Below are 105,530 nucleotides of genomic sequence, written 5' to 3'. Positions count from 1 at the left end.
CTGTAAAATATGGTGGTTCTAGGATGAAACTCAGGGGGTTATGCAGCCAATTACTAAAAATTATATAAATATATATATACCTGTGTGGAGTTGCCAAATTTCCCATCAGGCGCGTCCCTTCGTGCGGATAAGGGAATGCTCGGCGAATGTGTCATGGCCATGCACATGCACGCATCCGGAGATGTGCGTGTATGGGCATGTTTATGCGCAGGCCGGGTGGGTGGGAAGTAAACGCCCACCCGTGGATAAAACTTGGCTATGGGAAGGATACCCAGAAATAAAACCAAACATGGAGGAGCAGAAGAATAATGAAGTTACGGTGCAGGGCTTCGGAAACCCAGTACCGGCGGTTTTTGGGAGTGAGCAAGCGGGTTCCGGCCGTCGATATCCAACGACCGCAGTGCCTCAGCAGTGGGAACCTTGGCTACTGTGGCATTTAATGTTACAAGCGTACAGGAGGAACTTGAACTGGCTCCAGTGATGGACCCATTCAGAAGGAGCTCGATTTTTCGCAGATCCCCTCCCACACGGGCACAAGCCCCCACGATCGCTACCCCCAGTGAAAAGCGTATAGCGAGAGTCTTCGATGAAGAAGAATCACTGACGCCGATTCACCCGAGCGATGTTTTGGGCAATGATCAGTCTGGAGCTGCCTTTACTGCCCTTGGTAAAAAGATCATAGAGCTGTGTGAGTTTATAAAGGAGCGCAGGAACATTCACCAAAATATAAGGGCCATGATAAGAGGCATCCTTTTGACGTACGGCAAGGCCCAGGATGAACGAGTAGGGAAGTCGCCGATTGGAAAAGTGAACCAGGCAACTCAAGTAACGTCGGTTCAAAACACAAAAGGGGAGAAATCGGGGAAGAGGCTGCGCGAGAAGCTGAATGACTCAACAGGGATCGAACCTTGAAAGGCGGATGCGGAAGCTTGGAGGAAGGTAGAACCGCGGAAAAGAAATTATCGGAGGAAGATTAGACCGGAGGTGATTTTCATTTCCAAACGAAGCGAAGGGTCATACGCCGACATTCTCAGGAAAATGAAGGCAGACCCCGAACTCACCAATTTGGGAGACAACGTCAGCCGCATTAGACGGTCCCAGAAGGGAGATCTTATGTTGGAACTTAAGAAATCCAAGGATGTAACCGCGGACAAATTCTTAAGCCAAATCGGGAAGACTTTAGGGCAGGAAGCCGACATAAGAGGAGGTTCGCGAAGCGTTGGAGAAACAGTTCGATCTTGCTGGACTACAAGAGTCAGTGGTGAAAACGCTAAGGAAAGCCTAGGGGGGAACACAAATCCCCATCATCAGCCTACCAGTGGAGAACGTACTCAAACTGTTAGCAGCAGGAAGAGTGAGAATAGGCTGGGTTATGTGTCGCCTTAGGGAACAGGTGGCGTTAAAACGGTGCTTTCGGTGCCTTGGCTTTGGTCACATTGCGAAGGCATGCACTAGTCCAAATGGCAGGTCAAAGCAATGCAGGAGATGCGGAGTGGAAGGCCATATCAGCAAGGACTGCGGAGCTGACCCAAATTGTCTACTGTGCAAAGGAAAGGAGGGTGTGGATCATCGGCACATTGCAGGCAGCAGCAGGTGCCCGGAATACAGGAGAGCCCTTAGCACAAATCGCAGATGAGGTTGATACAAATCAACCTCAACGACTGCGAGGCGGCGCAGGATCTACTCGCGCAAATAATCCGCGAGAAAAACATCGATGTGGCCATACTAAGTGAACCATACCGAAACCACGGTGGTAGCGTTTGGGTCAAAGACCAAACGGGCCAAGCATCGCTATGGACTTGTGGAGAACAAGCCTTCCAGGAAATAATGGAGCACCCGGAGAAGGGCTTCATCAGAGCGAAGGTGAAGGGCATCCACATCTACAGCTTCTATGCTCCACCCAGCGCTACACACGTCGAGTATGAGCGGATGCTTGCCGCTCTTGTTTTGGATGCAAGAGAACGTTGGCCGATCATCATAGGAGGCGATTTCAATGCGTGGGCTCTTGAATGGGGCAGCCGGATAACTAATGTCAGGAGACGTGTTCTCCTCGAAGCATTCGCGGAGCTAGACGTGGGTACTGGCGAATGTTGGGTCTCCGTACACTTTCCGGGGAAGGGGCCTGGGGTCTATAGTGGACCTGACATACGTGAGTGCCACTTTAGCCAGTAGAATCGCTTGGCATGTCACTGAGGACTATACTCACAGCGACCATCAGGCAATCTGCATAGAGATCAAGGGCGGATCGAGCTCGAAAAAGAATTTTCGTAGAATGCCGGGTAGTATGCTTGGCTGGACAGTGAAAGCTTTCGAGGGGCACACGTTTTCCGTGGTACTCAAATCCGACATATCCTTGATTGGTACGGCTAGAGAGAAAGCCACCCAGATCACTCGATGGGTGACGCAAGCATGCGATGCTACTATGCCCAGAAGGCGATTGCTCCCCAGTAGGCAACCCAACTACTGGTGGAACAACGAAATCGCAAGTTTGCGAGCCGCATGTTTTCGGTCAAGGAGGCTTTGCCAGAGGCTCAGAGGAAAACCCGGTGGCGACGGTCGAAAGGAGGCACACAAGCAATTGCGTGGCCGCCTAAAGGAAGCCATTCGGAGGAGCAAAAAGAACTGCTTCAAACAGCTGTGCGACCATGCCGACATAAACCCTTGGGGCGAGGCTTACAGAGTGGTGATGAAAAGGCTGTGGAAATCACCCCAGGTGACCTGTCCGCACCTCCTGAAACAGATTGTTACCGCTCTGTTCCCTCACCACGGAAATAGGGGAAGGCAAATTTGTGTCCAGCTAAATGACGGCATAATACCGCCTGTAACTGGGGAGGAGCTTCGAGAAATATGTGGTAGGTTCGGTGACAACAAGGCCCCAGGTTTGGATGGCATCCTCAACCGAGCTTTGAAACTGGCAGTGAAGACTAGGCCCGACCTTTTCGCCAACACCTTCGAGGCATGCCTAAAAGAAGGAATATTCCCTGCTCAGTGGAAAAAGCAAAAGTTGATGTTGCTTCCGAAGCCTGGCAAGCCACCTGGAAACCCAGCGTCGTATCGTCCTATCTGCCTGTTGTGTACAATGAGGAAGATGATGGAGAGAGTCACCTACAACAGACTACTGCCCATCGTCGAAGCCAGCAATGGTTTGTCGGAACGCAATGGTTTTTCCGACGCACCTACTCTACGGTGGACGCAATTAACATGGTGGTAAACCTGCAAAAGGTGCACTGATTTCTGGCGGCTGCTGTGTCGTGGTGGCGTTGGATGTGAAAAACGCATTCAACTCGGCAAACTGGAATAGAATTAAAGGGGCGTTGGCTGACATAGGTGTCCCCGGATACTTAGCGAATTTGGTGGAAAAGTACCTCTAAGAGAGGACTCTCTGGTACGGGACGGATGAGAGCCCCAAAGAGTACATTGTCACAGCCGGGGTACCACAGGGATCGGCACTTGTTCCCCTGTTGTGGAATATCATGTATAATGGGGTGCTTGCTCTTCCCGTCCCAGAGGGGACTACGATTGTCGGCTTTGCTGATGACCTAGCTGTGTTTGTTGCAGCAAAACACCCAGAAGATGTGGAAGTTTACGCGACAGAAACAGTGAGAGCGGTAAAGTCGTGGGTAGAAAAGGCCGGGCTGACCTTGGCGGACGCGAAAACGGAAGCGGTCTTAATAACGAACCGCAGAAAAAATAACACTGAAACTGGAGGTCGGTGGACATACGGTCGTATCAAAGCCGGCTATTAAATATTATACCTGGGGGTAATTATTGACACCAAATTGAGTTTTAGGGAATACCTAGAGTATGCATGCCAAAAGGCAGCCGGTGCCACCAAGGCACTGACAAAAATGTTGCCAAATATTCGTGGACCGAAACATTGCCGGAGGTTGGTGCTAGCCGGAGTGGTGCGCTCCATCCTGCTCTACTCGTCACCTGTGTGGGCAGAGGCGCTTGCAAACTCTCAGAGATGGAAGCAGGTGAACTCGATTTACCGGCGGATAGCTTTGAGAGTTTGCAGTGCTTTTAGAACCACATCAGATGAGGCAGTATTGGTGGTGGCACGTATGATCCCGGTTGACATTCTGGCCAAAGAAATGAGTGTCCTGTACAATGCAAGACGTATGGAGGGGCATGCACAGCGTAGAAATGCGGCAAGGTCAGAGTCGCTTAATCTCTGGCAACGCAGATGGGACGAGTCTACGAAAGGTTGGTGGACGCACAGGCTCATTCCCAATATTAGGGTGTGACTTGAGCGAAAATATGGGGAGACCAACTACCACATTACCCAGTTCCTCACGGGACACGGTGGTTGCTACAGGCAGTATCTGCACCGCTTTGGGTTGGATGATTCTCCGAAATATCCCAGATGCGATGGCATACCGGAGGATCCAGAGCATGTGATGTTTCACTGCCCACGATTTGCGATGGAGAGAAGGAGCTTAAACCTGGTGCTGGGCAGGAGCGGGACCCCGGAGAGTTTGGTTACTGAGATGCTGGAGTCCGAGGAGAAGTGGCTTGCGGTTGGCTCCGCAATCATCCAAATGCAGGAGGAATTGTTGAAGGAACAAAGAAGGAGGAAAGCTGCAAATAGGAGAAGGATGAGTGCCTAAGAGCAAACCTACCCTGCGAAGTAATACCTCAATGGTGGTCCCGCGGGGCTGGGGCTGGAGAGACCGGGGGTGGTTTTTAGTGGGTGTGAATCCCACACGCGCCCGCTGTAGTTTCGCCGTTCGGGCGGCGGAGCTGCGGCGGACGTGTCTTTCTAAGATTTTCCACCTCCGTGTACGCACAAAAAAAAATATTAATATATATATGCTATTATAAACTATTATTAACTTTATTTGAATCGATATGGGTTTGAAGGGTATTTCGGAGCCCAAGCACCATATAGTGGCAGTCTCTTACTTATTTTTTCCGAATTTTCGGTTAGGTACTTTTTGAGAATGGGTCCGTAAAAGAAATGATCACTTTTAACCCCCCGCACTCCCCACTTTTCCAACAAATGACAAAACTAAGACCGGCTCGGAATTTAGTAAATCGAGACCTTTCATAGCGAAAAAAAATTACACCCTCCTTACATTTGCCGTAGAAGGATGTAATTCACTGTATGCGTGAACGTTCGCAGCTCCCACCTTTGCACCTGAATAAAAACAAGGATAGTAAACACCCCGCCATAGCCAGTTCCAAGCATAGTTGTGAAAGGAGGAGGGATGGGCAACTTGAGTTTGAATGACTGTACGCCATCGCAGCGTCTCAGGGAGTAGATTAGGAGAGTGCAGAAACTTTGTAGTCTTGTAGATTATTCACCGAAGAAGCTATCACCAGACTTGGAAATTATTATAGATATCAAATGCATTGAATGAGAAGAAGGAGAAACATGAGATTCGATACGGATAATCAGCGGGCGTCGTCTGACTTGGTGACTGGGTCGGGCTCCCGTAATGGACAGCACGACGTCGAAACCACTAATAGTGGGGCGGTTCGAAGTCTAGGCGCCATGATGATCAACAGCATTGCTTCGCCTGCTGCAGCTGTTTTGCCACAATCTGGGGCGACCACTTCAGCAGTATCGCGTAGGCAGTGGATGAAGTGGACTGAGAAATGAATGAATGAACCTCTTTATCATCCGCTCCAACTACGAAATAACAGCCCTTTCCTCATTGCGGGAATTACCTACCTTGTTTCTAAAAGGGACACGGTGCAGGAGGGGCAGAAAGGTAGTTGCAAGTCAAGCCAGCACGGAAATCTCTTTAGTTGCTATATTGATTATGTCAAGGCTTTTGACAACGTCCCGCACACCTGGCTAATCGATGTCCTACATCTGTACTGCAGTGATCCGAAGCTAATAAAGTTTTTTGCCAACACCACCAGCGACCCTTTATCTTTTAAGTAAATAACATTGTCCAAGTCTAAATGCATGGCTTATATAATTTATATGTTTGAGAGACGCCTATCATCGCCTATCATCCCAATAATTCATTTCTGTTAGGGGAAAGTCGCACCGCGTCCTTGAAGAACTATTGTGCCCAGAGAGCTTGTATCTTTGAAGTCTTGCTCGTAAAAAAACAGACTCTTTCCTACTCAAAGCACTTAATAATTAGCAAAACATCGGGGAACTTCTGTAACTAAATATTATGATCTTCCAATGAACATATACATATGAGAGAAAATTCTATCCTATCTGATTGCGTGGTTCCAGAACCCTAAAATTTTAATTATGAAAAGGGATAAAAGGATACTGGAATTATTACACCGTTAACGTTAATCCAAAAATTGATTAAGCAAAACACAAATCTAAATAATCATAATGCAACTTCACTTGTTCGTGCTTGATTCCTGCAATTCTAACAGAGTTTATCAGAAGTATTCTACATAGAAAGGGTGTTCTGAAGAAGTTAATGGGCGTTATCAGTATAATGGCCTAATATATTACCTACTAAATTGAGATAAAATCTCTAACTTGATATCTAAAATCGGTTTCCGTACCTCAGCCTTCTTAGCCCAAAGCTTGGTCGAAGGAAGTGATGGAGTTCAATCGATCATGACATATTTTCTCAAACACTTCGGCTACACTGATACCATCTTTACGATTACATCAATTGGGCCAAAATTGTGGACATATAGGAAAGGTGGGTGTAGATTATTTTTTTCTAAATACACCCCTGTGGAATATCAGTCAATTAACATTTTCACGACATTGGTTGGAAAAGTAAGGCTCGATAGGTATTTTCCGAAACTGATCCTACTTTTGATTTCAGGCAAAATATAGGGGAGTGAAGGCTCAAAATGGATGCCACAAAAAGTAAAATAGGTCTCGTTCTTGGATGGGTTCTATCCAACTAAAAAATCTGAAAAAAAAACACAATGATGCGTTTATATAAAATCTGAACCTCGAAATGAATCCCATTCAAATATCTGCTCAAATAAAGTTAATAATGGTATATTACTATATTTCAAAAGTTTGTCAGAAAACCTCCCTTAAGTTAATCATAGAAGTAGAAAAATTGGAAATAAACAATTCTTTAGAGCATAATATTGGGAAGTTTGATGAACATTCTAGCATTACTAGCAAAGTTGTAGTAAAGTTTGCTTTTTCATATTAGTCTACTGCACTTGAGGACATCATACATAGAATGTACACTATATATAAACTAATAGACTATATATCAACACCACAAGAAAAGTTTTGGGTGAAAAAACCGATTTTAAGTATTGTTACCTGTCTGTCGCACTCATTTTCTCAGAAAGGGTTACCGTGTTGACATGATTTTTTAAGAAGGCTGGGAGCTGTGAATCTCCTTGTGTGCAGTGAGTAACATCCTTCTACGCAGTTGGTAACATCGTTCTAAGTTGAACGTGTCCCTATACACGCAAAAGGGGGATGCAACATTTTTTCACCGAATATAGGCGTGTGGGGTATCAAATTAAAGGTCGCGATTAATATTTTCCAAAGCTGGCCTCAATTTCGACATTTAATGCAAGCGAGATAAGGCAGGGACTAGAAAGTGAAAATCTCTTTCATGGATGCGCTTTCAGAAACTGCGCAATCGAAAAATCTAAAAAATCACAAAACGGTCACTATGTGGTGTCTAGGCAGCAAAATACCCTCTATACAGATGTATGTTCAAATGAAGTGAGTACTATAATATTACTATAATTGCTATATTGCTATATTTTTTTAGAAATTGACTGGAAACCCCCTTAGGTTTATATGAGCCTATAATATGGGTCAAGATACTGCTAGCGGGGCTCTGACTTTGGTTCCAAAATCAATCCGTGTCCGAAGAGGACCGTGGGAATATGCCTACATGACAGGTACTCACGTTAACCCCCCAGGACTTTCATGTACCTTTTTTGGTTTTTAAGGCTTTTGTAAATCACTCTTAGCTGTTCGATATGTATACTCACCGAGTCATGGACATTGGCCAAATGGCCAAATGCAAAGTTGCCGAATGCCAACAAAACCAAGGTTCTCAGTGTGACAACTCATCGCAATCTTCCTCCCGCAACCGCACGCTGGCGGACTACCAACTAAACACCTCCCCGTCATCAGAGAACTAGCCTTCAAGTCAGGCAATTCCTTTCACCAACGGAAGGGGAGGGGAGGAAGGGAGTTGTTGTTAGTTCAGGGAACCCCTTACCGTTCGATCCCTCTGCCGGTCGAGTTCAATCTTCTTCGTAGTAAGAAGAGCCCGAACATAGTACGCAATACGATTCCAGTTGCCAGCGCTCTTCAGCATCTCTCGCACAATGTTGTCTGCAGAGAGCTCCCCTGTGTCTGCATAAAGCTACTGGCGGAGGCCGTCCCACCTCTCGCAAGAGAAAAAGGTGTTCCTGTTTAGGTTACATGGAAGATGACAGTCACTGTTACACAAAAGCTCCAAGTTTTCATCAAATCGTGTCTGCGTCTTTCCCTTAACAGAATAATAATAAAGAAAGGCGACCACTCCATTAGCGGTTATGCCATGCAATGGAAACCATTATTTAACGATGACAGGTGAGTGGGCTGCCCTAAAATGTGGTGTAGAAAAGAGCAAACAAGCTCCTTGAAAAACTCTGGGGGGAGATGAAGCATATTGTCGGGAAGGGCAGCTATGACGCATAGGTGTAGTTGACGCGCTATGCCTTACATAGGAGACTATGACAACTATATAATGCTGTCGCAACAAAAGGAACATATCAACGAACATCACGAAAGTTTTATCGACAGAAAGTAAGTCGGATTCCACTCTGGATCATTTTGCACCAATCATGTTAACACCCGCCGGATAACGATGGATCAGTGTTCGGAGTTCAGATCCTTACTGTAACTGCTTTTCATCGATTGAAAACAATTGTGCCAACAAAGTGTTCGTGAAGCACTCTATGCAAGAAGGACTTTCCAGAGAAGCTAATAGCAGTTATCTAAGAGAAATGTGACGAAAAAAAATTCCCGTACAATATGGAGGCGAAATGCAAAATAAGTTTCAAAGCGGAGTCCGCCAAGATTGCATTCTGCCATTGATACCTTTTCTCTCCTAATCGATGACGTTTTTTACGCTACCTTGACTGAAAGAAGTGGAGGATTTCAAAGGACGATGTCATCTTTCTTTAAACACCTCAACTAAACTGAACAAATTATCGATGGCGTTAAATCCTATTTCTAGCAAGTGGTACCGAACTTAATGCCACCAAACGCATTAACAGCACTAAGTCTGCTTACCACCATCAAGTTCAGGTTTATCCATGTAAATATTTTCTCTCTGTGTAACTATATGCCAGAAGCACCTACTCTTACGCGAAAACTTCAAACTTTCATCTACTCATGTCTGCGTCAGAATCAAAAAAGTTGCTGCAAAATTACAATTAATACTAAATGCGATGGCAAGTGTGATCCAAAAGGTTAGCCTCGCCTCGAGATGAGTGAAAAATAGAGTATATTTTTATCCAAAATAAAAAGGCTTTTTCAATGACCATAATGAGACAACTCCAAGATGCCAGCATTTGAATATCAGTAAGGTCAGCCCGATGTCGAGTAAAAGAATTGGGTTTTCATGTCGACGTCCATTAAAGAAACCACTTTTCACCATGTCATGAAGGGTAAGAGTTATGATTCCAGCAAAAGACTTTATTTTTAACGTTATGGGATTATTTTTATTATATTTCGAATGTCTACTCAAAACTGCTTAACAACATAAGTAATTTGTTGAAATTGGTAACATTCTTAGCTTTCCTTGCATATAAACTGTAAATATGTATATTAACAAAGGTGGCTCTAATAATTTGGCCACCCACTTTTTGGTGTAACCCCCCCCCCCCCGCAAGTTCATCCTCGAATCATAAAATTTTGTAGTAATACAGGCTACACTCATACTATTGCTAACAAAGTTATAATTGGGCAAATTTGTCCCCTTTGTGTAAATTTACTGCAACTCAAGCCATTGAATATCAATAACACATTACCGTGAATATCCTGACATATTAAATGCATATACAGGTTACCTACAAACGGAACAGTTGTGCATTTAAATATCCTTACATAAGAAATACACAAAGTCTTTCACACCTGAAACGCCGAGCTTAGGGGTTTGAACTTGTTTTTGCTCCGGGTTCAAGCTTTTAGGGGCGCACTCGGTATCAAAGTTATGCAGTTGAAGTTGATGAACACCCAAAAATGTATCAAATTGGTAGATACACACTTATTTTCTACATCCTATGTGTGTGTGGCTGTGTCCGGATAGCTGAGTGGTTAGAGCACAAGGCTGTCGTGCGGAAGGTCGCGGTTCAAATCTCACTGGTGGCAGTGGGATTTGTATCGTGATTTGACGTCGGATACCAGTCGACTCAGCTGTAAATGAGTACCTGAGTCAAATCAGGGTGATAATATCGGGCGAGCGCAATGCTGACATTGCCTTCTACAGTGTACTGTAGTGTACCGTTACGGTTTTGAATGGAGTGCTCTAACACACTTCTAGGTCCTGATCCAATATGGATTGTTGCGCCAACGATTATTATTATGTGTGTGTGCGTTAATTTTCAACGATATTTCTTCTTAATTTACATTAACTTTTTCTCTTATAATTAAATCTTGCAAAACGCACGCCATTTAACTGCTATATACCTTTATCCATCAAAATCGTAGATTTGCAAAAACACACATGCCATTCCATTAGAAAATTCCATGACATTCACCTCTCAGTCTTTCGAAACCTTACGCTTGCAAACAAGCATACGCAACACTATTAAAATCGATCATTTTTCCTTACGTTTTTGCAGTAATGTATGCATGCGGTAGGAAGAAACGGCTTCCTTCCTTAACAAGGTGACAGCAATACAATTAGGCTCTTACTATATATGAATCCTTCTATTTTAGACATGTCAAATATATTGAAGCAGGAACTATGAAAATGAATAAGCAACGTTATTCGGTTTAACCTTCAGCTTTGAGATAATTTAAGAGAGAGATTAGAGGTTTTTGAAACCTGGGATTCATAACTATTTTTACGACCGGTTATTTTCATTCCCGTACCAATTATTACGTGTTGCAAGCGAGAGTAATTGCCTTCGCAAAAATTAGGAAGAGTATAATTCATATGCTTTTATTTATCGACTTTGGGATTGACTAACACACATATTTAATTTGCTTCATTTTTTATTAGAAGCACCACGAATACGTCGTAAAGTCACATCTTTCCCTAATAGTTCCATCATTTCTGCAACCGCGGGACCTTCCTGTAAAATTATTAAAATATTCTCTTAATATTCACAAAAACCAAAAGCAAATGAACTCACATCAAGCCCGCTTAATATTGATCTCAACGACCTCATAAAAGTCGAAAACTTCAATTGCTCTTTGGAAGCAAAATCTTTTAAAAACTTATTAATTGGCGTCTTATTGAACTCCTGCTGTTCTAGTCCTTTTAGTAGTTCATCCAATGTTTCTAGATAGAGAGAAGCAATTAGAATCGAATTCAAATCATTTATAATAAACGTACCTTTCGGAAGGTCTCCAATTTCGGTCTTAGGCAGTATCCACAAAAAGGATAATTTTTTACCAACCAACTCCTGAATTGAAGAAATCCGGCAAGCTGTAGTTTGGAGGATATTTTTCACGTGATTTACATCCAAATCTAATTCGGTTTCTCTACAATGGATAATATTAATAAACGCAAAATATCTGGAGCATTTCAAACTACTTCTTTCCATATTTTTGTTTCACCAAATTGATAACTTCAGAAACCAATTTCTGATAGCCTTTTGGGTCGTTTAATTGCCGTATAATTTCTAAGCGGTTACACTGATCTAATAAATCTGGATTCAATTTACTAGGATGCGAGTTTATCACACTGACGTCAAACTAGAAAGTATAAAGAAGTTAGTTGTGTTATAAACGCTTTAGAATAAAACAAACCTGTGAAGATAATTCAGTCATGGTATATGACTTCGGTTTCAAACCTTGTTGCCTGATGAAACCTCCACCAGCTTGAGTTACGTAATTGACTAGGGCCTGTGGTAATATTCCCGAATCCCTGCGAATAAAATCCCCTTTTTCAAATTATTCAATTACTTCTGTTTTTAATTGGAGAAAACATGTTTTATTCAGCAAACCACTGGGTAACGGCTGGGTGACTTATCTTATATAATTGAAATGCGGCTGATATGCACTCATCGACAAATTTTGGGTTTTCTGATTTCTTTCAATTCATTTTCCAATTTCAGCCGAACTATTATTAAAAGCGCAAGGCTGTCGTACGGAGGGTCGCGGTTCAAATCTCACTGGTGGCAGTGGGATCCTGGGGGACCCTGACAAATGTGCGAGGCCTGATAAAAGAGCAGGGACATCAACGGTCTACCACAGGAAGATGCCCTATCATGCTTCCTTTTTAACCTGGCCCTGGAGAAAGTGATCCGTGACGCTGAGGTAAATGCGAGAGGTACCATCCCCCTTAAGTCCACCCAACTACTGGCCTATACTGACGATATCGACATCATGGGAAGAACGACCCGAAACTTACAAACATCCTTCATCCAGATCGAGCAGGCGGCGCGAGATCTTTGGTTGCACATCAATGAATGCAAGACAAAATATCTGGTGCCAACTTCAGCACGGAAAACCAACCAACCAACAACACCAAACCGCACTGGTCAAACAAGAAGAATAAAGATAGGATACTACAACTTTGAGACCGTTGATAATTTCCCCTTTCTAGGGTCGAAAATCACAACCGATAACAGCTACGACGGTGAAATTCGCGTCCTCATATATTCCTCGGAGCCTTGGGTTCTTAGCAAGAAAAATTGAACTCTTCACCACGTTCGAGAAAAGAATCCTCCGAAGAATGTTTGGCTCCCTACATGAGGATAAACGATTCCGTAGCCTACATAACGATGAAATCTATGAGCGATACCATGACCGTCAGATTGTGGATAAAATCCAGCTCAATAGGTTACGGTAGGCGGGTCACTTAATCCGTATGGGTGAGGATGATCCAGCCCAGAAAGTCTATAAGGGCAATATCTATGGTAGAAAAAGAAGACGAGACAGACCCTGCATGAGATGGAACGATGGCGTAGGTCAGGAAGGCAGACAGCTTTTAGGGATATCGAATTGGTGGACCTCGGCGAAAAACCGGGATGTCTGGAGTTCTTTATTAAGGCAGGCCTAGACCGGATACCGGTTGTAGCGCCGTTGATGATGATTGATGATATGATTTTTCAAGACGGTTCAGCCCCTTCACATCGCGGTCAATCTGTAAGTAGGCATTAACGATTATTTCAAATATTTTCTTCATTGATTAACAATAAACCGCTATTTTTCTTTTCACAGTGGTGACTTTTAAAGATAAAGAGGTAGGAACAGCCCAGATCTCAACCAAATATGTCAAATTGTGTTGTAGCTTCTTGAAAATGAAGGAGATTTAAAGTAAAATATAAAATTTAAATACATATAATTTCTATGGAGCTCAGTTTCAGCATGGTTTCCCAAGCAACTTTTTTCTAAAATAATGCGTACAATATACAGGGACAATATGATCCAATCATACTGAGAAGTAGACGCGTAATCCTTCTCAAATAGAAAATTGTTTTTGAAGAACGTATTTGCAAAATGCTACCTCTGGAAGTGGGAAATGAGAACTCAAGTTACACATTGTTCAACTTTTAAAAAAAGATAATCTAACCTACATACAAAATGTTGAGCTGTATGGCGTATACCAAACTACATCATTTTCACTATATGGAAAAGAAAAATGAAAAGAAAAAACTTCACATTTCAAAACCTAACAAAACCTTAACAGTTGTCTTAATCCTAGGTTGTGCGTCTAGAAATTCAACTAATACTAATTGGCACGTGTTGATCAGTCTTGTGCAGCATTTAACAGACAAGAGAAATTGGAAGGCGGGAGAGGAGTGGGGCGAGGATCGGGGATAGTTGGATTAGAAACAGTGTTGGCAGTTTTGTTTGGGCGGGAGGAGTATGCCAAGTGCCAACTTATGTAGAAGACCGTTCTACTTTTTATGTAGAAAAGTCGGTTATCTCTCTATAGGAAATGGAGATTTGTGAGAATTGTTTAACGTGATGAAATTTCCCTTACTGATCTCAATTCCCAGACAATCGGCAACTAAGGGTTGACATGCTTCTTACACTATACAAGGAATTTCACCGCCCATCGGGCCATGAAGGCATCGGTAAGTGATGTTTTGGAGGTTGAATATGTACCTCGTGTCATCGTCGTCATCTAATGAGAAGAGATGTCGGTCCAAAAGGTGAAAGCGAAAGTAATTAGTAGTCGAATCAACTACTTATAGCAGAAAATCTTGCCTTTGGTATTGTATTGTATTTTTATTGTGAATATCATATATTCCACAAAGGAGTGAATAGTATATGATATTCACAGAGTCTCAGGCTCCAATAAGATTATGGATCAGTTTCATAATCATCACACTTAATACTGTGCAAGTGATAACTCGAACTCAAGGTAACGAGATGAGAGGGTGACCCGCAACCGTGTCGACCACCGCACCTGTCACACAATTTGGTGGAATGAGCTTATTGAAGTGGAGAATAGGGTACAGCGATTTAAAGGCCACGTTTACACGGCTTAGAACTTCACTGATGTGAGGGATATTGATAGGTTTGAGTTTATAGTAACACCAATGTAGATATCCTAGTTCACTGTGGTGATGGAAGAAGTATGGAGTTTTAAGGATACGTTTTTGATATCGGAAATCATTTTCGATTGCATTTTCATGTTTCCTCTAAGGACAATTGTTCGATATTTTAGCGGATTGAGGGCTAATTTTGCACTCGATGAAGTATCGATAGAACCTGTCTGAATATGAATTCAGACGACCTCTGCGGCGTACTGTTTATCTTGTGGTGGTGTAAACGATGAGATCATCGGTATATAGCAGGATTTTAATTGGATTCGGTTTGAGAACGGGCCCCGGGATATTCGCGGTAAAAAGTGTGAAGACGCGCCCTGGAATATTCGCGGTAAAAACTGAGAAAAGGGGTGAAAAGGGTCTTGTGGAATCCCAGCTGGATTTGACGAATGGCGCGGAAAGCTACTGTTGAATCTTTATTTGAGATTGCCGTTACGACTGGCACTGTCTGGTTTTGTGGGAACTAGAATTGGCACAGTTTTGATTTGGGGGACTGGTTTATGGGCCACCAGTTGGCTTTTCGCTTTCTTTTTAAAATTGAAGATTAGCAAATTAAAATCGAATCACTGATGTCAGGGACGATTTCAAGGAAAGAGAAAGTTTTTGGATTGATGATGATGGAAACAGCATATAAGAAGCTGAAATTTGTTTCAATTAAGGCGATGGTAGTCTCTAAAGATTTGAGCAGCGTAGGGGGAATGAAGAATTGTATTGAGAGAAATTTGTGGGAGACCAATATTGCAGTGTCTACCGCAAGATATGTGGGTGTTTGGTTAGGAGGCGCCTTACAACCTTAGTGCAACCGGATTTCACACAGGAGCACTATTTGCGGATTATATTCGGTCTTAACATCTATGGTTGAATGAAAGATTGATCATTGTGTTGAATTTGTGGGGATTACTAGGCGAATTGAGCGGTCGTGGTATCGTTCAGCGATTTCGTCGTTATGCAAGCTACGGAATCATCCAGCCTCTTGTAGGGGGCCAAAAATTCTTCGGAGGATTTTTCTCCCGAACGTGATTCTAGGATGAACTTAAGGGGAATTCGCAGCCAATTAATAAAAATTATAGTGATATACTATTATTAACTTTATTTGAACAGATATCGGTATGGAGGATATTTCGGAGCCTAGGCACCATATGGTGGCAGCCTTTTGATTTTCAGGTTTTTCGGTTTGGTAGTTTCTGAGAATGGGTCCGCTAAAGAAATGATCAGTTTGGATCCCCCGCGCTCCCCACCTTTCCAGCAAATGTCAAAAATAAGACCGGCTTCGGAAAGTACTAACCAATACCTTTCGTTTGATACTCCACATGATTATATTTGGTGAAAAAAAATGTACACCCCCCTTTCGCATGTATGGAGACCCCCCTTAAATTCGACTTAGAAGGATGTATGCGCGAGCGTTCACAGAGAGCCAGTAAACCGATTTTAATAAAGTTTTCTTTTACAAAAAACCTTAAAAAAGGTATGGACATCCGTGTACCATGAAACTGCTATCATTTGTTTAACGAAGTAATTTGAATTTGCACTTAACCGTATCTAAACACATGACGTGGTCCTAATTCACTTAAAATTTCTTTTGCACTTATCAGTATTTTGCATTTACACGTGTTGCAATTGTTAAGCAAATTCTAGAACAAATTTGAAATAAAAGGCATGTGGCTCAAAGAGTGTGCATTTAAAGTGAATTTGCGTTTATGCGTGTTGCATTTTAGTGGGCTCCACTGTTGGTTTCAGATCTGTCACGTCTTAAATAGAAAACTATATCTAATTCTGAGAAATTTTGTGTCCTTACCTATAATGGCTTATATGTATATCACCCTGTCTCTTACTCAGTTTCGTCCCATCGGCATTGATGAGTAATGGTAAATGGCCGAATTTCGGTGGACGCCATCCAAAAGCTCTATATAAATTGAAAATACATTCTTTGGGGTCAATGTCTTTACGAAAAATTACTCACTTGTACAAGAGCAAATGCTTTGTAGTCGATATCTGCCATTCAACCCCACGGAGAACATGCGTAATATTCATAAAATGGTCATCAACAACATTGGCAAAGTGATAAGTGGGAAATCCGTCTGACTTTATAATCACAGGATCGCCTTCATTTTCGGCGACGTCATATGCTACTTTTCCATAGACTAGATCATCAATTGGTTCAGTGTACGACTCCAGTTTGAATCGTATGCAGAACTCTTTGTTGTTTGTTAGTTTTTCAGCAATTTGGACAGGTGTGAGGTGTCGACATTTATTATCGTACTTTGGTACTTGTCTGGTTCGCAGTGCTTCTTTCCGTAATAACTCCAACCGCCTTTCGGTACAAAAACAATAATAGGCATTTCCATTTTCTAATAATTTTTTGACTTCGGTCCTAGAATATGGTAAATATTATAGAAATGATTTTGTTGAAATATCAAATCAAATAAGGTTTTGTGTAAAGCAAAATAATTAAATATGTCGAACGAAAGCGACAGTAAAGTAAAAGCTCAAAGATAGGAGATAATTAAACGTGCAATGCAAGGTTCTAAACGGTGTCACTCCTGGGGGAGTATATCTTCGCTTCATTCAAAGAGTTGGACTATTTTAATAATATAAAGCAACGCGCTTCAAAGTGCATGAGGGAGACTTATGGAGAAATAGACATCGGTGAAATTAGCACTGTTGCCTGCAAGGCAAGGCAACAAACATCTGCAATACAGCGTTGTAAATGTCTTGAGTTCGGGCAATTTGCAACAACATGCACCAACGAGCAAGACAGGCCATAAAGGAAGTACTTCATCAGCTATGCTTGCGTTAGTGATACACCAGATAATATCGTTTTCAAGAACCTATGGGTTTCCCGGGAGTCAGCTTTGTAAGAACAAAAATCGACTTCATCCACATCTACAGCTACTCCCATTCTTCTAGTATAACAGTAACGAAATATGAGGAGGTGTTTGGTGGTGGATGCAAGAGATCGTCACATTAAAGTAATTGCTGGCGATTTCAAAGCGTGGAGTATCGACGGAAATGAGGGGACAACCCCTTCGAAACCTTTGCGAAGACGAAAACGTGACCACTAGAATCGGTTATTGACATAACATAAGTCAGTGCTTTCAACATTTTCTTCTATGGTACGTTTTGCTGCCCTTTAGTTTACGGCATAGTCACTATTCCCGAAAAAGATGATTTTTGGGTAACAAACCTGACATTGTGCAATGGTGACTTTATTAATTAAACAAAAGGCCAAGCTCTCCAAGAGCTAGTCGGCAATTTCAATTTCAGATTTCTAAATAATAGCAAGTCCACCCCAATGTACTCAGGTCCGTCCCTAACGTAACGATGTCCAACTCCATCACCACTGGTTGGCAATGGGATAGCGTAGAGGTTGTAGGCTGCACGAAACGTTTGCGCCTCTGGATAGGATAGGAATTGTGAATAATGACGAGTCAAACACACGAGGAATTTACATCATCAGATGGTAATGTTCGCAATCAGAGAATATAGGAAGGAAATCCCAAACTGATAGGTCCAAAATGGAAGAATAGTTTCTTCGACAAAAATATGTTCGATTTGATGATGAATGCCCCCCGTATAAATCAATCAACTAATGTAGGCTGTTGCCAACGCCTGCAATGCTAGTATGCCGAGAGGAGTACCGAGCAGGAGAGGCTCGCCTTGCTGTTAATGTAACGAAGAATTTAAGGAACTCAAGGCGAAATGCAGGCTTGCAAAAATCGTTCAATGATCAAAATGTTTAGGCAATTGAGGCATATTTCCGGATAGCTGAGTGTAGTAGAGCACAAGACTGTCGGACAGAAGGTCGCGGTTCAAATCTCACTGGTGGCAGTGGGATTTGTGTCGTGATTTGACGTCGGATACCAGTTGACTCAGCTGTGAATGAAAACTGACGTCAACACTTGGGGTGATGTCTAAAATGAAGGGACAGAAGACACTTCAGATAACCTGCCCGATCAATAGTGGAAACAGTGTTCCCGCAATCACGGTGTTCGTGATTGAAGCTATCGGAGCAGCCAATTCAGAAAACATTTCTCGCATCACCAAAGATGAATTGCTCAAACTGTGTAAGAAAAGAGGTGACAAGAAAGCGCAGGGACACCAATTCAATATCCATATTTTTCCCTCGAGTGCGGCTAAGGGTTATCAATTCAAGTCCCCGAGTAATACATAAGCCCTGACAAGATCATTGTCTTGTACAGTAGGAGTTTTGACCGTATAGTGAAACGTTTCGAGTGAAACAATATGTGTAGGGTAAATTAGGCTCTGTTGGCTATCGACAACTGCGCATAGATTTCGGCGTCATAGCTAGCTTATCGGATGTGATCTTCTACTCTAGATAGGAAACATTTTCAACGATTTCCTAGTGTGTTTTTATTGTTTTCAAGTGATCGATGCTATTTTATTTTGCTGTGGCCTTCATTCGTCCAGTAAGTTAATTTATTAATCAATGACCATAATTTGTTATATAAGCATAATTGGAGAAGGATGAGTATCTAAAGGTAAGCCAACCCCGCCAAGTCCCACGAGGCTAGGGCTGGAGAGACTGGGGGTGGTCTTTAGTGGAAGCAAATCCCACACACGCCAGTGTGTGTGTGGATTCGCAATTACATATTCCTGTGTGGAGTTGCCAAATCTCCATCCCTTTACGCGGATAAGGTAATGCTCGGCGAATGTGTTATGGGCATGCACATGCACGCATCCGGAGATTGGCGTGTATAAGCGTGCTTATGCGAAGGCCGGGTAGATGGGAGCAAAAAGCCTGACCGTGGATAAACATTGGCTATGAGAAAGATATCCAGAAATAAAACCAAACATGGAGGAGTAGAAGAGAAATAAAGTTACGATGCAGAGCTTCGGAAAACTGGTACCGGCGGTTTCTGGGAATAGGCAAGCGAGCTTCCGGCCGTCGATATTCAACGCCCGCAGCGCCTCAGTAGTGGGAACCTTGGTTGATGTGACATCTATTGTTACATGCGTACGGAAGGGACTGCAACTGGCTCCATCCACCCACAGGGGGACAAAATCCCGAAAACGCTACTGCCAGTGAGAAGTGTGTAGCGAGAGTCTTCTCTGAGAAGGGGGAGAATCCCTGGCGCCGAATCACTCAAGCGATGTTGGAGGCAAATGCCAATCAAGAACTGCCTTCATTGCCCTGGGTAAAAAGATCATGGAGCTGTGTGGATTCTTCAAGGAGTGCAGGAATATTAACCGAAATATAAGACCAATGATCAGAGACATCCGTTTTTTTCATAAAATGTGGCCATGTGAGGTATTAAATGAAAGGCTCAATTAGTACTTTTCCGAACTGGTTCTATATTGGATATCGGGTGAAACATAAGGGAGTGAGGGCTCAAAATATGACCCCCAAAAAGTGTAACAGGTTTCGTTCTCAGAACCTATCCAACCGAAAAATCTGAAAAAAATCACAGTAGAGATGCACCTCTAGGAAATCTAGGCCTCAAAATACATCCGGTTCGGATATCTGCACAAATAAAGTTAATAACAATATATTTTCACATTTTACAAATGTAACCGGCAACCCCGTTGGATTGAGTACTTTTTGCGAGTTGTAGTCCGTCGCCAACGCTACCGTTGTCGAGGAGCGCGGGCACATTCCAAAAACCAACCAAACCAACTTTTTTAGATAGCCAACGAACCATGAGGTGAGTCCCTATCCGAGGTGTTGTTGTCATTTCGGTAGCAATAAAGTTTCAAAATTTGCAGGTTGCTAGCCCGGAAATTTGTATCTGTTTTAGTCGCGTTTTAGGACAAGTAAAGAAAACTTTGAGTGTATTCTTAAGCCCCTACTCACAGGCACAAGTAAATAAAATTTCAGGTCGTTGAGAGGAAGGTTGAATAGGTTTTGTGCCTTTCAAACGCAACATTGGGAGGTGTGAATGTACAATCAGAGAAAAAACTTGCCCCGAACACTGAGTCAAAATAACGATTACTCTGTGAAATTTGGCGGACTGATCTGATTATGCTCCACGTTGAAGTTGAATAATTCGGCAAGCCCTCACACGACCTCCTCGCAGTCGCCGCTGGAAACCATCTTCGAACGGGCCAAGAGTGTGTAGGGCCGGGCTGGGAGTAGGCTCATCCAACTGACGAGGATCTGCTTGTCTGCTGATTATGTGTTAAGGGCAAGTGGATCAGGAGGGTGGATGATCCGAAGCAACATCTCGGGGATCGTCCTTCCTGCACTGGAGAAGGTGCTAATAGAACCCCTAGCCAAGGTGGAACATCATACCCCGAGGGCTGCGTGGCCAAGGGGGAGCTTGATCTTTAGTATGTGAATTCTGAATATATTGGGCATCTTCAGTTTCAAATAAAACACTTACCCTGGTGACTAAGCTAGCCGGGATGGACATTCTTGGCAGAGTAGCTGTGGGACCAAGACATGGACTCAATTATTAAAAAAAACAAATAAACCGACGATAGAGGAAGAGGTGGTGATGCCAGGTGCATTATCGGAGGACGACCTGCGGGTATCTAACCAGGAGATAGTAGCCGTCGAGAGCAGCACGCTCGGTGTCAGCCGTAGCACCGCTGTGCTGAAACCTCCCGGAGCGAGGCGACAGTGGTTTCCAGCCTGGAATGGAGGTAGTGTTACAATAGAAGGTCCAAATAAATTAAATGTAAAGGAAAAAGTGAAATCCCCTTGCGCAAAATTTAAAAATTGAAAAAAATAAATTGAGTGTAAAAATTTGTGCAGCGGTTTTGCTCTATTTTAAACGATTCTTACACTCAAATTCCATCACAAGGAAGAAAATGTGGGAAATATTTTTCCAAACTAAGCAAACATCATTTGAAGATGCTTGGAACGTCATTTGTCAAAAAGTACCGTCACAAGTTAATTGCCTGAATCCGCGCAACATAACTTCAAAAAATTTTAAATCAAAATTAAAGTGGATAAGTAGACATAAGGACAGATTTTTTCAAATAGAAAAGAGATGGCTAGAGGGGTTCTGCATACTTCAAACCAACCGGCATTCAAGAGGTGGTTGCGGCCGCCGCTATTAGATTTCCAAGCAAGTAGCGAGCAGACGAAACATAGGAAAACAGCAGCGTGTTGAAACTCACCCGGATGTTTTAGCTTATGCCATGCAAATGCAATTCAGGGCGAGTGGTAGAAAACCGAAATACCAGGATTTGCTCAAAAACATATAAAAGATAAATATGTCCAAAAGTCAACGTATTTGCCAGTAACTGATGTCCTGTCTATGATAATTGAAGCTGAATTATCCAAAAAACAATATAACGTAATCCGAAGTTATGCGAAGCAAATATTCCCGCCTTACAAACTTGTCCAAAAAGAAAAATAAAAATGTTATCCAGAAAACATTTCGTTAAAAGAAAGTGAAGCTGAAGTACCATTACAATCAATTTTAGACCATACTGCCTGTCGGCTGCTGTCAGCTCAAAAAGATATCATTAGAAGTTTAGATCCTCGGATTCTCTAACCCTAATTTTAAAGTGGAGTTTCGATGGTAGTTCCAGTCATCCCCAGTACAAACAAAAATTCGTATCAGAACTTGACAACAATAACGATTGATGATAAAGAATAATCTGTGGCGCATAAAGCCAGGTTCACGATGGTAAATTATGCAATGCCTTAAGGGAGACTAAATCTTCCCTCCGATGCTATTTATACGGTCTAAAGATTTTAACAACTTACAACAAATGTTATCCAAAAGTGTCAATAATGGCTTCTTGTCGTTTGGTCAGTGTTACACTCATGGATAAGAGTATTTGAATTTTTACTGCAACTAACATATAAATTATCGATTAAATCTTGGCGAATCCCAAAAGAAACCGAAGATGTTGTTGAGACCAACAAAAAAATCCCTCAAGAAAATGGAGGGGAAAAATGTCGGTAATAATCGATCAACCAAAACCTGGATAAAGTAGCAGGAACGATGGGAATGGAGTCAAGAAGTTTTTTTTCGAAATTTTGAAGAATCCGCAACTATCTCTGGAGTTGAAAAAGAACTTATTAGACGATTTTACATGATTCTACAAACAATTTTAAGTGGTTTCGATATAAATAAACAAAATTTATTGTTTAGGAATGGCCAAATTATACATACGATTACATGCATGGAACTAGCCAGTCCGACTGTGCATACGATTTTAATTCACAACCCAGAAATTATTTCGCACGCATTGTTACCAATCGGATAGCTTAGCAAGGAAACACAAGAAGCCCGAAACAAAGATTTTAAGGCCTACAGGGAACATTTTAGCCGAAAGGCTTCAAGGCTTCACAATATTACAGACACTTTCAATAGACTCTTAATTTCTTTTGATCCCTTTATTACTAACCTGCGAAAACTACTAACTCTAAAGGGAAAATCATTCGATAGGGATGTTTGTGATACAATATCTTAACGGTGGACTTGGATAACGCCGCTTCCTCAGTACAAGACCTTCAAATCACGGATTCTGATGATTCCGCCTAATTAGATTCAAAATTTATTACTGGCTCTAAAAAGAATCAAGTGCAATTAAATATACATTCCTATTTTATTTTTTTTTTTTGATTATCATCTTTTATTGAAATAATCCTGATCTTAATATTTTACTTTACCTAACAACGGAACCAAGCTTTGAAAATATGTTAAATGTTCTAAGGTTTTTCATTTCTATTGTTTCAAATTTCTGCGTTTTACATACATATATATTATGCGAAATTATGTCTTTTTATAGTTTGTCCATGCTTTTATCCCATTATTTATTATTTACCATAAGATTCTTACACGAAAAAAATGGTTTTGAAGTTTTGACCACGAGCGCCCTGTAAAGGTCCCAGTGTGCGACGCCCCAATTAACACGTTTGTGGGAAATCTTGAATAGAACCCGATTATTATTGGTGGTCCGCGTGAGTATTACAAAAGACATAATCCTTATTGGTATTCAACATTCCGCGGGACATTTTCTCCACGCTACGGTGCACCCATTGAATAGAAGCTCGACTTCGAGTACTGTTAGTATTAAAAATTGTAGTCTTCAAGAGCCTTGTCAGTTAATAATGTCAAAATCTACTATTTTTAGTTTAATTAAGATAAATTTGCAATAAATATAAATCATGATCCTTGTCAAAATAAATTAAAAAAGTGATTACTATTTTCAGGAACAAAAATATGTATGTACAAAATTTGACGGAACTTGATTATTTCATTGTAAATCTTGGTCCGTGTCTGGAATATTTTGATTGATTGAAGGCAAAATGATCTTCATTTAGTCCATTTCTTTGGTTGATTCATGTTTGAGTAACTGAGTATCTGAACTCATAGTGCATTCTTGTCCTCCCTGGAGAACTGTCTCGCATAGTGTGTGCCTATTTCTAGTTTCTGCTGCCTCCTCTGACAATTGTCATATGGGCAATAAGATATTTCCAATTACAGTCGTGGTAAAATTTATTGGAGTTTATCCACATACATAAATCGGCATATAATTTCGTAAGCACCATGGCATATTCATCTATTCTATGATGAGTTAAGATATTTTCCAGTAAAAGGTAAATTCTTTCAGAGTTGATCGAAAATAAAACAAATGAATGATACAAACGTGCGGTTTTGATGGTTTTATGTGTTCATCATGCTAAAATCCATAGATATTGCTACTACATTGAAATTCAATATGCGGATTCCATTTTTTTTACTTGGACCTAGCTTAAAAACTATGAACTAGCATTTTTTTTTATTCTTATTTTAAATATAAGCCATACATCCTTCTGAGCAGACTTTGAACGAAGTGAACCGGATCAATATATCAAACACTGCGTTTGAAGTTGTAATTAAAAATGTAGTTTCGAGAAAAACGCGTTTAAAGTTTTCAGAAAAGTTTGCCTTGCGATAACTTGCTTGTTTGCTCAGTTATCACGAGCAGTGTCAATTCTTATAGGGTTTTCGGGTCGCTGATTACGCATCTGGAATCAAATTAGCAATATTCAAGGGGGCGGACCAAGAAAAAATGTCTATTTACCAATTTTGACCAAAATGTCTATATGAAGGTCTTCCTTGTCGTCGAACGTGAATTTATCATTAGTTTTTTAAAACCAAAGTTGACAAATCTAAAATGGCAGACCAAAAAAAATTATAGATTTGTGCAATCGCCGAAAGTGAATTTCTTGTAAAATATGCTATGCAATAGAGTGCGCGCAATTTCTATATACGCACCCCATATATTGCTCGTTGTGACTATATAGAAGCCTTGAGAAATATAAAGTTTATATAATAGTAAATGTGTGGCGCGGTAGGATTCGCGGCATTCGAAATTTATTTCGAATGTTGCGAATGCGAGCGGTCGGATGACGCACCGGCGCTCTCCAGTCAGTTTAGAACTCGCCACAGAAGTGGAGAGCAGGCAGTGGAAGAGTGTCATTAGTAGGCGGCGGAATGACAAGAAAGAATGGCGAGTCTTCCATCATCCGTCATAGAGAGAAGAATATTACGAAGAAAGATTTATGTATCTTATGTATAGAAGTTGTAATTTTAATTATTTACAAAAATTAACAAAAATCAATCCCAATACGTTTTTATAATAATAGTGTTAGCTATAATGTGTAAAATAAAGTTGTATTAACTAAATGGGTATTATTAGCTAAAAATGTATCTTTATTTAAGTTTAGAATAACAAAAAAAACAAAAAAAAAAAACAAAATACATCTTCATTTTTTTTAAATTAACAAAAATTACATTTTTATTGCGCAATTTCTATATACGCACTTGCACTTTTAAGCCTATTGAAATAAATAAACGCATATTGACTAATTACTAATACTTTGTTTTGCTCCCATTGGACCTTATGACTTCGGAAATTCAATTTGGCTTTGAGGCTATTAAATTGTTGAAGTGTTTTCTACGATTTGGTCCCAGCATTCTAAAATTTTTTTCTTTAGCTCAAGTACGGAGCCAAACTGGCGTTCATTCACATAGACTTTCCTTGCAAGCATCCTCCAAATATTCTCTATGGGGTTAAGATTAGGACTTCGATGTGACCACTGCAAAATATTTCTTTGTTTGTCATTTAAAGATGATTTCATGTATGCAGAAGCATGTACTGCGGCGTTGTCATGTTGGAAATTCCAGTCAATGTTATTATTCTCATATAATGCGGCATCAAAATGGCTTCCAGAAGCTCAGTATAAATTACTGAGTTCATTTTGGTTGGTACGATTCCCTGTCGAAGGTTACCGGGGAAAGAAATTGCCCCCAAAATCATAACACTGCCGCCTCCAAAGTTGCGACTCATTCGAGGAGCTTCATTTTCTTAGATCGTGCCAAAATGCGCTAAATTCAGCTGGGTCGTAAAGGTTGAAGTTCTTCTCATCCGAAAAAATTACTGCCTTCCATTCTTCTACCCATTTCATCCACGATCTAGCAAATTTGAGACGAGGCTTATTATGTAGCGGTATTAAATGAGGTGCTTTAGCAAGCTTTTTATATTTAATGCTGTTATCAGTATGGAAAATCTGTTGCACTCGTCTCTTTTTAATAGGAAGAAGTAATTTCAACATGATCTGGAACGAACTAAAGTTTATTTCTAGTAGCTTCCTCCTTAATCAGGGCGATTTCTCTTTTCCCGAATTTTTTATTTCCCCACGGATGCTTTTTTGTACCGTATTTTCCCTTTAATTTAAAGAAATTCCGCAAAACTCCGTCGGATCTACTAATTTTCCTCAACATCGCTCTCATTATGCAGCCCAAATCTTCCGTTCTGGCAAGTTGGCCTTTCTCTTCTTCGGTTAACACTTTTCCACGAGACATCGCTATAATCTAAGCTAAAAAAGCTAAAGTTGAGCACTGTCTTACGTAGAACACTATAAAATTTCACGTCACACCTTTTAATTACAAAAAAAACTTTCCAAAAGTAATTTGATAGACGTTTTAGCTTCCTGCGTTTATAGAAATTGATTTCGACCATTTCAGCTGATCTAAATGTCGCTGTCATAACGAATTCTCAAGAAACCAAGGAACTTATTTTCTCTTCAATTGTTTCATACAATCTTCGCTTTCTATGCATTTTCTAAGAAAAAGAGAAAAAATGTGCCTGCGTATATAGAAATTGCGCCCACTTTAGTCGGAAATTCCGTACAAGAATGCCTCCCCGATAGGCGTGTGTGTGACATATTGGTTATTTTTCGCATGTGCTGCAACCTACATTGCATTCCACATACACGTACATATGCAGTAATACCGATTCTAATTCGTTCCGGTACATAGAAAGTAGCTGGAGCCGCGCGGTGTACTGGCATCTGAACGTCCCACGCATAAGATAGATGCATTTAAGATGCTCCAATTCTCCAACTTTCAACTACCCCTACACGCACACGTTAATAGATTAAGGAATATGAATTGTGTATAATTGTTGCTGAGATTGTCCTTTACCTTTGCAATTTTTATTGCATTTCTAGGGGAACTTTTAAAATTTAATTTTTGGACGGCTAAATCCTTCAAATCGACCTACATGCGACATGCCACGTAGCCGTGGTGAATCTAATCAATAAATTCGAAAGTTCTGGACAAATTCGTGATGTGAAAACTCCAATTCGTTTGTGACTCATAAGCGACGTTTGTCAATTGCAAGGCGATCACAGCAACTGGGAGTTCGCATTTGCATCCCATTCTCATCTCAAACAGGTTTTCAAAATGGGAGCAGGAATAACGTCTAATACAGTATAAATTTTTTGTTGAGGATGCTTTGAGTCCTGAGTCCACATACACTTGATATCTGACAAGACCTCTTGGGAAGCAACTTACTTCCTCTTCCGGTTCGTCATCAAGTGGATGCGGACTCAGGACTCAACATCCTCAACAAAAAATTCACTTCGGTCTGGTTTAGGTCTGAACTTACGACGGATTTCACTTCAATGTAATTCACACTCATGTCGTGTTTGCGATTACGTATGAATGGAGCGATTACCACCTTTCGTTACTTTCAGTCAGGCTGCTCCCAGGGCGTCTGATGAGTTCCCTCTGCTCAAGACGAAACCGTCAGCCACTTTTTTTTGTGAGATAAATAGTTTTTTTTCTCTCGAATTCTTTTATGATCTTAAACCACAATCACTGTTTTCTAATAATTTTGCTTTACCTGTAAAGATCTAAGCGTTCACTTTGCACGTAAGGACCATATTTCCCTCCGATGTTAGGACCCTCGTCAATTTCAATCCCAGCCCAGCTCAAATCCTCGATGATCTTTTCGGCAGCTCCTTTTACTCGACGAGTCTGATCTGTGTCTTCTATTCTTAATATGAAACGTCCATTTGCTTTTTTTGCAAACAAATAATTGTATAGTGCGGTGCGAAGCCCTCCGAGGTGTAGAAAGCCTTGAAATATGGAATACTTTTTCTCGTTACAAAAAAATTATGGGAATTATGTACCTGTTGGGCTGGGTGCGAATCGCACTCTGACCAGGCCCCCGGAATGATCATACCGGAGAGAATTATAGCATGCGGTACGTCGGACAAGTAAAGTAACGGAATTGCGGAACAGAATCATTGCTTTATGGGATAGAGTCAACTCATTTCGTAACAGAACAACTAATTTTAAATATTAGTGCAAGGATCATTGCAGCCCAGGTAACCTCAAAACCGTAATGTCAAAATGACTTTCATAACAAACATTCCAAGCTTTCCATGCTTCCAGTGAAATTGTCATTGATTGTGAATTGACGTATTCTCGGAACAGCTGCTTTTGTGTACAAACATTCCTTTATGTATCAATGATTTGGTTTATGGGGAACAATTAGGTCTGGGGTGGAGGTCCGTTTTTTTCTTCACGGACAGCTATGATTCTCGAAGTTCCGGCAGCGCAGCAGGGAACCGGATGGAGTGTTGAAGAGTGAGTAGCGAATTGGAGCCGTGTTGAACTGGTCCAGCGTCCGGAAAAACAGCCGCCGGTGGCAATGAGCAACATTACCGGAATATTGCATGAGAAATTTTATGCGCGGGTGGTGCACGGCGCGACGTCAATCCTGGTATTTTCAAGGAGTCTAGTGGGAGCAGTCTAACGTCATTGCTTTAATCTCGTCTATGAATATTAAACTTTGGTAAGATCACTATTCAAGCAAATTAATATTTCTAACGACAAGGATTTGCGTGGGGGCACACCTTACAGACTTTCCTAGATAACTTTAGTTGTGTTCCTCCTGCAACTACAGAGGAGTTTTTCGATCATGGGGAGTAAGACGCCTAGCGACAGCGGCTCGCCTAGGTTTTAGTGTTCATCTTTCTATCTAAACTCAAGTGAATGAGAGCGTAGTGAATCCATATGTAAATTTGCCGCGTATAGAACTCTTACAGGGAAATCGTTTCTTTCCAATGGACTCGTGAAGTAAACGCTTTTCATTTTGATACAGCCAAGTAGCGTTTTTTTCTTGAATGTGTTTTTTACTTGTGAATGCTCACATAAACGGAATTTAGACGGTTACCCAGCAGTTGAAGATTCTTGAAGGGGTCGAAAACTACACTCCGCCCGGGCCTATAGTGGTGAAGCTTATAACTCGATGTTCCTTCACCAACTATTTCAACTACAAAAGGAAACCCGGCAATCGGTGTCGTTGTAGACGGAATTTACCCTACCACGCAGATGAATTGGGCTGGCAAACTTTCATGGTTACAATTCGTATTTGTTTGCAGTAACTTTAGTGCTTTGCTTGATAACTGTCTATGCTATGGAGAAAAAGTATACTTTAAATGCTGCTATTGACTGCTGGGGGGGGGGGGGGGGTCTGATGCGTCCATAAGCAGGGTACTCACATAAAAAGAAGTTCCGTGGTTCCCTCTTCCTCTTTACAGGATGGACACGTATGAACTTGAAGGAATCCTATTCTGAACATATGCCCACCTTGTGAATTATGGCCAGTCGGAATGCCCACAGTGCTTCTCCAAATTTATAAGAATGCCAACCGAGAAGCAAAGAAAGCGATCGCTGTCACCCGAGCGTCCCATTACAAATATCTTTACGATGAACTGGACACTCTGGATGGCGAGAGAGGTCTGTATCGACTTGTCAAAAGCCGAAACAAATGCACACAGGATATCGAACACTTCTGCGTTAATGACAAAAACGGTACTTTGATTACCAACTGTCAAGCCGCGATGGATAGATGGTGAGAATACTTCGAGCAGATTTCAACTTAAGAACTTATGGAAAAAGAAAGGTAGCCCAACAGAATGCTAAAATTACCGTCCGGCCCGATTACTTTCTCATATTACAAAGATTTTCGAACGCATTCTTGACAACTGTATTCACGAAATCGTTGAAATAACCGTGAATCAAGCCAGAACTGTGGAACTACTGAGGCAATATACGCTGCGTGGTTACTCGTGCGTTACTCATCCGTGAGAAGCATCGCCCTCTTTACATTGCATTTCTGGATCTAGAGAAAACGTTTGACCATGTGCCGCTCGAACGCATCTGGTATGCTCTACCACTATCCGAAAAGTAAAGTTCGAATTGTGGCGGGTGTATGAAAACCGCTTCGTGTCTCTGTTAGTGTTCATCAAAAAGCACCATCCACCACTCCCCTTTGTTCTTGTTATGGACACTGTTACACGGGACATCCAACGACCAGCGTCCTATACACTGTTTTTCAGATAATGTTTTCCTAGCATCTAGTAGCAAAAAGGATCTCGAACAACTTGTCCAAAAAAGGAATGATCGCCTCATGCAACACGGTCTCAGATTGAATCTGAATAAAACTGAACTTTTGACGACCGATCCATTAAACAGGCACCATCACTCTCAGCGGGAGTGACCTGCCCAGAACTCAGTGATTTAAATACCTTGGGTCAACGCTATCAGCCAATGGAGAACTGCGCTATCAAGTTGCTTCACGCATTAACGCAACCTGGATGAAGTGGCGTTCCACAACTGGTGTTCTTTGTGATCAACGTATCAACGAACGTCTCAAATCTAAAATTTACCGCAATGTCGTCCGTTCGACACTCTAGGGTTCTGAGTGTTGGCCAACTATAAAACACAATGAACGGCATCTTGCGGTAAAGGAGACGAATATCTTGCGTTGGACTAGTGGCGTGACACTTTTTGATCACATCCGAAATGAGGATATCCGCGATCGACATTGAAATCGATGGTAAATGACCAAAAGGCTGGCCGAAAAAACTGTGGCTTGTTGCGCTGGATGGGGATTTGAAATCTTCGAGTTTGCATCGAGATCAGGCATTTGATAAAATACAATGGCGAAACCGATCACGACAGCAACTCTTCCAATGCTAGTGCCTTTCGCGTTCATTTTTCCCATAGATCTAATCAATTTAGTTTATGAGCCGCTCTCATTGCAGTGTTCTGAATAGACAAATTCAAGGGCTGCAAATAAAGCAATGCATTTAGAGCTGCGTCGGATGTCGTGCTCATGGCACGGGTAATATTCAGACACACAATTCTTTGCAGTGTGGCTGGTTACAGCGAACATTTTTTTGTCTCGCCAAAACCCACCACAGTATGGATGCACAAGCGAACATAGGCCTAATTATAACAACTTATATCCACATTATTACCTGAGGCCCCTCTAAATCCCGATGTCGGGGCAAAGGTCCACCTACACAGCCCATCACCTGTGAGGACTAGTTTCATCTTTACCACTTCATGTTTGTTCCAAAGAAGCTTCTTGTCTAGAATAACTCCCAGATATTTCACTTCTTCGGAGTTGAAGGTGTGTACCTCCCATGTTTGGAAAGCAAGTACCATTCATACTCCAGTGTCGATAGCACATCTCCTTGAGGGCAGCCTTCCATCGCTTCCGTTGTTAGGTAGCGATCAACACCCACTTCAGCACATATCAATCTCTGCGTTAAGATACCATAGATACACTTCATTAAAGTTCCGTCTACATCATGCTCTCTGGCGGCATCACAGAGCTTTTGAAAAGGCGTGTAGTTAAACGCCCCTTCAATGCCCACGAACATCCCCATCTCGCCTTGCTACTTGCCTTTCAGAGTTGCATCCTCTATCTGAGCAGACTCAGAGCACTTTCCAGTCTGGTAAGAGTTTTGGTTTTCATTTAGTGGGGCAACCTTAGCGTCTTCCCGTGAATGTGACGCCGAACCAGTCTCACCAGACATTTCAGCGAAAATTATGTTAAGCTGATTCGCCTGAAATTCTTTGGATTAGCAATAGCATCTTTCCCAGGCTTAGGTATGAAGACTACCTTAACCTTCTACCAAGAGTTATACACATAGCCCAGAGCAAGACATCCTCGAAAAATATTTCTTAGAAGTTGCTCTAAATGCTGTGTATCCTCCTTTAGCATCGCTAGATAGATACCATCCATGCCAGGTTCATTTAAGTGTTCAAAGGATAGTATATAAGCGCTCACCTTTTCTTTTGTAATAACCGCTCTTGCAGTGTGCCAATTCCCCTTGCAACATTTTGGTGTGGAAAAGTTAGCAGAAACCGCCAATTCTCTTCCTTCCACTTTTGTCACTTGTTCTCCCAGGTGGTGTACTTCCAAGAGAGTCTGTACAGACTCAGCTCTGGAGATCGTGAAAGTTCCAGCAAGTTTTCTAAAGCAGTCCAACTTGGACGACTCATTCTTTTTAAGAGCTCTGCACAGCCTGTAGGTCTCCCTTTCTCCTTCCAGGTCATCACAGTATGCTCTAAAGGAGTCTCAGTTTCATTCTTATTGCTTTTACAAGCACGATTCAGAAATCGTTTGGTTTCCTAAGTTTGTCAAATCCGTTTTCCTAGGATTCTGTCCTTGCATTACAGACTGTTCATCTGCAATAGACTAAATTCTAAGTAACGGTCATCTAAGAATCAGTTTGCTTGCGAATTCATTGTTGTTATGATTGCCGTTTCTCTTGACTGGTTTTGGGCTGACTTGACTTTCAGTTAGAGAAATTATTTCGGGTGCATATTAATTACTTCAAGGTATTTTAAGGTATTCTAAAGGGTCGAATTTCAAGAGTATTTTTTTAGGCGTAATGAAAAAAAGGTATAAACATTTTTAGGATCAGTTTTCTTGTCAGTGTTTTTTTTTTTTTTGACATTTAAAAAAATCATTAAAAAACTTCAAAAATTGACAAAAATAGACTCTCTCTCTAGTAGGAATTCAAAAAACGGTTGACATGATTTCAATCTCTTAGTGATGTGAAACAAAAACAAGTCGGGAAACCGGAAGCTGGGCGCTTCAGGTATGAAAGGTTTTGCTTGCTTCTTCTGTGAGTATATTTGAGTGTAGAACTATCCCATTTGTACGTAGCCCGTTAAGAATATGCATTTAACATATCAGATTTAGTACTTCGGGTTGTAAATTTACACGGTAAGGCAAATTTGAGCTACTGTGACTTTGTTACTAATAGTATGATTTTGATCAAATTTGGAGATAATATGCTTCATATTATATTTTATACTATTACCAACTTTTATAACTCTCAAAATTATGACAATATACTATTATTAACTTAATTTGAACAGATATCGATATGGAGAGCATTTTGAGGCCTGCGCACCGTGTAGAGACACCTTCATGATTTTTTTCAGATTTTTCGGTTGGGTAGTTTCTGAGAATGGCTGCTTTAAAGAAATCATCAATTTGCACCCCTCCCACTCCTCGTCTTTTTAACAAAACGCAAAACTAAGACCGGCTTCGAAAAGTACTAATCGAGACCTTTCATTTGATACCCCACATGACTATATTTTGTTTTACAAACAAAACCTTAAAAAGGGCTAGGAAGAATTAGATTCTTCTTGAATGGAATTTTAATATGTCACTCGAATTTCAATTATTCTCGTTAACTATGACGTCAGCATCTTATTTGTATGGCTTAGAATGCTGTTAATTAGCACGAAATTGATAAGTTTGAACTGCTATAACTTTCCCATTAATAGTTGGATTTTCATGGAACTTGGCATGTATAAGACTGTCCTCTATGCCGGTGCAAAATTTAGTACACCTAGGAGGGAGGGAGGGAGTTTTTTAGTCAGTTTCTAAAAGTTGATAATATACTATTAGTAAATTTATTTGAGCAGATACCGGAATGGGACATCTCTCGAAGGTTAGATTTCACATAAGTGTTCTACACAAACCAAAAGGACGCGAATGTCAATTACTCCGGGTAATTATGACATCAGCATCTGATTTGCATGGCTTTGGAAGTTTAACTTTCTTTACAGTTAATTCCTATGAGAATTATTAAGCCAAACATTGTGAATATGAATCATTTTAATAGAATTTCTTTAAGTGAACTTTGATCATTTGCATGCGCGTAATATTTAGACTTTTGTATTTTAACTTTAATATTTCGTGTCACCGTATGCTCGTTAGAGGCAGAAGTCAGACTCGCTTCATGTGTTTCTTTTCTGCCCCTAACTCATGGCACACTTTTCTCGCCGGTCCTCCACTCCCGTGGCGAGCTCCGCAAAGTGGATAGATCCGCGCCATCTATTCGTTCGCATTCACAACATTCGAAATAAATTTCAAATGCTGCGAATCCTGCCGCGCCACATCACTCCGCCCCCAGATGAAACCTAGGGGTTTCAGCGACTGATCCCGGAACTTCGTTCGCCGTCAATCCACAAAACGGACACGACGCTGCTTCGGGGCGGACACGGGTTTCAGCCTGGACAGAGAGACCGCCTTCCTGCGTCCACCGATCTCGAGCTGGAAGAAATGTTCTCCCCGCTCGAGAACGCGGTACGGGCCCTCATATGGAGGCTGCAGCGGCTTCCGGACGGCATCCGTCCTGATCAGCACGTGCGTGCATGTGTCCAGTTCCTTGGGTGGTGGCGCTTTGATGCGTCGGAGATTGTCCCTCAGCAGACGCACCAACCCCGACTCCGTGAGACCCGATCTCTTGTCGAAGACCGGATCGCTTGGGAGTCTTGGGTTCTCCCCGTATACCAGCTCTGCGGGGCTGGCAGCAAATTCCTCTCGTCGGGTTGTACGCAGGCCGAGTAGGACGAGAGGCAAGACTTGGGACCAGGACGGATCGTCACGTGCCATAATGGCGGCTTTCAGCGTCCGGTGCCAACGTTCTAGCATCCCATTGGATTGCGGGTGGTATGCAGTAGTCCGCTAGCGTTTAAAACCAAGGAGTTTGCCTAACTCGGAGAAAAGGGTGGACTCAAATTGCATTCCCTGGTCAGTGATGACCACTGCAGGGACGCCAAAGCGAGGTATCCACTCTCGACAGAGGGCTTCAGCACATGATTGCGCCGTAATGTCTTTCAGAGGTATTGCCTCAGGCCACCGCGTAAACCTGTCGATGATTGTGAGACAATACCTATAACCGTGCGAGTCTCGCAAAGGCCCTACTATGTCGAGGTGTATCGTGTGGAAACGCTTGGTAGTGCGGGGGAATGAGCCCACTTCTTTCCTTACATGCCTGGAGACTTTACACTTTTGGCATGCGATGCACTCTCTGGCCCAGGAATTGATATCCTTGTTCATGGAGGGCCAGAAGTATTTTCCGGTGACTAACCGGTTTGTTGTCCTGATGCCGGGATGCGCCAAGTCGTGAACTGCGTGGAACACTTCCTTGCGAAATGTGGCCGGAATGTATGGCCGAGGTCCCTTTTCCGAGTCTTCGCAGCAGAGAGAGAGGTTTGAGCCGAAGATGGGCAACTCCCGAAATTTGTATTTGGGGTTGGATTTGAGGCTCTGAAATGCTGCGTCATCCTCCTGCGCCTTGGCAATAGTCGAGAAATCGAGTGAGGCGGGGATGTTAACCTCGGAGACACGAGACAAAGCGTCAGCAACTATGTTGTCCTTGCCGGACACGTGCTGGATGTCTGACGTAAACTGGCTTATAAAGCTCAGATGACGAAGTTGACGAGGGGACGCTTTGTCGGGCTTCTGTTTCAAAGCATACGTGAGAGGCTTATGGTCCGTGAACACTGTGAACGGCCTGCCTTCTAGGGAGAAACGGAAGTATTTGATGCTCAAATACGCGGCGAGCAGTTCGCGATCGTAGGTACTGTAGTTCCGTTGAGCGGAATTCAACTGCTTCGAGAAGAAGCTCAACGGCTGCCAAACTTGATCCACCTTTTGGTGAAGGGCAGCACCTACTGCGATGTCAGAGGCATCAACAAAAACGGCTAGGGGTGCATCTTGCAGAGGGAATGCCAAGAGTGTAGCGTCGGCCAATTGTTGACGGGATTTGTCAAACGCGCAGATAGCCTCTTCAGACCACACGATCTCTCGTGTGTCCTTAGTTTTGGGGCCAGACAAGTACGCGTTCAAAATGGACTGGAGATGGGCGGCCTTGGGCAGGAAACGACGGTAGAAGTTCAGCATGCCCAAGAACCTCAATCCCTCACTGTCTTTGGACGCGGGAAGCTTGTTATCGCTTGCACCTTGTCTGGGTCGGGCTGTATTCCTTCAGGGGAAATGAAATGGCCGAGGAATCTCACTTGTTTTTGGAGAAATTTGCATTTCTCAACGTTTAGGACTAAACCGGCCTCAAGGAGACGTTGAAAAATGCACTCGAGATGGGCTAAGTGCTCAGACTCAGTGGAAGAAGCGACCAAAACATCATCCAAATATACGAAACAGAACTCGAGGTTTCGCAGGACTGAGTGAATGAACCTTTGAAAGGTTTGCGCCGCATTGCACAATCCGAAAGTCATCCGGGTGAACTCGAAGAGTCCAAAGGGTGTGCATATTGCCGTCTTTGGAATGTCTTCAGGAGCTACTGGGATTTGGTGATAAGCCTTGGTTAAGTCCAAGGTCGAAAAGATGCGGCAATTCGCGAGGTGATGCGCAAAGTCGTGGATGAGTGGAATTGGATATCGGTCAGGAACAGTCTGTGCATTTAGCCTTCTGTAATCCCCACATGGGCACCATTCGCCGTTTGGCTTAGGGACCATATGCAGTGGGGAAGACCAACAGCTGTTTGAGGGCCTGCAGATACCCTGTTGAACGAGTTGTTCAAACTCTTTCCGTGCAATTGCCAGTTTCTGAGATGGTAGAGGACGCACCTTCGAGAAGATCGGGGAACCAGTAGTGATAATGTGGTGCTGCACATTGTGCTTCACTGGTTTGGAGAGACTACACTTGGTAGTAATCTGGCTGAACTTTTGGAGAAGTGCCCGAACACGAGAGTCGGTAATGTCTTCTAAAAGAACGGAAAAATTATTGCCTGGGTGAGATACCATATGTCCCGACGAATTAAGGTTGGTCGTGGAATCTATAAGAGACTTGTTTTGCAAGTCCACCAGCAATCCATAGTGACACAAGAAGTCTGCGCCTAGTATGGGGAAGCTGACATCCGCCAGGATGAAACGCCACGAAAACGTCCTACGCAAGCCAAGACTCACGTCCACTTGCCTATACCCGTACGTGTTTATGCGGGAGGAATTTGCTGCCGCAAGTTTGAGCGGTTGTGGGAAAAATTGATGTTGCCGAGGTACGGGAAGAACCGAAACCTCCGCACCAGTATCGATGAGGTAGCTGCGCCCGCTGAGGGGGTCGAAAATAGTTAGGCGACGTGGCGCTGCGTTCTGGGTGGCCGTCGCCAAGACCCCCCGCGGACCTAGTTTTTTGCGGTAGGAGAGAATCTACACGGTAATGTACATCTTGTCGCTTTATCCCCGAATCTGCGGTGGTACCAGCAAATCCCTCGGTCCGCGGACTGTCCTGACGACCTGCTACCTGATCGCCCTTTTCGGGTGGCAGACCGCGAGCGTGCTCGCGATCTGGCGCCCGAACGCTGAGCGTCCAACGTCGCCCGCATCTCGGCCACATTGGCTGTTAAAGCGGCTATCTCGCGCCTCAAGTCACCCACCTCATCCGACGGTGGTTGAAGGGCCGCCAAGGTTGGGCGTACGTACACCTCCTGCACCTGGTCGGCCGTCGCTGCCAGTTCCTCCAAGGAACCGGAGACGCAAGCGAGGATCGCCTGGGTGCCCTCCGGGAGCCGTCGCAGTCAGAGCGACTTGATCAGGTCATCGCTAATCTTGCTCCCACCCAATTGCCTCATTTCACGAAGCAATTGGCTGGGAGTTCGATCACCCAACGTTAAACCCGCCAGCAAGTGGTCTAATTTTGCCGACTCGCTTGCCGACAGGCGCCTGATCAACTCGCTCTTGAGCTGTGTGTACGATGCCGACTTCACTACGTCGGACACCAGAAGAATAGACTCCTCGTCCAGGCCGACCACCGCGTAGTTGAAGCGGGTCGCGTCCGATGTGATGCCGGACATTTGGAACTGCGCTTCCAAATGCACGAACCACAGCTCCGGGTTCCGCCGCCAAAACGGAGGAACGCGTACGGCGAGGGTGGTCACTTGCGGGTCCGATGGGCCTGCCGCGTCTTTACTATCAAACGACATCTCGTTTCACGAAAAGTACGAGTTGTAATGCAGACGCGGTGAATTTAAAACGAAACGCGGTGAATTTTACTCCGACACGGCAGGCCGCACCCACAAATGCACGCACGAACAGAGAAATGACGACCGAAGCGGACGCTCTCCAGCGCAGACCAAAAACACCACCAAGGAAACGGAGAACCCGCGATGTGAAACACCTAACGCCGTCTCTTGCAGCGATTTTCGATTATTATTATCACAATTTTTAAATTTTAATACTATAATAAACAATTAGTGTACAAATTCAAAACTAATGATAATGTCGTCGGATCGTAGCGCTGATGGGTTGCGATGCGGCGTCTAGTTCATTTGGCACGAGCACTCAATTGCAGGGAACGATACGATGGCACCAAACTCAAACTAAACCTGCGAGTTGATTGAAGCGAACTGCTGATTTTGTGGTAGCTGTTGTTGCTGCTGTTGATATTGTTGCTGTTGTGCTGGCGGTTGATTATGATGTTGTTGAGCTTGAGGCTGATATTGTTGTACCTCGATGGGATTTTGAATGCTTCCGCCGTTGCTGCGTTGTCGATGTTGAAAGGTGGTCGCGCTCGTTGAATTGATGGTGGCTGCGGCAGTGATGCTAACGTCTAGCGCTGCGGTGCTGGCGTCTGGGGCTGCGGTGCTGATGCTTGGTTAACTTTGGCTGAACAAATGCGTGCCCTGTCTCTGCTGGTGGTGTTGCTGCGACTGTTGCGGCTGCTGCTGTTATTGTTGGGGGATCACTTTCGCTACCTTGATTGTGCCGGTAATCACATTTGGAGTTTGCGACGGAATAGCCAGTGGAACGATAGTCTCGGAGGAGGCAATGTTCAAGTTTTGTGCGATGATCTGCCCGCTTGATTGGTTCACGCTGACGATTGGCGTTATAGACTGCGGAGCGGCGCTGGACACGCTGGCTCCTTGCTGCGATGTTCGCTCCGGGGTCACCAATTTAACTTTCTTTACAGTTAATTCCTATGAGAATTATTAAGCCAAACATTGTGAACATGAATCATTTTAATAGAATTTCTTTAAGTGAACTTTGATCATTTGCATGCGCGTAATATTTAGACTTTTGTATTTTAACTTTAATATTTCGTGTCACCGTATGCTCGTTAGAGGCAGAAGTCAGACTCGCTTCATGTGTTTCTTTTCTGCCCCTAACTCATGGCACACTTTTCTCGCCGGTCCTCCACTCCCGTGGCGAGCTCCGCAAAGTGGATAGATCCGCGTCATCTATTCGTTCGCATTCACAACATTCGAAATAAATTTCAAATGCTGCGAATCCTGCCGCGCCACAGAAGCAGTAAATTCGCGCGAAATTGCTAAGTTTGAACTGCTATAACTTTGGCGTTAATAGCCAGATTTCCACGAAATTTATCATGTATTTATGAAATATTGTCCTCTATGCTGGGTTTGGAAGTCCTAGGATGAATTTAAGGGGGTTTTTTAGTAAATTTCTAAAAAGCAGTAATATACTATTAGTAAGTTTATTTGAGCAGATATCGGAATGGGACATATTTTGAGGCCTAGATTTCATGTAGGCGCACCACCCTGATTTTTTTCGGATTTTTAGGTTGGGTAATTTCCGAAAATGAGTCCTGTCTCACTTCAAGTGCGTACATTTTGACTCCTTACTCACGCACTTTGCAATTTATGCCAAAACTGATGTCAGTTTCGGAAAGTACAAATCGAGACCTTTCATTTGATACCCTAGACAGAGAAAAGTGCCTTTATCGACTCGGTAGTTGTAGAACAAGCAATTAGAGGCCAAAGAAGCCTCTTTAGTTGCTACATCGATTATGCCAAGGCTTTCGGCTATCCTCCATCTGTATCGCATTGATCCTAAACTAATAAAGTTCTTGGCGACAGTCATGGAAGGGTGGAATACCATCTTATCAGTGCCTTCATCTGAGGGTGCTTATACCTTGGAGTCCATCCGTATGCGGAGAGGCATCTTCCAGGAGGATTCGTTGGGTCCCCTTTGGTTTTGCATGGTACTGAATGACGCTAGAGGGCATGGTTTCGCAATCAAATATGGCATGCGTGCTTAGTGCGAGCTAACACACTTGATGTACTTAAATGACATCAAGGTGTGTGCTGGTACTGACGACCACCTTAGAAGTTTATTGTGAATATTGGGCATGTTTAGCCGTGATATTCGGATAGAATTTGGATTATGCAAGTGTCGAATTCAAACCATCTGCAAAAATCATCACCAGTTTGATGCCGGACATAGCAATGGTGACCTCCACATCGAAGCTATGATTGAGACAGCCTTCTACAAGTACCTAGCAATTCTGCAAGGAACCCATGCTCGAGTTGGTGATCTGAAGGATGCTCTGCTGTCCGAATTCCTGGGCCGTGTAAAGCTGGTGCTGAAATCGCATCTCTCGGGGAAGAATAAGATAAGCGCATTGAATGTATTCGCCAGCCCTCCACTGGTTTATGCATTCGGAATATTGCCGTGGACGAAGACCGATCTGGAAAACGTCCAGCGACGGATACGGACTACTATGTTCAAATTCCGAATGCATCATCCAAACTCTGCAGGGGAGCGGATGAACCGGCTTTGTGATATCGGAGGTAAGGGCGTGGTTGACGTGGCGGTACCACATCACGGCCAAGTCAACTCGGTGCGTGCTTATTTTTAAAGCAGAGCAGGCGAGTTCCTCAGACTGTGGGCTGACTCCGCTTAACTTGAAGGATCGATCTTTCAATCCTTTGAAAGGAGTGAAGTCGGACCAAGAGCGGATCGATGAATGGAAGTCGAAGGCAATGCACGGTAAACACGTGAATTGTCATTGGCAGCCATTTGTCGAACAGATGGCTGTGTGCTGAGGAGGTCTTTGCTGAGACGGAGAAATTCATTTAGGACGGCGTGGTCGCCACCCGAGCATATAAAAAGCTCATCGTGAGAGAGCGGGTGGCACTAGTGCAATACACTATCAGGCATAATGCTGTATGTAAGGTGATTCATCAAAACCTTGCATACAAGCAAAAAATAATCACAGGAACATGTCAGATAAAAATACGTGGAGAAGAACGTGAACTATGAGCGTCTCAAGAAAGTGGTTGTAGTTCCGATAATATTGTCAGCTACAGGTATTGCACTTAAGTCCCTCACGGCTTCCCTTGATGTTCTGGGACTTTTACAGAGTCTGGCTCAAACCATGCAGAAGTTTACCATTCTGCTTACGTGCTCGATGTTGTGGGGAGTTCTCGACGGATTCTTCTTTTAACCTACTATCGGCCACCAGCTTCCCTTTATCTTTCATGTAGGTAGGATCGTCCAAGCCTAAATCCTTGGCACTTAGTGCTAGTTTAGGTAAAATCCAGCATCTGCCGAGATGGTGACAACTCGGAATATAAATAATAATCGTTGGCGCAACAATCCAATTGAATCAAGGCTTTGAAGTGTGTTAGAGCCCTTCATTCAAAACCGTAACGGTACGCTACATGATGACAGTACCCTGTAGGAAGCAATGTGGTTAACATAGCGCTCGCCTGAGATTATTACCCTGATTTGACTCAGGTACTCATATACTGCGAATTCCTCTTAAGTTCATACTAAATCTGCAGTCATATAGGTTTCTATATTAGGGATCAGACTGGAACGTTTAATGAAAATCCTACTATTATTAACAAAGTTATAGCAGGTGTCTTTTTTCGAATTGAATATCGGGTATGTTCAATGTATACACACTAGGGGTTATATATAAATGGAAGCATTGTGTACCCAAATATGCTTACAAGTCAACAAAACCTTTCATACCTGAAGCGGCGAGCATCCGGTTTCCAGCTTGTTTGAAACTATATATTTTTGTGATTTTATCGTGTGGAAATTTATTTTTTAAGGCCTTAATGCGTAATACTTTTGTAGCTTTCCGGTTTTTTATCTAATTGGCAAAGTGTTTGCACAGAGGAGAGACAATATTGAAATAAATGGTAGAAGTATCAGCTGTTGGCTATATATATTTTTATTTGTAGTCTTAACTGAAATATGTCCTCGAAAAGAATTTAATTTATGGAATCACTTCTCAGAGGTAGGAGCCAAACACGGGAAATGTGAACATTTCATAAGCATAGGAATGTGCACATTGTTCACATATGTTTGCTGTTCCTACTAGCAAAAGTAGTTTACAAAATTCTCCGGAAGGTTCTCTACTTCAACGAACCTGAAAGCCCACAATTTTGTTTCCTAAGGACTTATGAGAACTGGAGAGATTATTGCCTTGTACAGTAGGAGCTTTGACAATATGGTGAGACGTGTAAAGCAAAACAGTTTTTCTAGACTGTAGGCTCTGTTCACTTCCAATAACAGTGCTCCGATTTCTTCATATCTATTACCGGGTATGAGTTTCGACTTAAAATAAGAGAAATTTTAAACGATTTCATAGTAATGATCTCGTATTCTTATTGTTTTCAATTAACCAGTGCCATTGAATGTTGCTTTTGGTGCTGGCTTTCCCATCATATATTTCGTGTATTCATTTTGCGACGGTTTTTCCTCAGAATTTTATTTTGATAATACAACTCTGTTCTGGAAATGTATTGAATGTGAAAAGGTTGACACTTGAAAATTTTCGTACTGAATGAATGCAAAAGCATTGATATCCTCACAAGCAGGGTCGGCTCGTCGTGATCGGTTCCGCCATTTTGTTCTATCAATCTGTGATCTCAATCTCCCAGTGTATCAAGGTACCGTTGCTTTGGCCGGCCTTTTGATCTCTTATCATGGATTTCGATGTTTACACCAATCTTAGCAAGTGAATTCTCGTTGGAGCGTATTGCGTGACCATACCATCGGAGTCGCCTCTCTCGCATTTTTTCCACAATCGGCGCAACCCCATATCGATGATATCCCTGAAATGGTAAATAATTTGATTCGACAGTGCTGCCCGCAGTAATTGAGAAAAAATGATTCTTCCTATTTAGGAATAATAATTAATTCTTAATAGAATTTTCTATTTTTGAATAGGTTTTTCTTACTTGCACCACATGGAACAAGACGTGCATAAAACTGATAACCCTGAGTCAAAAGCAGTTAAAAAAGAACGTACCACCACTGTAATTCGTAATAAGAGAAGGAGAATCAAACAGTTACATTTCAATCTGCTTGACTTTATTGTGGATAAAAAGAAACAGAAGGACGTCTCCACCAGAAAGAAACTCCTTACAAGTTCCCAGTCACACAGCGCACCCAATTCAAGAAGGATAAGAAAGAGGAAAAAGACATGCAGTAGATTGCGAAAAAGAATAATTCTTAATCGAAAACTTAAATCGGAGGCGAAGGAGAAATTGGTTGAAGATGACCTCGTACAACAAATCGCAAAATTGGAAATTGGGAACCAACCGCCCACGGCCTTTGTTCACTCCCGTCGTTTTCGAAGGTAAATTTGCTTTTTACAAACATTATCTAAACTTGTCGTTTTTCTTTCGTAGTTATTGTGATAACACCACATCTCCAAAGCTTTTAGATTTAACTGAAAAGCTGCTACGGGAGATATTTCGGTTTCAGGCAAGAGCTTATGACAAAAACCAAATAAAAGGTCGTGCACACAGGCGATATGTCTGTGGTTTCAAGGAATGCCTTCGTCAATTGTCAATTAATAAAGTGAAACTCATGATAATTGCAACAGATTGTGAACCCTGCAGTATTCCAGGAGGACTAGATGAGGTCCTCAATGATATAAAAGCCAAATGTTTGGAAACCAAGGTCCCTTGGGTTTTTTCCTTGGAACGAAAGAAACTAGGTTATATATTGTTCAAAAGAGCAGCGGTGAGCTGTGTTGGTATTTTAAGTTATGATGGAGCACAAGGTGTTTTCCATGAATTAATGGAATGTTCAGAGACTGAAAAACTCAGATATCGAGAAACAATGCAATTAAATTAAAATAAATATGTATTCCTAAAAGTCCGGAGGAGAATATTTGTTATTTGATTCCAATCCTACATCGGAAGCTTCAAATATATTTGAATTTTTAAAACTAATGAATATTTTACATAATTCCATGTCATTTCTGGGGTTTTTTGCATTGTCGTTAATATTTTTTTTTTATTTTAGATTTTGTTTTAAACAAATTATTATTAAAATCTGACTGTGTGAAAGTCCCAGGATACCAAGAGAAGCCGTGAGAGATTTATGCACATTACCTCTAGATGACAATACTATGTGAACTATAACCACCCGCTCGAAACCCCAAACTTCTTTGATTTTCAGAACCATTGGCTCATGTTTCACTTCTTCTCCAAGTATTCCTGTTCATGTCAATATAATGGATAACAGTAACATCAAAAATATACGCCGAGCGACGCGTCTTGTCAACTAACAGCATGTCAGGCTTGCGGTATGGTATATGGCGATTAGTTTCAACTTGCCGGTTGAACCAGTACCTGCCGTAAGTAAAACTATCGAGTACTGCCTGCCGTTCATATTGGTAAACCGGACGTATTTGCGTACTTGTATCCAAGGTATTGGCGAATCACCTTATATACAGGATTATGGCTGTCCTTGTATTTCACCGATGCTATTATATAATAGTGCAGCCAGGTTCACACATTCTGCATTGGTTTTTCTCCATCCGCTATTCCATCTCATCCGCTCGACAAATGGCTCCCAGTGTATATTATGCATTGCCTTCGACTTTATTTATTGACCCGCTCTTAGTCTGACTTTAATTAAATTAAATTTTTAATTAATTAGTAGAAAACATTTTCATAATTTAACACAATTAAATTAAAAAGGTAAAATGTTCAATTTGTTGCTGGTGTAGACACCATTTTAAGGATCGGGAGGTTAACTCCTTTCAATATCTTGAATTTTCTGTGAGATAATACCAGGGCGCAGCGGGTATACATCTCAGAGTTTTGCATTGAGACCGCTGAAAGATATTAATGGTGGATGGTTAGGCAGGGTCCCATTTCCAGATGAGTCTTCTATTAAGGTGTATTTTCAACAATTTAAAGTCATTCATGCTGGATTGGGGACATTTTATTGATTTTCGTTTGGGGAAGATTTCCCTTTCGCAAAATGAAAGTTACTCGCACACATCGATCTTACGTTGTTCACGGAGAATATGTTTGCATTTCACCTGGAATCTGCTTTTCGTTCAATATGATATAATTAGTTTATGAAAACAATCAAGGGGGAGTCGTTTGAAATTATTAAGGTAGTAGTACAGTTTTACGCTCGAAATTTTTACGTTACTTTATTATTATTTTTTAGTAGGAAGTAATACACGATCCTTCTGAGATTTTAGTATGATTTTGAAAGAAGCTTAAAATATACAATAAAAAGCTTCTTTCAGTTTGTGTTAATCAACGTATATTCTTCTGACCAAAGTAGACTCCTTGGGGAAGCGAACCGCCTTCTGTGGTAATCCGAAATCAAAAAAACAAATTCCTCTCTGTTCTCTCCTCTCTGAATATTAAGAAAATTAAATATTTTCGAGGTTCTACAGTTTGGCGTGGGTGTGTAGAATAAGGGATTCAAATTTCAACTGAATTGATTAAAAAGTTTTTTATGAGTGCTTTCCCGAAACTTTGAAAACGTGGTTTGGAGTAAAAAGCATATAAAGTTTTGACAATGGATTTGTCGTAACAAAACTTGTTAATGAGATGTTCTTCAACAGAGTGGGTAATATTACAAGCAAGAAAGTGATATTCTCCATGTATTCATTACATTCTTAATGTAAAGTTAAAATGTACGGTAGGTAGGTATGAATGGAAGAATGAAGAAGACAATAATTCTTTCCATTGCAAAATCATGGCCCGCAATAGGTGTGGTGAAGAGTACGCACTGCCTTAGAAGAGGGTAACATTGTACTACGGCATCTAAAGAACCAGGGTTCCTATATATAATCCAGGGAAACCTCACTAAAACGCGTTACATTAATGTAGTCAGTCAGTCCTTGGGGTTTAACATGAGTATCTTTCATGGAGACTTAATCCCACGGTCTTCTTAAGACACGGATTGATTTTGTGACCACAATCAGAGCCCCACCGATGCAAGCTACGATGGTATCAGTCTATACCAAGTGCATGGTTCAGCATTCATACTGGTGGATACAAGACCTACCTAAATCTCTACCGAACTAAGGAGTACGGCACCCGTGTTGAAACGCAACACCACGCCTAGGCCCGAAGGTCTCTGTTCGCTTGAACGTAACCATAACCCCCATGAAGCTGCCACTAGGGGGCCAACCGCAAACAACCGAGCTGTACTCACATACAACAGGAATTCTCCAGTATACCCCTGGTAAGGTTTCGTGACCAATTGCCACTTCAGATGAGTTCCCGTGCAGACTCGGGTCTGATCGCCCTGATTAGGCCTTTGGAGCATTCGCCTACTGAATCACGGCCGGCAAGCTAATGCGGTACAGCGTCTCCCAGTGCCACCACTATGGAGGTTCTCCTCGGCCACTTGGTTTTGGTTCAACCGACAGGGTTGCCGCCCAGTCTTCCTCGCCGCCACCTCTGAGCACCATCTTAATGTAGTAAGGCAGCACATATCAGCTACGATTGCGATGTTGGGGTTGCCACCAGATATCATGTTAGTTCATCACAACGAACCAAAACGCACAGCCATGGTCGTTGAGAAATGGAAATTGTTGACATAAATTGATTTGCTTTTTATTAAATTTGAAGTGTTCAAGTTTTTTTTTTGGCTGTGCTAATTTTTTTGGTTTTAGTACTATTTTTGTGTTAAAAATAACACTAATAAAATAACAAGTCGGGAAACCGGAAGCTTGACGCTTCAGGTATAAAAGGTTTTGTGTTTCCCTATGTGAGGAGCATAACGTAGTTCTCCATTGGCTTATAGCATTGATCCAAGATATTGAAATCGTTCAGTTCTGGACAGGTTACGGCCATTGCCAGAACTGAGCGATTTAAGTATCTCGCAGGGCAGATTTCTGCCATCGCCAGAACTCAAGAGCCGACACTTGAAATGTGGCGGCCCAGTAGTAGAGCCGGCTTCTTAGCACCCGGATCAGGAACGCCGGCCTATCGGCTCTCTCTTCTGTTTTGCGGCCTAGCACAGCATCCAGGTGGAAACGTTGTGTTATTCTGAACAGCAAGTTGTTTCTGGAACTCAGCATCATTCCGTTCTCTTCTGAAAGCCAGAGAAAACACTTGTTTGAACGATGGTAGCTCAGAAACCTTATTCAAGATTGGTCGCATACCCTCCGGAACAGTTTAACCGTCATATTTTAATGTATACACCTACCGACTCAAAGCGGCCTAGCGAGGGTGAAGTCCTTACAGCTAGGAGAGGTTTTCTTCTAAATTCTTCACACTACTTGGTATCGTAACCGCAACCGTCACATAAGACCCATCCATCGATAGCTTTGGCTGCAAATAGAAAGTTAGCCGCTGCTGGCCGAGCCCTCTTTGCTGGCTTTTGAGCCGAAGAATTTGGATCGTCAGATGACCGTTGTCGCTTCGGTTTACCCTTAGCCGCAGATATTTCGGACGAACCATTCCAATCAACTTTGGCACAACCCAGCAGTCATGATTTGATCGAAAGCAGTTTTTTGCTCCCGCTTCAATAAGTAGAGAATTTGAATCTACACTCAGATTTTTCATTGATGAGCTCACCCATTCAGTCAGGATTAGGTCGTTATAACCGAAATTTTATTTTTTTGAGGTTTTAAGTTCATTATAATTGACTGCCATGGCCTTTGTTTTCCCGGGAAAGTAAACCGGTCTGGACAGAGCCCCTTTTTGCCGAGACAAGACTAGTCGAAATTTTGGGTTGTCTGGTACTCAGTTTTCGATACGGCAGTCACACCATGGCTTGTTATTCTGATTGCCGTTTAGCTTGAGGTGTCAGCTCTGGTTCCCCGACAAGGTAGGTAATCGTCGAGGGGCTACGTGGGATTTTTACACACACTGTTCTATGCAGATGAGATTTTCCTAGCATCTCAGAACAAAGCTGATCTCGAGCACCTGAAACGCGCTGTGTTGGTCGTCCTGTTGCCCTCTATGGTTCTGAATACTGGTTGTGGCTATAAAAAGGTAATAAAGCGGCATAACACGCTATGATAACCTTCGAAATAAGGACATCCGCGACCAATATGGGGTTGTGTCGATCGTGAAAAAATGCAAAAGAAGCGCCTTCAATGGGGTGGTTATGATTATCGAAGTCAATGGGCGACCAAAAGGCAAACCAAAACAGTTATGGTTTGATACATTAGATGGTGATTTGAAAACTTCTCATCTTGACCCAGAAAAATTACGAATTCATTCCAGGTGTGCCAACCACGCTACTAGACGGGACAAAGGCTAAAGAAGCGAAAAAAGATTTAAGCATGCTGGTTGGAGTGCGAATGGTAGTATTATAAACCTCTTCCTCACAGATCTCTCAAGTTTGGATTTTAACAAGATTGGTCCCGATCTGGCTTTGCTAGGAGGACCACTCAGATTGCCACCATGCCGACCGTATATAGTCAAGTACAACATTGGCTCTATATATGTCCCCTGTTTGCTGTTTCATGGGTAGAATTCTTTGCGAGAGGCGCTCAGAATTGATTCAGTTTGGACAATTATTTTGTTCTAGGCTTTTTTGGAATGTTCCTTCATTCAAGGCTTTCGCTGGGAAACAAGTATCACTGTAAAGCAATGGAAACAATCAGTCTGCGATGTAGACTCCCCAGAATTGTAGTTTTGGCTGTATCAAACTCGGCCGCATCGGCAAAACAAACAACACTACCTATATAAATATACTGCTTAATATTCAATATTTGGTCCGTCAACGCATTGAGGGTAGTACGAGGATTTTAATTTTGTGCCTGTTGTTGTCTTCAAATCGCCTTGTTTTGCGAGACCATGCAGGCAACTGTGTAATCGTGGTGTTTGAAGTATTTTACGTCATGGTAAATTAGCTTTTAGTGTATCCTCCAGAGAAAACTAATTGCCAATCACAATCACAAGTGGCGATACGTTGTCTCCCATACCTTACACCAAAATACAAATGATAACGGACTGCGGATGATCCAATTAGCAGTGTCACACGAAATGTTTGTTGGAAGTACCTGGTTTGCGCGAAAAGCGATCCACAAACATACGTGGGCCTCCCCAGAAGGGACCACTTTCAACCAAATTGACCACGTGTTGATTGAACGCCGCCTTCTCTCAGCCTTGATGAATGTCAGAACAGATAGGGGGGCCAATATAGACTCGGATCACTATCTCGTTGGCATGGTGCTCCGAGCTCGAATAACAACACCACCCAGAATCCCCTCTGACAATCAGGTGAAAGTTAACACTGAAGCCATCCACAACACAATCCTCAGCGACAACTATAAGAGGGAAATGGATGCCGCAATAACCGCAGTCAACAGAGATCCTGGAGATGAAGCATCTACAAATGATCTTCACAATCACCTGAAGAATGTTATCATTGACACGGCCACAAAGATATTTGGCCCCAGCCACAAAAGGAGTCGGAGCGGCTGGTTTGACGATGAATGTAAGCTAGCAATGGAATGGAAGAATGCTGCTTACCGAGTAATGTTGCATTCTCAAAGAACGCGGGCACGCGCGGAAAAGCGACTTCACAGACGGAAAAAGGAAGCCTGGGATAACCAACAAATCTGTGAATTCGAAAATTACAGGGAGCAATGCACCAGGCGCGGAAGTTTTACCAACAAGTCAGCAGAATGAAGCCTTATTAACCTCGATGCTCATCCTGCCGAGACAAAAAGGGAAAATCTGATTTCCGACAGAATGGGCATATTGGAGCGATGGGTTGAGTACTTTGATGAGCTACTGAACATCGGGGAGTTGGAGGTCCCATATTGCCACCACCAAGTGTAGAAGAAACAGTCTGTGCAATTCATCGGCTTAAAAATCATAAGTCGCCAGGAACCGATAGAATTACAGCCTAATTGGTTAAATATGGAGGCGACCAATTACACCAAGACCAACTTGTGCCAATCAATGTCTGACGACTGGCAAAGAGCCATTATCTGTTTCATACATAAAAAGGGAGATATCACACAGTGCAGCAATTATAGAGGTATCACGTTCCTGAGTACCATCTATAAGATATTCTCCGCTATCTTGCTAGGCCAGATAGCCCCATACGCCCAGAACGTCATTGGCCCATACCAAAGAGGCTTCACTCCAGGCAAATCAGCAACAGATCAGATTTTCTCTCTGCGGCAGGCGATGGAAAAACTGTTGGAATATGGACATCAGTTGCACCATCTTTTCATCAACTTTAAAGCTGCCTTTGACAGCATAGCCAGGGTAAAACTGTACACGGCCATGAGAGAATTCGGTATCCCGACGAAATTAATAAGACGGTCTAGGCTGACCCTGACCAATGTGCGAGGCCAGATAAAAGCAGCAGGATCACTCTCCAAAACCATTCGACATCAACAATGGTCTACGACAAGGGGATGCTCTATCATGCGTCCTCTTTAACCTGGCCCTCGAGAAAGTGATCCGTGATGCTGAGGTAAATGCAAGAGGTACGATCCTCTTCAAGTCCACCCAACTACTGGCCTATGTTGAGGATATCAACATCATGGAAACAACGACCCGAGACGTATAAGCTGCCTTCATCCAGATCGAGCAGGCGGCGCGAGATCTTGGGCTGTCCATCAATGAAAGCAAGACAAAGTATATGGTGGCAACGTCAGCACCAAAAACCAACCAACCAACAACATCAAACCGCACTGGTCAAACGGAAAGAATAAAGATACAACTTACAACTACAACTTTGAGACCGTTGATAATTTCTCCTATCTAGGGTCGAAAATCACAACCGATAACAGCTACGATGATGAAATCCGCGCACGATTGTTGACAGTCAACAGAGCCTATTTCAGCTTACAAAAACGTCTCACCATAGGGTCAAAACTCTTACTGTACAAGACAATGATCTTGCCAGTCCTCATGTATTCCTCGGAAACTTGGGTTCTTAGCAAGAAGAATTGCGAAATCTTGGCCGCGTTAGAGAGAAGAATCCTCCGAAGAATTTTTAGCCCCCTACATGAGGATGGACGATTCCGTACCCTACATAACGACGAAATCTATGAGCGATACCATGACCGTCCGGTTGTGGGTAAAATCCGGCTCAATAGGTGACGGTGGGCGGGTCACTTAATCTGTATGGATGAGGATGATCCAGCCCGGAAAGTCGATAAGCGAAGACGAGGCAGACCCTGCCTGAGAGAGCGATGGCGTAGGTCAGGACGCTAGACAGTTATTAGGGATATCGCATTGGTAGACCTCGGCGGAAAGCCGGGATGGAGTTCCCTATCAAGGCAGGCCTAGACCGGATACCGGTTATTGCACCGTCGATGATGAATCACAAGTGAAATAAGAGCGGTGGTTATTGGTATACAAATTAATGGTGCCCGTACTAGTCTACAATTTTTTTGCTACTTTATGTAACACATTCCCTCCGTCCTTCGAGGAGAAACCCAGCAATCTTCTCTAAATCAACATATATAAATAATTCCTTTCGTACAGCAGAAACTTCAATTTATTTGCCATAAGTTGATTAACATTTTAATTTTCGCTTTGGAATGCACTTTACTCGTACACACATAAAAATGAGTTGGGGATATGAATCAAAACGCAAAATAAAAAATGAAATAAAATATAGAACGTAATTTTAAAAATAGGACAATTCTTTCTTATTCAATATAAACATCACAAAACATAAACCTTATCTACATATTTTAGGGATGGTTCTTTCATATTCTATGCCGACTTTTCGACAATTTGCATTTCATTTCAATAAAACGGGGCCGGCTAGAGGTTACTTCGGCACTACTTTATGCCATCATTTCAGAATTAATTAAACATATCGGTGCTTTGACCTCATTTCAAATATTTCGGTAAGTATGGATAATTTCTAGTTATATATAAACACTTTAGCTGAAATCACGATCTGGTAGCACTATAGGGGCGATTAAGCTCCATGTGTACAATCCCAAACATAGCCAACTTGATATGATCTTGATCCACATGGAGGCAGCGTTAGCGTTGATTGTTTCCAAAGAAGATGAATTTGGTCTAGAACAAGGTAATATTCTCATCAGAATAAATATATATTTGTCTAAGAAGAGCCAGAGGAAGTTTTACTTACTTGTACCAGTTTGTCAGTGTCATCATTACGTACAAAGTTGCGGTAGCAAAAACAAGATGGAAGAGTGACCACGAATATGCGACTCCATTCTCCTCGTTGTCCCAAACTTTGGCATCTTCAGAAGAAGCTGGTTTCGATCCTTCATCTGCTAAAGGTGCTGTTAATACTAAATTTAGTGAAAGACACATTTAGGATACACGTTAGTGTTTTAAAAGCCCTGCTCTGAGTATATTCATTTTCATTTGCAAATCATAATCGTATTCATTTTATCCAATTTTATATAAACTAGTATTTGAGGGGTATTAAAGTAGGTGGAAATATTTGCATGTGTAGGAAGTATTTGCATCATGGAAATACTGTATCCAGAAATGGTTCTAAATATACCTTAAGGAAAGCGCACACTTTGCCCGAAAAATTGACCGAGTTTCGTTTAAATAATTTTCGCTCGATGTAAATCAACTATATCTAAACTCAATACACGCATTGGTTCTGACAAAAAAAATGCAATCCCTTAATATAAATAATTTGCGGTACTTTTCAATGCGTGTGTCTAGTAGCACACGGAGTAAATGACGTTTGAATTACCAAAGAAATTGAGGTAAAGCAGAGTTAAGATAATTTGATTGCTATCAGCCAATGGAGAACTGCCTTATGAAATTGCTTCACGCATTAACGCAATCTGGATGAAGTGGCATTCCACAACTGGTGTTCTTTGTGATCGATGTATCAACGAACATCTTAAATCTAAAATTTACCGCAATGTCGTCCGTCCTGTCGCTCTCTATGGTTCTGAGTGTTGGCCAAATATAAAAGACAATGAATGATGTGGTAATGGAGACGAAGATATTACGTTGGACTAGTGGCGTGACACGTTTTGATCACATCCAAAATGAGGATATCCGCGATCGTTATGGGGTTGTACTGATCGTGGAAAAGTTGCGAGAGAGGCGTCTGCGATGGTATAGTCATGTAATTCGTGCTAACGAGAATTCACTTGCCAAGATTGGTCTGAACATCGAAATCGATGGTAAACGATCAAAAGGCAGGCCGAAACAACGGTGGCTTGATACACTGGATGGGGATTTGAAAGCCTAAAGATTGCACCTAGATCAGGCATTCGATAAAGCCAAATGGCGAAACCGATCACGACGAGCCGACCCCGCTTGTGAACGGGAAAAAGGCTGAAGAAAAAAGAAGAAGATTGCTTGTAAACAAATGGGCAACCTTCCAAAAGTAAATCGTATTCAGAAACGTTCTCCACAGAATAATTCACAGATAAGTCAATTTAGAGATCTCAGCGAGAGCAAAATTGTAAAATTACTTAAAGAATATCAATGGAAATAACTTAACCAATCATTGAATATGAAGGCCATTTAGAATATATAAGCATTAGAGTAACTATAGTTTAGTTTAGTAACTATATAGTTATTTTGTCCATGTCTCTGGGGTAATAACAATGGAAGAACTTTACCGGCGTACGGGCCAGATTATCCGTGCACGTGTTTATCAGAAGGCAAAAGGGGCAGTGGATAGATAACACATGAAAAAAGACTAACAACTTCATTGTAGGCTTCCCTAGGATGAATGGGTTGTTCTAGAGCGGCGAGCTGAAGCGCAATGCCAGAATAGGAGTTTATGGTATTCATAAACTTGAGGATTGAGGATATTACTAACTTGTATACATCGTATTAACAAACAATTAATATTTTTAAGTTCGCAAATTTGTTTTCAGGTATTCACACCATTTGAAAGAATGTGGCACCTTCTTCTGAGTTCTATCCACTTCAAACAAGAGAGCCACAGCGAAAGTACCTGAAACTTTTCCTCCAGTAAGTTAACGGCGATTTCGATATCAAATAACATGCTAAGAAACAAAATGCGGTACCGCCTTGAGATGTTAACCACAAACAAGCATTTCAGGTATTTCAATCATATCAATTCCTGTAGGTAAGGATATAAAACCTAGCTTTCCGGCGCCCCGGTGAGCTATCAGTATGAGCGCACTGGTTGGGTCCACGATGACTGATTATGCAGTAACGATACCTTAGGCCGATTGCCGTTACTTTATTGTTTTATCTAGATCGTGATTTGTTGATTTCCTCACATTTAATTTTGTTACTACTTCCGTTATATATTACTCTTCATAGTTCCATGTTGTTGCCGTGTGATACTGGTGTGTGTGGAAGCCAAACGGCATATAACGAGCAATCAAAGAAATGGCAAAAAGATAATGTATGCCCGAGGTATGCAGTGTAAAAATCAGAAGGGACACGGAAGCTCGATGCGTCAGGTATGAAAGGTTTTGTTTCTTTCTTGCATATGTATTTTTGAGTGAAGAACTATTCCATTTGTACGTATCCCTTATTAAATAGTATGTCAAATTGCTCACTTTAATGTGATATTAAAAATTTAGTACTTTGTGTTGCAGTAAATTTACATGGTAAAGACACGACACGATAATAGTATGATTTTGGCCAAATTTGGGAATAACATCCTTCATACTATAATCTATATTACTGCAATGTAACTCTAGGGTAAACTTAAGGGAGATTTCTAGTCAATTTCCTCAAAAATACAGTAATACACTATTGTTTAATTTGGGTAGCTGTCGATATGGAGAGTATTTTGACGCTAGGACACCGTATAGAAACATCTTCATGATTTTCCGATCGCGTCGTTTCTGAGAATATTGAAGACACTTTTGACCCCCGCACTGCCTACCGTTCCAACAAATGTCAAAACTAAGACCGGTATTGAAAAGTACAAATCGAAATCTTTCATTTGATATCCAACATGACTATATTCGGTGAAAAAAAATGTTACACCCCCCCTTTTCACGCATGAACACCCTCCCTTAATTTCAACGTGAATGCATCTCTGAGCATTCACAGTTTCCACCTTTTTATCAAGTCTCGTGTCAATCAGGATAGCCGTTTCTGAGAAAAATGCGTGTGGCAGACAGACATTAATCGATTTTCATAAGGTTGTGTTTTACAAACGAAGTCTTAAAAAGCAAATGGTCTGGTTGCACGTCTCTGAACAGAGATTTCATGGAATGATATGAACGGCTATAATTGTACTTATTTCCTGAATATTTATGGTAAACAAAAAATACATGATTATTTATCTAAAACAACGAACGGCGTCTTGCGGTAATGGGGCCGAAGATGTTGCGTTGGACTAGTGGCGTGACACGTTTTGATCACATCCAAAATGAGGATATCCACGATCGATATGGGGTTGCACCGATCGTGGAAAAACTGCCATGGTATGGATATGAGGAAATCATCCGCGTATTGGAAAATGATCTATTTCAGACGATGCTTTGTGTGTGAGGAAGTATACAGATTGAAGGGTACGAGCTCAGGATTTAACCTTGAGGAATATTATTCCAGGAACCAAACATCGCCAATCACTAGCTTTCGGCATTTCATGAATTAGAAGATGCAGAATAAAATATCTGCAGGAACCTTTTGCTTCAATTATATGCCTTCCATATGGACAGATACAAACATGGCTATCACATTTTTTACTCTTGGCCAGGTCATGGTCTCAGTCATCACCCTGGGGATCCATTTTTTTTTAGTGTCGACGTTTCAGTTTTGCAACCTTAGCCATTTGGAATCTCCACATTCTTAGAAAAGCCATTTGCAGTCCTTTAGAATTGAAGGACCTTCACCCCCGTGAAACTTACTTAATGTTCCATTTTTTCTATAAGTTCGAAGAATTTGAGTTCGTTTAGACTCACACGCCTATGAAAGGAATCCTGTCTACGAGGACCGGTAAATCTTTGCTTTGTACGTTTTTTTCGCAGAGCATATCCTCAAACTGTCAGAGCAAAACTTTTTGGGGGTCAGAGACATGGAGCCTTCCTTGTGACTTTATTGGAAGTTTTATTGTTTCTCCAGAATTCTATCAAACTTTATCTCCACCAAAAGGAAAAAAACGAGGAGAATCTTCGTTGAACGGATGATATATGGGCCAAAACTTGCCAAAGTCTGAAAAGCAAACGCAATTACGCTTGCATGTTACCACAGATCCACCAAAAACGTTGTACATATATTGTTAACCGACGCTATTTATAATGACATGTAACGAACACATCAGAAACGCACGAAAGTCACTATCACTGGCACCGAAAAAAAAACAGCGGTCAGAAGAGATGTGTGTTGGTGTTTAACCTAAATATAGATTTCATTGGTGATCAAAGGATAGTATAGGTCCCAGGATGAAAAGTGGATTAATACATATGATGGAACATAAAACCTGGCAAAACCCTACTGAACCAACAGCTCCACTACCGAACATTATCTCTACCTCCACCTGGTGATAGCTGAAACTTCTTTCTTAAAGAAAAATTGCAGACAGAGGAGGCTGAAAGCGAGTCTCCTGCGCCTAAACCGGGGACAAATTGCACAAACTGGTCCTGCAGATTGCGAGTTGGATAGGACTAATACCCCTTCGCGGAAAACCAATGTTACGGAGCCACGAAAGGAGCCTCGGACTAGATTGACTCCACAATGACGAACCCGGCAACGAAAACCACTATACATATTATAGTGGTCATCCGGTAAACCATGCACTCAGACTTGGTTTCCTAGTCAGTCAAAAAACGAGACCGGCTCTTCTGTAGGGGCTTGAACGTTAATGAAGGTTTAGTTCAGTTATCAGCTTTGAAAACAGTCAAAAAATAAGACCGGCTCTTCTGTAGGGGCTTGAACGTTATTGAAGGTTTAGTTCAGCTTTCACTGCTATGTATTTTGCGTTTGCGGAAGCAAATTTTGAACTAAACTCTCATTAACATTCAAGCCCCTACAGAAGAGACTGCAGAGTCGAAGAAAGATACCATCTATGAGGCAGTAGAACCAACCCTAATAGCCTGCTTTGGGTACGAAATCAAAATCATACTTAGAGATTTTAATCGCCAAGTGGGGACGGAGACCTTTTTCAGCTTCCATACCTTACATAAAAGTACCAACGACAACGAGCTGCGGATTATCCAATTAACAGTGCCGCACGAAATGGTTGTTGGAAGTATCTGAATAGCGTAGAAAGTGGCCTGCAAACATACACGGGCCTCTCCAGACAAGAACATTTTCAATGAAATTGATTACGTGCTAACCGACTGCCGCCACCTTTCAGGCTTGATGAATATCAGAGAATATAGGAGGGCAATTGAAATGACTAAAGGAAGAATACTGCCTACCGGACAATGTTGCACTCCCAAAGAACGCGGGCCCACCCAGAGACTTATCAGGAACTCCATGGAATGGAGAACCGCCTTTACAAACAGAAATAGGAAGTCCGGCAGAACCAACAGTTCTATAAACTTGAGAAGTACAAGAAGTAACCGCACCAGACGCGGAAATTTTATCAACAAATCAGCGAGATGTAGCCTTATAGGAGTACATCTCAATTTTCATCCTGCCGAGGCAAAGGAGGAAATCTGAATTCCGATCCAACATATTGGAGCGATAGGTTGAGTTGGTCAACAACCAAACATCGAGTTGAAACTCCCGCCAACTGAAGACGAATTTATCGGCTTAAAAACATAAGCCGATGGACCTGACGATTGGCAAAGCGCATTATCTGTTCCATACATAAACAAGTCGGAATACCGGAAGCTTGCGCTTCAGGTATAAAGGTCTTGTGTTCATGTAAGAAATTTCAACGCACATTTGTCAATCCGTATGTAGCTACAAATCCAACATATTCCTTCATATTTTTTCAAATTACGAGACGTACGTACATATTACCGCCATAGGTATTACGCTCACCCTAAACAAACAAACTACCTATTTCCGAATACTGTGCACATATATGCGCGTATATAAATGTATTCTACCCATATTTCCGATTTCTTATATCTATCTGAATTAGGCACTACCCGCAAACTTGATTAGCACGCATATACTATATACCTACATACACACATGTCTGTTTGGAGTAATTGATATTCATATACAAATGACTAAAAAACTAAAACAAAATAATTCTTTACGACCCCATTCATAAGAACTCATTTCGTTGTAGTATTGACGAATTGATATATGATGATGACGTCATGCAGGTTGTATAGTGCATGAAATTCACAAAAAAATGGTAAAGTTTTATCCCCTATAACTTTGTTAATAATGGTTGGATTTTCTTCAAACTTGACCAAATTGTTCATTATATTCTTCATTACACGCATGCCAATTGCCATGCCATTTTGTACTTCTGGGATGAACATAAGGGGGGTGCCGAGTAAATTTGTAAAATGTGGAAATATACTATTATTAACTTTATTTGTGCAGATATCGGAACCGGATATATTTTGATGCCTAGATTTCGTAGAGATGCAGCACCGTGATTTTTTCCAGATATTTCGGTTGGATAGGTTCTGAGAACGAGACGTGTTTCACTTTTTGGGGGTCACATTTTGAGCCCTCACTCCCCTATGTTTCACCCAATATCAAATATGAAACCAGTTTCGAAAAGTACTAATTGATACCTTTCATTTGATACCACACATGGCTACATTCTGTGAAAAAAAAAATTTGCACCCTCTATTCACATGTATGGGGAGCCCCCTTAAAACTTAACACTAAATGGCACTAGTTACTGCCCATATAACGACGAAATTTCTGATCAATACACGTTGTGAATAAAATCCGGGTCTGCTTTGTGTGGATCACTTAATTCGTATAGATGAGGATGATACATCCCGGGAAGTCTTATAAGGGCAATATCGAAAAGAAGGCGTGGCACAGCCTACATTAGATGGTACACCATTGCATAGGCCAGCATGCCAGACAACTTTTAGGGATATCGAATTGCTGGAACTTGGCGCAAAAACGGGATGTCTGGCGTTCCTTACTAAAGCAGCCATAGACCGGATACCGGCTGTTGATGATGCTGATAGATTATCAACTGCACTTAGGGCAGGGTATTACAATAATCCCAGGCAATGCGAAACTGACCCTATTGCCTCCTATATTGGTACGGTCCTGAATGAAGTGCTCTAAAGCGCTTCAAGGCCTTGATGGATTGTTGTGACATCGATTTATTATCTCTCCTATGATTTATTTCCAAACTAATTCATCTCATTCTTTTGATAGGTTTTGCATAAGCCCGCTAATATTGCATCTGTCTGAAGCCTTAACGTGTGACGACGGGACATTTCAGTGAAACTGCAGTATTTGCGGGCCTACCGCCACGATCACCAACTCTAAACTTGAATAGTCTTTTGGCCATCATACAATCACACGAATCATTAAAAAGTGAAATCATGGCATCTTGATCGATGAAGCCAAACGAGAGCCATCATTTTCCTGGACTATTTACATCAACCTCCTATATAAAAGTGGAAAATGTTTCGGTTTGTTTTCTAGTATCTGATGTAATTTATCAGTTCTTAATTCAAATGATTATCAGAACCAACCGCCTATAACTAAGCCACTCGCCTTTCGGGAGTTTTTTTCCGTTTAGTCGATTCAAACTTTTCTTGTAATTATTTCCCACCCGAAACAGGCTGTGCAACTATCGTTGCCTACTATTCTCCAATGAAACTGAAAATTGAAAGTCCATAGCTAATGTCGTTTTCTCGCTGGAAATTTTTCAAAATAGTTTAATTATGATGAAAAGATGAATGATTGCATGATCATATTATGGTGAGAAAGAAAACAGAAAACGCTAATTAAAGGCAGCCCTTGTCTGTGATGATTTTATAGCCATAAACTTGACAAAGCTAAAAAAAACCAAAGGTTTCATTGGGGCTGTTTTTAACCATACTTCAAATTCTCAACTACCTTAAAGGGGGAAAGGGCAATTGTGTTTTTCAGAATTTTGGAAAAATTGAGAAATAAGCGTTCATTTTGGGTAGATAATAGAAATTAGGTCAATTATTTAGCTCAAATCTTGAATCAAATACTAATAATCAAACGTCGTAATATGCTGCTCCTAAGAAAAGTAATTCAATTCATACTTTTTAATGAAATCGAAATGCTAATAGAATCAGACGTTGATAACAAAGCAAACATGTTCGGAATGAATATTGCGATTCGATGCGCCCTTATATGCTTTCACAGCTTTTACCGAAATGTACAGGGATACTATTCGGAAATTAGCCTAAGTTCTCAGGCTGTGGTTGAAAATTACTAAACAATTTAAATTTCAAATGATTCGAAAGAATGATTATGGAATGCAAAACTACTCAAAAATAATGATTTAGTCATTTGCTATTTGACCAATTAAAGCTGATATCTGATCTACATTTAGTTACAAACTTTTTTACTTTGATATCTGCAGGTTATTCACTAACGAAGTTATCTACTTGGAATCATAAATTTGCCACTGCTTAGTTAAATTGGTAACGCTTACCTTGCTTTTCAGCGTCAGGCATTGTAACCTGTGCAACTTTCGATGCTGATCTCAATGAGCTATACAGCACACAGAGCAACCAAACAATTAGTCCAATGATGTTTGTTGTGTCGAAATTAATCTAAAATGCAAGTAATTAACTTGTAGGTTTACGATGAAGCACTTAAATTTACCTTATTTTTAACAGGATCAGTGTTCATGCCAAAGAATCCAGAATTGCATTCTGTATCTATGAAGTCGAAAGTAATTAGTTTCCAAACCGGTGTAAAATGTTATCAGAATTACCTGGATTGTTGGCTATAGCAGACCATGTCAAGAAAATGGTGTATAAAGTAACCATAGCACTTTGAAGAAGACCGGATCGAGGCAAATTGTCCTGAACTTTCGGCAGGATAGACACAACACTTACCGCAAAGCAAAATATCAGATTTATGGAGATGAAAAATTTGTTGAGGGAACAATCACCAGCCTTGAATTTCGAAATATATCAATGAAACGTTAAGATTTTTATTGCTCGGTAGAGCATACCTTGGTATAATATACGAAAAGTAAAGAAATGCCAACTATGGAAAGTGCATACTGCAACATAGTAACCGTGAGCAAAGCGACATACCATCCTTTTGATTGGGTTTCTTCGTAATAACCTGGAAAGAATGTATGTCGAAATTAGATTTGAATACTTGATATAACTCTAAGCATAGAATCTTTAGTACATAGTATGGTTATTCTCCCTGCAATTGTATCACTGAGTTGAACGACTTTATCGCAGTCTTTTGTAATTGAAGCTAACAAATTTGCATACTGATTGCATATTGCCTGCAAATTGCATGAATATGGCGAATGAAGTGATCGTTAACCAATTTCACGCACAAGACAATTGATATATTCTAAAGAAGGCATATACTTACCAACCCAAGTTTCTGCCCATGAATGAGCAAAATCAATAATAAGCACCAACTGGACTAGAATGAAGAATAAACCGCCAATCAAACCTATCCACATCCAGGCTATTCCAAAACTGCCTTCGGGGATGAAGATTGCGCCGATTGCAATTCCTATTGCTAATAGAAACTTCAATCCCCAAAACCCATTTTGAATCGGTGCTCGTGGATCACGAGATGTTTTCACCCCAATCATAATCACAGCCATCAAGACGAAAAAACAAACCAGGGCAAAATTAATTCGGTAGACGGCTAAGTATCCCAGCGCAGAAGTACAATCCACTGTCGGTGCTATTCTTGTTGCGTTCGGATTTGCACAAAACGGTAACGACTTTAACCAATCCTGCAAGCCTGGCGCTAAGGTGATCGCACTCACTATAGCACCCAGCAACAACATGAGGGCGTACATGAGACGAGATGATGTCGAATTTCGACATGATGGGCAAGCTTGACAGCAAAGTGAACATGCTGTCCCAGTGCAGCAGCAGGCAAGCTGTGAAAGAGAAATCAACGAAAAATCGAACTTTAGTTTATTAGCCTTAATTAATCTCAAATCGGAGAAAACTTCGAAAAGGTAAGTGATAAACGGATTTTTATTTTATTAATACAGCCAATACGCGTTATACTAATAGCAAGACCAATAGCCACTGCTTCCATGTAGTTAGTTATCGTCTTGAAAAATTCATGTGCTCGGATATGTGCTAAAGTATTTACGGCTAGACTTCAGTAAGCACTTCTGAAAAAGTTCCTTCATCTTTTCTGCTTGCAGAGCGCCTGCAAGGAGATAAAAGGTACCAATCTATTGTTTACAGATACAACCGTACGTGGACCTTAAGTGAATGTTTAACCGTGCAATGGATGTGTGCTTTTCCGCATATTGACCACGCGTCTAAATATTTCATGATCATAAAAGTAATTCGTCAGTAGCATCTACGGTTAAGTAATCGTAATCAATACTTTTTGTGCCTCATTACGGCTCTGTAATTTGATCTCTATGAACAGAGGCAATCAGTGTTCGTTTTATTGTCATCAGATTAATCGAGATTCCTCTGTCACGCTGCTCCCAGGGCAGAGGTGAGGCAGCGTCTGACGATTTGCCTCTGCCCTGGTAAGAAACCGTAAAGCCGTCATCGTTTAACATTTTTGTTAAATGCATCTTCAGATTTCCCTGACTGAGTCAGCAAACATGTATTTTTAAATCATCACATAGGGCGTAACGCGTTAACTACATTTACGCGTTATCATTGCTCGTTTTTGCTTCCTTCTCCAAGACTTTCCGAGGAACTTACATAATTCTCCAATTATTCTGCGCCACGTAGCACTAAGGTGTCCCAGTCGTTCGCCAACCTGAGGTACTGGGTTGTCTTGCACAACATGGCACCGCAATCCAGCTCTCCGCTATTTTCAGTATGCGACCTATCCAGTGCCCCTTCCAAAAATGTTTTGTAGATATACAAACCTTTTCTAGTCCCCAATACTCTACCCATTAATGCAAATAGGAAGAGAGCAGCGATTCAACAGAATGAAAACGTTAGTTTTGTTGAATATTTGCAGTTGTTGCAATAAATTCACTTTGAATATAGCTCCTCGAATTACTTACGAGTTCTTACGATCTTTGCAACTGAATTTCGCAAGTAGTGCGGATAAAAGGGATCGAGACATAAGCTTTTTCTTGGCAGTTTTATTTCATAATAGCTTATATGTCTTTGGTATCGATCGAGTAATTTTGCTGTATTTTATATAACCTAGATGACCTGAATGACCCTGACTTTGATGCGGTGCTTCTATTGTGACAGTTGCTTGTAGAAGTGATCGGAAAAGACCGAATTTCCATTTCTTTTTTTGGTGGTTGTTTGTATCCACTATTACCAGAGTCGAAAAGGCAACGCTTTGAGTAAGAACATGCAATTTGTCCGAGAGAAAAAAAAATCAAACCCCAACTATCCGCTTCTGTGCCATTTTCTCGAACACCAAGATTATATTGATGTAAAAGCAAACAAAGCGAAGATAGCAATTCGCACTAAACATCGTGAACTTTTGAAAATAATGATATCCTTGCACCTTGTCCAGTTTGCCAATACGTGCATGATGTTTTCAGCCCAACAGGCGGCTGGCTGGACTGTGGATTGTTCGGGCATGACTGACCGGTCTGTCTGATCGTGGATGAGCGCCTTTATCCTCATTGTAAACAAACAAATTTCAATCATTGGCGCTTACTGTTTACAATTTGTGGAATGCAGGTATGTAAACAGTAAGTGCTAATGTAGATGTTTATTTACAATGACAATGATAATATGAGTAAACAATATTTTGCCGTTGTTTTACTTTAAAATTATCGAGTTTTTTGTTATTTTATAAATTTGTAGTTCTAATGAAGAAAGATTAGACTTCTAAATACACTTGTCGCATTTCAAGAATTTTTAAATTTTCAACCACTCATTTTGTAAAGCTGTGATGGCTTCAATTCCCTTTAGTGTATACGGTAATACTCGACAGCTTTTTATGTCTTTGAAAATTAATTCATTTCTTATGAATCCAATTCGTACCAGTCAACAATACTAATCAGTTAATGAAAACTTTTTATTTGTGGCAGCTCAGTATTGCTCAATTAATAAGTGACTTTTAAAATATTGCTGGCAAAAAAAAGTCCTATAGGTACGCATCAAAGAAACTAAAATTCATTTCTCAGAAGCGGTGATCTATACAAAAGCCGTTAAATAGCATGACCACAAAAAGGGGTTTTATTAAACCTTAAAACTAAAAAGTGCAAAGGGGCTCATAGCCATCAAAAGTATCAACTTAAACGTCAACTGAATTGAAATCCATCTAAACCTAAGAAAAGAAGGATGCGAAGTGAAGCTGCACATACCAGTTAAATAGATGAAAGGAGCCATAACCCATGATTATAATTGAGTCCACCAAAGTACCAAAAGGAAAAATCCACCCTATATACATACAATGTAAAATACTTTCTTCATCGGAAAATTACAATAGAGGAAATGCATAGAAGGAACCCATCCGTACAGTGTTTAAACTGTCAAGAGTTTGGAAACCCCAAATCGCAGTGTCAATTAAGGGAAACTTCCGTGGCATGTGGGGAACTGATGTAGTGATTGTAACGAACGAACAGGATAACTGTGTAGATAAAAAAGAATGCGATGACGGCTTTACGGTTTCTTACCAGGGCAGAGGCAAATCGTCAGACGCTGGGAGCCGCGTGACTGAAGCGGCAGTGAGGCAGCGTCTGACGATTTGCCTCTGCCTTGGTAAGAAACCGTAAAGCCGTCACCGTTTGCATTTCTTTTTTTAAAGTTTGGGTGCTAAGCCCTAAACGAGGGGTCCGTGGACCAAAAAAAAGGGAGTAGGAGGAGGATTAGGACCCCACAATTCTCAAAAATGCTGGTCACTAACCGCCATTGCGGATAATTTTAATGATCATGTCGGCGAAAGGGCAGGCGCCAACCAGTGCCATTTCGGCAAAGGCTATAAAGGTAGCGAACGTATCGTCAATTTTGCCGACACTTAAGATCTTGTCCTTGTCAATATATGGTTAGTAAACGGCTGTCACACAATGGCCTGCGCTGGGAATTAAATGGTGGCAAGAAAGAATAAATGATCTTACATACACGATTGCCTAATATTACGAATGAAGAAACGTGGAATCAAAACTAAAAATATGATCGAGAAACCAAGCCATAAGTTTGTTTTCCATAAAAAAAGTTATAAGAATACGAAACGAAAAGCGGATAAAATTATCCCGTTATTTGAGCAGGTCTCTACAAAGATCTTTGCGATAAAATAGACATTCGGGACAGTGAAAGAGATCTGTATCGACTCGCCGAACACTTCTGTAGTGTTAAAGGCAAGAACGGAACTTTCCTTGCAACTGACGAACCGCGACGAACAAATGGCGGGAATATTTTGGGGATGCTCAGCGCTTCAAGTATGGAAAGTTTTGTTGATCTTTTATGTAAGAATATTTGTGTACAAATGATTTGATACACCGAATCGGAAAAATGTAACAAAGGTTCTGCAACAACATCAAGGAAAGTTCACTCAGAGAAGCTCCTGAAATCGTTGAACGTGCACAGGAGTTGATTTCTGTGGATCCAGGGTAGTCGATCTGAAAATTGTCGTCGGTTGTCGGTGTAAATGAAAAAACTATGCATAGAATTATTGAAAATGACATCCGCTACAACTTTATACAATCAAAGTGAAACAAATGCTTTCCGAAGTTGCAAGGATAAAGCGAGTTGAACGATGCAACCTGTCATTGTGTTCTTTAAGAAATAGTGCTGCTGGGCGCCTCAGAATTTTTTCAGACGAACAAATTTTTACCGTTGATGCGGAAATCAATCACAAAAATGATGGCTCCCTCGTTCATGATTCTGAAGAAATCCCCATTATTTCAAGAACGAAATTCCTAGTGAATGTCCACATGCTAGGTGTTGTACCCAGTGGTAGTGATGTCATGCTACCTCATTTCTTCAACAAAGGGGAATGTGTCAATAAAGTCATTTGGTACAAAATTAGTTGTCAGACAACGCCGACATATCCTGTTCCAAAGAATTTTGGACTCCCAACAGCCCGGATTTGAATCCTCTGGACTTCTATGTGTGGAGCGTAGTTGAGAAGGTCACCAAAAAATCCAGACATCCAAACATCGCATCACTAAGAGTCGCCATTGAAGGGACATTCGCCAACATGGGCCGTGATGAATTGAAACGGAAAGGGTGCGAACCCTCCAGACCCAGAATGGAGGCCGTCATAAAAGCAGAAGGAGGTTATATTGAATAAATATATTCTATATAACAGTATAAATACTATGAAAGAAAAAAAAATTATAAACTCCTCTGTATTTACAATAAAATTATTTCAAAATATGAAGTTCGATTTGTCTAGATTTTGGCGCCGCACTGTGTACTTTATAGTGTATGGAGCAGTTCCTATCAGATAAAGGGCAAGATCTGTTATTCGCTTTATCATAGAATTATAATAAATAATAGATGAAACTTTTTTCAAATGAAAAGAGGGGAATAAAAATGCGAAATTCAATTTAAGATAATAAAAATATATGCAACAATTTAAGTCATTTAAAGGATGATGTGCTGTTAATATCTTGAGTTACCCCCCTTGTTTCCTATAACAGCTCGAAGACGCCTGTTCATGCTGTCCACTAATTTTTCAATAGTATTTTGGGAAATATACCTTCATTACTGGTACATTTCATACCAGACAGTTGGAAGGTTTGTTCGGCTTGCCATGGGCATTTTGCTGTCCAATATTGACCATAAATGTTCAATCGGGTTTAAATCCAGAGATTGAGCTGGCTAGTCAAGGTTTTCTATTGAGTTTTGCTGAAAGTACTGTATGGCATGTGGCAATGTGAGACGTATGCTTAGGGGCATTATTTTGTTGAAGGACGAATAACCCGAAACTCATTTTTCTTTGAGATTTTCCCGAAGTATGTTGGGTGGTCTAAGGGTAGTATAGATCCCGGGGCAAGATGTGGCTTGGTACCCACGATGGAGCATAAAACCTGAGAAACGCCTGCTGAACCAACACCAACAGCTCTACTACCAAACCCTATCTCCCCCTCCACGTGATGACCAGCTCTTTCTTAACGAAAAGCTGCAGACGCCTAAAAACGGGACAAATTGTACTAACTGGTCGCCCAGGTTGGGGGTTGAGTAGGGCTGACAACCCTATTCGGAAAACAACTTGTTACGAAGCCACAGAAAGAGCCGCGGACTGGACTGACAACACAACGGTGAACCCGAAACGACAACGGAATAACGATTTCACATTTTCTCATGGATATGCTCCCTGTAAGAGATGGAGCTGCCAAGAAGCTAGCAGATACTCTGTCCCAATATAGGGCTGATGTAACAGCGTTGCAGGAGATGCGTTGGATAGGGACCGGTTTCCTGGAGAAGAGCCACTACACTATATATTATAGTAAACCACGTGCTCGGAGTAGGTTTCTTAGTCAGTCAAAAAATGAAGCCGGCTGTTATCGGCTTTGAAAAGATAAGCGAACAGCTATGCACTCTACCCTTGCGAGCCAAATTTAGAAATATGAGCCTCATAAATGTTCACGCCCCTAAGAGGCGACTGCAGAGTCGGAGAAGGATACCTTCTGCGAGGCAATAAAACGAAGTCTGTCCCAGGTATGATATCAAAATCATACTTGGGGATTTTAACAGCCAAGTAGGGACGGAGCCCGTATTCAGGCAATACGTTGGCTCACATAGCTTACATAGAAATACAAATGATGATATGATGATACAATGATGATAGCAGTGTCACATGAAATGGTCGTTGGAAGTACTTGGTTTCCGCGGAAAGCGGTCAACAAACCAACGTGTGCCTCTCCAGACGGGACCACCTTCAACCAAAGTCGCCACGTGTTGATCGAACGCCGCCATCTCTCAGCCTTCATGAATGTCAGAATATATAGGAGGGCCAATATAGACTCGGATCACTATCTCGTTTGCATGATGTTAAAAATCATAAGTCACCAGGAGCCGATGGAATTACAGCCGAAATGGTTAAATATGGAGGCGACCAATTACACCAACTGGTTCACCAACTTATGCTGAAGATGTGGGACAGCGAATCAATGCCTGACGACTGGCAACGAGGGATTCTGTCTCATACATAAAAAGGGAGATATCACACAGTGCAGCAATTATAGAGGTATCACGTTGCTGAGTACCATTTATAAGATATTCACCGCTATCTTGCCAGTTCGGATAACCCCATACGTCCAGAATATCCTTATTATTATTATTATTTTGTTAAGGGAAAGTCGCACCGCGTCCTTGAAGAACTATTGTGCCCCTTTCACTGGTTATAGTGTACCTATTGATCATAGTATCTCAAGCAGGCCTGTAACAGCTAGGAACTTTAGTATGTTCCTCACTTTCAGATGTTTCAGCTTTGCATCTGGTATTAAGTGTTCTCCCAGATGTATCGACCTACTTTGCACAAGTACCGGACACTGTCTCAGGACCTGCATAGAGGTTTCGTCCTCCTCCTCACAAAACCTGTAGGCAGTGTCCGTAGATATCCCTAGCTTCCCTAGGTGATAGTTCAGCCGACAATGACCAGTGAGAATTCCCACTATGATTCGGAGGTTCTTTTTGGTGAGGTTTAAGCAATCCTTTGTACGCATGGGTTCGTATCCCCCAATAAGCACCCTGGACTGCTCCATCCCTGGTAGGCCCGCCCAATATAGTTCCCTCAACCTTTTCTCTTCGTTTCTTAGATTCATAGCCATGAAACCGTTTCCGATTCCACAGAACGGTTCTGGCCCGTGTAAAGGCATCCCTGCTCCCTTCTTGGCTAGTTCATCCGCTGCCTCGTTGCCTTCCAACTCAGCATAGCCTGGAACCCAAAGTATCCAGACCTTGTTGGATGAGCCGAGTGTATTCAGTCTTTCAAGGCATTCCCATACCAGTTTAGAGTTCACCTGGTTGGACCTAAGTGCCTTGATCGTTGCTTGGCTATCGGTGAGAATAGCTATGTTCTGCCCCCTGTAGTCCAGAATATCATTCGCCCATACCAAAAAGGCTTCACTCCAGGCAAATCAGCAACAGATCAAATTTTCTCTCTGCGGCAAGCGATGGAAAAACTGTTGGAATATGGACATCAGTTGCACTATATTTTCATCGACTTTAAGGTCGCTTATGATAGTAGAGCCAGAGTAAAACTGTACACGGCCATGAGAGAATTCGGTATCCCGACGAAATTAATAAGACTGACTAGGCTGTCCCTGGCCAATGTGAGAGGTCAGATAAAAGCAGCAGGATCAATCTCGAGATTATTCAACATCAACAACGGCCTAAGAAAAGGGGACGCCCTATCATGCGTTCTCTTTAACATGGCCCTGGAAAAAGTGATCCGCGATGCTGAGGTAAATGCGAGGAGCACGATCCTCTTTAAGTTCACTCAACTAGTGACCTATGCTGACGATAGCGACAGCATGGGAAAAACGACCCGAGACGTACAAGGTGCCTTCATCTAGATCGAGTAGGGTCTCGAGATCTTGCTGCACATCATTGAAGACAAGACAAAAGATATGGTGGCAACGTCAGCACCAAAAACCAACCAACCAACAACATCAAACCGCACTGGTCAAACGGGAAGGATAAAGATAGGAGAATACAACTTTAAGACCGTTAACAATTTGTCCTATCTAGGGTCGAAAATCACAACCGATAACAGCTACGAGGATGAAATCTGCGCACGGTTGTTGGCAGTCACCAGAGCCTATTTCAGTTTACAAAAATATTCCACTCGAAACGTCTCACCATAGGATCAAAGCCCTTACTGTACAAGACAATGATCTTGCCAGTCCTCATGTATTCCTCTTGGGTTCTTAGCAACAAAAATGCGAAAAGTTTTTGGCCCCCTACAAGAAGATGAAGGTTTTCGTAGAACCCTAACGCAAAAAAAAGCAAAAAAGCGATAGAATGACCGTTAGAGGTTGTGGATAAAATCCGGCTCAATAGGTTGCGGTGAGTGGGTCACTTAATCCCTATGGATGAGGATGATTCAGTCCGAAAAGTCTTATAAGGGCAATGTCTATGGTAGCAAAAGAAGAAGAGGCAGACCCTGCCTGAAATCGAACGATGGTGTAGGCCAGGACGCCAGGCAACTTTTAGGGATATCGAATTGGTGGACCTCGGCGCAAAACCTGGAAGTCTGCATTTCCTTGTTAAGGCAGACCGGATATTGGTTGTTGCGCCGTTGATGATGATGATGTATCTGCTTTCGACCTTTCTTCAATTTTTACTTGGTTACCTACATCATGAATGGAGAAGCAGTCCCATACCATGAGCGATCTTACACCATGTTTAGTAATCTATTCCACCATGGTAGTTTTAAATCGATCAGCTGGTCTGCACCACACTCGTTTACGCTTTTTACAATTTTCGAGCTTAAATTTTGCTTCGTCGGACCAGATCACTTTATCAGTACGGCTGTTGCATGGCGACGTATTGCTTTCCGAATTGTAGTCGGTTTTTGCAATTTGGGTCTTTTTTTGTAACGAAGTTTCGCAGCGCCAAGTGATTTTAATTAAGAAAGAGTGACAAAATTAAATTAAATTTGTACGCAAACCTTTCCTCTATACGGGGAGAACATTTTCGTTTCGCGTGTATATTCTTAAGTTGTTCCATTTTCGCATGGATTTTTTTGTTAATAATTTTCATTTGACTTTTGATTTTATTTCTATTTATTATCCTTTTATTTAAGAAATTTATTTATGAATCATGTATTCTTTTATATTATTCTTTATTTTTGTTTTATCATTTCATTTTAAAGGTTTTATGTGAATTAAAACCTTATTAAAATCAATTCAATGTCTATCTGCCTGTCTGTCACACTGAATTTACTTGGAAACATGTGATCTGTGTGCGGCGAGTGGCGCCTTTTTGTGTTGAATTTGAACATACGAAAGGGAGGTTTACAATTTTTGTTTCACAGAATATAGTTATGTGGGGTATCAAATGAAAGAGCTCTTTGAAACTTATTTCTGATATTGGCTGAGACTCAAAATATGAAATGAGGACTCAAAATATGTGCCCCAAAAAGTCAAACAGATCTCGTTCCCAGAACCTGTCCAACCGAAAAATCTGAAAAAATGACAGTGCATCTATATGGAACCTAGGCCTCAAACAACCTCCTGCTCTGATACCTGCATAAATAAAGTTAATAATAGTATATTACCATGTTTTAGATATTTATCAGAAAACCCCCTTAAGTTCATCTGAGAAATACAAAATTTAGCATCACCCGGTGGAAGTTTCGCATTTCAGAGTAAAGTAGAAATGGGTTAAGATGCGTTGGATCAACTTAGAAGCACATATGTATGTGCGCATCGTCATGTGGCAATAGTCAATGTTTGTCTATTTAGGATGTCTTTGATATGAATGTACATAAGTGTATTTTGGAGTTTGCATAACATGAAAGAATATTTTGTATTCCTAATTATGTAAGAATAGAAAAATTTGCATAGAAATTTTCTCATATAAGATGAACACAAAACCTTTATACCCGAAGCGCCCAGCTTCCGATATTCCAACTTGATTAATTTCCTTTTGATCTTTTATAAGCATGAAATTGTGTGGAAATTATATGTAAGTAAGTCTAGTTATTTGATTCTGCTTCAACGACCTCCCTTTCCCCTACTCCCCTCTAACTCCGAAAAACTCCCCCTATTAAGGGGCATTTTCCAATAGAATGACCTGAGGGTGTCAAGGCAGGTGGGAGCCTCAAGAATCGCGCCTTCTCACTAATCTGAGGCAGAGGAAACATTGATTGAGGATGCGATCCGTCGTGGATCTTCTCTTTCGATCGCGGATATACACGCGAGGACCCATCAGACTGAGAATCTTGGTTTTGTTGGTATTTATCCTCAGTCCAATTCTACTTGCCTCTCTTTCCAAACCTAGAACCATTTGGCCATGGTCCATGGCTCGATGAGAGAGCAAACAGATGTCATCAGCATAGTCGAGGTGTTTGAGGAAAGATGTCCTTTTTCATTGAATTCAATAATAATAACAAGAAGAAATAATATCGCTGATAGGAGGCAATCCTGGGGAAGCACCTCAAATTGGACAGGGTTCAATAGAATAGCTAGTTATAGTGTCGCCATTTTTAAATATTCCTCTACAAAAATTTACTGAAATATATATAACAGTTGGGCTGAGAAGTTCGTAGGATAACACACAGATTGCGCTACTAGTATTAAATCTATATGATTTAATCATCAAAAGACACTTATACAAATTTGACAGCTGTCGGACGATCAGTGTGTAGGATAGAGCATTTTGGGTCAGGCAGCTTTCGATACTTTGAAAAAATTGGTTAAATAGGAACTTCGGGTGTTAATAAAGCATTGCTTTTTGGCGAAAAACATTAAAAGAATTTCAGAAAATAGTTTTGGATGACTACGAAGTGAAGTTGATCGAGGTAGCTGAATCTCTAAATATATCATGAGGAATGCGTTGGACATATTGTGCATGAGTGCGAAAGCTCTGTTCGAAATGGGTGCCGCGCGAGCTCACAATCGACCAAAAACAACAACGTGTTGACGATTCTGAGCAGTCTTTCAAGCTTTTCCTCTATAAAGAACCTGAATGTATGCGTCGATTTAACAATGGACGAAACATGATTCCATTATTTCACACCAGAATCAAAAGGATCGTCGGATGAGACTGCACGTGGTGAACCGACTCCAAAACATGCAAAGACGCAACGTATAATATTCATAGACTATCTTGAGAAGGGAAACACCATCAACAGCGACTATTACAGAGTGTTATTAAAGCGTTCCAAACAATAAATCGCGGAAAACAGCCCCGTTTGAAGAAAAAGAAAATGCTTCTTCATCAAGCCAATGCACCGGGTCACAAATTAATGTATACTATGTGGCAAAATTGCATAAATTGAGCTTCCCCAACCATCATCTTCGCCAGATTTGGCCCCTAGCGACTTTTTCCTATTCTTAGACCTAGAGAGAGACTCAACACTTTCTCTACAGTGAATACTTCAACTACACAGAAAACCGATGTTACGAAGCCACGAAAGGAGCCTCGGACAGGATGGATCTTACAACGACGAACCCGGCAACAACAACGGATTAACGATTTGCGCATTTTCTCATTGAACGTGCGCTCCCTGTACAGACCAAATGCTGCAGCTAGCCGATACCCTGTTCCAATAAAAGGCTGATGTAACACGATGACATCAAATCACGATACAAATCCCACTGCAGTTAGTGAGATTTGAACCGCGACCTTCCGTATGACAGCCTTGTGCTCTAACCACTCAGCCATCTTGACACAAGTAGGTTTCTTAGTCAGCCAAAAAATGAAACCTGCTGTTATCGGCTGTGAAAATATAAGCGAAAGGCTATGCACTTTGCGTTTGCGAGGCAAGTTTAGAAATATAAACGTCCCTACAGAGGAGACTGCAGAGTCAGAGAAGGATACCTTCTACGAGGCAGTTGAGCGTACCCTCGAAGCCTGTCCCAAGAATGATATTAAAATCATACTTGGAGATTTCAACAGTCAAGTAGGGGCGGAGCCCGTTTTCAGGCGATACGTCGGCTCCCATAGCTTACATAGGGATACCAATGATAACGGATGGTGCATTATCCAGTTAGCAGTATCGCACGAAATGGTTGTTGGAAGTACCTGGTTTGCGCGGAAAGCGGTTCACAAACATACGTGGGCCCCTCCAGACGGGACCACTTTTACCCAAATTGACCACGTGTTGAGCGAACGCCGTCACCTCTCCGCCTTGATGAATGTCAGAACATATAGGAGGGCCAATATAGACTTCAATATAGATACGCCCACACCATCATTGAAGCATACAAAAGAGGCTTCACTCCAGGGAAATTAGAAACAGATCGATTTTCTCTGCGGCAAGCGATGGAAAAACTGTTGGAATATGGACATCAGATGCACCATCTTTTCATCGACTCTAAAGCCGCCTTTGATAGCATAGCCAGGGTAAAACTGTACACGGCCATGAGAGAATTCGGTATCCCGACGAAATTAATATGGCAGATAAAGGCAGCAGGATCACTCTCAAGACCATTCGACATCAACAACGGTCTACGACAAAGGGATGCCTTATCATGCGTCCTTTTTAACCTGGCCCTCGAGAAAGTAATCCGTGATGCTGAGGTAAATGCAAGAGGTACGATCCTCTTTAAGTCCACCCAACTACTGGCCTATGTTGACGATATTGACATCATGGGGAAGAACGAGCCGAGACGTACAAACTGCCTTCATCCAGATCGAGCAGGCATCAATGAAGGCAAGACAAAATACATGGTGGCAACGTCAGCACCGAAGACGAATCAACCAACAACATCAAACCGCACTGGTCAAACACAAGCACGAACAAGAATAAGGATAGGGGAATACAACTTTGAGACCGTTGACAATTTCTCCTATCTAGGGTCGAAAATCACAACCGATAACAACTACGATGATGTTGGCAGCCAACAGAGCCTATTTCAGCTTACAAAAACTGTTCCGCTTGAAACATCTCATCATAGGGTCAAAGCTCTTACTGTACAAGACAATGATCTTGCCAGTCCTCATGTATTCCTCGGAGACTTGGGTTCTTAGCAAGAAGAATTGCGAATTCTTGGCCGTGTTCGAGAGAAGAATCCTCTGAAGAATTTTTGGACCCCTACATGAGTATGGACAATTCCGTAGCCTATATAACGACGAAATCTATGAGCAATACCATGATTGTCCGATTGTGGATAAAATCCGGCTCAATACGTTACGGTGGGCGGGTCACTTAATCCGTATGGATGAGGATGATCCAGCCTATGATAGAAAAAGAATACCCTGCCCAAGATGGAGCGATGGCGTGGGTCAGGACGCCAGACAGGGATATCGAATTAGTGGACCTCGGCGCAAAACCGGGATGTCCTTACTAAGGCAGGCCTAGACCGGTTGTTGTGCCGTTGATGATGACTAACTCCACGGATTTGCGTAAGTGTAAACGGACATCTAGAAATTAATAGAAAACAAGTTTCCCATCCCAATGACTAGACTTGGGATAAGTTTCACTGAAAACAAGCACTTCTGTCAGCGAGGGAAATGAAATTAGGAAGTGCCGCAAGGCCCAACTCTACATAACATTTTCATGGCTGGTCCCGACTACTAACATCGGCACAGGCCTGATCTAATTTGCCGACGGAACGGTTGTCTTCTCTTCGTACCTCGATCCCAACAAGGCAGTTGAAGCCACCCATTTGGTAAATCTCTGCAAATACTACGGCAACTGGGGTTCAAAATTAAAAAGTTTAAAACGTAAGATTGCACTGTTTGGAAGAAATCTAGATACTTTGCCTCTATCCATCCACAAGGCAGCTAAAAACATGAAGCTCAAAATCGGGAGAGAAGAATATTCGGGATAAAATTTTAAGAATACGATATCTGCAGGGGCAGCACTCAACCAATTTGTCTACAATCCGGCAAGAGAAAGTACTCAGCTTTTTCAGGACCCTAAATGCTGTCCTAATCGAATCTTAAGCAATGCAATGTTGACTTTTATCAGCCGAATGTGGAATTACTCTGAAAGCAACGGGAGACGTGTCATCGATTGATTAATAACGCACTCCGGTATAAGCTGGAAGCCAGAGCAGTGCTGTCTTTGCTCGCAATATTTCGATTCCAAAATGGTTTTGTACACTCCGCTTCAAACAGCAGTCATGTGACTACGTCCAAGTACTTTGTTTGCAATCACTCTGATTTGCACTCATTAGACCAGAGATTAGCACCATCACGGAGGGTACGCGACGTCGTGGACTTTCTAATTCAATTATTTCTTCCAGATTCAAGAAAGAAAGTCGCTGGTCGCTCAGAAACTCTTAATTTGTGGGATCATATTCAATCTAGATGGCATGTAATCAAAATCTACACCAGAAAATCAAAATTTTTCAATTTGCGCTGGCTGGGAGTACACAAACAATGTAAACAAAGGTCCACTGGCCTTCGAAACGACGCAATATTCCGAAACATTTCCACCGAAAAATTACCTGAGCTGCCGAGCACAGTCCTAAAACTGCTCCCATTTCACCCCACTATTTTTACAATTTAACTATTGAAATCCAGAAATTAACTATTTTCACGAAAAACAACTTTGTGAATCACAGGAAAATTTGCTAGTCCACCCCCGATGACACTTCGCTTCCAATTTTATGGAATGAATCGCTCGGCGAGCTTCTTGCCTGAATATTGGTCGGGGAGCACTGAAATGGTCCAGCTTTTTTGAAGGATTGCAAAGAATAGGGTGCAGCATTGCCAAGCGAAAAAGCAAAGCGATCTGATCTGTTGAGTTTATTCAAGCGGCTAATTTCATTAAAAATACGTAGATTATATTCAGGTGTGAATTTCGACATTGTTATACGAATTTTCAATATTTTTCTACCTGTTTTGAATGGGAGATGTTAAATATCTTTACAATTTCAAATTTACCTTTCGGTTTAAGGAGAAGCTAAATGGCTTGCGCCCTAACTAACATCAAGCTTCAATTGAATTGGAAAATGTTCAACTTCCATTCAATCAGCAAACTGTCATTCGTGATTAACGCAAATCCGCAAATCGAACGTCACAACTTGCATAAACGTTTTTATATGCTCCGCCGAGCGGTATTGTCAGTAGCCAGTTGCGAGGTTGCTTCGTGTCGTTCAGATAATTTGACCAGTGGTTTCTTGTTCCGTTCAGTCCCGCGTAGTAATCGTGCCGCATTTTACTAACTCCGCGCAAAAATGAGTACCATGTTCAGTGGAATCGAGCAAGGACCACCAATCGAGGTTTTTGCCCTGAATAAGCAATGCCTGGAAGACAGCTGCCCCGACAAGGTCAACCTGGGGGTGGGTGGTAAGTAAATAGGATAGTAAACAGCACCCTAACCAGGGTGCAATTACATGCAATTAGAACGCGAAGCCGTTCTGGCCGATGCGAGGATTTTGTGTTTGCGGCTCCCAGTGCCAGCCAGGTCAATGTGAAGGTCGCCAAAATAGGCGAACTTGCATAGGCCGCTGATTGCGTAATTAAAAGAATCTTCAAACTTTTGCGCGGAATACTTGGAGAGCAATTGCAGTTGATGTGAGGACACTTCAAAGTTTGCAGAGCGCCTACGTGGAATTAGCTGTTCATTGTGGATGTGGGGCTCAAGTGCAACTCAACCCGAGAATCTTTACGTTTTACAGTCGGAAAATATGTGAGAATGGTCCAGGGTCAATAGATTCGTTGATTTGTGTGGAGTGATCGCTGTCGTCAGAGATTACAAGAAACGATAGTAACCAAAGGAAGCTAATCTCTAAAGCTATTTCAGAAATAGCTTGAAACGTATGCGGTGTGGTCGGTCAATGGGCAATAGTAATAACCGATATTCTGTGCAGCTTTTGCTCAGTAGAGTCGCACAATTTATCAATGTTGAAACACCTTTTCTATTATGGCCGCTCATACCAGCACGGAACTCTATATTCTGTACTTTACTTCATGCTGTGTGGGTGCAACAAAGTCCAAATTGCTAGCATTCTTATGTCGAAAAATTCAGAAATTGTACGGACTTCGAAGTCCCCAAGGGGCAAGATCACTAACGAATTGTATCTTCTTTTTTTTCTCTAGCCTTTGTCCGTTCACAAGCGGGGTCGGCTCATCGACCATCCAGCGTATCAAGCGACCGTTGTTTCGGTCGGCCTTTTGGTCACTTGCCATTGACTTCGATGTTCGGACTAATTTTGGCAAATGAATTATCGTTTGCGCGAATTGCGAAGACGCCTCTCACAATTTATCCACGATCGGTGCATCTGTATGGATCGCAGTATTGAAATATAAAATATAATTCAACATATTTTGAATAAAGTTTATATAAGACATTGAAAATGAATACAACCAACTGGAAAATGGTTGCATAAGAAGAAGGATTAGGATGTGGCGATCCTAGTAGAAAAGACGCCTAGATTGGGTTCGCTACTTCTCTCGTTCGTAGTCCTAGTCCGGTTGGAATCGAGGGGTCCTAAAGTCCCATCTAATCGTCATTCAGTTGAGTTATCGCTGTTTCAATCGATGTTCAGCATAGATTAAACCCCACATCAATGGCAAGTGTCTTCGTTTCGGATGTGATCTTAGTGCATTACACCACGGACCTAGCATAATATCATTGTCTCCATTACCGTGAGGTGACCTTACTTTTCGAATCGCGGTGGAAACGCAGTGCATTTGGTCCTCTGCACTAGGTATTGTCGCAGCGCTTACCATATGAATTTGGGTGGCACGCGGTAAATGGCTACCATAAATGCGGGAAGGCAATGTAGAGAGGACGATGCTTCTGACCCTATTCTTCCATAAATTTGTTTTTGGCGATGTTGATGGAAGGGTGGCATATCGCCTCGTCAGTGCATTCATTTGAGGGCACTAGCACCTCAGAGCCCATACACAATTGGGGGAGGCATTTTCCAGTGGGGATTCATTGAGTCCTCTTCGGTTCTGGATAGCACAAAACCCCCTTTACATGGGTATGAATGATGGTAAAGGCCATGATTTTGTGGCCTACGTGCAAAGTGCGAGCTAGCACACTTGATGCATTTAGATGACATTGAGTTGTATGCTGGTACTAATGACTATCTTAGGAGTCTGTTACGAATGGTAGACAATTTTAGCCGTGATATCTGAAAGGAATTTGGTTTAGACAAGAGTGGAATTCAAGTCATCCCCAAAGATCACTACGAGCCGAAGTCGGACATAACATTAGTGACCTTCACATCTAAACTATGGACGGGAAAGACTTCTACAAATACCTAGCAATTCTATAAGGAATCCATGCTCGAGTTGGTGATTCGAAGGATGCTCTTGAATGAATGTATTTCCTACTCTTTCACTGGCATATGCATTCGGAATATTACCGTGGGCGAAAATCTATCTGGAAAAATTCCCAATGCATGATCCAATTTTTGCGATGGAGCGGATGAACCTGACTCATGACATCGTAGGGAGGGGAGTGGTTGACGCAGCGAATCACCGCTAAGTCGATTGGCTGCGCGCTTATTGTGACAGTAAAGAATAGGTGACTTCCTTGCATTCGACTGTTTGTTTGATTGATTGATTGATTGACTCAACTTAAAGGATCGATGTTTCAATACTCTGAGTGTAGTGAAGTCAGGTCAAGAGCATACCGATGAATGGAAGTCGAAGTTAATGCACGGTAAACAAGTAAATTGTCTTTGGCAGTCGTTTATCGATCTCCATTTGTCGAATAGATGGCTTTGCCCCCAAATAGGCTTTTTGCTGAGATGAACGGATTTATGTATGCCATCCAAGGCGGCGTGGTTGCTATCGAAGATTATAAAAAGGTCATAATGAAAAACCGAGTGGAGGATGGTCAGTGCAGAATGTTTGTTGTTGGATCATTTCATTTCAGGCAATACGACCAGGCATAATACTAAATAAAAATAAACCTTGGATACAAGCATGGGCCGATCACGGGAACATGTCTGCCCTGCAGGTGGTGCTCGATACCTCTGTTTAGGGCATGTATAGAGACCGGCAAGTTCTAACTGATCGCCATATACCGTGCAACAAGAATGACGCGCTATTAGTTGACAAGACGAGTCGCTCCATCTATGCTATTGATATGCTGGCCATTGGCTGGAGAAATCAAAGAAATTTGACGTCTCGAAAGAGTGGTTGTAGTTCCCATATTTATCGTTAGCTACTAGTATTACACCTAAATCTTTCACAGCTTGCCTTGATCCTCTGGGACTCTCACACAGTCTGGTTCAAACCATGCAGAAATATATATTCTGCAAATTTGCTCGATGTTGCGGGGAGTTCTCGACCGATTTTCCCATTAATCTACCACCGGCCATCATCATTAGGGCCCTAATAAATTGACGCTTGCTGCTAGTATAAAGAAATCTGGCATCTGCCGAGATTCTGTTAGTTTGAAAATAACCCTTAGGCTGGGCGCAAGTTAAGACGCGGGAAAACAGGAGCTAAAAGCAGGTAGAGCGACAGTTTTAATGTATCAAAAAATGTACAAGATGTCTACTTATATACATATGATTGTTTTCTAAATTCGAAATCTAATTGCTATATTGAATACCGAAAAAAATACAACAATATCTCCTAGAAGTTTTTAGAAAAAAAAGCTTAGCATCTGGTATTAAGTATACTCCAACTGCAACGTAGTACTTTCGAGATGTACCTCTATTTCTTCCCTGGCACCTGCTTGAAGACATATATATGATCCCGATATACGTCCTCCAGAGTAGTTTTCGGTCTAGTGTAATTCCCAAATTTGTGTTTCTCGTTTGACTTCTATGTCGTGCAGTATAAGTTATCAGGCTTGCGCTTTCTACTGAATGACACTATAGTGGGCTTGGCTCGATTGTCTCCAATGTCGAAGTATCGTCCTCCCCTTCTGAAATGGCACATTACTGTAATCCACTGTCCACCTTGAGCCTTAGGAGATCCACGTCTAAGTCGTCAAATTTGTATTCCTCAATAGGCAGCAATCCACTACTCTGTTCGATGCTGCTCTTTCGGCCTTCGTGATTTCGTTAGGGATCTTGGTAGGCTTTCAACTCGATGCGTTCTCCAAAGCATCCTTCTTCTATTGTGCATACACCGGAATGTTAACGAATCTGTCTATTCCGATCGTAAAGAGTTTGCCTTTGTCCTCCTCCTTTGTCCTGTGTAAAACAAAACCTTGGTAGAATCGATTCAATGTCTGTTCGTCTGCCTGTCACACCCGATTTATTCGGAAAGGGTTGAGGCTATTGCCACGAAATTTGGTAGGAACATGTGGTCTGTGAAACCCTTTCCATACAGCAAGTGGCGCCGTTTTGTGTTGAGTTTAAGGGGGCTCCCCATAAATGTGAAAAAGGGATATAACATTTATTTTTACAGAATATGATAAACTTTTTCTGACATTCCGAAAAATGTAGGGGAGTGAGTACTCAAAATGTATTCCCCGAAAAGTGTAACAGGTCTTGTTCTCAAAACTTAACCAAATGAAAAATCTGAAAAAAATCACAATGGTGCACCTATATAAAATCTAGGCCTCAATATACATCCCATTCGGATATCTGCTCAAATAAAGTTATTAACAGCATATTTCGGTATTTGGTTCATCCTCGAAGTAACTTAATACACAATTTCGTTAAGTTTGAAAAAAAAATAAATTATTATTAACAAAGTTATAGAAGATCGAAGTTTTGTATTTCACGTGAATTTGTCGCAATCTAAGGTGTGTACAACGTCATGATCACATAAAGTGAATTCATATGAACTTTTAGCTTTGTACGAATGGAAACAAAATGAACACAAAACCTTCATTCCAGACGCGTCCAGCTTCCGATATTCCGACTTGTTTTCTGAATAACCTCTAGAGCCTGTGTGAGGATTCTCTTATATGTCTAACGCTGTGGCGGAAAGAAGATTGCAACCATATGTGCCCCTGATATATCATTCAAATTCTCCTTCCTTCCAGGCTGGTACTTCGTTTGTGAGCTAATTGATCGGTAATATGAGACGAAAATAGTTGATGATTTTTCACATTGGATCAACTACTGAAGCCGGGGCAGGATATTCGCTCGAATTTTCGATCCAACTGTAACGTTGCGCTGAGCTCGATACCTGCTGGAGCGAAGAGAATCTCCTTGGTTAACTTGATGGTAATGCAACTAAGATTAATTGCTTCTAGTTACAGATATCGCAGGATAGTGACGAAGCTTTTTTTGGGCAAGAGTCACATTGAAAAACGTTAGTAATGTGCCGCCGAGATTACCGATGGTACTTTTTTAATATAATTTTTACTGACGGATGTGGAATATCCATAAGCGAGTGTTGTCGATATGCTTAAAATCGCATATCCAACGCACTGTTAAACATCCCGTTAGGTGGATGTTATTACAGAAATTCTCTTAGTATTCCCCGGTTCACAAACATGACTTTGCAAATAACTTCGATACTTCATTTCATTCTAGTGTGGTGGCTTATTCAGCTATGTTATGGCTCCTGTTTTATGTAGCATTCGTAGGCTAGAGATTTTTTAGCTTTCTTCGTGTTATCGCAATCATATAAGATGTTAGATGGTTCTCATGATGATTAATTTTCTGCTAATAGCAATGCATTATGGATCGTTTCTGTTTAATTGAAATTTGCTGACTTTATAAGTTCTGTTCTTAAAAACTCCAGCATCTATGACGTTATGGTGAAAGATGCAAAATTCTACAAGCCTTGACTTTCTGTGTTAGCTGCCAACAAAACCATGAATCCTATCATATGGTCGAAGTGTGTTTCTCGATTATGTATTCTGTAGGTTTCCCGTATCCTTTTTGAGGTATTGTGTCAAACAAAACCTTATTAAAATCGATTCAATGTCTGTCTGTCTGTCACACGCACTTTTCTCCAAAACGGCTAAAAAGATCCGAACGAAATTTGGTGGACAGATGCGAACTATGAAATTCCACGCATACAGCGAGTGCTTCCCATACATGCAAAGGGGGGATTCAAAAAATTTTTCACCTGATATAGTCGCGTAGTGTATCAAATGAAAGGTCTCGATTTGTACTTTCCGAAACTATTAGTTTTGGCGTGAATTGCAAAGTGCGTGAGTAAGGAGTCAAAATGTACGCACTTAAAGTGAGACAGGACTAATTTTCGGAAACTACCCAACCTAGAAATCCGAAAAAATCCGCTTAGATGAAATCAAGGCCTCAAAATATGTCCCATTCCGATATCTGCTCAAATAAACTTACTAATAGGATATTACTAACTTTTAGAAATTTACTGAAAAACCCCCCTTAAATTCATCCGAGGACTTCAAATTTACTGCTTCCAAAGCCATGCAAATAAGATGTTGACGTCATAATTAGCGAGAATAATTGACATTCCTGTGAAATATTAAGGTCGCATTTATGAAGAATCTACTTCTCCCCAGCCCTTTTTAAGGTTTTGTGTAAACCACTTATGAAATCTAATCTTCGAGAGATCTCCCATTCCGGTATCTGCTCAAATACATTTACTAATAGTACATTATCAACTTTTAGAAATTGACTAAAAAAATCTCCTTAGGTTCATCCTGAGTGTACTAAATTTTGGACCGGCAGGACAGCCTCGTGTATAAACGTGTTTCATGAAAATCCAACTATTAGTGTCAAAGTTATAGCAGTTCAAACTTATCAATTTCATGCGAATTAACAGCATCCTACGCCATACAAATAAGATGCTGACGTCATAATTAACGAGAATAATTGACATTCGAGTGAAATATTAAAATTCCATTCAAAAAGACTCTAATTCTCTCCAGCCTTTTGTGAAACAAAACCTTATTAGAATCGAGACGGTGTCTGTCTGTCCGTCTGTCTGTCTGTCACACCCGATTTATTCGGAAACGGCTAGACCGATTATCACGAAAATTAGTGAGAGTCTGCCATCTGGTGTTCCCTTTACATGCAATAGGTGGCGCCATCTTGTGTTAAGTTTAAGGGGGGCTCCCCATACATGTGAATGGAGGGTGCACATTTTTTTTTCCCAGAATGTAGCCATGTGGGGTTTCAAATGAAAGGTCTCTTTCGAAACTGGTTCAATATTTGATATTGTGTGAAACATAGGGGAGTGAGGGCTCAAAATATGACCCCCAAAAAGTGTAACAGGTCTCGTTTTCAGAACCTATCCAATAGAAAAATCTGAAAAAAATCACAGTGGTGCATCTCTACGAAATCTAAGCCTCAAAATATATCCGGTTCCGATATCAGCACAAATAAAGTTAATAATATATACTATATTTCTACATTTTAAAAATTTACTCGGCACAACCCTTATGTTCATCCCAGAAGTACTGGCATGCGTGTAATGAAGGACATAATACACAGTTTGGTCAAGTTTGAAGAAAATCCAACTATTATTAACAAAGTTATAGGAGGTGAAACCTTACAATTTTTTGTGAATTTCGTACACTTTACAACCTGCATGACGTCATCATGACATATTAATTCGTCAATACCACAACGAAATGAGTTCTTATGAATGGGGTCGCAGAGAATTATTTTGTTTTAGCTTTTTAGTTATTTGTCAACCAGACATGTGTGTATGTAGGTATATAATATATTCGTGCTAATGAACTTTGGGGGTAGTGCCTAATTTAAATAGATATAAGAAGTAAATCGGAAATATGGGTACGATCAATTTATATACGTGAATATATGTGTACAGTATTCGGAAATAGGCGTTTGTTTGTTTAGGGTGAGCGTAATATCTATGGCTGCAATATATATGTATGTCTCGTAGTTTGGAAAAATATGAAGGATTATGTTGGATTTGTAGTTATATACGGATAGAAAAATGTGCGTTGAAATTTCTTACATAAGATGAACACGAAACCTTTATACTCGAAGCGCGAGCTTCCGGTATTCCGACTTGTTTGTGTTTGATGTAGGTTATATTCTTGGCATTTGCTAATAGTATTAAACTCAGAGTGTGAATCGTATGAGGTTGACTATTATCATCATTATACAGGGGTTTCCATCAAACGATTTATTTAAATCGCTTTCTAAAAAATAGAGTGCAATGGAATTTTTAGCTATGTGACACGGAGCTGTCGGGCACTCGTCGCTCCTCACATCTTTTTCTTTTTCTTCAGTCTTTGTCCCGTTCACAAGCAGGGTTGGCTCGTTGTGATCAGTTTCGTCGTTTTATTTTATCAAATGCCCGATCAGGATGTAATCGCGAGGCCTTTAAATCCCCGTCCAGCGTATCAAGCCACCGTTGTTTCTGCCGGCTTTTTGGTTGCTTCGATGTTCAGACCAATATTGATAAGTGAATTCTCATTAGCGTAAATTACGTGACCACTCCATCGAAAATGGCTCTTTCGCAGTTATTCCACGATCGGTGCAAACTCATATCGATCGCGGATATTCTCATTTCAGACGTGATTAAAACATGTTACGCCACCAGTGCAATGCAACATCTTCGTCCCCATTACCGCAAGCACCGTTCATTGTCTTTTATAGTCGGCCAACACTCAGAACTATAGAGTGCGGCAGACGAACGACATTGCAGTAAATTTTAAATTTCGGACGTGCCCTGATACGTCGATCCCAAAAAACATCAGTTGTGGAATGACACTTCATCCAGGTTGCGTTAATGCGTGAAGCAATTTCATTACACAGTTCTCTATTGGGTAATAGCATTAACTCGAGATATTAAAATCGCTGAGTTCTGACAGTGGTAGTAACCTGCCCCTCGAGATATTTAAATTGCTCAGTTCTGGCAATGGTAGTAACCTGCCCAGAACTGAGCGATTTAAATATCTCGGGTCAATCCTATCAGCCAATGGAGAACTACCTTATGCTGCTCACATAGGGAAACACAAAACCTTTTATACCTGAAGCGTCAAGCTTCCGGTTTCCCGATTTTTTTAACGATGTTTGAAGTTGAATTTGGTGCACTTAATTCAAATTTAGGGAAGCCTTCCTTGTGGAATTCATGCAGCGTTGCAGCATAATCATTGATACTATTTTAAAAAGATGACTACGGTTTCATCCAGGGCAGAGGCAACTCATCAGGCGCTGCCTCTGCCCTGGGAGCAGCGTGACCGAAGTGGTTAGCAGATGCAGGGCTCCCTCCATTCCAAACAAGAAATGTTGATACTACTTTAAAAATGCTTCAGTGATTTATAGATATCAGTTGAAAATTGATGAAAGAGAATTGAAATATGGTGGTGGTGTTCATAAGTAGTGCTCTATTTTGCTAAATAAACGACCAATGATGACAATTCCCGTTGGAGATAATGGAGTTTACACAACACTGAATCAGGGACCAAAGGAAGGGATGGAGTGTTGTCTGCTTTCCCCATTAATACAGTTCCGTAGGCCTACCCTAAAACTTTGGACCAATTGAGTTTTGCATTTTACCAAGAGCTTTATAATATCAATAGCAATGATTACTATGTTATGTGTGTCAATGTTGTAGACAACACAGTTGCTATGAGTGTTCGTTAGAAACAATTGGAATTGTTTATCAAGTGATATCAAGTGCATTACTTGCAAACATTCCCAAATCGCTCATCAGAATCAGTTGAGCTGAAGTGGTGATTAAATATCACACAGTGGCAGTGGCTATTGACGGAGTATTTATAATATCTCTCGCCAGATAGGCATCACACGATGTGTGTAGATACCAGATACTTATATACAATGTCTGTGGTTATGCAAGTGATGCATTCGGCGTCTTTTCTTTTCTGTGCGAATATGTATTATATGCTTCATATAAGTGCACTCCACAATACACAGACGCATTTTGATAGAAATATTTTACCTTTGGCATTGTCATGTACATTGTTGTTATATGTTTATAAATAACCCAAAATTTATCGAATTGGAAAGTGAAATGGATTATTTTTCATGTACAGACTCGTATCCAAACATCTCTATTAAGAAAGTATTTCTTATAAATTTATTATACCACATTGTAGCAATTGACTTTTCATCTGAAAAGACTTAACTTATCAATGTTATATTGAACTTATCTTGATAAGGCAATAAATTAAATAAGATCGTTGATAATGTTCTTATTAATGGCAATGAGTTGTTGGCGGTTTGCTCATATTGTCCTAATTACAAGCATCATGAAGTTCAACTGGTGACTTGTCTCTATGTGGCTTAACAGCTTTCAGCTTTTCTTCGCTTCTACATTCATAAAATTAGCGTTTGGTAAATTATAGAGACTTCATTCCCTAGTTCCTCCTCGATTGCTATCGCCTTGACTTTTTTTAATTAATTTTATTTAAAAAAGATAATTATTACTGAAAATGAAGCAGTTTCTACGTTTTAATTGAATATTCGGCAAGGCTATCCAAACGGGATCTACATTGAGGTGACTGAGTCTGGTGAAGTGAAAGCTTATCAAAATTGATTAGTTGACCTTGGCTACCACGCACAATTTACTTATAAACGATTAAAGCTATTCTAAAGAAATTTATTGTGAGTATGGGGTTTATCAAATTTGACGCATACAATGACTATCCCAGTTGCTGCTGGGGAATCCCGATCCATGCGATAGGTGTATTAGGTAGCAAATGAAAAATTACCAACCCTATTGTATTTATTCGTAGATATGGATATTTCGGGAGCCAGTTTCTTCCTTCCTCAGTGCTTAAAATCTGTGTAGAAATGTAGTTATCTCAGCACCAATATCAAATTGAGATTGTTCTGTGCTAATGTTCTTTCTGTGTTGCTATATGGGAGTAGCACAATGGAAAGTGACCTCCACTGTTACTCAGAAGCTAGCCTTCGTGCAAACATGTCTGCGGCGTATCATCGGGGTAAGCTAGCCTGTTACCGTGGGCGATGTGATCAGAAGACTGAAGTGGCACTGAGTATGCCACACATTAAGGAGGGATGACAATCGCTGGCTACGCCATACAGAATCCACGCCCCCTTGGTCAGTTAGTGGGTCGCTCCAAGAAGACTTGGTGAAGAATAGCAAAGGAGTGTGGGCACTTGGAAAGTCCTGGAAGCAGTTGGAGCGCATTTCAGCGAACGATGGCGAGTAGGCTTGGTGGAAACACTATGCACACTATAACATATTGACAGTTCTAAATTTGTCTTCGCTGTTTTGTCAAACATTTGGAAATACAACTGAACCAATATCAAGTTGAGACTGTTCCGCGCCAATGTTCTCTCTACACTGGAGTTGCACGTGGAAAGCGACCGCTACGGTTATTCGGAAGCTCCAAGCTTTCATTAATTTCAGCACCAGCTTCACACGTCGCAGGAATTCGAACAGCAGAATTTGAAAGATCAGATCGACAACTCGAGCATGGTTTCCTTGCAGAATTCTTTCGTACTTGTAGAAGTCTGTCTCGGTCATAGCTTTAATGTGGAGGTCACCAATACTATGTCCGGCATGCGGCTTGTGATGAGCTTTTGCGGATAGTTTGGATTCGACACTTGTCTAATCCAAGCTCCATCTGAATATCTCGGCTGAACATTTCTACTATTCGCAAGAGACTTCTAAGATGGTCGTCAGTACCAGCATACAACTTGATATCATTTAAGTTCATCAAGTGTGTCAGTTCGCATTTAGCACGTAGGCCATACTTTATGGCAAAACCATACCTTTGAACATCATTCAGTAGCCATGAAAGGGGGTTCAGTGCCATGCACAACCAAAGAGGGACTCAACGAATCCTCCTGGGAGATGCCTCTCCGTATATTGATAAGCTCTGAGGTATTGACATCCTTAGATGAAGGCACCGATAAGGTGGTGTGCCACCCTTCTATGACTGTCACCAAAAACTTTTATTAGTTTGGGATCAATGCGATGCAGATGTAGGACATCGAACAGACAGATATGCGGGACGCTGTCGAAAGGCTTGACATAACCGAATTTGTAGAGGGTTGGTAAGCAAGTAATCGGTCTTGTGTCTGTGGGGTCCTGCATCGTATCCTTCTTAGGGATAAGGTAGGTTATCCCCGCAGTGAGAAAGAGTGGAAACTCCTCCGGCCGACTCATGACCTCATTTATGCTGTGTACCAACCGACCATGTATATTGGTGAACTTTTTTTACCAGAAGTTCTGCACCCAATCCAGACCTGGGCGCCTCCAGTTTTTCGAGCTGCTTATGGCTCGTCGCACTTCTTCTTCGGTAACATCCGCAAAATTCATGGAGAGGTATTGGCATGCCGGATGCCTTCGGCTGCGATCCACTCAGCATGCTCGGCAGGTAACCTCCAAAGTCCACCCCAATATTTTATCGCTTCCGTCATCGAAAACTGCACTATCTGGACGCTCTATTGGGATTTGTTGAGTGATCTGAAAAAAACTCAACTCGCGAAACAAGTCGAACACGCCTCTGATGATGGCCGGGATTGTGTCGCTGCGAGTTATAATGCGGTACTGATCTGCGACTCGCTGCACAGTCGCATGCGTGAAACGCTCGACGAACCTCTGGTGCAACAAGGGGCGGTAAGAGGTTGTAATAGGAGCAGATGATGAAGTTCATTTCTTCAGTCCACTTCATCTGCTGCCTACGCGAACCTGTTGAAGTGGTCGCCACAGATTGTGGCGAAACAGCTGCAGCAGGCGGAGCAATGCTCCTGGTCGTCGTCGTGCCTAGACGTCGAATCGCATCACGACTAGCGGTTTCGACGCCGTGCTGTCCATTTCGAGAGCCCGACCCAGTCACCAAGTCAGATGACTTCCACCGGTTATCCGTACCGAGCCTCAAGTTTCTCCTTCTTCTCATTAGATGCATTTGCATTTTATACCTAACTGCCAGGTGTGGTCTGGTGTAATCTGCAAGACTTCAAAGTTCCTGCACTTTCCTCACCTACCCCCTGAAACACTGCGGTGGCATACAGCCATTCAGACTGAAGCTATCCATCCCTCCTCTTTTCACAACCGGACTTGGGACCGACTACGGGGGAGTTATTATTATTATTGATAAGGTTTTGTCAAGTGTCAAAAAAGATAAAAGGGCAGTAAATTTATTAAAATTGGCGATTTTAAATAAAATTTAGTTATTTTTATCTAAAAGTCATTAATATTTTGTCCAGCCACCTTTGTTTTGAACAAGATCACAAGATCCAATACGTTAAGGGATAAGTGTATTGCCCAGGCATATTTCGCGAATATTTTCAGTTAAAACTTTCTTCATAAGGTTTTGCCTATCATAAGCCGTTTGTTTTGAAACCATTTTCGATTGGGTTAATATCACAAGGCTAGTGTAGTCAAGAAGGAGCGGCGATGTTTAGACTCGACAAACACTCCTTGCATAATGATTGTAGAATCTCTAATTGTTTCCAGTCGTTTTTGAAATAGCGGAAGACCACCAGACTTTTAAATATTGTTGCTGGTTCTTGCTGCCTTCCACAAAGTGCGAGGGTCCAGGTTTTTGTTCATTACCGCTCGCCAAACCATCAGCAAATGACGATGTTTAACAGTTATTTTACCGCAGGAAGGGTGGGTCTTTTCTCCTCATTGTCATCGAACGGAAACAAACTGGTCTGTTAATGCCTTCAAAGTGAATCCATCAATAAACAGGAGCTAAGAAACCAACATGTTTTTGTGATAGCAAATACTTTGAAATTCCTTTCTATTCAAGTCCCACCTTTTCCCACTCAGCTGCAGTGAATATTTTGTACTGCTTTGTGATATTCAAATGGATCTTTTTCATCATCGCTGATGTATTTTCAGTTTCAGCAGAAGGACAATTCGACGTTCGAATGGACTCCACTAGTCTCCACCAGTCTCTAATTGGACAATTTCTCGATAACTATGCTGTTTATCACGAATGAGAGCAGGTATGGTTCCTTTTTCCTGCTGGAATATCAGCTTTTCTACCCCTACGATCAATAATATGATTTTGCCACAACTTGAAGAAAATGCACGTTCTTATGTCGCTTACTGTCAAAACCTATTGATTTAATAATTGATCCTACAGCGATGTTAAACGTTTTCATAATAAAAATCGCTTATTTTAAAAATGTATGATAATGCCACAAAACTACACGCAAATGTGCTCTACTATGTTTCTGTTCAGCAGCACTTTTCAGCGTAAAGCTAAACATAACGGTACTTTTTCTGGTGTCAGCAGAGTGCAGACGTGGGCAAATAATAATAAACTGCTGTATATTAAAAAAATATACATACTATAAAACTATATATACAAAATTTCATAGCAGTATTGAACTCAGCGGTGTTCATAATTCGCTGGCACTGCCCTGTAGATACAGGAAATTGTCAACGGTTTCAAAGTTATAGTCTCTTTTCTTTATTGTTCTCATTTGAACAGTGTCATTTGATGTTGTTGCTTCCTTGGTTTTTGATGCTGACGTTGTCACTTGTCCTTCGTCTTGCCTTCATTAACATGCAGCCTAAGATCTCGCACCGGCTGCTCGATCTGGATGAAAGCAGTTTTTACATTTCTGATTGTTCCTCCCATGATGTCGATATCGTCAGCATTGGTTAGTAGTTGGCTGCACTCAAATATTATGGTATCTCTCATTTACCTGAGTATCATGGATGATTTTTTTTAGGGCCAGGGTTCGCTGTGTGTTAGACCGTTGTTGATGTTGAATGGTCACGAGGATGATACGGCTGCTTTTATCTGGCCTCGGACATTGGTCAAGGTCACCATAATCAGTCTTATCAATTTAGTTGGGATACCGAACCCTCAACCCTGCCTATGTTATCATAAGCGGCGTTGAAGTCGATGAAAAGATGATGCAATTAGTGGCCTTATTCCGAGTTTTTCCCATCGCTTGCCGCAAAGAGAAAATCTGATCCGTTGCTGATTTGCCTGGCAGGAAGCTTCCTGGGTATTGGCCTAAAATGTGGGTATATGGTTCTATCCGGCCTAGCAAAATAGTGGAGAATATCTTATGGATGGTACTCAGCAACGTAATATCTCTTTAATTGCAGCACTGCGTAATATCTCTCTTTTTATGTATAGGACAAATAATGCTTTGTTGCCAGTCGTCAGGCATTGATTCGCTGTTCCACACCTTCAGCATAAGTTGATGAACCGCTTGGTGTTATTGGACGCCTCCATATTTAACCAGTTCGGCTGTACTTCCATTGCTTGGTGGTGGCATCATTTGTCCGTTTTCAGTTGGCGGGATCTACAACTTACCGATATTTTTGTTGTTAAGCAGTTCATAAAAGTATTCAACCCATCGTTTCAAAATGCCCATATTGTTGGAAATCATATTTTCCTCTTTGTCTGGGCAGGATGAGCATCGACATGTATAAGGCTTCGTTTTGCTCAATTTTTGATAAAACTGCCGCGTCTAGTGCGGTTGGTCTCTATATTTTTCGAGTTCACAGACCTTTTGGATCTCCCAGGCATCGATTTTAAGGTTTTGTTTGTATCATGCACACATGCAGTAAGTTACATCTCGATGATTTTGATTCCTTAGCCTATATAATGACGAAATTTATGGGAGATAATACAACCGTATGGCTTTGTATAAATCCCGGCTCAATAGGTTGCGGTCGGCAGGTCATTTACTCCGCATAGGTGAGGATCTATGTTAGAAAAACAAAGCGATATTGGCCCTACTTTAGATGGAGCGATGGCGTAGGCCTGGCGCTAGAGAGCTTTTGGGCATATCGAATTGGTTGACATGGGCTTAAAATTGGGATGTCTGGGGTTCCTTATTAAGGCAGGCCGAGACCGGTAAAGGTTGTTGCGCCGTTGATGATGGTGATTTTGATATCATCACAAGCTCGAGGGTTCGCTATACTGCCTCGTAGAATGTCTCCTTTGTAGGCGCATGAACGTTAATGAGAAAATGCGGAAATCGTTCGTCCCTTGTCGGGTTCGTTGTTGTAATATCTATTCAGTGCGACTCAATTAGTACAATAAGTCTCGGCTCGCCTTCACCCTTTTCCGTCTGTAGCTTTTCATTAAGCAAGTAATTGCTAACGATCGCCACGTGAAAGTGGAGATAGGGACTGATAGTAGAGCTGTTGACGACGATTTCTCAAGTCAAAGAAAAATATTTTTATCGAAGACTTCATTTGAAAAAGTATTAAGTAAAGTTTATTTGAGAGGCTCTTCCATCGAGATTTGGGGTATCAACCAAATGCAGTGCAAATTTCCTGCAGGAAAATCTACAATAATGCAGCCTGAAAAGGAACTCGAAAGATTATTCCGAATCCTCATTTAACAAGTCAAAATTTATGTAAAGGTGACCATTAACTACCTTCAAGGAAACGGTGCCTTGCCACAGAGGAGGAGGCTGAAGAATCCGTCTTCTACCAAAAATACCTGCGACATTCTAAAAATTTCACAATCGTATGTTTATTGATCAGAAATATGTTTCGTAAATATTTTTCTCAGTGAACTTCTGTCAGCTAATTGGGTAAGACATTATTATTAATATTCAATACGAACTAACGTTGAAATGCTACATCGCAATTTCAATTCAATGCATTCTGAAATGTTTCATATCTCCATCTTATATCCGACTCTCGAATTTACTTGGACGAACTTTGGTTGCATTTATTTCGTGTTATTACGCGGTCACACTCTACTAAAATTAAACTTTTGCATAAATTTAATCCATTTATTCCAACAGCATACCGAACAAACGAGGGCAAACCATGGGTTTTACCAGTCGTGCGGAAAACTGAAATTTCCATTGCGCAAAATGAAAGCATTAACCACGAATATTTACCAGTTTGCGGTAAGTGCGAGCTCAGAAAAAGGGTTCCGCTTGAATCTTATTTAATCGTGGAACTTTACCATCATGTTTATTCCTTCAGGAGCTGATGCATTTACAAAAGCTGCTGCCACATTATTGCTCGGCGAAAAATCCCCAGCACTTGCTGAAAACCGGGTAACAAATGCTTGTTGAAATTTCTTTCTCTTGCGTTGTTAATGACCACAATTTTCTAGGCTTTTGGAGTACAGTCACTTTCAGGAACAGGTGCCTTGCGTTTAGGTGCTGAATTTTTAGCACAGAAATTATCACGTCGCGTCTTTTACTTCTCGGAGCCTACATGGGGTATATTTGTGAAATATTATTATTGCTTTTATGTGAAATTTATTACTCGATAGAGAATCACTTCAAGGTATTTACGGGTGCGGGATTTACAACAGCCAAAACTTACAGATATTGGGATCCGAGTTCAAGAGGAATTGATTTTGCGGGTAAATTAGTTTAAAACAGCTTATAAAGAAGATGATTAAATGCTTTATATAAATGAAGGTCTACTGGAGGACTTATCACAAGCTCCTGAAAATGCTGTCATCATTTTGCATGCCTGCGCTCACAACCCAACTGGGTGTGACCCATCGCAAGAACAGTGGAAACAAATTGCTGATTTGATGGAGGTAATTCCATTATATTCCCACTTCACTTATATCTGTTAAAATTTGAGTTTATAATAATTTTATCTTAATTTCCAGAAAAAGAAATTGTTCCCATTTTTCGACTCTGCTTACCAAGGTTTCGCTAGTGGTGATCCAAACAAAGATGCGTGGGCTGTTCGCTATTTTGTGGAGCGTGGCTTTGAATTGTTTTGTGCTCAATCATTTGCTAAGAACTTCGGCCTCTATTGTAAATATATATTACATTCATATTAAGGATTCGTATTGATTACGGAAATGACTATTTAGGTGAGCGTGTTGGAAATCTAACTATTGTACAAAAAGATGCCTCAACCACCGCTGCTGTTCACTCTCAATTTACACTATTGGTACGAGCAATGTATTCAAATCCTCCTGCATTTGGAAGCCGCATAGTCAGCACCGTTTTGAATGATCCTAAGCTACGGGAAGAGTGGTAAGTGAGACATTATGGATTTTATTTGGGATACAGTTTAGTCAGTGAATGTTTTCTAAAACGTCGAAGCTAAGGTTATGATGGACAATGAAATCTACTGCTTCTCTCCCCTAAAATTGTTTTCTATTTCCAGTTACCTTGTGTGTAAATTTACATAGATTGTACTCTTTGAATTAGTGTATCTTTTCTCGCGCGCTGCCTGTTTTGTACAACGAAATCGTGACGCAGGCAAATTAGTTCCAGAAATTAAAAAGAAAGGTATTTTTCATAATGCAAAGTTGATATAGACGTCACGTGGTGTGACATTTAAAAAATGTTCGTTAATTTGCTAGAGTAAAGTTAGAAGTTGTAGAGACATCTTCATCTCTTGGTTGTCCTTGAGGTTAGTGTTCTATTTTTCTTCATTAAAAAGCGTTAAAACAATTTACGATAACTCATCTACCTCTATGTTACTTTAAGTGCTGGTTTTTCGCAATTTTACTTCCAGTTTAGACAACTATTCCCTTAACGTTAACGTATTGCCTTCTAGTGCTCATTCTCTTGGTCATTGAGCATTATTTTCGATCATAAATTTTGTATATTTATTCCAGTTCCTTTTTTTGCAACTGTCGAGGTCATACAGTAGAAATCTTTGCACTTTTTTCGAGTTTGTGCTGCTCAAGTGGAAATTATATTGTTTTACTCTTGTTGGTTACTATAGCAGACATGAGTCGCTTAATGCCGAATAATGTGGCAATTCGGTGTTTTTATCTCCTTCGGGCTACCTGAGTTGTATTCTTTCTTTTGCTATTTGTTTTCGAATTGTTGGATGAGAATTTTATTGTGCGTTTTAGGGTCGTCAACTTAAGTTCAAGTGATTAGTGGTTATTGACGGTAGAGGTCTACCAGCAACTATGTGCAGCTCTACTGAAATATGCTAGTCACATTCGCTTGCATGCCTCTATGCTAACCAGGCTCGAAAATTTAGTGAGCTCCCTTGGACGTTCCAGTCCTTCTTGGCCGACTACAAGGAAATTTGCGAGTTTTTCTCACAGATGCAACAGTGATTTCCGCCTGGACCTGGATATTCGAGCTCGCGCGGGTCCGGGAGACGAGGATTCACAGGGAATCATCCATACCGGGAGGACCCATCTATTCTCCGATCGCGTTGACCCACTGTCTTGTTTGTTGTAAACTTGTCAACTTGTTGAGGTCCCACCCCACCTTGGTATTTCGAGGCAGGTCCCTTACTTAATTATACCCGAGTTTCTACAAACGGAGAAAGATAGGATTGGGAATTATCAATATTTTATATGTTAATAGTGAAATTATAATAAAAAGAGTAGAAATTGGAACTTACTCTTTAACAACAAAATTTAGACACAATGGTGGGTCTTTGTTACTTAATTCAGAAGGATACAAAGTTAACTTTTCATGCAATTGAATAGTAAACAAACGGAATATATGCTATTCAGTTTGGACATATTTGTATTCGTATACGAATACGAATAAATTCGTTCGATGATTTTCTATAAATACGAATACGAATGCATTCGTTTTCGAAAAGTGAATACCTCGGTATTTGCACAAGCGAAACGAATACGTCTGTATCCTCACGTCTGAAAGTGAATACAAACGTATTCTTATTTACGAGTGCGAATACGAATTTTTTGTATTGAAATGTAAGCATTCGCCTGGATAGCGAATATTAACGCCTTAGTGATCTGATCATGTTGTACATATGTACGGATCATGTTGTACATATAAACTCGAAAGATATTTTGAAGCCTGAAGAGTTGCTTGGGAGGAGAAAGCACTTGAAAGCAAAAACATAACATATTCTTCTTCTTGCTTTTGTCAGGTAAATGTCTGTGCCTGTATCAGACATCAAACAGACAAATATTTGTGTCAGACAAATGTATGTGTTAGACAAATGTCCGTTTCTGATAAATGTCTGCTTCTGACGATGTCTGCTCTTCTGTATCAGAGAAATGCCGGAGGCTGCCTCAGACATCAGACAGTCTGTATCAGACAACAGGCAAACAGATATGTGTGTCTAAAGCAAACAGGTGGTTGGTCAATTGACTCACCCAGTACGTGTTTATTAGAACAATGGCTTCTTTGTTCAGTAAAGTGATGATGCCGTCTTTTCGTTAATGAATACCTGGCAGGTGTTGCATAGTTTTGAAAACTACATTAAAAGTGGTAATCTTTTCAAGTCCCTGGCCAAGTTAACTTAGGAATTTTTTTTACAGTATGAGGATTCAAACTTTGGGGATGCAAAATAAAAATTTGTCATACTTTAGCTTCAGACAGATTTGCTATTAAAAATTTTGAATTGTTAATCAAATGTTGCTATTTGATTAATGAAATGAAATTAGTATAGAAAATCTGAAATCTGAATCTAAGAATATGACTTTTTTTAGGAGTGACACTCGAAAATCTCATCCAAGAGAACGATTTTGACGAATTCGAAATCAATATCTCGAAAACCATCAACTTTGTCTGTCAGTCCTTTAAGCATTATCGTTGATTTTTTGACACCCTGTATATAGTTCCTGCTTCCGACAATAGCACCTTATCATTTTTTTACACAAAATTTAAAGTGATCGTTTCGATAGTAAACGTGCACGGTACAAGATTGCGCTGTAAACATACCTACCTAATTACGTACAATACTCATTTTTGCTGCATTTGCAAAACAGAAATGGATGTACACAGTACACCGCATCAACAAGCCATCCAATCTCGTACCACCAATGGAATCGACTTGCATCTTGCTGAGTCGGATGGGCAGCATGCCCATTGTGCCGTTGAATGTGTGCTAATGTTTGTCGCATCAATTGAAGCGGTTCGATGTCCTCGACTCTTCTGAGTCGACTCCTTTACATCAATGGCTGAATAGCACAATTTAGTCGACCCACTTATCAGTTGCTCATCCCTAAGACTGAGCCCTTCTTGAAAGTATGATTTGTTTTCCAAACTAAACTAAGCTAATGTATTTAATTCATTCCGTTTACTTTAAAACAAATTTTATGTGAAAATATTGAGCTAATGAGTGTCCGGATAGCTGAGTGGTTAGAGCACAAGGCTGTCGTACGGAAGGTGGCGGTTCAAATCTCGCTGGTGGCAGTGGGATTTGTATAGTGATTTGACGTCGTATACCAGTCGACTCAGCTGTGGATGAGTGCCGGAGTCAAATCATTGCCTCCTACAGTGTACTGTAGTGTACCGTTACGGTCTTGAATGAAGTGCTCTAACACACTTCAAGGCCCTGATCCGATATGGATTGTTGTGCCAACGATTATTATTATTATTATAATGAGAAACTTGCAAATTATTTTCTCAACCATCATAGTAATTATTTTGCAAGTGGAATTTGTTCTGAACCCGAAATCAGCTGGACAACATTGTCGGAACCCAAATAGGAAAATTGTATCTTCATTTTCTCGAGAATGGATAAAGAGAGGGGAGGCACAAATGACATAATGAACTTGTTGTAAAAGTGTATCTCAAAAAATAGTGTACAATTAAGTTTCTAGGTATGTAGAAAGGCATAATCGTAAGCCTCCTTGTATTAAAAAACGCAAAGATTTTTATAGCTGGTTTTATGTTTGTATGTACACGTCAACCGTGTTTTCTGATGTTTATTTATTAGCAAGTTCTTTGGATCTTTTGCGCGCTCGCAAGGCTAGCATTTGCAGTGCTCTTTGAACATTTTCTGAAAATATTTCCAGTTTGTCAATGTGTTGACGGCTGTGGCATATTTCGTCTGTATTTTTATTTTACCCATTCTTATACCCCTTAAGAATCCACTTGAGGCCTGCCTTATTCCTTTCAGTCAAATCGTTTTTTTTTTGGCAGATTTTGTTTACGTCATCAAGAGAGACTCCAACTTCTATTTAAATGTGTCAATGCGTTTTACCATTATGCAACATCTCTTCTTTTTCTTCGCGAATTTTGTGACTCAAATTCTTGTTCTCTTGTCCCATCTCTACGTACGGTAATACAAGTGCTTTAATACTTAATTTTGAATTTATTTGCACGTCCTACCTCTACATTTGGGTAATATTTTTAATTTGACACACAACTTTTCACAAAGCGAATACACCTCTTCACACGAGAAACTCACAAAATGTATCACGCGATCATTTGCCGCCCAATTTAAATTCAATATATGCTTAATTTTGACCAAACTCAGGAATATGTTGTAACGGAGGTTACTAAGTAACAAAATTATGAAATACTATTTGTAGATTTGTATACATTAAAGCTGCAAAATCAAATAAAACATGTAACAAATTCGAATGTAATCAATTTTGTGGGTCCAAGTATGTTATCTTTTCGATGTTTCAGCGGAAGCAGTATATTCAAACATTAACCCAAACTACACATCACACTCTTTGTTATGTAATCCTTTTGCCAATGCATTTCTAGGCTCTTTGGCTAATATATACATTCTTCATACTAGTCTGATCTCTACGTCGGGTCTATAATCCTCAACTGTATATCGTGTCACTTGTTTTCCCATAGTTAACTATGGGTATTCAGTTTGTGTTATTGTATCTATTCTCCCATTTTTCACTGCTGTTTTTTTATAGGATGGATTGCATTAAAACAATGTCGTCGCGAATAATCACAATGCGACAGAAGCTCTACGATCTCCTGAAAAAACTCAACACCCCCGGAACCTGGGAGCACATCACTCAGCAAATCGGAATGTTTTCCTATACTGGACTCAATGGTATGTTCAAGTTTCTTTACTACACCTAATGTCAAATAATCATCTTATGTATAACTTTTGGAGTGTTGTGTGTCTAACGTCGTCTACATAATTAGTTTTAATTTGCTTTTCGTCAATCTTTCTTGCTTCTTTTTATGGCAAATTTTAAAACTAGGCAATCCATTACTTCGTATTAATTCTTCTTTGATTTCTCTTTGCAGAGGCTCAAGTGAAGAGGCTGATTTCAGATTTTCATATATATTTGTTGTCTACGGGTCGAATTAACATGTGCGGGTTGAATGAGAAAAACGTTGAGTATGTGGCCAAAGCCATTCACGCTGTTGTTACGAACGGCCCCAAGTTATAAGTCAATTTCAATAAGCTGGCCTATATTGCAATTGGCAGAGCTGATTACCTCTTCATCTTATTAATGTATTTACGAAAAAGTTGTAATATTTTATAGCATGTTATGACCATAGGAATGACGGAACTTTAGTTAAAAGAAATTGTTTACAGCAACTTTTCAATGCAGATTTTCAAATTTTTATATGGAGATAATTGATTGGAAAGGGGAGAATACCACAAACAAAAAATCAGTTAAGTATTTTACTAATGACACTTTTATACAACTAACAGCGATGGGAACAGTATCATTTGCGTAACCGATAAACTGAACATTTATGAAACTTACTCTACCATTTTGAAATAGGCCTTGTATTCACAACTGTTCCTTTGTACGCACATTTTCATGCAGAACATTAACACCCTAAATGCTCACTAATTCCACAATATTAATTACCTTAATTTGAAAAGCATAATTTCGAATTATGTGACCGCATGATTCCACTCAAAAATTGATTAAAATGAAATGGTGAGTATTTGGAATCGCATTTCACTTTCCACTCGTTCCTAAAATGTATTTGAATAATGAATAAGTTGTTGGCGTTTGTTTAAAGGTGTAGCAATTCGTGCATGAATAAAGCGAAACTTTAAAACCTGACATTTGTGTATTTATTTCGTGGCAAGATAATCCCGAAATGTTATAATATATTTCATTTGGCCTGGTTTGTTTAGCGAGCTGGAGTTTTCATTAATTGATGAATTTTTCTGTGCCTTGCAGCAGCGAGGGGGGGCAAGTAAGTTATTACTACTGTATTGACAAAAAGATCGACCATATCGCGATCGGCAATAGTTTTGGGAGTTGTCTTCTAAATATTTTTTTTAGCTCTTATTTTTCCCTTTTTTTATTAACGAGCCTTTCATTTACAGAAAATAAAACTAACATTAAGTAATCAAATCTTAAAAATGGGGCACTTAACATGCCTCTTTCCATAGACCCAGGCGCCCCCGTAATTGTATGCAGAATTCTGAATTGCGGGCATTGCAATAGCTCCATATTAGATAATCCCCCAGAACCCCATAACTGGATCCCATAAGTCCAGATAGGTCTGTCAAAGTGCACTCCCAGGTATTTGGCACCACTAGATTGAGAAATGTGAGACCCATTTAAGTTAATAGGAGGACAGGTTTCCCGACGGAGCGTCAATGTTTATGAGTACATTTCGTCTCATTGACTTTGATCTTCCAGGTGGTTAATCATTCTTCGTTCCGATTTAAATACCGCTGTAGGAAGCAAGATGCTAATCGAGGCTCGACATGAGTGGCCAGAAACGAAATGCCATCCGCAAATGTAGATGTAACTATATTACCGCTCCGGGTCGTCGTTCAGGAACACCGCAGAACAATTCTTCCTCTCGCATTAGGCTCGGTTAACTTCCGCCACAATTGTATGAACTTGCTCCCTCGTACTATGCTTTTTGTATAAGCCAAATTGATTTTGGAGAATTACTTTTTTGTCTGCAAGGAAAGATGAGAGTTTTGTTAGGAGGATGCTATCGAAAAGCTTTGATATTACGGATAGCAATCGGATTCGCCGATATAAGCCATCATTAGCGATGTTTTCCAGCTCCTTGGGAAATAACTGAGCTGAATAATCCTAGTGAGATACCTCAGTAGCGATAGGTGGTAACTCTTTGACCATTTTGCTGGTAAAGTTTTCAGGGCTATGTGCACGCTCCCTGATGAAGGCTCGAATTGTGCCGCTGCGAGTAATAAAGTTACTGGTCTGCAACTCGCGTCACAGTCACTTGCGCGAATTATGGGAAGCGCTTGACGAATCTCTGGTGCAACAAGGGGCGGTAGGATTTTCTACTCGCCCCCGCCGTTATTTCGTAGTAGGAGCGGCTGATGAAGAGGTTCATTTCTTCAATCCACTTGCTGCCTGCTAATTTGGTCACCACAGATTGTGGCGAAACAACTACAGCAGGCGGCCTAGACGTTGAACCGCTCCACAACTAGCGGTTTCGACGATGTGTTATCCATTATGGGAGCCCGATCCGGTTGTGAAGTCAGACGACTCTCGCCGGTTATCCGTACCGAACATTACATTTCTCTCTCTCCTCATTTTTGGGTTCACATTTTATACCTAACTGCAAGGTGTGGTGATAGCTGATCAGATCTGCAAGACTGCAAAGTGCCCGAACATATGTATTTTACTACGAAATTTAGAAAATGTTTCATAGGTTAGAATACCCCCGTAAAACATTATCGGAGAAATCCTGAAATCAGAGGAAAAGTCGCTTATGGTGAACTCCCTAATAACAAGGATTTAATTTGACAAGGGGAAATGCGCGAAAAACCAAAACATGGCAGAAATGGCACGTAATCATTGAAACCAACCAACTGAAAGTAATGCTTCATTGCAGTCCTGCGGGGTAAGAACGGGGATTTAGTAGCGGTGATCCGCCAGTATATTTATAGTCATGTGATTCTAAAGATAATCCATCTCTACAATTGTACCAAAAATTCACGTAAATTTCTCTAATTCTACGTGAAGTAAAATGGTAAAGGTTTTAGTTCATGTTTCCGGGTAACAGAGAATACGGGGGATCCCCCATTGCTCTACTAAGACCCCTCTCGTAAGCCTTGAATTTATGATATTTGTAGCAAATGTCGAACAGGGCGATCGTAGGTGGGGTGGGGGTCCATCCATACAAATTCGAACTTTGCAATGACTTACATATGCAATAGCCAATTCCAAATGGCCATCCAGGGTATCAAGCCACCGTTGTTTCGGCCGGCCTTTTGGCCGCTTACCATCGACCCCAATATTCAGACCAATCTTGTTGAGTGAATTCTCTTAGTGCGAATTACATAACCATACCATTGAAAACGCCTCTCGTAATTTTGCCACGACCGGTGCAATCCCATATCGATCGCGAATACCCTCATTTTGATGTGATCAGGGCATGTTACACCACTAGTCCAGAGTAAACGCTTTCTCCAGATCCAGAAATGTAATGCAAAGAGGGAGATCGTTCTCACGGTGTTTCTCCATAGCTTCGTCCCGATATCACTCGTGAGCCTCGCGGTGTGATTTTAAACTTATAATTACCTCCCCAAAATCTTGTTTTGACAGGTGAATGCTCATAAGCCAAAGGGAATAACTTGTGTACACTCGCGAGTGATATCGGAACGAGCCTCATGGCTACCCGCGCAGCGTGACTTGCATCAGTAATTCCGCAGTTCTCGACAAATCCTTCTTAATTTACGATTATTTAAACGAGTTCAGGAATACAGTTATCAAGAATACATTAAAAGATCTTGACGGTATAGGACAGCACGCGGATCGAACGGTAATTTGACTATTCTGTTGGACTGTTCTTCTAAATAGCAACTGTGGTAATTTCTTGCCAGTCAGATAGATGGTGTTCTACTTTCCTCAATAACGCGATTGAAGAATTTACTGGCCCACATTGTTGGGTCAAAGCTGTTCGTTTTCCAGAGCTTAGATGCGATATCGTCAGGTCCTGTTGCTTTCACCGATTTAATTCGTTTTATTGTTTCCTCTACTTCGGTGGCGCTGACAACATCGTCTAACATCGCCATTCCAAAGCCAGGTATCTCGGTTGATGAAAGGCTTACTTGGCTTAGTGATCCCGATACAGAGATCGCTTTGTGGATCGTATTCCTAATTTGGTTCAACGGTTGTTCCAGATTTGTAATGGTTCACGAAATCGCCACCTTTTAATGCGCGGTTGGCCAGTGCGTGCCTCACGCTGTTTTATTGGTGGCTTGACTCACAAGTCGACAATCAACGGTCGATATTGAGATGCAATGGTCTTATAGGGAACGGCTTTACAATCAATGACGGTGGTAAAATGACGGCTTCTTATGAAAATATAGTTGATTTGCTTTTTACTGTTCACACTATAAAATGTAGGAAGATGAGACAATCTTTTAATGAACCATGTATTTATAATTACAAGGTCATGGGTATCCATAAAATCGACTATACGCTCACCACCCTCATTGTGGGCTCCAAGCCCTTTTTCTCCATGGCACTTTCCGTCTGTCTTTTCACCAACATGACCATTAAGGTCGTTTGCAATGATGATATGGTCATCAGCTAGAGCGTTACATGTCTTTGCATCGAGAAGTTGCCAGAAGGCATCTTCCTCGGCATCAGGTCGACATACGCGGTGAAGAAATAAATAGCGCGATCACCTGATATAATGGTGAGCTTCATCAGCTGAACATCAAATCGTTCAGCTTATTTAATGGCGTCATGGAAACCCTCTTAGATGGCAATAACAATACCGTATGGAGTGTGTGGGCTACCGAAATAGAGACGTTTATAGCTATTTTTACCGCTTTGACGTACCATGTTGCAGCTTTTGGCACCACACCACCAGGGTTTCTTATAGAGGGCAAATATCAATGACTTTTCCGAACGGTTCTTGCTAGTTCTTCGGTCTTTTCAGTTAGGGTGCCAATATTTAGAGCACAGGCACTTATTTGATTTACTCGTCTATGCATCAAGAACATGTGCCCATTTCACAACAGGACCAGGACCCGTGCTGCCAAATCCTGAATTACCGAAGGAAGTAATATCGTGCATACACGACTGAAATTTGAATGAAAAAAATGGATAATAGGAGAGCCAGAATAATTTTCATCGCAGATCCATATAATTTTCACCCCGTGCCAGGCTCAAATTTTCTCTGTGGCCCCGTTTGCATAAAGCAGGGTATGAGGCGCTGGACATAGGATGGCAGTGTCGATAACAAAAACAAAGAGGTGCGGTGAGAGGGCGCTCTCTTGCTGAATACCGATAGAGACACTAAAAGGTTTTGATATACCCACCACACTTCGAACTTTACTTTTCGGACAGTGTTAGAGCACCGAGCCAATTCTTCTGGCACTAGGTACTGTCGCATAGCACACCAAATGAGTTTGTGTGGCACAGGGTCAAACGCCTTTTCTAGATCCAGAAATGCAATGTAAAGGGGGCGATGCTTCAGCAACTTGTTCAAATATAGAATGATCCCTCATGCAACGCATCTTCGCATGGCATAATTAAAAGTCAATGGCTCATGGATAGAGAAGTAACCAAACGGTGAAATTCCCTTTCTCGACGTCAAAAACAACGAGCCAGCATAACATACTACACGGAAATCTTCCCAGCCTTGCGATGAATCTTGGCTAAAAATGCGTCGAGGCGGTAGGATCAAGCAGGATTCACACGCTCTAAGGGTTGCTAGGCAATGAAAAAGACCCTAACATATACAGGATGTCTTTTGAGGATTGCCCATTACCTACATAGGGCAAACTAAACGCCTAGCCACCACTCGAGCCAAGGAACATTTAAAGGAAGCTGAGCTAGTACTAGAATGAACTTAAGAAGGGTATTGCAGTCACTTACTAAAAATTATAGTAATACACTATTATTAACTTTATTTGAACAGATATCGAAATGGAGGGTATTTCGGAGCCTAGGCACCATGTAGTGGCAGTCTCTTGATTGTTTTCAGATTTTTAGGTTGGGTAGAGCCTGAGAACGGTTCCGTTAAAGAAATGATCATTTTCGACCCTCGCACCTCCACCTTTCCAACAAATGTCAAAACTAAGATAAGTTTCGGAAAGTACTAACCGAGACCCTCATTTGGTAACCCACATGACTATATTTAGTGAAAAAAAATGTACACTCCCCTTTTAGGGTTCCTCATACATCCCCCCTTAAATTGAATGTAGAATGATGTAACTCACTGTATGTGTGATCGTTCACAGTTCCCACCTGTCCAGAGAGGCAGAAAGGCAGACCGCTAACCGATTTCAATAAGGTTTTGTTTTACACATTGGAAAAGAGCATCAGGAGCACTCATACCTGCGCTCATTGATAACATCGTAGGTTAAGGAAATTTCTGTGCTGATTCCCGCTTTCGAGGTTTTAAGATTCAAATTTGAAATTCAATTTCAGTCGGAAGTGACAATTGTCGCTGTGGCCTCCCTGCTCCGCTCTGCTGCGCAACACGGCAGCGGAAGTTGAAACCTGCTGTTATCGGCTTTGAAAATATAAGCGAACGGCTACGCACTCTGCGTTGGCGAGGCAAGTTTAGAAATATAAGCCTCTCATAAACGTTCACGCCCCTATAGAGGAGTTTACAGAGTCGGAGAAGGCCACCTTCTACGAAGCAGTTGAGCGGACCCTCGAAGCCTGTCCCAAGTATGATATCAAAATCATACAATCAGGTGAGAGTGAGTTGTGAATG

At 41.3% G+C, this 105,530-nt stretch overlaps 4 protein-coding genes across 7 annotated transcripts; 2 read left to right on the top strand and 2 right to left on the bottom strand.

Moving 5' to 3' along the window:
* Nucleotides 1-11,062: 11,062 nt before the first annotated feature.
* LOC119648375 (probable glutamate--tRNA ligase, mitochondrial) lies at nucleotides 11,063-28,253 on the bottom strand. Of its 2 annotated transcripts, XM_038050105.1 has the most exons (9): nucleotides 28,028-28,253; nucleotides 27,739-27,973; nucleotides 16,604-17,014; nucleotides 16,439-16,546; nucleotides 11,891-12,008; nucleotides 11,676-11,836; nucleotides 11,475-11,623; nucleotides 11,272-11,420; nucleotides 11,063-11,211 (listed from the first exon to the last, which is right to left on the bottom strand). In XM_038050105.1, exons 1-9 carry the CDS (start codon nucleotides 28,143-28,145, stop codon nucleotides 11,125-11,127), a joined length of 1,536 nt encoding a protein of 511 aa, XP_037906033.1. In that variant the 5' UTR covers nucleotides 28,146-28,253; the 3' UTR covers nucleotides 11,063-11,124. The 2 variants fall into 2 exon arrangements, with proteins under 2 accessions (XP_037906033.1, XP_037906032.1); XM_038050104.1 differs by having other exon boundaries at nucleotides 11,272-11,623.
* A 127-nt stretch (nucleotides 28,254-28,380) lies between these two features.
* LOC119648376 (selenocysteine insertion sequence-binding protein 2) lies at nucleotides 28,381-43,954 on the top strand. The gene is made up of 3 exons (XM_038050106.1): nucleotides 28,381-28,695; nucleotides 42,942-43,353; nucleotides 43,406-43,954. Exons 2-3 carry the CDS (start codon nucleotides 42,962-42,964, stop codon nucleotides 43,854-43,856), a joined length of 843 nt encoding a protein of 280 aa, XP_037906034.1. The 5' UTR covers nucleotides 28,381-28,695; nucleotides 42,942-42,961; the 3' UTR covers nucleotides 43,857-43,954.
* A 7,477-nt stretch (nucleotides 43,955-51,431) lies between these two features.
* On the bottom strand, nucleotides 51,432-76,153 carry LOC119650286 (probable serine incorporator). Of its 3 annotated transcripts, none has more exons than XM_038052913.1 (8): nucleotides 75,948-76,152; nucleotides 61,337-61,862; nucleotides 60,957-61,072; nucleotides 60,714-60,897; nucleotides 60,602-60,657; nucleotides 60,429-60,549; nucleotides 52,068-52,233; nucleotides 51,432-51,994 (listed from the first exon to the last, which is right to left on the bottom strand). In XM_038052913.1, exons 1-8 carry the CDS (start codon nucleotides 75,981-75,983, stop codon nucleotides 51,853-51,855), a joined length of 1,347 nt encoding a protein of 448 aa, XP_037908841.1. In that variant the 5' UTR covers nucleotides 75,984-76,152; the 3' UTR covers nucleotides 51,432-51,852. The 3 variants fall into 3 exon arrangements, with proteins under 3 accessions (XP_037908841.1, XP_037908844.1, XP_037908842.1); XM_038052916.1 differs by having other exon boundaries at nucleotides 52,068-52,212; XM_038052914.1 differs by having other exon boundaries at nucleotides 51,853-51,994; nucleotides 52,068-52,224; nucleotides 75,948-76,153.
* A 338-nt stretch (nucleotides 76,154-76,491) lies between these two features.
* On the top strand, nucleotides 76,492-99,919 carry LOC119650287 (aspartate aminotransferase, cytoplasmic). Its single transcript, XM_038052917.1, has 10 exons — nucleotides 76,492-76,791; nucleotides 93,009-93,116; nucleotides 93,196-93,269; nucleotides 93,329-93,437; nucleotides 93,491-93,583; nucleotides 93,642-93,766; nucleotides 93,842-93,992; nucleotides 94,052-94,217; nucleotides 98,798-98,940; nucleotides 99,141-99,919. Exons 1-10 carry the CDS (start codon nucleotides 76,680-76,682, stop codon nucleotides 99,284-99,286), a joined length of 1,227 nt encoding a protein of 408 aa, XP_037908845.1. The 5' UTR covers nucleotides 76,492-76,679; the 3' UTR covers nucleotides 99,287-99,919.
* Nucleotides 99,920-105,530: the final 5,611 nt, after the last annotated feature.

Source organism: Hermetia illucens, chromosome 2 (assembly GCF_905115235.1).
Source record: "Hermetia illucens chromosome 2, iHerIll2.2.curated.20191125, whole genome shotgun sequence".
NCBI classification, from domain to species: Eukaryota; Metazoa; Arthropoda; class Insecta; order Diptera; family Stratiomyidae; genus Hermetia; species Hermetia illucens.
This window is presented reverse-complemented; position numbering and strand designations above follow the sequence as displayed.

Bases quoted from the DNA above. Each gene is read 5' to 3' on its own strand.
- LOC119648375 (XM_038050104.1), bottom strand. From the start codon at position 28,145: ATGATTCTGTTCCGCAATTCCGTTACTTTACTTGTCCGACGTACCGCA. The intron at 12,009-16,438 runs GTAAGGACACAA...TTTTATTCGCAG, and splicing joins ATACATATAAGCCATTATAG to GGATTCGGGAATATTACCAC. The intron at 11,212-11,271 runs GTGAGTTCATTT...ATAATTTTACAG, and splicing joins CAATATTAAGCGGGCTTGAT to GAAGGTCCCGCGGTTGCAGA.
- LOC119648376 (XM_038050106.1), top strand. From the start codon at position 42,962: ATGGAACAAGACGTGCATAAAACTGATAACCCTGAGTCAAAAGCAGTT. The intron at 43,354-43,405 runs GTAAATTTGCTT...TTTCTTTCGTAG, and splicing joins CACTCCCGTCGTTTTCGAAG to TTATTGTGATAACACCACAT.
- LOC119650286 (XM_038052913.1), bottom strand. From the start codon at position 75,983: ATGGGAGCAGTTTTAGGACTGTGCTCGGCAGCTCAG. The intron at 61,863-75,947 runs GTAATTTTTCGG...TCTCTTTCACAG, and splicing joins GACTGTGCTCGGCAGCTCAG to CTTGCCTGCTGCTGCACTGG. The intron at 52,234-60,428 runs GTAAGCGTTACC...CACTAAATTTAG, and splicing joins GCCTGACGCTGAAAAGCAAG to TATTAACAGCACCTTTAGCA.
- LOC119650287 (XM_038052917.1), top strand. From the start codon at position 76,680: ATGAGTACCATGTTCAGTGGAATCGAGCAAGGACCACCAATCGAGGTT. The intron at 93,438-93,490 runs GTATATTTGTGA...ATTACTCGATAG, and splicing joins CTTCTCGGAGCCTACATGGG to AGAATCACTTCAAGGTATTT. The intron at 98,941-99,140 runs GTATGTTCAAGT...TTCTCTTTGCAG, and splicing joins TTCCTATACTGGACTCAATG to AGGCTCAAGTGAAGAGGCTG.